The 144179-nt window shown below is 41.6% G+C and overlaps 1 protein-coding gene across 1 annotated transcript; it reads left to right on the top strand.

The window, feature by feature from the left end:
* Nucleotides 1-26242: 26242 nt before the first annotated feature.
* ADARB2 (adenosine deaminase RNA specific B2 (inactive)) lies at nt 26243-131811 on the top strand. The gene is made up of 10 exons (XM_066332756.1): nt 26243-26387; nt 26589-26675; nt 34538-35442; nt 75138-75252; nt 90877-91045; nt 97769-97920; nt 113621-113789; nt 124201-124382; nt 129886-130064; nt 131635-131811. The coding sequence occupies exons 1-10, from the start codon at nt 26243-26245 to the stop codon at nt 131809-131811; spliced, it is 2280 nt and encodes a 759-aa protein (XP_066188853.1).
* The last annotated feature ends 12368 nt before the right edge of the window (nt 131812-144179 follow it).

Raw genomic sequence — 144179 nt, 5'->3', positions numbered from 1 at the left:
GTAATTACCTTATTTTCCATGTTTTTCTCAAATTTCATGGATGCAGATATGGTGAGATTAATATAAAATGTTATGTAACGAGAAATATGGAGCTGGAATGTGGAATGTCTTCTTAAAGAATCTTCTCCTTGAAGGAGTATATAGTCAGTAATAAATCAACATGCTGCAGGGCTACTTCAAGCAGCTGCATTTCCATCCCAGAATATAGAACCTTTTTATTTAAATGAAATAGCTGATTTAAAGGAAGAATATAAAACTTGAAATGACAGTTAAGTCATCCCATCCCCAGGGGAAATTCAGATTTACCTGAATGCATTAAGAGTTCCAGCACTGATGTTTTACCCCCTCAAAGCCATTGCAATTTAAGATATACAGTCTTGGAAGCTGCAAATGAAGTGTTACTTCCCACCAGCATACCTGTCTTGACAGATGGCAAAAGCCTGTCCACACTGTTATCACTAACAAATTTCATGTCAGGTCTGATATGGACAATGTTCCCTTGTGGCTGCTGTCATAAGAACCTTAAACCTTTACAATTTAACCACTTCCATAAGGACCATAGCAAAATTGCCCAGGCATGGATGTGGCAGTCCCAAAGCACATGGAAGTAATAGGAGCAGAATAAGTTTAAGTGCCTGTGTGTTACATTCCATATAAGAAATCACAGGATCAGCCTCCAGGTTCAGAGATTCAGCTTAGGAAATGTGGTATCAACACGTACCTTCCTCTAAAGACTGTCATCCATGTTGCACACATTAATAGAAGAGGCCAAGTGTTACCTGCTGTGGCTTATTTGTCACCTGCCTTTATCAAATGGTAAATGGGATTGCAAATACCAGCCCTAAGAAGCTTGCAGGTGGCCTCTGAAGCAGGAAGAAAAATCTTAAACTATAGGAACATGTAAAGCTTCTTCCAAAATAGTCTCATGCTTGTCTCAAAAATAGAGATCATTATTATGAAAGTTGCTGGTGGCTTGTTGTTGTGTCCTGGTGCTGCCAACCTTCAGGAAATTTATAGGTGTTTCATAAAGGAAAGTGACTTCAGCAGAACAGCTCATATTTGCCTAAAAGTATTCAATCCACTCATAAAAGATGCTGAGAGTTTTTCAGGATTTATATCTGCCATAAACTGATGTTAGGCCAAAAGAGATTCTGAATGGTGCAGTGAACTTAGCATTTCTCCCTGGCCTTCCATGGTTAATAAATCACTGCAGCCAGTTCAGCTGGCATTGATTTGGTCAATAGAACACATGCACCCAGTCAAGAAAGGAGACCAAATGAGCAGAGGGAAAACCCACCAGCCACTGCCTAGAGCCTTTCTGGATGGCCATGCCTGTAGAGGCAAGCAGAGCCAGCCTCTGCATCCCTTCTGGCTGATATGTACAGCTGCCTCTTGCAACATGCACTCAAACACTGCTTCAGGGTAAAGCTGGGAGTGGCATTCAGGATGTCACCCCTTCAGAGGTCAGGCTCAAGAGTTCTGGATCGATTCTTGTTGTCGTACACTCCACACTCGTCTCCCAGGTCTCCCATCTTATGCTTGGCCTAAAAGAATGAAGGTGGCAGTGAAGTAGGAAACTGCAGAAATGTGGCAGTTTTGAAAAGAAAATAAAAATCTGACATTGAGTTCTCCCATCATGCATCTGTTTCAGTCTGTGGTACTTTTGACTTTCTATATTGACTGAAAACTGACAGAAGCAAAGGGCATGGTCATTTCCATAGGTGTTATAGCCCTTTTTCACAGCCAGCAGAGATTATAAAGAAAACTCACACACTCACAGTACCACCAGAATTAATCCCTGCAGGAAGAAAGGGTTTTCAGAAATCTCTGTCACATCAATTTTACACTAAGGCAAACAGAAGCAGACAAGTAAGGAATTTTCAAATAAAGTTTTATTTGTTTGACCCTGATGGAGTCAGTGTATGACACAAGGGAAAAAAAATCTGCCCAGACTTGCAATGTCCTATGAAGTTTAAATCAAATGATTCTAAAATTGGGTTGCCTTTCAGGTACCTGGCTTATGCTGTCTAGGTTTGGCTTTGACTGTAAGCAAAATCAGTCAAATTCTCTCTAAATTGACTCTGATTTTCTGTTTCACTGAATATAAAACATACAGAAAGTCTTCTGGTAAAAGCTCTTCTCATTGGATTTCCTCCAAATCTTTGCAGTTCTACAGAAATGGGATTTGTATTAGAAAGACCTTCAGAGTAAAGAGTGAAGGAGAAAAGCAAAGTTTTTGAGTTCCTGGGGTTCCAGCTGCTCCACTGGGGTTCTCAGATGAGATAAGAATTTATTTCTGGCATATGTTTCTGCTAAAAACTTGGGGAAATATAATCTTCCTATACAGTGAAGATCTCTCTTAAATTAGTGGATAGAAATCAGAGAGCCAAGGCGAAATATTCTGTCCAATTTACAGCCTTGTGCAGCTCTTCTCTATTAGCTGTGTGCTAAAACCTCTGACTCAGACCCACGATGCTTTTTCTGGGTACCTGCTGCTGCTGCTTGAACCAGCCTTAGTTTTGGAGCCTCTCCCCATGGATGTACCCAAAACCCAACTGGTTGTGGTCCTGGGCAGCCTACTGTGCCTGCCCCTGCTTGAGCAGGGGAGCTGGACTAGACAGTCACCAGAGATCCATATCAACCTCATCCAGGCTGAATCCTGCAGCTACAAAGCTGATTTTCAAGCCAAGACCAAAAAGCAAGACACTCAGTTTTTATGTCAGGGTGGAAGAGGAAATAGTCAAAGCAATTGGTTTGTTTTGAGTGTTACAATAAATTAATTTTTATATGAATGCAAGGTGCATCACCATACTGCTGCTCTCCACAGCAGCTACATGTTCATTGCAACCATTTTTTAGAACATAATCTCATTTAGTGCACGCCACACCTCTGTGTTTAAGCAGCCATCTGAAAAGCCTAAATTGTGTGAGAACACTTCATTATCAAATTATACTTTATGTGAAACCAGCTACATTATGGGCTGTTTAGTCCTCAAATTATTCAGCTCAAAATGTGCTTTGCAGTCATGAAAGGCTGTCTTAATTTTTAAGGATTCCCTCAGCATATCTATTCTGGTTTACAAACCTGCTTGATTTATGGGTTTTTTTCCGTAGCAAGCTAAATGTCTGGCATACCCTGGAGACATGAAATGGATTTAAGAACACAAGACACACTGGCAGTATTCTCATATGCTGTAATCTAGGTGTTGGCAGGAGTGAGGAAGATCCTCTTCCATCACATCCAAATGCCAGTTCTGGGCCCAATATGTTCAGTGTCCAGCCACAGTGTGGGAACCTTCTTGCAAATAGGCACAGTCAGGACCATGATGCATCTTTAGTTTTGGTAGCTGTCACTCAATACCCTCCTGATTTTGGTTTAAATCTTTCATATGTAATTCAGTAATTAGCAGAGAGAAGGAATAAGGACAATTACAGAGTACTCTGGATCACAACACAGTATTAATTTTAGGCAGAGCTCATGTGGGGCTTGTGTTCAAAGCTTAGGAGCTCAACTTAGGCACTCAGAGTATTGTGAAGAGCTGGGAAACACACATGATGTTTTTATTGTTCCCGTACAGATAAAGTTGTTCCTTTAATAGTGCTGGAGAAACAAGATATGGCTTGTTACTCAGATCAGCAGTTTCAAAGGGTTATATGTCATTAAGTAGAAAAATATTTTCATTATTGTGAAATGGCTGGCATTAAGGGAAAGTTATGCTGCTATATTGCAGATCATTCAGATTAATTATAAGAGTGCATGAATACTCAATTAACTACAGCAATTCAATCCAGTATTTCTGGAAGTTATATGCCCATTGCATGGTCATAGGAATCTTTCTATTGTGTTTCATAGGCTTTCTTATATTTCTGAAAGTTCTTGATATATATCACTCAACCATTAATAGAATCTGAAATTCACACCTTCAATCAGATCTGCACTCTCTTGCCAGAAGAGCTCTTGACTGATGAAAAATGGTTTAAATTAGCCACACCATCAGAATTTAACGCAATAAAGCATTTACAATAAGAAAGTACAACAATAAGACTGGAAAAGAAATGACATCCAACATTTTGATTCATTGGCGAGGAGATGAGGTAAAATAAACATAACAAACCATAAATCACAAGGCTGTCTTTCAAGAAGATGATCAGCATGAAGAACTATGGGAAAAAACATTCTCAACCTTTATTGATTAACCCATATAAACACCAAGGTTCCTTTAGGAACTTTACTTTTCCCTGACAAGGCAATGTATTTATGGCCCAGTTCCTGACATAAAAGATGTAGCATCCGGAGGCGATTGTTAAGATCACCCCATGTACACCAGCAGCATGAGCGTTTTCTGCCCCCTGCATCACTCCTGTCCAGTCAAAGAAAACTCAGCCAGCTGCAGAAACAGATTGGAAATGTGCACATGGGCAGAGAGGACAAACAAACTGTCGGTTGAAGTGATTTGGTTTCTTCTTGCGAGCACAAAATGTCTGAGGAGAGATTGCACTGAAATTTCCCCTTACAAAATGCAAAAAAAAAAAATTAAAAAAAAAAAAAGAAAGAAAAAAGAAACCACCGCTGATGATCCTTGGAACAGCTGGTGGTTTCTACCAGTTATTCCCCAGTGGCCAGCAGTCGCAATTTGTGACTAGTCTTGTCTTCAGCCATCTCAGGGCAACCAAAATATGACAGGATGACAGATAGTCCTTTCAATAGATACTGACAAACAAATTAGTGCAAAGATGCTTTTCATAGCATACCAGATGTGTTGAGTTCTATCATATGGAACAAGGAATGAAAAACTGTCTACATCCCATCTGTGCTTTTTCAGTAATCAGTGATGCACTTGTTGTGGAGTATAAGGTACAGTAAACATTTGGACGGGGTTTTACGTGTGAAATAAACAGAAAACGCCAGGTCTTGGTCTCATCGCCGTTGTCTAAAGCTTTTATATTAGCAAGAATACCTTAAATGCCTGGGAGAGGGATGTTCAGGAGTTAGAGTATTGTCCTGGTGATTAATTGAAAAATTATGCAAATTCCAAGAGAAAGGTTTATGCAAATGAGAATAGACTGCAAAAATGCACTTTGCTTCCAATCACACACAGGGCTTCCAGCCTGTCATAATAAGCAATAGGTTAAAGAATTGCCATTTGGATTTACATCATTTCCTCTCTTGGGGCTTATCTGTCCTCAGACTGTTAACCCAGATTTAATTCAAAGTGGCTGCAATTGCAGCTGCAAGAGCAGCGTTAAAATGGAAACAATGAAAAGTGAGTGCTCTTGGCGGGTGATTGAAAGGCCCAGGGCATGGCAGCACATGCATTTCTAGCTCACTGTAAATGAAACCAATATCTCTCAGGAAAAAGGCCCTTTGTGAGGGTTGTCCCTCCATTCAGAACAAAAAGCCTCTGGCCCGGAGTAGGAGCAGGGCGGCAGGGGAAGAAGTGCAATAGCATGTGCCAAATATCTATAATGAGAGAACATAAATAAAAGGAGCAGGAGGTCTGGTCCAGATCCTCAGTGTAGGGCTGAGCTTTACCAGCTTTTAGCTCCTTTACTTTAGATTGAAAGGCTGTGTGTTTTCCCTACAGCTTCCTAGCAGAAAATAATTTCCCAATAGCTTACTGCTCAGGGACCCACTTTTGACTCCCAGTGTCATCATCCTGTGTCCTGACCAGCCCTGGTCCCCGGGGCTCACATGGAGATGTGAGAGAATGCAGCCTGCCTGGCCCACAGCCCATTCCTGATGAGGGCCTGGCTTTAGGATCCCCTCTCTGATCAGCACTGAGGGTTGCACTGCAGCAACCCCTTGTCGTCCCTGTCCTCTGCCCATGCCCAGGCACCGCAGGAGGCAGCAGTGCTTAGGGGACATGGCAGTCAAGTTGTGTGGCTCTTTGTCATCCTCTTTGCAGAAGTCCAGGACACCAGAGGACCTCTTCTGTCTCTGGTTATGTTGCCTGTGGCTGCTGATGCATCCTCACCCGTCTCTCTGCAGCCATGCTCAGCTCTGCAGACACCCCCAAATCTCCCCTCTCTCCTACCATGAGGCTCAGTCTCTCTTTCTTGTCACTGCCCTCCCTTTTTCCTTCTGCTCTGTTGCACAAGCCCCTTATTATTGCATGAGAAATATTCTCTGAAAAATCCATTTTGCTTTCTCCTTCCTTTTTGGTTGGTTAGACAATTATTAATCCACCTCCTTTTCATAAAATAGCCACAGCCATAATAATAAAGTCAAAATATGATTTCCCCATAATATAGTATAATCTCTCCCTTTTCTTTATTCCTTGCAGATGGCACACCTCTTAGCATAAACAGCATGTTAGCATACTGATTCCAGATGCATAAAATATGTACAAATCTTCACATTTTCTCTCTCCCCCGAATGAGTATGTGTAGATATATTATCCTTGCCATTTAATTTTCCCAGCTTTTCATTTTGATTTCTCTTTTAGGACAACACAGACTTGTCATAATCCATCTGGGATTTTATTCTTCATCATACAAAAATGTTGCTTGAAGGCCAGTTTTTACTTGGCATTAAGAGACTGAAGATCAGCCTAAATCAGGGTATTATAAACCTCTTATAGCAAAATCCCTTCAGTTGTAAATGTGTTGTCTCAATAATTAGATAAATATACCAGACCACTTGTTACCAGACCAGCACAGGAACTAATTACATTATTTCCTGTAACTGCATTTGATGCACCAATTCACCAGCAAAGAAGAGGCTCCAGAATCTATCTTCTTCTGAGGTTATTGTAAATAACTCCAGTTCTAAAAAGGGGTTATAATAAAAGCTCTCTTAGAATTAAAAGGCATTTAAACAAAGGAATCTAGGAGTGTGCTGTGAGGACTAAAGGATAAACTGGATGTCTTTTGCATTGGTAGGTGAGGGGGTATAAAATTCTTATTTGATCATTTACAAAAAGCTTCTGACTTGATTGCAAAATGTTTTCTCTTGTGCTTAAATTTCATGCCACAGATTATTAAAAATTGACTTTCCGGTATTTATTTTACTTATCTGTCCCAGCCAGGCTGTGCTTAACCATAAATTCTGTGAATTATTAAATTTTAAAAGCAGTTTGTGTTGGATTTTACACTCCAGTTCTGTCTGGAGGGATGTACACCTCCAGTCCTATCCCTGAAGTGCTTTGATTCATCTTTAATCTGAACGGTCTTAAAAGTGCATGTTCCAAGTTGTAAGACATGATGATAGTCTCCAGTGTAATGCTTAACTAACTGCTTGTTAGTTTTAACATTTAACATACCATGAAAAATAACTAGTTTCCATAGGTTATCTGAGTCATAACAATGCTCAGCATAATTCATTCAGTCAGATAACAAGAACTATTTTCAAACATAATGAGGAGCTAATAAAGGTCACTGTGCCCACAAACACAGATATATCACCACTAAATTAGCAGTACCAATGCTGAACGGATGCATTTCAAGTACAGATCTCTTCAGCTGAAACTGCTTGATGCCAGAAGAAGGAAGGCAACTGAATAAATCTTCAGTATTTAAATTAAAGCTAGGCCCAAGTGGCAAGAATTAAATTTAAGTAAAGAACCAGACTGGTACTAGAACCAGACTAGATTTTGACTAAGAAGCCTGAATTATGCAGATGTAAAGTCTAAAGTTTAAAATAAGGTCTGGACTTTCCTAAAGTTTGAAGCTGAGATCCTTTTGTCATGGTGAAGTTAAGGGCAAAGATGAGGGGTTTGCGTGTAAGTTTTGGTGCTTCCTTTTTAGTTTATATAAAAAAATTGTACTTGAAATATCAACAAATTTTCAGCATATTGTCAGACACCTCCTGTAAACTGAGCCCCTGTATGAAGGAGAGAAATCTGAAATGCTAGTGTTTAGATTGAGAACTGTTTTAAAAATTTTGTTCTAACACTGCCTAGAGGACAACAGCAGCAAATCTCTTCAGTGCTGTGTTCATGGAATGCAAACACAAATTTGGGATTTACTTGAGTGTTGTCAGTATGCTGATATCAGTGACTTTGTGATGAATTTTGCTGCCAAGTGAGATGCACTGAGGTGTTTCCTGAGTCATACAGGTGCAGCAACAGAAACAGGAGACACCTTATATGTAACAAATTGCTAAATTGCTAAATGGATCAGAAGCAAAAGGACTGTACATGTACATGTACATATTTAATGTACAAACCTCTGTTCTAGCTAGGTCCATAAAAACAAACTAAAATGCTAAAGCCTGGAGGTGCTCCATATTATAATGAATGCCAGATTTCAAGGTGAAATTGTTTTAATTATACAGAGCATTGGCAAGATTAGTACATTCAGTGTTGGCCTCACCGGATTTTGTTTGTTTGTTTTCTGGTTGATTGCAAAATTGATGCAATTATTTACATGAGGATTTTTTATTTTAATGCTCTTTTGTGTGCCACAGAGCAAACAGTAAATCCCCATCGTCCTCCTGAGCAACCTGTCAGAACAGGGCAGCAGTAAGAAATAGGGAAGAATGGAAGGAAGCCTTCCTTTTCCTCCTCTAAATTGTTTTGGGAGAAGGTATGATATTTTTTTGCTCTTTCAATAATAGTGTAGAGCAGACCTGCAAAAAGAAAATCATCCTTGTGAGCCAGTAAATCCTATTCTTTAGATGGGCTTATAGGCAATATCTGGGGTAGCTGTGCATCTTAAATCATAATGGGATTTCTTTCTAAACATATATTCTGTGCTTACTTCTTATAAAGCCACTATTCATCTAGATATACCTCCCTCCAGATCTCTGTCCTTGATTTATTTTCTACAAGCCTCACCATAATGGTTTTAAAAACCTGTGAGTCTTTTAAGCCTTATATGAAGATTTTTCTCTTGGACATAGGGAACCCTGTTTCATGAGTGTCTTAACTGGATGCCAAGAACTCTGAGGTGTAGGTGGCTCCTGTGTGTGTTTAAGTGCTTGGAGGCTCTGACTGACAAATTTGGTGCCTGTGTTTGGAAAATCACAAAGGTTCCTGTAAATGTATGTCTGTATGTATGCAAACATACATACCTACATTGATGTATATGCACATTCTCTCAGACAGCAGCCATAACAGAGATGCAAGGGTGTCCTCGAGAGTTGGGAATCATTGTTGTCATGTGCTAAAACCTTTTTGGATGACATTGACTCTGTTTTGAAGGTGGGAGGCAGTTTATGGATGAGATATGCCAAACTAGAGGATTGCATGCATATCCATTCAAACTGAAGATGTGCACAACACGGCTTTGAAAATTTCAGAGTGTCTTTTTGCCAGCTTTTTCTGAGTCACACCTTGAAAACCGGTTTACAGTATCTTTCTATTGACAACAGTGCACATTGAAAGGACAAATCTACACAAAGAGCTATAGATAGAAGCATTGAAATTAGAATGATACAGAAAAGCCTCTGTCAGCAGAGTACTCAAAATAACAGCAACGAATTACCTTCCTCTACAGAAATACATGCTACCTATTTTAGGTCAGATATCTTTATTTTAGTTTTGTTTTGCCACATGCAATGGTGTTCCCACAAGGAGTCATGACAAGGTGTTTTGGGTTATGTCCAGACTGAGTCAGATTTTGACATTGGCAAGAGGATGGAAGCCTTTGCGTGTGACCCCAGCCTGGCCATTAAAAATGCTAAATATTCTGATCCATAACATATGTTTCTAACCAGGTTGTCACAGATAAACATGGCCCCAGTAGGTGCCTGGGACTCCACTGAACTGTTGAGGCTGTCACAAGTGACACATGGTTGGGAACTCTGTTTAGTTGCCCTCTGAAGGCTGTGGCACCTTTGCCCACAGATGTGTCTTTAGCAGTCAAATTTCCTCTGCAGTTCACTCCTTAAATCCATGCTAACTGCCCATAAAAACAACACGCTTGTTCCATGGGGGTGTCTGCAAATAAACGCAGGGCCACCTCTGTAGTAACCCATGAGGCTTTTATCAGCCTGGCACTGGGAGTTGTTACAAGTCAAAGCAGTCAGAGTGGGGCTCCTCTCATCTAACCTCAGCCATTACTGTGCTGAGCATCAAGCTGACCAGATGAAAGGCTCAGGGACAGTCAAGAGATTGTGATTTAGTCTTGTGAGACTCTATGGTTTTATTCTCTAGGAAAGTATGTCCACTGCTGTTCATCAGGAACAACAATCACATCTCATTTTACAGGGTGAAAAACTGGGATATTGCTGTAACTTACCCAATGGATTCAAACTGTGGGTGTAGTTGTGCAGTCCAGACATCCAGGTCTCTTCAACAGCAGCCTGATAAGTGATATGGTAAGCAAAGGTGCAGCCATGTTAGAAGTTTTATTGTGCTTATTTTCAATGAAGAATTCTGCAAGCAAGCATTTGCATTTTTTATTAGTTTATGAAGAGATTTGGAAGTAAGTTTTATATTTTAAATATGACTGGGTTTAAAAGAATCATGAAAATGTTCCTTTTCCAACTCATTTTGCGTTTGCAAATCACTTCCATCACTGTTTTAATTTCTGTCAGGACACTAAGCATATCTGTTAAGAGACAAGAGATCGTGGCACTTGTTATGTGACTGAAAAATAGCTTTTGGTAGCCTTATTGAGTGACTGGAGACAGATTACAGCAGAGATTTGCAGAAGGAGTTCAGGGCACTTCAGGGATCAGTCATCTGCAAAACCAGTGGAAAACTGCAGTTTGCCTTAGGTGGCTGGTTACACAGCACGAGTAGTGAGCAGTCAAAACAAATAGTTTGCATAGGCTAAAATATGTTTGCAAAGTGCATTTGAGCAAATTCTACTGACAAGTGTATTTGGAAAAATCAAAATCTGATACAAGCAGAAAAACTACTGAACAAATTAGATACAAATTGCTCTCTCAGCAATAGACATGAGCTAGACAGGTCTTGAGATCTACACATATCAATGACACTCAGTCTACTGCCTATACCACCTGATGGTGTCAGAGCCATATGGAGCATGACTTTATGATCTTCTTGTCCCTTGGGGGAGGGAAGATATGGATTTGTTTTTCTCCATTTCTTGTTGAATTGAAGAACTTCATTTCTTGTGAGTAAGTCATTTGTGGAAGTGGCAGAGGTCACATTGCACTCTGAAGTTTTGTCACTCAAGGCCAAGAAAATGAATGATTGTGTTGTTTGTATTTAAATCACCAGCGTTAGATAATTACCTTTGTCCTGATAACCATCTGTAAGGTCTGGAAGCAGAAGAGCAGAAATCGACCTTTTCCCATAAAACTCTTCACTGGAGATTTACTGTGTGGCTACTTCTGGAGACAAACTGTGACCTTTTTTCCTCCCTCTCTCTATCGTGGTCACTTATGTTAACAAATATGAAGCAAATCTATCTGTTGAAGCTCAGCCAAGGCCAAAGTGCTTCAATTTTCTTAGCTCAAATGCTCCTGGACATTCTGAATAGTCTTGGACAGTCAAATGCCTTGGAAAGGTTAATATACGTGGTTGCAATGTCTTGGTCTTTAGCCATGGCACTACAGGTGTGATCCCCCAGATATATCCCCTGTTCTAGATTCCACATTTGAACAATACCACGAAACTGAACAAATCAGAGCACAGCTCTGATTTACTCTAATAGTGAAGCCTGAGGTTAGAAGTATTGTTTTGCTACACTGGCCTAGCTTTTATAAGTAGCACTACAACAAGGAACCATCCTCCTGCAGGACATGAGGCTGCAGACTGGCCCATCGGGGCTTCTCAGATGAGCCCCATGGCAGCCTGAGCCCTTCCCTGTTCTTGCTGCCAGCAGGAATGAGCCAGCTCCTTGGGAGCCATTCACTGCCTCCCACCAGCCAAGGGCTGTGCTCAGGACAGTGATCCAGTGACAGATGGGTGGCTGTGTTCCTCTGCCCCTGGCTCTGCTGCAGGGTGGTCACAGGGAAGCCACGTGGTGACAGTTCAGAGTCTCTGCTGTGGATCAGAACCCAGCATATTTTAATCAAAAGGCTTGGAAGCCAAGCAAGGCCTCGTTGAGCATGGTCCTTAAGTGTGTGTATGATGCAAGGGCTGGTATTTTGGGTGGATTAGTGCCTTCCAGTGGCTGTGGGGAAGAGCAGGATTACTAGTAAATATCTGAGTGGGTTTTTTTCCTATCCTGAAAACCAGCTAGTCAAATTTAAAAGTTTAAATGTGTGTAGAATAGCATCAAATTATATAAAAAATGGAACTGAATGTGCAGGTAGCCAGACTGTGCTAACAGTGTGCTGACTGTGTGGTCCCTGAGGGCACTGATGGGCTCTCCCACCCTGCCCACAGCCTTTCCTGGCCTATTAGTCCAGACAAAGTCCTGCTCTGGATAAATGCAGTGACTGTGTCACCTGGGTACCAGGGTCTACCCTCACTGTCACCCACAGTTACTCCATTTTAAAAGACTGGGATTCTTGCTCCCATTTCCCACCAATTTGAAAGACAGGGCTTGGACATCAGTGCTCAGGAAAAATTCCCAGAATGAAGGGGTCCCTCCCAGTAAGCACAAGCAAGTTCCCTAATCCCTGAAGGGGGATAGATTTTGGATACACTCTAATCTTTAGTGTTTATTATTGAATACGCTCATGAAAACCACGGTAAGAAGTCTGTCACCTGTGTGTCCCTTTTTGAGGCATCTGATGAGAGATGCTCTCCAAACCTAATTCTTTTAGGTTCTGATACAGCATTACAGGATCCACTTTGAAGGTCACAAATGTGTGCCTCTGTCTATATTTCTATTCCATCCAGCTGTAGGTTTGACCCTCAGCAACTTTCCAACACCATGTTTTGTCTACACTTTGGTGCCATTCTTCTCCCTCCTTCTATCACCTTGTGTCTGAGTTTTCACCCAGGAAGAAAACCCAGAATACAGGCAAGGAGGACATTTCCCAGATGTAAGTGTGAGAGAGCTGCAGATGACCTTGGCATGACATTGGTTTTACCTGACTGAATGTTTACTTCTATATCTGAGCCAGGCACACATCCTTTTGCAATCAATGGAGTTTAAGGCATGAGTCATTTTATCCTAAAATTCAACTCATGATTATTAAAGTTTGCCACTAGTGGCAAAACAAATGGTATGCGGCACCAAGAGAATAAGTTTTTGCTGACAGTGAGTACTTTTAAGTCCTGCAAAGAGGTACCTTTTACTTTCTGGTGGTTTAGGAGAGGACTGTAGTCATGTTGCCCTATCAGCGCACCCCTGGTTTGCCAGGAGTTCATTAGCTATGGCAGATACTGCAGTCTTTTGAATCAGTGAAGTTCAAATAACTCCTGCTTTACCAGAAAAGAGGATTTTCTTTGTTGTTGTGGAAGGAGGAAAGATGGTTCATACGAGGGAATAAAAGAGACTGAATTCACATGACTAATGGAGTTAGATACATTTGAAAAGTATGAGCTATACATTTGCTAGCGAAGGGCCCCTCTCCTCACCAGGATTTCCTGTGCCAGAGGGAAGAAAGTTACAGATTGCTTTGCATTTTCAAATGAAAGAACAGAATATGGGAGCTGTTTTATAATCTCTTGCTGAGATCAAAGAAGAAGGGAGGTAAATGCGTATGTACTTCTTTCTCTGGTGCTGCACCAGCTATTTAGTAGAACTAATGGAGCCTCCAGTGTAGAAGAGACAGAGATTAGCCTCTTCATCTCTACTAACTGTAAGGAGTCCAAACGGATTAATATTATAGAGTGAATTTCAGCTAGAAAATAGGAAGGAGATTCTCCCTCCCCTCTTCATCTTTTAATCTTTGTTTCCAGAAATAACTCTGAACCCGGTTTTCAGCCTCCCACCCTTTCCTTTTGGGGTTTTTCTTATTATTTCTTAGTAGAAACAGACTTGGAAATATCTAACACCCCTAAGAAGATTTGGCATAGTTGAATTTTTGACAAGTTTTAGCAAGAACTGTAAAGGACTAATGAGACTGAATAGTCATGACAAGTTTATGGGATCAGAACCTTAACTGGTTTGAAACAGTGTTATTCCACTGACCTCAGCTGGTATGACTCCATCTATGTTCATGGAGCTCAATAAAGCCACAGATACTCACTCCAGCTGAGGATCTGACCCCTGAAATGATGGAGTCTTAGCCAAAGCAAACTGAACTTTTGTCATGAATTGGTCTTCAAGGGAAAATAATTGCTAATTCAATGACCCCCACTGTTTTATTTCAGCTGCTGGTCATTCTACACTGCAGAAAATCTTTACTTTTAACTGGGGAATCAAGAGTTTCCCCAGCAGCTTCAATATATGGAAGATCAGAGGTGCAGAAGGGTGTACACAGTCTTTCAAATGTTATGTATTAGAGGACAAGCCCTATAGTCAGTTTATGAAGCAAAGGTGAGATACTCAAGAGAAGCTTTCCCAGCTAGACACTTTGCCTTGCTGTCCTATTAGCAGTAAATGGTGGAAAAACCATCTAAAATCGTGGCTTAGATGGCACTTTTGGACACATAGGGGATTCTCATAGTCAGGGTTAATTTTGTGTAGAAAGAGCCTGAAAGACCTCAGTGGGACCTGTTTTCAGTACACCAAAGCAGTAACCCTGGCATCTGTATTGATGCTACAGCACTGTCCAGACAAATTAGTCCTCAGAATTGCAGAATTTGGAGCTGAAGAAAGTAAGCAACCTGCTCAGGAGGTTACAGTTCTTCTGTTCCTCTTGGCAGCCACTGAAGGGAGATGAGAGGGAAAGAAACACAATAAAAAGTAAATGGCACTTTCCTGCTAAGCTAATCAGTTCTGTTTGAGAACAGAGGGCTGTGCCAACTGCAAATCAATGCACTAAATCACTTTCATTCTTGTGTGAGTCCTGGTGCCATGGCAGCTGCTAACAAGGGAATAAAGAAAACTGTTACTGGATATTTAGTAGACTTTTTAAGTGCTTGTGTAAAATAACATATTTAATTTAATGCAAAGTTATAAATGTAATTGGATTTTATAGACATTATAACAGGGAAGAGAAGAAACAGATTCCTCTTCTTTCTGCACAAAGAGCTGGTTTATGTTCCTAGACTATCCTTAGCAAACTCTGTCTGTTAAAGAGCAGCCTTCCTCTTGGGTTTTAACACTTCATCATTTTGTTAAAGGGTAAACACTGAGATAATAATATGTCTGATATTTCATGTGGGTTTTAATATGTTCAAGTTACAGAGCAGAACTAACACATACTTACCTTAGGAGGAAATTAATGCTTTTTAATGCCATAGGCTATGTTGACTATATCTTCACTGACTACTAAAGAAAGCCTACAGTGCCTGCTCCAGATGCTGATATGCACAGAAGCCTGTGTAGATTTGATGAGATCCCACTTAAGGCAACAACAACCGTACCAGGGGATTTATTTAATGATGTAATATTATATTTTCTTTTTCCTTTCTTTTCCAGATTATTCCCAAATAATTACTTGTCCCTAGATATGACTGGGACTATCTCTTCCTGTGTCAAGTTTCTGCAAGTTTTCAATGGTGTTATTCATATAATGGCTTTAGTTGAGAAGAGACTTTAAAGGTCACCTTGTTCCAAACTCCCTGCCATGGGCAAGAGCAGCTTCCTTTGCTAAATGGCTCTTGAGGAGGTTGCAGTTTTCCTAGAAAGCTCTGTTTCCTCAGCACTCTTAGAATTTTGACCATAAAATATAGAGGATGCACATCCCTGAATTCATGGTTTGAATCACTGTTGCCCATACAGAGCAGCCCAACTTTGTCATCATTTAAATCATCAATCGTAGCTGTGCAGTGAAATGCTTAATATAAAATACCCACGGGCATGCAGTAGACTGCCTTCTCTTTAATTACATCAATCCTCAATCACCCCAAAGCAATGCCATCCTTGGAAGTACTAACTCTGACAGGTAGTACTTCTGGGAATGCCATAAAAATGCCAGCAAAGCAGCAATGGCAGAGAAAATAAGCTGCCTCATCTTTGGAGAATTATTGAACTGTACTAACATTCAAGGGTACAATGTCAGCACAATGCAGAAAGAGTTAGATGCACAACTCCCATTATTATTGTTGATGGGAGTCAGGTGTCAAGTTCCCTTTGCATCACTCTGAAAACCTGGCCCTCTTTGTAAAGCCTTAGCAAACTTTTCCTTTGTCACTGCTTTTAATTGAGGAAAAGATTTGAAGCCATTTGTCCTAGGATTGAATAAAGACTGAAAATGTAAAAAGAAAATACTAGGTAGCGGTGATGAACATGAGGCTTTAAGACTCTGTACAAGCTGTGATGGAAAGTTTAATAAATATTGAAGGCTCATGCCTTAACCAGGTGAAACTGGAGGAGTTGCTCTTTAGTCAAAGGCACTGTAATACCAGCAACACCCAGGACAGACAAGGACCCTAACTCCTTTTAGCTGTCTCAGTTCCTAAGGGGTCAAATGAGAATTTAAATACCTAAATACTTAAATAACTGTCTCAGTTAGCAGACCTGACTTCTCTTGTTAGCATATTAAACACATAATCACAGAATGATTATATGTGGTGCTTTATTGAGGAGCTCTGGGAGTCGGGGTACAGACCCAAATCCAACTCCAACGAGGGCTCAGAAGGTGTACAGTATTATACCCTTCCGTTATACAACTCTAGGTTAATCATTAAGCTCCCCATTGTTTTATTGTATACACCTAAGCATGAATTTTGGTAAATATCTTCCCTTATGATTCTCACGATTCTGGTTTAAGGTAACAATCACGTTCAGCTACCAACAATCGTTACAATTATATCACCTATCAGATGATGATTAGGTACAGTTTTACCCAACCTAGTAGAGAATAGCTTTATTTCTAAGATACATAGGCCTAAGTACAAATTGTCCTAATCCTCCCTCCTCCCTGATTACCCAGGCAAAGTTATACTTGATTTGGTTAAAACAATAGCATGAAAGCAACATCCTGGTTGCAGTGAAGCTGAGGTTCTATTCCCCAGCTTTGCAGCTGCAGAAATCATTTTAATTTTAACCCTATATATACTATCATTCTCAGTAGCCTGAGAAAGCCCTGCAAGTCTCAGCCCTCCTATATCACCCTACGTTGTAACAGTAATGCCTTTAACTTTCTGTCCACAGACAGATTAACACAAGACTGCCTCATGCTACCAAGGATAAATCAGGGCAGGAATCAGGTTAAATATGCATTGTTATTATAGAAGTACAAGAGAGAGAGGTCACACTTGGCTGCTTGCAGCAGATAAACAGAGAATAGATTTTAAAAAGCCTTTCACCACTAATTGCCAGCTGGACCTTTCTGATGCAGGCCATTCACTTCCTAATGTTTTAGCAGGTACTGTTTGAGAGGGAGGGGAGAGGAGAGCTGACAGGCAGTGTCTGCACTCAGCTGGGGCTGTTCCACATCAGTCCCATAGTCAGTTTTGGAAAGGAGATGGACAGCTTTATCTGCATCTGCATTTGTGGGCTTAACTGCAAATTAGCAAGTGAAACCTTAAAAAAACTGAAAAAGCTGTTTGCATTTAGGTGAAGCGCATTGCTATGCCCATGTTGGTGACCCGCTTTATAGTGAAACTACCATTTTCCAGAGTATAAATAAATACTTAGTTGTTCATCTGTATTGCATCTACACAAATACCTTTACAGTTTCTCCATGTAGTAACTCGTGGTGTTTGCAGTTCTTTGGGTGCCTTAAGTGGGAACTCTGTGAGCATGAAGGAGTTTTGATCCTCCTTTTGTAATATACCATTCAGTGCATTACCCAAACCTATGGTAGATTAAGGACTAAAAATATCAAGAAAACATGTCAATAGAAAATCCTTGCAGGGGCTGCATTGCTCAGGGAAGCATGGGCATGCCCCTCTGCACCTTGTAATCCAGCCACAGGCAGTGAGAACAGGTCAGGATTGCCCAGAAAAGTAGAACAGAAATCATGTCTCCTAACTTTGGACATCTACAAGTTAGTCCTTTAGACTATATCAATAGTGCAGGTCCCAGGTAAAATCAATAGGCACATGCTGGGAGGACTTTGTTGCATTTATCTCATTGGCATTGTTTTGTAAGTGTCCATGCCAATGCGATCAGTCCTTCCTAGGGTTTTTCAGCTTTTTTACAGCAGATACTGGCTGAATTTGGAGATAGAGTTTGGAAAACTGAAATTTGGTGTTAACAGCTCAGCCCCACCTTAGAATTTATCTACCTGAGTGGACTGCTGGTTTCAGAAGGTGGCAAAACCCTTCAAAATCAGGTAGTGCAGCTTTGAATCCTCCCTGTCCTTCTGCATGCACAATGCTGAGCCTTAGTCTGCCCTACTGCCTGCAAAGGCAGCTGCTTTGCTCCCCAGCTCCATTGGCTCCAGGCATCCTTTTAAATACCTTTACTTACTGTGGTACTCTTACTTTGGGTTAGACCACTCGTGTTTCTTCATTTAGTTGACAGGTTTGAATGAGTGATGTTAGTGATAGTGATCTCTTAACCAAAATCAAAAATTTTCATAGAGTTTTCCATTCCAGCTTAGCAAAGTCTCCTTAAGTGGTGCAGATTTGTTTGCAGACACAGGCTGGTAAGAAACTAACCCATTCACTCTAGTACTGGCCAAACCAGTTGTCCCTATGACTGAAGGCTTTTCTCTTTGATAATACTGTTTGATAATACTATTTGGCACACAAGCAAGTAGTAATCAGTTAATCACACTGATTTATTGTATGCTTAATAAATCCACTGGCTATTTTTGTGGCCTTTGTATCTCTATTCAGCACACATTGGGAATTGGTGGGTTTCATGCTATTATTTTCTCTGTGCTTCTCCTGTTTTCTAAAGTGATGACATCCCAAAAAATAGGGATTAAAAAAAAAGGGAAATAAAAACCTGTCACAGTTTATAGAGTTCAAAATAAAAATATTTCCAAAATGAATGTTCAAATAGCATAAGAAGCTTGCTAAGATGTGGGTTTTAAACTGCCATCTCCAAGCCACAGCCAGATCACTTAGAAATACATAATATAGTACACTCTACAGGCAGACAGATACACATAAACTGATAATAACTCAAGAGTTTTTATCTCTATGTGTCCCCAAGCAAGGCATCAGGAGAGAGAAACACTCTTGCAACAAAACTAAATAGTTTTAGATCTAATTTTACTAGGCTGAACTAGATTTCAAATTGATTTCCAAGAAATCTAACACAGAAAAAAACATAGACACATTGTCTTTGTCATAAAAAATCCATCAGCCACCTTGTGTTTTTTACTTACTTTACTCTTTACTGGAAGTAATAAGAAACTAATATTTCACAACACAACATGTTTTATTCCATAGAGGTCTTTCATGGTGAAGAAGTGGAGTAGTACAGAACACCAAAATACAGCCCCTGAGATTTGTCTGTGCAAATGCAATTTGAATTCATGTGATAAATCTGCAGCTAAACCCCACTATGTTCATTCCAGAGATGCAGGAGAGCTGCAGAACATGCCGCTGTAGAAAGAAATTATGTCCTAAAGCATGATGTGACCAATTAACCATATCCCCGTGTACCTCAGACCGTATTGAATGAATCCATACAAATCACATGCACGAGAGGTTTGCTGGTCCTTTCTGCTCCCTGAGTGATAAGCCAGAAGTTACTTTGGCCTCAGAGTATATGAGTGCAGCCGTGTGTGGAGGCACTGGTGGGATGCAGGGCTGCAGAGGGGACAGAGCACAGGGCATGGACCTGCCACACTGCTGTTAGGTGTTGGATTGGCCCTGGTAAAACATTTCACACAGCTTCCCCAAAAGCTGTCCAAGGGTAGCAGTTCTGGGTCAGCAGACAGCTGGGACAGGATGCACAGAGGATTGGTCTAGCTGCCAGGCCCCTGAGCTAACCAATGTTTCACATTCAATGTTCTCTGCATTATCGTAACACCATAAACTGTTATTGCTACTTAATTGTGTTTCAGAGCTCTCATCTTGGACACAGATCCAATTTTGCTAAGCACTGAACAAGAATTGAGCAAAAAAGATATTCTCTGCTCCAAGAACTACATAAAAAATTATACAGGCAGCAAGTAGATCTATTTACAGAAGACCTCTGCACTTGGCAGGCCATGTTCAACCTCCAGGCAAGGTACAGAAGCAGGTTCTGCACCTGGGTGCTGCATTGTACCGAACAGCTTGTTGCCCTGTTTCAGAGGAAGATTTCATGGCTCCAGTTCACACCTCTGACTTCTACCTCATGGCAAAACCTGCTTTGAGCAGCTAAAAACCCTTGCCTGAAATACTGACTACCAAAATGTTCCCTGGTCTTGTCTTCCCTTTAGTTATCAGACTAAAAACAATGTGCTCTAATATTTTACATCTTCGTTTCAGGTCCTTGCTGAAGCAGAGAACAAAAACAATAATGCTGAATACATTTTCTTTTCTTTAAAAAGCCTAAATTCTTTAGTCTGAATAGTCCCTTTTGTCTCTGTTTTTAAGAAAATTGTTCCAGTCAAAAATCATATTCAACCGGAAGGTTTTTCTCTGCATTGCTCTGCTATCTCCAAGGAAAGCTTTCCTTAACAGTTCCCACATGACCCACGGTGGGATATCACTGCAAATGCTCTGGATTGAAAACCAGTTAAAAAAAAAAAAAAAAAAAAAAAAGGAGACCTTTAGTAACTGTCCACCTCAAAGGCCATGCTCTCAGGGGTGTCAAGCATCACAGCTCCATACAGGAACAATCTCACGTATTTTAACCCTTTCATCTTGTCCAGTTCAAAGGCTCTTTTTTCCCCTTGGACTGCTCAGCCAGGAGTTCTGTTCAGTTGCATTGACTGATGGCTCTCAAGGGTCCATGATGTCAGCACAGCTCCAATTTAAGACCTCACAGTGTAGGACTGAGAGAAGAAAACACAAATCAAGCAGGAATGGGCATGTGCCAACAGCCCCTTGCAAATATATGCAGGCTTGAGCTTATCCCATGCAAGGCACCAAACTGAAGCTCCTGCAGCAGCCAAAGCTGCTGCTCTATCTACAGAAACATCAGCCCTCTGAAAGGGTTTAGGGCAGCCACACTTCCAACTTAAACATGGCTGGAGGGGATGGACAGAGACCCTTCCAGCCCCAGTGGAACTGTGGTGGTCATTCATAGGGACCCCAGCACAGCTTCATCAGCGTGGATATAAAAAATCAAGCAGAGCCTGCCTGCTTGCCTGTGAAGGAAAAAGCATTTGAGCAATTCTGCTATGCCCTGCACACTCAGAAACTTTTTATTCAACAGCTGGTTCTCAAACTCACCTGTAAGGGCTGATTCTGACATCATGCAAGCAAATCCCTATCTAGAAATTGGCTGCTTAAATTAAATAATGCAGCATTGTGGCCAATCAAGCCATAATATAGAAGGCTGTGAGCCTTTCCAGTAAGTGCTGTGGTTTAAAGACATTATTATTTTCCTCACAGATGTGCCATATTTTTCTTGTGCATTAAGAATCTCTTCACCCTGTCAGTCAGTGTCAGCCCAAGGCTGAGCTGACTTAAGATATGGGAAGAAGATAAAGAATCATCTCTTGATGTGCAGGCTCTCTTTTCCCTGTATCCTCCCCCTCCCTCTCAAAATAAATCAATGCTAAACACAACTGTAAAAATGTAACTATTCAAGTAGCTGCAAATACCACTTTAGAGAAATAAAAAATAAGGTTGTTTTCAAGAGATTTTGCAGCTGAGTTTACACTATTGCATCATAGTTGTCCCTTTCCTGAATAATTTCATCCTCCACACAAACCAAATGAATTACTTAGGACTGTTTTATAATGTCCACATTGTGTTTTTAAAAGAATGCTTTTGAAGAAACCTCTGAAAAGTAAAGTACCTTATGGTAATGAATTTGAATAGGAGAATGAAACTAATTCAGTAAAACATTGTTAACGCTGATCTGGCAAACCACTGGTATCCATCTGTCTAATCCTTCTTGTGTTTGAAAGCTGCATTTTTGAAAAACAATTATTAATAGCGCTCATTAGCTGCCAAGCAAAAGAGCATGCCACAAACTTCTGAGATAGCAAATACCAGCAAATACTACTCACTTTTCCAAGTTTGAGCTACAACCTGCTGCAGGATCCCATGGTCAGGGCAAGTTTTTCTGCTGGAGTCTGTAGAGATGGTAGAATATAAAGGATGGGCCCTTTCTATAAAGGAAGTGCAACCCCCTGCAGATTGCAAGTGTCTCCCTACAGCCCTTCAGCACCTTCCCACCAGACAAGCTATTCCAGTACTGCACTATCCCTGCTGTTAGGAAGGGGTTTTTAATGTCTAAAGTGAATTTTCCTTTGTGCAATTTAAGTCCATTACTTCTAGTTGTGTTAATGCACATGGAACACAGTTTGCTCCTTTCTTCCATGCAGCAGCTTTTTATGTGCTTGCAGGCTGCTGTTATGACCCCACTCAGTCTGCTCTTCTCAAAACTAAACAATTTGTCCAACATGTATAAGGGCTGATTTTTAAAAGTGTTGAGCTCCTGCTGTTGCCGTTGCTTTTATCCTGGTGATTGAGAGTGAAAGAACTTCCACAGAGTTGATGATCAAGCAGTATTGTCTGGTGCCCTTCAAATACAGATAGGTATGAAGGGCACAAATGTGTTTATAGCTGTATATGTGCATTCTTGTCTTCACAATAAAAGTGTATTTACAGGAACTCTGACCAGCCTTCTGACTGCATCCCCAGGGCAAGAGCAACTTCACAAAAAAAGCAGGTTTTAGTGGAAACTTGCCTGCCTTATGTGCCAGGCTTTGCTGCACCATTTATATTAAAGCATTTTCTGTGTTTCATGCAATACATACCTTGTTCCATGGGGTTTTTTATTTAAATTATTTTATGACTACTGTAAAAACACTGTTCATGATTCTATGTTAACTATCTGCTGGAAAATATATCCTTGGAAGGGTGAACTAAAATCCTTTTTTACCCCAAAACAGAAGAGTGAGGCTTCCTTCCTATAACAGGCTTCTCTTCAGAAGAAATGATGATTTTTGTGCTTAGAGTACTGGAGCAGATTTCCACTTGGAAGACTGTTTTTATAGTGAATGCACTACAAAATATGATGCTATCATCTTGTGATAGTGTTCCAGGGCAGCTAGAGATAAATTCCACTATACCTGCTCTTTGTCTCTCGATTTCCATTGTAAATAAAGCTTTCTTTGTGTCCATGTAGGCTCTTAGGAAATCTCTTCTTCATGGCATCAGAGGCTTTGGGTAAAACGGTAGTGCCAGCAATAATGCCTTTATGTATTTCTTCTCGTAAACATAGGGTTATATATTCTGCATTTCTGCAGAAAAGAGTTTTTGAAATGTCTTCTTTTTCCACTTAACTTCCTCAGATGAATACAGAGAATGCTTACTATTATAAAGTAAAAAGAAAAAAGGAAAAGCAAAGTCATGGAAGGAAAAAAGAGTGAGAGGAGGAGGCTTTAGTGGTATTTCTCTCCATGATTTTTTTCAAATCCAACCTTGTCCTTTATTCTCATTCATAAGATTTCATCCAGTTGCTGGAAACAAGGCTAGTTATGATGGGCATTAGCCTACACAGGGACAATAAAGCGTGAATACACAACTGTCCTAATCTTGACTATTAACACTGAATTTCACCATGGGTAATAAAGCTGAAGTGCCTCATGGTCTATACGGCAACAGGCCATAATATGCAAAAGATGGAAGTGCACAATAGTATCAATAATTTTAAACCTAGCCTATTTCCCTGTAAACACCTTCATTTAATTATTCTGTCATTTATCTTTTCCTCCTTCACTGGGTCAATAATTCATCTGTACAGTGTGTATACTACAGCTTTTCTCTTTTTACAGAGCTTACTCAAAACCCCGCCCTCCTCCTCCTCCCAGACAGCCACTAAATGTCCTCTTGCTTAGCCAATGGATTGGCATATTGAATTATAATTTTTATCACTGGTATTGATAGAAGTATATCCTGTTATTAGGATCTGCCTGTGTTTAGGTGACACAAACCCATCCTTTGCTGCTCTAAGCATGCAGAATATTTTACATCCTGGTTTTCTGCCAGACAAAGTGAAGACACCAGCAAGAGCTTTGGGGACAGGTAGAAAACAGGACCAACAAAAGCTTAGGATGGTTAACGGGTCCCTTAAGATAAAATACACATTAAATTGATGAATTTTAAGTCCACTTTGTAAATTTCACCTTCAATTACACAAAATAAAATCATAAAATATCCCTAATGGTATAGAATAAGACTAAATGGATTTGCATTTTGATTGGTGGTGGGAGTAAGCATTAGCCACTGCAGCAAGAAGGCACTTCCATGTTGCTTGGTTAATGGGTTACCTTTCTGTGAGAAGTGAGAATATTTTCTCAGCAAAGATTTAGGTTTGTGTGTGACATCAGTGTCTTGAGGGTTAATCCTGGAGGTCTGACAGATGTCAGCAGTCAGGCACAGGTGGAGTACACACACTTTAGGATCTCAGTACCCAGACACAACAGTCACTGCTGGTACTACAGCCAAGGGCTGCCCTGATCCTGTGTCTATCATCTGAAGCATTTCCCTCACCAAATGCAGCCTTTGGATTAGGTCCCAAAAGCCTACATTCTTTTCACTTCAATCAAAGAAACCAGCTGAGGAAGTCAGGAGTGAATACCAGCCTTTATCATGATCACAACCCAGCAGTCTCACACACAGTGAGATGTCGTACAGAGACACCACATTTCTCAGTGAGCAATGCCTTAGCAAAAAAGTGTCAAAGGATTCACTTAGGAGAATCTTCTGGCTATAGTGTTCATGGATAGCTTCATTCTTTTTGCTTCCTGACATCACTGCAATCCCATAATGAACCTGCAATTGAAGGAGGCTAATTTGTGCTCTAATTATATATTAGTCTGGGCTGAATGGTTCCTGGACATAAAAAGGTTTTCTTCAGGCAATCTTTTATTCTGCTTATTGTATTTACTTAACAAAGAGCAGTCACCTTTTACAGTGAATTCCTGTAATAGAATTGAGCTGTAATGTTACCCAGCCAAGGGCAAACGTATGGAGTCATTTTTGATGGGTTCTGATAACTGTCTTTAACAAGAGCAAGGATTGTTTGCAAATGTAGGAAGAACCAGGCCAAAAAGCTAACAGATGTGCTGCTGAAAAAGTGTAAGAGCTCTATAGCTGGAATACCTAAAGACCAGCATACTGTCTTTAGTATACTGGTCTTCAGAATACCTAAAGACCAGATATCTAAAGACCAGTATCTAGACCAGTGATACTTCAGCAGACAGGTAGTTTAAGGAAATTCAGATAAATATTTTCTCGATGATAAAGAAATTTCCCATGAAAATATTTTTTCTTGTTTCATTTCAAAGAATACATTCTTGGTCTGATTTTGACGCTTCTGCCACAGGCTGAGAGGCCAACATTGTTCACAGTGTGCAGGATGCAGAACATTTTCACTGAGGAAATATGTGACTGAGGCTCACCTATTTCCTCAGCCATAGCTGAGGCTTTCTAATCAGAGAAGTACTTTAGGAAAGCAGCAAAGTTCTTCAAAGCTGTGAATCACCTTTGTTAGGTGTGTTTCTATTTCTTCTGTCAAGTAGACACTCTACTGTTGTTGGTCCTCAGTAAAGTCCCCACAGTGTGTCAGAAGGAATCCAGCCTAAATAAAATAAATGTTCAGCTAAACAAACTAGTTATCAAAGGAAGTAAAAAACTTAAATACCTGTTTCTAGTGTTTGTGTTAACTTCAGATTTTTCCTATAGATAAATCCTGAGCCAAATATTGACCTAATATAAGTCAGTATCAGTTCTCTTTTTGATGAATCTGCCCTGGCCTCTAATGCAGAGTGTGATCATGGCACTGGAAGTAGATGTCTCTGCCATACACTGTCTGTAGGATAAACAGAAACCTCAGTCAAAAGCACTTAATATGAGCACACAAGAGGGATTTCAAATAATGTTCTTACTATGTGAACAATACCTTTCTGGGCCCACCATAAGGGTTTTCCAAAAATCATATCAAAACCTGGTAGAATTACAAGCCACATTAGTCTTTTGTGCCCTCCACATCTGAATTTTCTCTTAGGAACTCTGGTTCAGCCTCCATTAGGGAGAGGAAAAAAGTGAAGTAGATGGTCTCATCCATTAGAGCAGTGCTCAGGTCCCTTCCCAGGGATGACTGCCTACCCCATTCCCAGCTGGACCAGTTCTAGCATCCTCTACTCTGCATTGCTTGGGCATCATTTCTGGGAAGCACAGTCAAAAAACACTGCATGGAGGCAGAAACCAGGAGGAACGTGTATTTGGTGTTTGCATGTGCCAGCTGTAATAAATGCATCAAGGTTCAGTGAACTGTGGTGGTACTGTAGAGTCACAGAATCACAGAACATGATGAGCTGGAAGGCATCCGCAAGGATCATTGAGTCCAACTCCCAGCCCTGCTCAGCACCATCCCCAAGAGGAGAGAAGCCTGAGAGCATTGTCCAAACTCTTCTGGAACTCTGTCAGGCTGGTGCTGTGACTCCTGCCGTGGGTCAGTGCCCAAGCACACTCTGGGGGAAGAATCTAATATCCAACCTGAACCTTCACTGACACAACTTCAGGCCATTCCTTCAGGTCCTAAAACCAGACAGACTTACCAAGATGTTTTGATCTGAGAAGAAGTGTGAAGTAGATATGAATGCATTGACCGAGTACTGATTTTATATGTATCTTTTCTTCTGTTTTCTCCTAGAAAAACTAAGCATACTGTCAACCTTCATAGCACCCTTCAAGTACCTGAGTCCTGGCCCAACCACCATGGAGGATGAAGACAATTTAAGTAAGCAGTCTCTTTTCTCTATAGATGAAAATAAAGTTGAGAAATAAAATCTCAGCAGTGGAAGAGCAATTGTGGAAAGGAGGTGGTTTTTCAACTGTTGGCAAGTCCTCATGTGAAATCACAGAAGGGAGTTGGAAGGGACCCACACGGATCATCAAGTCCAGTTTGTGGCCCTGCAGAAAACCACCAAATTCAGAATTTATTAACCAGGCTTAAATAAACCAGTTATAACCTAAAAAATAACCACTCTTGGCAAATTAGTATTCTCTTGGGCCCTTACACCTCAACCATCTGAGCCTGTGACTGTAGAGCTGGAGGAAAGTCCTGCTGGATTTGAAGGAGTTGAAAAGTTTTCCAAAGACTAAGAAGTCTGAGAGTGGCAGTAAGCAATTAATAATCCTCAGTAAGCTCTTCCATTTGTTATCTAGAAACAATTATTGTGTTTTATCCTGCCTGCTTATTGTAACACAACTTGAATCTTAAAAAGAAAACAGAGGGAATCTTTCTCAACCAAATGAGCAATGTTTTAGTATCACCTACCAGATTGGTTTCTTTTCCAGCCAGACACATGCTGCCATGTTGCCCTACCAGAGCCACTTAGTGGGAGGAATTTGGTGTTTTTCCCTTGTTGTTGCTGATCTGCCATGGTTTGGTCATGGTGCATCACCAAGGGAAGAGCTGCTGGAGGAGTGAAGAAGCACAGCCTGCTATTTTCTGCTGCTGAGCATCACATGGACATCACACTATTCTGCTGCACAGCGAAGGCAGGCAATTACAGAAAAGGCAAAAAAAAAAATCCTGAAAATCCTTCAGAATTGCTCCCAGGAAGGCTGTATTTTCAGGAAGACATATGAGAAGTATACACACACACAGAGGAAACATATTATGCACACCATGAGCTTGTGCAGGCACCTCCTGCGTAATAGTTCCCAAATGTGCTACTTAGTTATTTTTAGGTAATGTAGGAAGTTTGTACAAGCCAAACACTGTAACACCATTTTCTTATTGCTACTGTAACACCATGACAGCTCTGTGTCTGCGTGGGCTGTAAAACAGCTCACATGGACAGGGTTAACCTATGTTTTCTGAAAGAGAAACAGCAAATGTCACTGTTTTCAGGGTCATTCCTACCCAGTCCTCCCTTTGGTCAAACATATGCTCCAGTGAAAAGGCAGCTATTTATTTCTTGAAAAACAGAAAACATTTTAGGTGTTACTATTAGAATCTTTAATTTTTTTAAAAATATGAAGTAATTTAAAATCATCCATATTTCTGTGTTCACTTGCAGTATAGCAGCCTAAATCCTACTAAAGCCTATAGCACACATGTACCTCTGCAGTAATTCCACTTTTAAAGAGCTTCAGAGATTTGCTCTGAACAAGTGGAAAAATCTTCTCCTGTGTTAACAATTTACCAGGAGCCCAGGAGAATGCTGGCAAGGTAGAGAATGAGGTTGCTTATCCCTGTAGTTTTCTGCTCACTGAGCATCCTGTGAGAGCACTGCTTCCCTGACTGTGCTGTATCAATGGGCAGAGTTCCACCAGCTGAAATGGATACAAATCCTGTTTCACATTCCCTTAGGCCTTCTTTACAAAGGGAGCCATGCAGTTTAACTGTACCTGCATTTTCAACAGGTGATTATTAGCATACAGACATGATTTTTGTGGTTTATGATCAATGAACTAATACTAGAAAAACCTATCAAAGGCACTATGCGTCTTTGGAATGGGATTGTGGGCAAGGTAATCATCTGTCCCTGATGAGGGTCTAATCTTGAATATGCAAGGAAAGGACCACCCTATTCATCCCTAGAAGGCAGTTGTAGCTAAGAATGTAAGAAATGTCACAGAGGATTAGAAGTAGGAAGCTTAGCTCTGTACTTGGTCTTCAGCATTTGTTAGTGATGCTTTGAGAAAAAGGACATTTAAATGGAGATCCTCCCCTTGGTACATCCTTCTAGCACCTATCAAAAATTAACTCTGCTAGAGGTTGCACCTCAATCTCCATATTTCTTAGCCATCAACAGACCTGTCTAGTCCTTTCCAGAGCCCACTGATACTTCTGATCTCAACAACAGGCAGGAACAAGGAGTGATTTAGAGCGTTGTCAAAAAGTGCACCCTTTTATTTCTCCAAGCCTGCAGTCTCTAGTGCTGGGGTTACATGAAACAGTGAATAATCATTCCCTGTTCACTGCTTAAACCTGTCTGCCTTTCATGACGTTAAAAGCCTGTGCTTGTCCCTGATCTTTAATCTTGCCATCCCCACTTTGCCATGGGATCAGGGCAGATTATCACCAGCCACAGATATTCTGCACCCAGGTTGTACCTCTAGCAGGGGCACGATTCCTGGGGATCTCATTCTGGAGTGCTGCCACAGGCACAGGCTCAGGGCAGCACACACCTCTCCAGTGCCTGCAGAGGGAGCCGATGGTCCCCAGTACGCTGGTTCCAACCACTGCAGCAGTCTTGAAGGACACATTCCAGACTCAGATTCAATGTACTGAAGCATGTTCAGTTATGAGCATGTTGGTCAAATTCCTCTTCAGACAGCATGAGGCCCCAGAGCATTTGTTTCCACAGTGTGAGATACAACCTCACACTGTGAGACAGACAACCCTGTCTCTAAGAAAAAAGTGAACATCCCATTTCAGGAGGCAGAGCTCCAAGCAATCCCTCACCAAAGCTACTCCTTCATTAACAACAACAACAACAAACCACACACACACTCACACACACACAAAAAAAAAAAAAAAAAAAAAAAAAAAAAAAAAAAAAAAAAAAAAAAAAAAAACCCACACCTGTGTCTATTACTGTAATTTGGATTTCTCCAGGGCCTAAAATATTCTGGCCCTGATTCAGGAGTTCATGTTGTCCTTAGGTCTGTCTCTGCCATGGGCTGCCCACATTTTTTGCTGCATGCAGTTCTTTGCCAGTTTGAGCAGAGACCATTGGAATTTAAGTATCAATCTAAGTCAGGTCGTTAGATCATTTGAATAATTTCCCTCATTGGTAAGATCTGTACTAGACATGGATTTCACAGTTACTTCAGATAGTTAAGTGGGCAAAGTAGAGCATGTTCATCTGAAACAGCTCAAGACAATGGCAGTCACCTTTCACAAGCTTTTCATCTTCACTTTAAGCAAAGCCCTGTACTTTTTTCACTGTTAATACTTTTCTCTCCAGTGTGTTGTTACACACCAACAAAATGTGATGACACTGGTTTTGACCACCTGAACCCTGTGAGCCACCAGGGAGTGTTCAACAACCACAGAGAAATCATGGCTTACCTGGACTTTTTACATGAAGATTTAAAAATACCTACGTGTGTTTTCATGTAAGAGAGAAAAGAGTTATATCCATTGTTAGCTGCAAGTTTATCATTCCAAAGCCAAGAATATCAACCTAGAAATCGCAGCAGAAGCATTCCCAGTTCTTGGTTGTGGAATCAGTAAGTGTATGAAAATGCCATCTTGCTTGCAAGAGGAGACTGCCCTACATTGCATTTGATGTCAGAGCTGGCCTTGGACAAAGGCACCACAGCTCTGGCTCCTGAGTTCATATTGCTCTTTATTCAAGATTTTTCACTTTCAAGAATTCCAGGAATTATGAAAGTCAATCCTCCTAACATCTGCAATGTCATACAGATGAACAGCAAAAATGTACTCCAGATAAGCAATCCAGTGTTTACTGAACATTTCAAAAGACAGTAACTGCCTGTATCAGAGCTATCAGTTGAATCAGGAGTTTGCTATAATACAGATCTTGCAAATTCTTTCTTGTAATATCACAGCTCTTCAATAATGGAGTGTCCATTGTAATTCAATAGTAAAGATGCCAGCAAAAATGCAGATGCCACCTACCACCTCTCCTTTCCTATCCTCCCTAGAAGTTGGCTTGGCAGCAGAATAACCTTCAACAGGAACAATATTATCTCTTCAAATGTAGCGTGGAGTACTGGATGGTTAGTTCTGCAGAGCCCTTAAGACCCAGAGACATAGTCAGTGTCATTATTAGTGATGCATTATAGTTCTGAAATGCTCTTGATGATGCAAACTCTCTAGGTTAACTCTACTGTGCATAATCACCAAAAGGAGAAAAACATGAAAGAGCAGTCAGAATAATGAGGAATAGTGCATAAATAAATATATTTCACTGCTTTCCTTTCTCCCATTCAATTACTGAAGCAAATACAAGATCACGATGTCTCCTGTTGCCTGTGAAACTGCAAAAAATCAATTAATCAAGTTACCTGAGGAGATATTACAGTGCAAAGCTGTGGGACTTTTTTAGAAGTCTTACACAATAAATTAGAAACTATTGCCAGAAAACTATTTTTTTTCTTCCTTTTTTTTTTTTTTTTTTTTTTTTTTTTTTTTTTTTTTTTTAACTCTGTCCTCTTTCAGTGTTATTCTCTAGCCTTTCATCATGGGGGAACCATAATTTATTACTTTTTTTCCCCAAATGTAAAGAATATATTTGGGAAAGTCAAGAACAAAGACATTATGAGAAATAACAAGACAAAATGATCCAGAGTTTTGCATTTTCCCTGTGTGTATCCTCTGACTTACCCCTTTCCTTTTAGCGCTCTTCATTTCTAAAATTGCTTGTGATTGTTCTATTACAGCTGCTTACAGTATTTATCTTGTGTAGTTTGGTGTCATTTGCCTGCTTTGTCTGATTTTCACAATAGAAGTTCATGTGCCACCATTAGAGAGGTAATCTTATGTCTGCTACTCAGAGGTCTCATAAAAGACACATTTCAAAGACTTCTTATTTCAAAGATACCTGAAAGTATAAAGTAATTTCACATTTCCTGGCAGCTGCCAGGGATCACACAAATCCATCAGGCTCACAGACTTTTTGAGGCACTCACTGAGTTTAGGCTGCCTCTGGTTTAGAGCCCATGATGACTTTTGGCTGCTGCAGCTCCTGCTGAGATCTGGGCAGAACTGAGCTGTTTCTTGGTGTTTCAGGACCAGGTGCTCTAAAATCTGGTTGGCTGTAAGGATACTTGCACAGATTCTCTTCACTGTGACAAGTGAAAACACGCCATAAATACAGGCACGTCATCACCATGCATGCCCAACTTTGTCCATTTATCCTTTGTGCTTGATCTCTGGAAGTTTTTTGCCTGAATCTGCATTTTTTTCACTTCATCAAGGCAAACTCTCTGTTGGCAAAAATATGGGCTAGACAATTTTATAAACACAACTTAAGACAAATAAGTAATGTTTATTTTATGATTTTAGATAACTGTTGTTTTATTGAGGGTGGTTAAGGCAAGATGTTAAGGTCACATGTCCATGTTCACAAATCCTCAGTTCTCTGACCATGAAAGAAAAACCAGATGGAATAAGACAATATGAAATATAAACACAAATAACCTCTTGAGTTTTCCTATTCAGTGGTGCGTAATCAATACAAATTCTTTTCAAAGCTGAATATTGTGTGAAGCAGGAGCTATCTTTCTTTTCATGCTTCTTGACTGCAGTATCAATATGTACCATAATTGGCTCTGTAAAAACCTATTAGGTTAAGATGAGAGAGGAGGTGTGAAATAAAGAACCAAACCTGTTTCATGCTAAAAAAATATGTCTGCGTCAAAATAGTTTGCCTTTACATGAAAAAAATGCCTATAACTAAAGATATATCTTCTGAGTGGGATGAAAACATGAGAAAAGGTCATGACAGAAAAAGGCCAGACAATGCCAAGCTGGATAGAGGAAGTTAAAGCTGATATTCCCTTTCCCTTCAGAGAAGAAGTTCTATAAATTGATTTGTGAACTCAATGAGAAAACAGCACATAATACTTGTGCCTTAGTTTTAAATGTCTTATTTCCAGAGAGGTTGGTTTAAAGATGTCATATTTTATACAGCTGAATACCATATGATGAAACTTTTCTTTTTCTATTGTATGTCTTTTGCATTTCTTTCCTTCCTCACCTGTCTTCATTCTGTCCCCTTGGCTTCAGAAAGTAAAAATTAACTAGTCACTAAAACCTTAATTTGTCAGTTCATGTTCTGCCTCAGCAAAGCACTGCAGAAGAGAGCTCTTTGGTGATAACTTTGGTGAGACATAGACCCAGGCTGGAAGCTCAGTGTGTGCTGCAGGGTTTTCAGGAGAGGAGGCCTAAAGACTCAGTTCTGCCAATGAGCCCCCCTTTTTGGCATAATGATTACTCCTGTCTAAGCAGTGACCCTCTTCCTGTGGAACAGTTTGCATGAGTGCTCACTGCTCTGATGGGAAAAAGTCTTTTGATATTAAATACAAGTGTAACATTTCAGGATATAAAGCAAGTTTTTAATCATGACAGTTGGTTCCACATAATCTCCACAGGCTCCTGTGCATCTGTTGGCTCAGCCTAGCACTGGGGTGCAGCACAGACACAGAGCTCCAGCAGAAGTTTCTCAAAACTTAGCCAGCAGTTCACTCCTTACATCCTTGCAGCTAACTTACATTATCAAAGTAGAGAGAAAACCAAACATGGCTGTGGTCCCACATAAAGTGGGAGGACCATTCTCTGTCCCTTAAAGACCACAGAAACCTTCTCTGTGCATGGGAGTTACACAGCCTGTCTGGGTGGCATGACCACATCTGACAATAACAAACCAAAACCTGGGAAAGGCTCCATGCCTTTCCCAGGTTTGGAGTAAAGCAGGCTGCTACATAGTGCTCTGCTTGGAATTGGATCAGCTACATCACTCCTGGGATGGGTTGCCTTGTAGCTGGGTTACGCCTATATTTACTTCCTCCGTTACTCTCTGTCACAGGGAATGCACAGGAGGACTGGAGGATGTGTCAGAGATACAAGACATTTTAAAAAAATTCATCAGAAATTACAGAAATTTTATAGGGTGATTATTTAGCCAGCAGCACATCTTGTGTCTCATTCAGGACATCAGTGAGATGACTCTCCATTCTCAGCCATGCCTCTGCTGTGGCACAGAGCACTGCCTGGCAGCACATTGCACAAGCGTGGTCCAGAGCAGTGGGGGATTCATCGGTTCAACAACAGAGTGCTCCCTCCATAGCTCCCCACTGTCATTTCATCCCCTTCCTGGCACTCCTGGCAGTCACTCTCTCCTGTTGCTTTTCTTTGACATGGATCATCCTTTACGTCAGTAATTGCTCCCATCATGATGTTCTGGCTTCCCCTGGTCTCATTTGGATTTATCTACAACTTTTGCAATATTAGTTGTTGCTGATGCAGAAACTAGGAGCATTTGCAATTGAATTTGACAGAAAAGCACTCACTTGTTAAACTGGGATCTGAGTCCAGACCAAATTATTATTTCAAATGCTGTGAAGGTCTGTCAGATCATTTCCTAGTCTGGATTCGTGGTGCTCACAACACAAGAGGCTGTGGTGTGGGCAGAGATGGTCAATGTATTCATTGCAAATAGATTATTCAATACATTGCCCATTTTTCTGTTTGTGAGTCATTTCTGATTTCTACTAATGTGTTCATAAGCATTCACCCACATGGATTATAGAACAATCGTCATCCTTAGGGAATTTTGCAAACTATTTACATTTTACTTATAATTATCAAGCAGTTCATTTAAGTCACATGGCATCCATTATGCTTCATCTTTGAATGATGTAATCGTTTCTTAAAACAGAAGGCTAATGACTAATAGAAGCAGACCTTTAGGGACAAGCAAATATTCAGAACATGCAAAAAAACTTGTGCTAGAAATAATAAACCAACCATAATACAGATATTTAAGGAAAACTCCTAAAAAGGGCTTAGCAATGATTTCTTTTTTTTTCTTTTTTGGCTATTCTGACAGCCCTAGGCATAATGTCAGCTGCGATGATGACAACTGTAATGCGAGTTGTTTCTTTCTTTGCTGACAGGTACCAGCAGTGCAGAAGTAAAGGAAAATCGAAACATTGGCAACCTGGAGGATCATCCAATAGCATCTACTGATAGGGCGAGAGGGGGAACAACTAGCAGTAAGAGGAAAAGACCTTTAGAGGAAGGCAATAATGGCCATTTCTGCAAACTTCAGCTTATCTGGAAGAAAGTTTCATGGTCAGTGACGCCAAAGAACGCTCTGGTTCAGCTACACGAACTCAAACCAGGATTACAATATAAAATGGTTTCCCAGACAGGTCCAGTGCACGCTCCAGTCTTTGCCGTTGCGGTGGAAGTAAATGGACTCACATTTGAAGGCACGGGCCCCACAAAAAAGAAAGCCAAAATGCGCGCCGCAGAGCTAGCCCTGAAGTCATTCGTCCAGTTCCCCAACGCCTGCCAAGCCCACTTCGCCATGGGGAACTGCGTCAGCCCCTCCACGGACTTCACTTCCGACCAGGCAGACTTCCCGGACACTCTGTTCAAGGAGTTCGAGCCCTCCACGCACAGCGAGGACTTCCCCGTCTACAGCCCCGTCAACAACGAGCTGCTCTCCACGGCGTACCGGCGCGGGCGCCTGCTGTGCCACACGCTGGACCTGGTGGGCACGGCCAAGCCGGGCCGGCACCGCGCCGCCAAGGCCGAGAGCGAGAAGAACCCGGTGGTGCTGCTCAACGAGCTGCGCTCCGGCCTGCGCTACGTCTGCCTCTCCGAGACCGTGGAGAAGCAGCACATCAAGAGCTTCGTGATGGCCGTGAGGGTGGACGGGAGAACGTTCGAAGGCTCGGGGCGTAGCAAGAAGCTGGCCAAGGGTCAAGCGGCGCAGGCGGCGCTGCAGGCCCTCTTTAACATCCGTCTGCCCAGCCACATTCCCAGCAGGAGTAAATGTCACCATCTGCCGCAGGTGAGAGCTCCTGGGTAGCTGCCACCACCTTGGAGGAACTCCTTCAATGAGTGGGATCGGTGTTGCTGTAGATGTTGTTGGTCTACCCAACGGCTCCTCTGATGGTGCAGCAAGTGCCATGCCACAGAAAACATATTTTCCCATAGAAAGAGCCACTGGCAAAAGCTTGGAAATAGCATCCTGAAATCACTGGGTGCAGTTTGAAGTTCATTCCAAGGGAGGCATAGAGGAGAGGGCAAAATATAAGGGGAAATACCAACACTTCAGTTTGCTAGAGACAATGATAATATTGACACGGGCAGAAAACTCAGGTAATTCTGTGGTACTGCATCTTTCTTAAGAGAGAAGAGCCCATATATAAAGGGATGCTCCATCTCCTCCTTTTAGAGTTAATTTTTTATGAGGACCATGCTATTCAGAGGATACATCAGTAATAAGGAATGCTCCTGTGACAGAGCAATTCTGCCACTGGAGAAGTTAATAGTTTTATTATAGTCTTACTGTTGGAGTTTATTTCTTTGTTTAGTTGGTTTGATTTCAGGGCTTGGGTGTTTTTCTTTTTTTTTTTTTTTGTATTCACATGTGCCTCCAACAGCACAAGATATACAGAAAGCTTTGAAGCTTTCCTGGAACAAATGTAGAGATCACTTCTGTATACACACAGAAAATATAGATCTAAAGTGCTACCACATGAAAATTTCGTGGCTGATCATAGGACAAAGGCTGTCTAAGCATTATTCAGGCTTGTGTCAATTTTCTCAATTTTCAAAAAACTCACAAGTCAGGATTTGCAGATGGTGGGAAGCATTGCATGGGTTCAAGTAATTTATTGATTTGTTTGCACTATCAGAAAAGGTTTGATTTATCAGCACCAGGAGGTGATCTGCAGCTACAAAGCTCCCTTTATGAAGGGAGTTGTTAATGTCCAGGATTTAATGCAAAGCACTAGGAGCCCTAGGAGTCATTCTGCTGTTGGCTTGCTGTGAGACCCTAGGCAAGTCATTTAAATTCAATATGCCTGTTATAAAAATGAGCATATTATATGAAAGAACACTTCAAGATCCTTAAGTAGTGTGTAAATGCAAATTATGAGTAGCAGTTCTCATTAACATTAGTAAAGACAGTCATTATATGTTCAAGGAGTTTGATAGGAGATTAATCCTCTAGGTAACATGACTGCCTGCAGGACCCAGGAATTATATTTGGTGACCCAGAAGTTTCCTTTCTATGTTTCCAAAAAGAAAACATGACAAATGAGAAATTCTAAAATACACCATAATCTTCCACTTTTCTTTTAATTCCAGGTTGCAAACTCCATGAACCAGTGGGGTAATAACATAGTTCAATAATAACAGTGATCTTCATAGAGTGCTTTGCAGGCATTTTCAAAACCTTAGCCAACATGGCAGTTTCACCTTTCTAGTGCTCCTTCAAAGTACACACAGTTTTAAATTAAACACCTCTAGTGTTTCCTACCCAAATGAATTTTGGTTATAAGTAATCCGATTCTGGTGGTTGCTTTGCTGCCCCTAGTGAACTTTGTTGGGTATGTCAGCAGGTAAATACCATGTATTTGTTGACCTCTGGCTTGTCATATTCTAAAACTGCACCACAAGGATCATTGCCTCAGTCCCCGAGCTCTCTGAAATATTCCCTGGTTTCTTGGCTTCACGCTCACCTTCTGCCTGAATATCACATTTTACTTCGGTCTCCAACTGTTCATTAAGTGACATATTCTCCAGTGTGTGTTTCCTCTTTTATGGCCTTTTCTCCTTTCTGTAGACTGCTGCCCTCCTTATCTTCTTCTCTTCGCTGTTCTGGAAGTATAAATGTCAGTGAAAAGGTGTCACTGAACTTTCTCCGTCAGTATTTCTTGAGTGGTTATGTATTGTCCAACTAAAAGATTACTTTTAATGCCAGCATTCAGCACATTAATTGAGAGATAAGCCTTAACACTGATTTCTGCTGACCTCCTTAAAAGCTGCTCTCATCAACAGATATAGCAGCTGTGACACAAAACCTGAGTTTGTGTTACTCACTAAATGATAATTCAAATTTTACAGAAACCAACAGATGTATTTCCACTGACTTCAGCTTAAGCATTAAATCCAGAAGCATCTTTTCTTGTTCTCACTGTGTTATGCCGTACCTCATCAAGTGACTGCCTTTGCTCACTGCCTCAGTCAGCCCCTCTGGTGTTTGGTCAGTGTAACCTTACTGGGGAGAGTGCAGCTCTCAGTAGCTGTGGTCAGAGCCAGCTGCTCCAAGCATTGATTCAGCTCCTTCTTGTCCCCCTAATCTTGTGGGAACCACATTTTCAAAGACATCCTTCGAGTTGTCAAAATTATTCCTGTTTAGTAGGTTTATGTACATAGGTGCTTAAAAGCAGGAAAGCACTCTGAAACCCAAATAGGTTAGGACTAGAATTTGAGATATTAGGAGGGATTGATTTCATCACAGAATATGGAGCAACTACTGTCCTATGCAGCTATTCACTCTTTTCATGTGTTTCGTTGTATTTGTTAGAGTACCAAACAGCTAAGTCATTGGTAGTGGGGACAGACAAACAAGATGTAAGAGCTGTAAGAGTTTCAGCCGTATTTCGAGTATTTTGTACAATCCAGGAGTGTGTTTATCTATGTGTTTGTCCTTTAAAAAGAGTATTCCAATTGTGCATGTCTCTGCTCCTGTTTGCTGTTGTTATCAGTGGCGTTAGGAGGCCACAGTCTTTCATGGTTACAGCCTAACTGGAAAGAGGAAATAGCCAAAAGTCATATAACACCTACAGTCCAGTTGTCCTGAAATTTTTGATTTCGTAACATCCTAGAAAGTTTCAAAAAAAAAAGGTCAGATGTCCTTACAAGCTGAGCCTCCAAGCCTTGCTCATCAGGGCTCCCAGGGGACCTGGTGTCCCTCAGCATGGGTCTCAGGTGTGCCCTGAGACTGACAGACACTTCTCTGCTGACTAAGGGAGATTCAAAGTAAAATGGCAAAAGAGGCATAATAAGAGGAACTACCTAAAGGAGGGTGTAGCCAGGTGAGGGGTTGGCCTCTTCTTCCAAGCAGCCAGCAACAGGACAAGAGGACATAGTCTCAAGCTGTGCCAAGATGGTTTCAGTTGGACATCAAGAATAATTTCTTCCCCACCAGGGTGGTTAAACATTGAAATAGACTGCTGAGGTGGTGGAGTCACCAACCCTGGAAGGGTTCAAGAAATGATTGGATGTGGCACTTAGTAATGTGTTTAGTTGGCACAGTGAAGTTCTGTTAAAGGTTGGACTTGATGATCTTGGAAGTCTCTAAAAACCTTAATGATTCTGTGACTCTGTGATTCTGTATCATCCAGTTTGTCCTGAGTGGTGCTGTCTACACAGGAGGCTTTCTGAACCATCAGGAAATACATAGCATGAATGTAAAACCCTGTCACCTTGATCTCTTCTGCTTCAGGTGAAACAAAGTTCTGCAAGAATAGCAAAGCCCAGAAGTAGATAAATTCCCTGGTTCATCTGCAATCCAATATGCTTCTTTGGCTGCGTCTCACCATGAAAACACTGTAAACACACCATGAAATTCTGAGCATTTTACAGTACCAATGTTTTCTTAAAAGAACATTGCTGTGTCTCTGGCTTTCTTTCTTGTGATTGCTGAACAATGTGTTTGGGCTAACTGCAAAATTATACAAAAACAGTAAAAATAAATATTAGAATTTACACCAGAAAAAAATAATCTTATAATTTAAAACAGAGATAATTAAGATCATGCCTTCTCCACTGCTATCAGCAGTGCATCAATCCACTTCTCTGAGTCCCATACAGGTTCAATAGCGACTGGGAGACATCTGCACTTACCCATGTATAGGATGAAGAGAGGGTAGCTGAGATAATCCAAGAACCACCTAAAATAGTCACAAGATTTGCCGATCAATCTGCCAGTTCCTCCTCAACCAGATGTTTGATCTGTGCTAGGCACCACTGAAGTGCAAGATAAATATTATTGATGGTTAGAGACTGGGCACACAATATTGATCGAAGTAGCTAAGATAGGAGCCTGGAGATCTGCTAAACTCATGGCAGAGATAAAGTGAATCAGGAGAAGGGAAATTACAACTCTTCACTGTACCTTGTATAAGCCACTAAATACTACTCCTTGTTTCTTGGCATACTTGGTCTGAAACTCATATTCTCCGTCAAATAAAATGCAATTTCTTCAATTATCAGCTTTCATGGAAGTCTGACAATTATTTCTTCCCAGTTTGGAAGCTCATGTTCTTACCTTCCAATACAAAAGGCAACATCGGAGGGTGCTGACCTTACCAGTCCTAATTCAGGAGATCAAGGTGGCCCCCAGCTGCATCTGACCAACTTGCAATTCTTTTTCTAATCTTGTAGTCCTTCTAAAGGTCTGTCTTAGTCTAAATGGCATTTTTACTGCTGTAGAGGAATACCATTAATTAATACTGCCATAACAAATTAGCAAAAGAGGGGTGCCTGGATTTCAAATGAACCTAAATTAGAAAAGAATAGGTGTGAAAATCGCATTCACTCTGCTTTGAAACAGCTTAAAGCTGCTGTTGCTTGTTCACACCCAGTGCCTCCAGAGCAGTGGTTTCTATTTATTTTAACAAAACCTCACTGTGTTTTGTGTGTATATCGTCCAAAAGGAGCAGGGTTTCTCTCTTTGGCAAATACAGCTAACCTTTTGGATCCAGTTAAATCCCCTATTTGCCAAACGCTTCATCTGCAGGCTAAAGCAACCTCAATCCCACATTGCAGTGAATCTTTACTTTGAGAAAGGACTTCTGCCAGTTAACTTCAGTGTCACCTTGGTGGGAAGGCAGTATCATCATTGGAACAACCACCATGTCAGGGAAAGCCACATACCCCGTACTTCTCACCCATTCCCCTCCAGAAACTTGTTTTCCAGTGTTGCAAAGCTGGTTCATTTTCATGCAGTGTCAGTTGTTTCTGCTTCCTTAACTTTATTTTTCTCTCTCTATCCTGGTTTGCCAACTTCTGGCAACTGTGGCCTCTTGCCCTGTCAGAGTTAAGCCAGGGCTGAGGTTGGCAGTGATATATTTGACTCCAGTGTGAAGAGCAGCAGCACAGAGAGCAGGCACTGAGCTTTGAGAAGCTATTCCAACAGGTTTCTGTGAAGAGCTTTGTCTGGTCAACTGGGCAGGTATATAGTTTTATAAACTTCTCTGTTTTCTCCTGCACACAGAGAAACAGCTGATAGGTGTGTGTGTAGCTCCTGACAGGAGAATGCTAGAAAGAGAAATGGTGGGGACCAGAGAGATGCCTCTGCAATGCAAATAACATTTGATTTTCAGCCATCTATTTCTTACTCTGTAGGTGGGGAAAGTGGCTTTTATAATCAGAGCTACAGGCAATCAAGAAATTTATAGGATTACAGTTTCTTAAGCAAAACAATGGCAAAAGAACCAATTTAGGCACAGCATTAGTTTACTGGATACTGTTATTAATACCTTGGCTTCTAATTGGATTGTAGTCACTTCTAGGCACTCAGTTGAGGAACCAGGGCCACCTCCTCACTCTTTATACAAGTGCAATATAAAAGATAGTTATTGCCCCAGAGAGATTACAGCTTGAGTCTCAGATGAAGAAATTACTTTGGTTTAATGTATATAATCCATGCAAGATCAAACAGAGAAGCAGAATGGCCACCTACATGGAATTACAGGAAATAAATTACCAGGGTAGAAAGGACTCTGGTTGCTTGCCCTCACAGCATCAGCACATATATGTAGACACATTAAGAGGTTTGCACACGAAAACCAGTCATCGCTGCAAAACAACACATAACTTAGCATCAGCTGGGCTCCAATAATCTTGCAGTTCTCTGCTGTAGAAAGAAGTTAGTGTATCCATCTCCACACTCCCTGCCTCTCTCTTTTGCTCCTCAGTTGCTGTACTGTGTAACTCCCAGCCACAGATAGCTCCAATTCCCAAAAGATTCCCCTGCTCTCATCTTTAAGTCCTGTGTGATATAGAGCATGGGCTTCCAGAGCATTAGGTATGCTAACATCTCCTAACTGAGATGTTAAATTCTAAATGTACCACTCACCTAATTAATAATACTTAGAAGAACTGCAATAATCATGGTAATTAGTTAATGAATCGCCAACCTTAATTTACAGAACTGAAAAAATAATTGTAATACCTTCAAGGAAAAAATCTATAAGGCTGAAAGATATTTTTTCTGTGTAATTTAAGTTTATAAGCAATCCAAACCTCTTCTTCCTCTAAAAATAAAGGAAAATCAAAAGTATCTAATTTTCCTTTATAATGACTGTAAGGGGTCCATGGTGATTACAGTGCATTCAGAGTAAGGTAAATCGGATTTAGCCACCTAACTTGGCTGCTGGGTGCTCCTTTAGCTCTTCAGTCGTTGAAAATAGTTAATACCATCCCTGCATCCCCAGAAACAGCATTTGATTTCTTCCCTCCAGATTCTAGATTGCATATTAAACATGGCTAGTGAGACATAGCGTGGGTTCTGCTGACTTGTGGTATTTACCTCAATAAACCAGCTTTGTCTATCCATGAAGCTGATGGTGTGGATCTGATTTGTGAAGAATTATTATTTGTGCAACTCATTAGGGTGAGACAGTTTGTGGAGAATGATTAGGGCTCTAGCAACCAGCAGACCTAGCTAGTACATGAAAGCTGAATCCCAGTCTGGTGTCATTCAGACATAAAACCTTCTTCTAAACCAGACACTCTCACAGCTGTCGGAGTTGCTTCTGTTGTTTTCTGGCTTTGTAAGTGAGCTAGGGACACTTCAAAAAGCTCCCAGCAAGCTGGACCTCGTTAAAGCTGCCACTTAATCTTGGACTTGCATCCTGACTTTGTTTATGATGCTTCATTATTACCTACTAAATATGAGCCATGATCATTCTGCTCCACTAAATGGAGCTGTAATACAAGCGCCCGGAGTGAATTTTTCTTTGGTTGACTTCCATGCAGAGCCTTTTCTGTTTGAGCTGGAGTGTTAAAGTCATGCCAAAACCACGTTCTTTATCTATTTTTATCTGTATTCACATCTAGGAAGCCTTAATTATTTAAGCAGATTTTTCCTTCTGTGTAGAGTAACAGAAGCAAGCTCCTAGCATTTATTTTACGATGACTACCTCCCTCTTGTGGTTCCTGTGCCAACCCTCTGCCAGCAGGCAGATCCATCGTCATGTGAGGGGAAAACTAACAACACAAAATGCCTATGCATCGTGGCAGGACAGTAGCCCAGAGCCTCCCAGTGATGCTGCTGAGAATCCCAGTGCCACCCGTGGCAGAGGGACCACTCCCTCCCCCTAAAAAGGGAACATCTCTGTCCATTTTACTCTTCTTGCAAGTGTTAGCCTTTGAATAGTGAATTTGTGCAGTAGTCATGGAGAAAACCAACATTTCTCCTGCCCCTTTATCCTAAATGTCCACACATAGTGCAATGTGAAAGGGCTATGCACAAACACACAAAGTAGCATGCAGGTCATAAAATTCAGTAGGGGGAAAGTATTTGGGGCTTAATCTAAGGACTGCTGAGAAGTAATGGACAGACCAGACTTTGGACTTGTTATATTAGATGTAAAATGTGATTCATGTGCTTCGACATTTATACAACCAGAGAGAAGTGGCTGAGGATCTTTGAGATAGTAAAATCCTTTGTTGTTCACCCAGTGCTCTCTTAATATGAACATCTTACAAGTGAGTTTAAATTTTTAATGCGAGCAAAAATGGGAGCAAAATTTTGGGGCAAGGGTGTTGATTTTTTCTCTTCGCACATACATGATGCATGATGTGAACTTTTGTAAAGATTACATATTTTTAAATTTCTGAGAACTAGAGAGGGGAGATAAATCCATGTAATCACTGGGAAAGTGGGTAAATTATTCATCTTTCTTCATCACATTTTATTCAGTGAAAGCAATCAACATTATCTATGTCTCATGATATCTGTCAACTTCTTAGACTGTATTCTAAGACACATAAAATATTAATGTATCCATTAAACTTTTCTCCTCTACCTTTAATACTGCAATATTACTGTGTTTAGACAAATTCGTGATCCTTTTTCATCTTTTTTAGTTTTCTAATTGACAAGTCAGAGTCTATTCCAAGGGAGCTGTTATTTCCTATTTGTCTTCTAAACCGGGGCAGACATTTGAGATGAAAATACCTAAGCATGATTGCTCTTAACCTGCTTGTCATCACATCTGCTGCAGACACCAGCCCCATAATCAGACCTGAATTCACACAATGGTACCTTAAAATCAGTGCCACAATGAGATGCCATCCAAATGAGCCCATGCTACTGAAGCCCATGCTAATTTGCAATTCCTTTTGTGCTGTATCTTCTTGCTCTCTTTATCCAGTTCATCTTTAAAAACTAAAGGTGGAAAGAGTACATTCTCTGAGCAAACATAGTCAATTAAAAAAATGAATGTCGTTTGGTTTGTTCAGAAGAATAATCTAAGTGTCCCATGATTTCCAAGTTTTCTGTTCTTATTGAGTTCTCTTCTTACTGAGTTCCTATTTTTAGGCCATCTTCTATGAACTGGGTACTAACGCTCACAGAAATAATTATAATCAACTCCTTTGCCTCTTATGTGGGTCATTGCTTTAATAGGTTAAACACAAGGAATAATGTGTGTCCCCAAGGTCTGGTGGGGAGGGTGGAGACAGCTACACTGCCTTCATTTCTAGTTTGATAATTAGTTATTTAGTTATAGATAATTATCCAAATCAACTTTGCCCTGTACTTTTAAGGAATAATCCTCACAGGGATATTGGAAAACAAACTCATTACTCCTGAATGAGACCCCTCTTTTCTTCTACTCTCCTTGAAATACACACAAGTCATTCTAACCCCCAGTGCCTAATGACTCTTGTACACCCATCCTGTGGAGAACAGCTCAGAACAACACCACAAAGATATTGCCAGGCCTTGGTTGTCCTGGTCTTTGCAGAGGAACAGTGTCCAAGAGAGGAGTACAAATGCTTGTTTAATCCTGACCCAGCTACACAGAAACCCTCTGAAAACCAAGCCAGTGGCCATCAACATGGAGCAGACAAAAAAAAAAAAAAAAAACAAGCAAGAAAAAAGCAGGGAGCAGTGGTTGGTAAGATAGTAGTCAAGTTTCTTGAAGGCTCATGGTTATGGCAGCAATGAGGGGCAGATGTGCTGATTGAGGGCACAAATCAGAGACACACTGAAGTTTTTGTGCCTGAGTATCAGCAATTTGCACAAAAGAAGCATGCCACATAGCTGTTAAAACTGTTGTCTGAGCCAAAAGTTAGCAGGCACCACTTGGAAAGCAGCATGAAAATAGTGTCCTATAGTAATGTTTATAGCAGCTCATAACACAATCACATGGAGAGAAGAGGAATTGCCCATGAGGATCACCAGCCTGGAAAACACCTTCAGAGATGCTAAAGGCAGTTATCAGCTCTTACCAAAGGAAACCAAAAAAGTCATGGCACATTGATACCTATGGATCCCATGAATTACTGAGCTTGCAACTCAGCCCAAGGGTTTTGCTGTTCCCTGCAAGGACTGACAACACATTAAAACAATGTCATATTTCGCTGCCTTTTGTGGCATTGCATGTTCTCCCTTCAGTGCTCAATTAAATCCAATTAGGACTTGATTTCCTTTATGGATTTACATGGACATTACCAGAACAGGGGGCATGAGTTGTTGACATAAAGATATCTCCATCCATTCTGTGCCTGACTTTAAAAATGCACCTTCAGTGCTGCAGCAAATTCCTGCTGATCATAATTCATGGCTCTCTGATGGTTTGGGCATAGCCTAAACTATCAACATTTACTCTGGCAACTATTTACTCAGCGTGTCTGGAGAAGCCTGTGGACTGTATTTCCCTTCCACCTGGTGCTGTGGTGCTGGCTATTAATTAGAGAAAGCAAGACATCTTAATTTATTTTTTTTCTAAATAAGCTATTTTACTCAAATTCACATTAAAAAAGTCTGAAAAACAAGGCCACTTGTTTTGTGGAGTACTGCCATATGAACTGTCAAGTAGAAATTATTTCTCCCTTCCTTTTTTATTTAAATGCATTATATTTTTGGTCACAATCATAATACTAGTGATAGGAGATGCTCTCTGCTTTTGCAGGGCAAAGACCTTCAGCTGCATATTTTATATTTTGACTTTGAGAGAGATCAAAGATCAAGAGGGATAGGCTACTGCTGTCATCATGCCCTGGAGAACATTGATGGAAAGAAATTAACAGCATTCCCCAAAACACTGACAAGCTACCATGCATAGATTTTCCTTTTAAATCCTAGATTCATGGGAAAAAAAAAAAAAAAAAGTAACATAAGTTTCAAATTTACTTGTCTTTGATAAAGATATTTTGAAATTTTTCCCCTCACTAATACGCAGGAGCCTAAATTTATATCTTTGCCTGCATCTCTTCTTGGACATTTGTAAACTTAGAGAGATCTTAAACCCTTCTCTCTCCAAAAGGAAAAAAGTTTAAAAAATAGCATTCTCCTTTATGTAACAAAAATCAATCAAGCAAGCCAAATTAGATAGTCCTTACAGGCAGATTAACGTCCTTGCCATGTAACAGAGCTAAAATCTGACAGATACCTGAGCAAAGCTTCCTCATTGCAGACCAGGAGCAACTTGTGCAAATCCAAGGGATCTGTTGGGGAGCCCTTGATAATAACAGGTCACCAGATAAATGCCAACGAGGCTGAACTGAGCAGGGGGAAAGAAAGAAACTTTGCAAAGACAAGCTGAAGGAAGGAAAAAAAATAAAGAAAAAGCTTCCAGGCTGCCTTTGACAGAAGTTGGTCCAAACAAACTAAATGCTCCTACTTGCCTCTCCTAGGCTGTGGTGTCTGCTGTGCAGGAGCAGGGCTGCTCCCAGCTGCAGATATGAGGGCACTTGCTGGAGTCAGCAATAGGAGCTTATAATACAGAAATTACTCCCTTGAGGACCTGGGAACAGTTTCCATGGAGTGAGGGGTGGAATTGACCCCCTTGGTGAAAATCAGGCAAAAACCACAAGTGTGGGAAGGAAAATGTTGGAGTTACAGCACAGTCTTGAAGTGAAATCCTTGCAAAGGCATGCATAGAAATTCTTTGACATTAATATGAGCTGTGTTTTGGTACCTATGCCATGTACTGTGTTCTGGGAGCTTATTTTTTGCATATATACCTGCTACTGTTACAAATATTAAAGGTCCTTCTTGTGGTTGGGAGATTATGGTGAATAACTGAACCAACATAAACTGAATTTTCACTGATATACATAGGCATGAAGACACAAAACAATGTGGGCAGATAATACCTTTATTCCATATTCCCACAGGCATAAACCAGAGCAGAATTTAAACCTGTGGATTTATAGCAAATAAAATTTACACTGAAATATGTTGCAGCTGTTTCTCATTCCATCAGGCAGCTGATAAATAGCTAATCTCCAGTTCAAGCCTCTTTATTTAAATAAGCACACTAAAAAGTTTAGCTATCTCTGACTGAACTACTTCAACTGAATATCCTTAGTTCACTGCTTCTGGCCTCTATTAAATGCAATTCAGATAAATTCTGTTTTCTACTAGTATTTGTTTCTCTCTTGACACAGTTGGCATCAGGTCCTGCTTAAAGCTTTCAGACTGGAAGAAAAACCTAAAAACCACATTATTTAGTAAGCATAACTGAGCATCACTAGTATTAGAAGGACAAAGGGTTTCTTCTGTATTACCTGTGAACAAACACATTCCTCTCCACGGGCAGCCGCACCCCTGCCATTAACCCTGGTGATTTTGCAGAGCTGTGACCAAAGAGGAACTACATCTTTCCCTGAAGCACAGCTGACAAACACGAGCTGTGAGACACCCTCGACCTGCTGCACATTCTGCTTACCTGCTCCTCTGCCTTAGAGCTGCCTCTTTCCCTGCTGGTGCCAGGCAGCAATCTGGCTGCAGGCAGGGAGTGGGAGCTCTGTCCCTGCCAGGGCACAGGCTCACAGCCATCTCCCCAAGTCCTTTTAGCCTTATTTCCCTTCCTAGCTCTGACTGTCCCCTTGTTGGTTTCCATTTTCTGACACTTCCTTTATCAGGAGCGATCTCCTCTCTCCCAGCACAGCCCATCCAGGCAGCAGCAGGCTGGAGCTGAAGGAGGCAGCTGTGAGAACAATTCAGTGTGGTTTTAGGTTAAATGTTAGGTGCCCTGTCCTTGTGATAATAGCTGGCATTAGAGCACATTAACACAATTGCACTTGCTGCAAATTAACAGCGATCGGTGCAGAGGCACAATATCAAGTGCAATAATAATACACATGTATGGAAAGCAACATGATCACTACCTAATTAATTAATAACCGGTTACTGATTAAAAGGGGAGCATTTGGAGCTAAATGTGTCCTTGACAACACTAACAGGATTGGTTTAGCACTGATTGTATTTTCCAATAAGACACATAAGTGCAAATAATTGCTTCCACTTTATCATGGAATTAGTTCCATGACAGTTCAGCTGATTACTTCAAGGTTTTATCTGTGTTTTGTAGCTGCAAGATCAGCTACCATTTTGCACCTTACCAGCTGGTAGTGAAACACTTCTGTTTACATGTATTGCATGTAATGTAGCAGGAGAGGCAGAATCAATACTGTAGATATATACAGTACCTGCATCACAAAGGTTACCACGCTCGGAAAATAGCTGATGAAAACTTGAGGTAATGAGCTGAAACATCCTGCAAGTAATTCCTAGCAGCACTAAAAAACAATAATATAACTTTGCCTGACATGGGTAATCCTCCGCAGACTGAGGGAAGCATAATTTTTTTCCGGAAGGGAGTTTTTGTGGTCCACTGGGGGTTTGAGTGAGATATGGGATATACCTTATAAGTGAACAGTGGCTCATAACTCAGGAGAGGTGGAACCTAAATGAAGTCACAGAGGTCATTCTTATTTTATCACTGGGGAAAATGTGCCCTGTATATCACGGCTTTTTCATACATTTAGTTAGTGGGATAATCCTAGATACAACAAAATGTTCAATATTTTTCCATCCTGTATTTCATGAACAGAAAGCTTTTAAAACAACTAAAAATAGTTGCAGAGGGACAATTTGCTATGCAAGTCCAAAGTTAGGCCTCTTTATGTGAGTTTAATGAAATATATGAAACTCTGTGGTTTGTTTAGGGTATGAACTATCAGCTAAATATTTTTGCACATTTTTGCATACAGTTTTTCAACGGCTGCAGTGCAGAATCTAGAAGGGACAATGAAGCAGTCCGAGAAGTTTGCCCATCCTTTTATCTCCCTTCATGAGAGCAGCCATTCTTGTGATGTGAATATTCTACAGAAGAGGTTTCTGTACATGTTTTCAGGCTGCTTTCCAAATTAGCTTTGTGTAATCAGCTTTCTGCTGCTCTTAGCAATCCTTGAGACTATTTAACTATATTTAATAGCATAAGATATCTCAAGGCATTCATTCATCTTTAGTTTAAAAATAAGGACTTCAAAGGAGCAAGAGCAGCTCAAACTAGTCCTGCACAAGAGCAGTGCAGTCACCCCCAAGGCAGCAGCAAGCAAGCCAGGGAGCATGTTTGCAAGACATACCAAGACATTATGGTGTCTCCATTCATCTTGTTTCTTCTCTTCTTAGTGCAGGGCGCCTGTGCACTCTCTTTTCCAGAGGCAGGAGTCAATTTGAGCCTGAAGAATCTCAGAGGATAATGGGTTCTTGCTGGATGGAGAGGCTGAGCCCATGTGTTGTTCTGGGACAAAACATGAAAGTGCAAATATGAGGGCATTCATCTCAATGTTTGCCTGGTGGGGCCAAGGGAGCAGGCAAAAAAACAAACAGTGCTTCTTTTATTTGTGCCTGTATAGGTAACCCAAAAGTGATCATCAGAGCTTAAATGTATTGTAGTAACAGCTGTGAACAATTTCACTGTTTCTCAGTGCAGTGTGTTGCCAGGTCAAAAGACTGACAGTAATTCTAACAAAGCTATTTCTCCTTTTCTCAGACAGTGATAAACTCAGACATAGAATGGTTACATTATCCTTTTTTTCTAACATACCTAATTCTGATTGCTGACAGGCTTCATTAGCAAGAAGCAAAAAGGTTGAGAAATGGTTAATTAGAGGTTCAGCTGTAAACTGGAAATATCCTTAGTCAGATGTCCATTGATCAATCTGCTGTGGTACATTTGTTATAGGGTAGATGGGGCAGGTGTTAAAATCCTTATTTAGCAAAATTGAAGCCAATCAATGTTGACACTGGATTAAACAGGAGTATTTGTTGCATTTGGCAGCTGTGAAGGAGGTTGCAGTTTGTTAGAGAAGGGGAGCAGTCCACTATGCATCTGTGGGTCTGTGAGCCATGGATCATGAGATGAATGAGCCAGTGTTAGGAGGAAACTAAGTGCATGCCTGCTTTTGGCTGGGATAAACTTAATTTTCTTCATAGCAGCTTGTATGGTGCTATGTTTTGAATTTGTGAACAAAACAGTGTTGATAAAACACCAGTGTCTTACCTGTGGCTGGGCAGGATTTAGCATCAAGGCTGCTCTGCTTCTCACCCCACCCCACCAGCAAAAATGCTCATGGTGCACAAGAAATTGGAAGGGGACATAGCCAGGACAGCTGATCCCAACTGGCCAAAGGGGTATCCCACACTGTGTAGCATCATACTCAGCAATAACAGCCTGGGGAAGAAGAAGGAAGGGGGAACACTCAAGAGTTAAGGCATTAATATTAGACCCAATAAAGTTTCTTTAACTCAAGCCATGAATTTTCTCACTTTTACCCTTCTTATTCTCTTCCACTGGGAGGGGGAGAGGAAGGGAGCAGCTGTGTGGGACTGAGCTGCCTACCAGGGGAAAACCATAACAGTACACAGGGACACAACTCTGGGAGGTATATAAAGTCACCATTTATAAATCTACATTGATATGCTGGCTTTCACTGAAGCCAGGGGAAAACTTTTGCTTGGTACAAGTTCCATGTTAAAAAACTACACTTAGGGAATGTTTGTGCAAGAAAATGCTGAGATAATGCAACTTAAACCCACATTGATGGCTGTCCTCAGAAAGCTGCCTGGTTTCCATTCATACCTTGAGGGGCTAATCAATAAAGCATAATTATCTCCTCTGTTTATAGGGTGATGTTTGTTCTCAGTTTGAATTGAGAACTATTGGAAGGACATATGAGGAAGACCTGAATGTATGTGTCAGGATCAATTCAGAGTTTAAATTGCTTATAATGGCTTTTTAATGTCAATGCAGATATCTCTGAGTGGCCTAAAGAGAGGGTGACAGAATAGTAACTGGCTCTGTCACCAGCTAGTTTTGCTTTTTTTTATTTAAAGGGATACTGTCAACAGGAAACCTGGGCACAGAGCTTAGTGTAGCTCTAAATATAGCAGTTTGCATCTTGGTGATGCAGCCTGTGATTGTTTTATTTATTTTAGCTTTCTTTTCTCCTTAACTGCTATTGTAAGATACAAATTCAAAAAAAAAAAAAAAAAAAAAAAAAAAAAAAAAAAAAAAAAAAAAAAAAGATCACTAATTACACTAATTATGGAGTTGTTAAAAGTATGTAAAAGTATCTAAAAGTATGAAGTTGGTTGGTGAAGGTTTTGATAAATGGGATCACAGAAGAGCTGAGGTTGGAAGAATTCTCTGGAGATCATCTAGTCCAGTCGCTGCTCAAGCAGGACAAACTACAGCTGTTTGTCCAGGCTCATATCCACTTGTGGTTTTAAGTATGACAACAGATGGAGACTCCACAACTTCTCTATGCAGCCTTCTTGCATTCATATTCAATTTAAGGTTTTAATTTGTGCCCGTTGACTCTTGATCTCTCACTAGGCATTATCAAGAAGAGTCTGGCCCTTCATTCCCTCCCATCAGGTATTTCTATACATTAATGATATCCCACTGAGCCTTCTCCAGGCTGGACAATCCATCTCTTGCAGCTTCTCCTCCTATGAGAGATGCTCCAGTCTCTCGATCATGGCCCTTTGTCAGACTCAGTCCAGTAAATCTATCTCTCTCTTTTACTGGAAGACCCAGCACTGGCCCCAGCATTCCCAGTGTGCCTCACCAATGCTGAGGAGAGGGAAAGGATCATCTCCCTGACCTGCTGGCAGCAGTATTTTTAATGCAGCTCAGGAGGCTGTTTGCCTTCCTTGTCATGAAGTCACACTGCTGGCTCACGGTCAGCGTGTTATCCAGCAGGACCTCAAGGTCCTTCTCAGCAAATCTGCTCTTCATCTGGCCAGTCCCCGTCTGTCTGGGTACCTGGGGCTGTTGTTCTGCACGTGCAAGACTTATCTCCTTGAGGAATTCATTAGGTCCTTGTCAGCCCATATCTCCAGCCTGTTGGGCCTCCATCACTCTGGATGGCAGCATGACCCTCTGATGTCCCAGCCACTCCTCCCAATGTTGCATCACCAGCAGACTTGCTGAGGGTACACTGCCCCATCATCCGGATGATTTACGAAGAGATTAATAGCATTGGACCTAGTGTTGACCCTTAGGTACACCATTAGTGACATGCCTAAAAGTGGACTTTGTGACACTGTTCCTACCCCTCTGGTCCCAGTCTTTCAGCCAATTTTCAATCCAATTCACTGCCCACTAACCATCTAACCTACACATTGTCAGCTTGTGCATTATGGTGCTGTGGGAGGTAGTGTCAAAGGCTTTAATAAAGCCAAGGCAAGCAACATCCACATCCATTCTCCCTCATCCACCAAGCCAGTCACTTACAGAAGGCTACCATTGTCTCTCAAGCACAATTTCCCCTTCACAAATCAATGTATGTTGTTCCTCAGTCTCCTTCTTGTCCTTCATGTTTGGAGAAACTTTGGAGGAGGATTTTGTCTACCACCTTATTGAGGGTGGAGGTGAGACTGCAAGGCTTGCAGTTCCCAGGTTCTTCCTTCTTGTCCTTGAAGACAGGAGTGACATTTGCTCTTCTCCAGTCTTCAGGAAGCTGTATTGGTTGCCATGAGCAGGGGCAGTATAGAGCAGGGAATTTTTGATCTGGTTTTCCTCTGAGCAGCAAGTTACTGAGCCACTTTCAACATGACAACATTTCCATGGTCAGTGCTGTGCTGGAAGCTGGATCCATACAGCCCTCCCTGACTTTAAAATCTTTGGGTTTGGAATTACTCATAATACTGTCAAGTCAAATACAACTGATAAAAATAAAGCACCTTTTTTGTAAGTTGATCATGTCCCTTTAGCATGGCTATTCAGTAGTCCTAAACACTCTTGTTAATAATGTGTGACAGGCAACTGTGATGGGAATGCTTCATGATTGCTCCTTATGCAGTATCATGCTGGGATTGCAGACCCATGCTCTGCTGTTTTGTTATCTGTACTTCACTTCAGACATGTTTTATTATAGTACTTTAAAAGGAAGAATGGAACATTTTATATTTTCCTGCCAAATCCTTTCTGTCTTTTTTTTTTTTTTTTCTTAAAGAATTGTTTTTATCATCTATCTTTTACTGTGTATCATATCATTATCTTCACCTGTTAGGAGGAAAAATGAATGGACTTACAGTGTACAACAGACTGACAGCAAATCATAGCATGGATGTTCCCTTCAGAATGACAGTTATACCCTAGATGGCACAGTGACTAAATAACTCATTGTGAGAAACTCCCTCTCACAGACAGTTGTTAAATTGAAGGTATTACCAAAACAGAATGCAAGAATTATTGCTTGTTCTATGGTCATTTTTCTTTAGGTAAGGATATAAGCTTTTTTCCCCCTTCTATTAGAAACAAACTGAAAGAACCAATCCAGCCTTCAGCATCATTACAGCACCATTATGGTTTATGCTGACCTAGTATTTTCACTATAAATCCTGTTTTCCACGTGAGTCTTGAGACCAGGGTTCATTTGCAATCCATACTTGTTTGAGGGATTTTTTTTTTTTAATGCACTTATAGGCTGAGCCTGGACATTTCAAAATTTTCAAGTGACATAAAATTAAAATTAATTATTTCAGATGCTTTCTAGTATTGCTCTTTCATTCCTGTAGCAAAGAACCTAGATCTCAGTGTGAAGATGAGATTTTGCTAAAATTTACTGGGAAATTACTATAGGTCTAAATGATCACAATCAACCCATTAAGATAAAAATCCTAATTTATTTAGCAAATGGCCTATTTTTTGATAAAGCATGAATATTCAGAAACTTTATAAATACCATACAAAGACTCAGGTTCTCCTGGTACACCACAGACTCACTGCAAGGTGTTGTGTTTCATTAGGAGATCAGCAGCAGACTTGTAATGCAGAAGAGCAGATCTACCTACTTTAATCCCAGTACAGACACAATAGATTAAAACAAAGAGGAGAGAAGGAAACACATCTTGTTCCTGCTGAGACACACAGCAGGAGTGCACTAAGTGCCCACAGTGGAGGTGACTGAAGCCTGTGCTTTGGGACAAGGATGGGTCCTGCTGCCAGCAGAGCTGGCACTGCTGAGGAGCTGCTGGGGACATCTCCAGCCAAGCATAGCTGGCTCTGGTAGAGGAGGCCTGACCATCACTCCAGCTCATGTGATGGCCCACATCATGTAGCTCCAGGGAGGAAAAATGTTCTTTTAAGCCTTTTTCCAGCAGAGTCCAGCATTTTCCCAGCAGCTCTATGGCAACTGAGAGGGGCTGCGGTCCCTTCTGTGTCCCTGTGCAGGTCCTGGCTGAGAGCCACCGTGGAACTGACTGTGTGTGAGGGCCACAGCAGCAGACAGGAGCAGGCTTCTTCCACAAACACCAGCCCAACCCACTCCCTTCAGGACAGGGACAGCCTGTTCCATGTTGGACAGGCTCTGCCAGGGCCGTGGCTTAGTGTGTCCCTCTGTCCATTACCAAGCAGTACGCCCCAGCTAAGGCTGTGCTGGATGGTGTAAGCCATCTGGATTTAGTCTAGCTTGTTCAATGGTGTGCTGGATCAGCAGTCTGTATGCGGGGACAGGGATGGGACAGGAAGCAGTTTTGCCCAGTGCCTGTGCACTGGGAGAGCTCCCACTGGGCAGCAGGCTCTGCTTCACCTCTCACACAGTGCTCAAACACACAGAAACCTGCCCAGCAGCATAATCGGAGTCATCCTCTAGAATAACTGAGCTTTGCCAGCCCAATTCCTGCTTTCCAGAGCCTGAAGGTGAAATTATGATTGACACTTGCTTAAAATTGAGACAGGGAGGGGAGAACAGAGCTCCTATTCCTGTCTCCCCCCTGGTTTGTAGGTACATGACAATAACACAGCCGCACATGGGTTTACACTGGTTTAGCTTCATACAGAGATTAACAACTGATTTAAATTCAGCAGGTGCAAGTTTTCTGTGTGGACAAGACTCAAGTTGATAGAAAATCAATGGGTTTAGACATTTCTGAATTCTTCCCTGGCGCCGGGCAGTATGAAATTCTGTAGCCCTGGGGTAAATGACTATACAATGTGCAGGTCAACACGGAGTCAGGACAGCTGGATGATTCTGATAAAATCTGTTTTCTGCCTCCCATTTTACACCTCCTTTCTTTTTATTTTATTTTCAGATACCAGCATTAAAATTACTTCAGGATCCTAGTTTTATCTGGCAAAGATTAGGGACAGAGAGAGAGATTGAGAGGGCTGTTTGCAAAACTGTCAAGAGCATGGAACTGTCCAAGTGTAAAAGCTATTCACCTTCACTTTACACCGTTGATGGGTATAATAAAATATTTTTCATTCATCCATCAGAAAAGTTAGAGCTATTTACACATATATATGCAGAATGCCCAAGGTGATTTGGCACAAATGCTTTAATCACATGCATTTCAGATGTAACCTACTTGTAGCTGCACAACTGAGAGTGTGAGACATCTGTCTTAAGTGCCGGCTGATAATAAGCATCATGAATCTTCCCTCCAGATCCTGCAGCACTTCCCAGACGACTGGTTTGATTTGGCCTGGGCTTTCATGCAAAGCTTTCACTGAAGGCAAAAGCAATTCCATGTGCAGAAGAGCCCACTGCACTACACAAAGACAGCAACTTCTGGGGGGTGAAGCACTGCAGCTTGAGCCAGAGCTTTGTTCTGGTGAGAATAGTCTTTTCTCCCCTGGAACACTTGAGTCAGGAATGCTAAAGAGTCATGATATCCTTAATGTCCAAACAAAGACAGAGGACATGTTCTGTGCGACTCTGTAAAATTTGTATATGCTTTTAAAGGAAAGAAAAAAGGCATCTTCTGCTCCAGCACACTGCAAAACAAAATGTGGAGGGTGATATAAAAGCACAGAATAGTCTTTTGTGACATGAAGAATGGGCAAAATGTCAGTAAAGGAAGAAACAGTGCCCATTTGTAAATGGAGGATCATTTTATTTCCATGTATTGATATCCATAAAATACTTTATTTTCTGTTTTGACACTGAAGGGGAGAATTATGAGCTTAATTCTGATATCATGGTGTTAACCATATAAAAAGCAGCTTTGTTGTAATTGATTTTGCTCAATTTCACATGTACACCCACACCCATACATATGCTTTCAAATGCAGAGGAATACAACAGGCAAATTTCTGAGGTAAAATCACTTTCTAAAATAAATCTTTTAAAACAAGTTTGTTTAAGAAAATCTCAAATAGGAAAAAATAGATGTTAGAGCTGTCTGGAAATAAAATTTTGAATTTTAAATACCTTCCAGAAGTATTTGTAAAATTATCAGAAATACTCCTTGAGTCAGAGGGTGATTGGAGGGAATTTTTTCATTGCTGCCCCTTGAATTTCATCTGGCCATATTTACATGAATGGATCACATTTAAAGAGGGAAACACACATTTGGTTTTCAAGATTGTCGAGTTTTGATTTTTTAGTCTTAGCTTTACAGATACTTATCTAGAAATATTTTTGCTTGAAAATCATGAATATAAAATTCAGTATATTTACACAGTCTGAATGAAGTCCAGTTGAAGTAAGTGCTACAGAGTAAAGTTCATGTACAGTGAAAATCTCTAGCATTAATTGCTCCTGAATGTTTGTGAGTACCCAAAATCCTGACATAAAAGCTGTAATTTCTATGCAAAGTAGATAGGATGATTGAGTTATAATTAAAATGGTAATTATACCCTTAATGCTCTGTATTTGACTTTTCAAAAAAAAATGTTATGCTCCAAGAAAAGCTATTTAAAGATCAGAGAAAAATGTTTGAAAAATGAATGTATTCAAGACATTCTAGATCTTTTAAAATCCAGTTACTGATTTTTACATGCTTTCATGTATACTCTGAAACATTTTCTTCATTTATTTTGGTCAATGGAAATAATAAAAAATCATTGGAACGTGAAAAGTTTAAATGAACGCAATATTCTCCAAGTTGATATTTAACATGATAAATATTTGAAATGTTAGAGGGCAGGCAGCAGTATTCACTTGCTGACTAAAATCCTGGCCTTAATGTTCTAAATTGGGCAACGCCAAGGAAAGGGCTGGTGGGAATTTGGCTGCTCTGTAGTTCCCTCCTGGCCAGTTTGAGGCGTTTCACACTGCACATTGACAGGACAAATGCATTTCCTTCGATCCCTCATTGACTCTCCAGAATTAAAGCAAGAGCACCTAAAGCTATACACTGAATGTCAGCAGTGGCAGTCTGGTGGAACCATGTCAATATTTGACAATGTTTGGCTTGCTGGGAGGCGTTGGAAGCTCTGGCCCTGGCGGAGGTGACACCCGGCTGCTCACCCAGCCACAGTGTGCCCAGATGTGTAGGGAGGGGAAGGAGAGCAGTGCCCACGGGGTGGGATGTGCCTACAGATCCAAGAGGATCCATGGAGCAGAGCAGGGCTGTTTCCCAGCCACTGCCAAACTCATGTTATTTGCACATGTGCACCCATCTGCCTGTGCAATTGGTATGTCCATACTGGGACTCTGAGCATCTTGATTCACTCTGGAGTTGGTACAGCAGCCCCTTCTGCTCCTTAACTAAGCACTCTTCAGGGTAAAGTAAAAGGAGGGTCTTAGGAAGCTAAAAACAAAGTAAAATTGGTAAAGTTGTGCAGTCTTAGATACCTAAGTTTTTTGCAGCTCATCTCAGCAAAAAAGACTCCATCCATCTATGTAACCCACACCATTTATCTTGGACGTCAGGGCCTTTCGTTTGTAATAATTTTCAAATATGATTCAAAGTTTTTCCTGGTATCCCACAAAAAGCACTATAGGGAGGATTTAGGACAGAATTTTCCAATTTTTGTAAACTTCAGAGCAATGACTTTCCTGCTCTGGAAAGTCATTTTTCTGCTCACCAATGGGTGGTTGTGAGGAGCTGTGAGCAGGCTCTGAAACTGGGGTAAAGCTGAAAAGTCACTGAAGGAAATAAGCTTAATTCCTGTCACATGCTGTCCCTCCTCATCCAGTACCTGATCCAAAGCCAGGGCTTGCTAACAGGTAGACCTCCTCTGAGGACCAACAATATCCATGATATTAAGCTGTTTGGAAATGTCTCGTGACTGATAACAGGGATGATCACATTCTGCAGTGTGTGCTCTGAGTATCATCCTTGGCTGTGTTCTGTGGCAGGTTCTGTTTCTGTCCAACACCAGGTTGTACCACCCAGAACCAGCACCATAGCTCTCATTCCCTTACGCCATGTACCTGTAATGCTCAAGAGCCTCCTCTACTCCAAGTAGACTAGAAGTGGTAGCAGGAGAAAAAACAAATGAAAAAACTCATCTAGAGGGTAACAGGGGAAGGAGCTTGTGTGTGATAACAAGATAAACATTTGTAAAGAGCATCAGTGTTATTCAGAAGAAGCAGTAAATCTGTAGAGGAAAAAGAATGATAAGCAAGCAAGTAGTGCATGAGGAAGAAGGAAAAATTCTGTGAGGAAAGGTAGGTGACAAGAAATATTGGCTGTCATCTCCTCCTGCTTTTTTCAAGAGACATTTGTGAAGTCTTTTCTTCTTGAGTGAGTCTGTTTCAATACCCCACTCCTTGTTGGTGGTTTATAGTCTCTCTGCAATCCGTATTTGGGAGCTGCTATTTGCCATCCCCTGCAGTAAGTTCTGAGTCACTGATTTTTAGAAATAGTATTAGTTAGCAAAAGACATGCTACAGGTATTTATCAATGCTAGTTGGTCTGAAAAAAAATATATTGGTAGGCATCACTGATAGCCATTAGCTATTCCAAATTTCTACAGCTGTAAAATGAAATTAAATGCACAAGAAAAAAATTAAAAAGCTTTGCATAAAAATCTGAACTCATAAAATAGCAGAAGTGTTCCACTTTTAAGGATGCAGGAAGTCTAAAGCAAAGTCTGCTTAAGCAAAGGTAAAAAGTCTCAATGGATTTCTCCAAAGTGTGGCTCTGATTCTGAATTCTTCCCTTAGTAAAATGACTGCACTCTAGCAGAAAGGCTTTGAGGGAGGGGGAAAGAAAAAAACTTTCTGAAATTATCAGTGATGGTGGATTTAGAAGCTGGTTTTAAAAGTGCTTTCTCCACTAAAATTAAAACATGTTGGACAGCAGTCTCAGCCACATACAACTGGGCTCCCACATGAAAATGAATGTGGCTCACCCTGTTCTTACTAATTGAGGACGTCAGCAGCCAAGTGTGGCACAAACATGTGTTAGTCCTTAATAAGTGTCTATTTCTTCTTCATGTAATGCTAGCCCATGCCTTTTCAGCTGGGTTTTACATTTGAGGCTTTTAAACTAAAATTCTCAGCGTAGGTTGCGCAGTGTTTCTTGGCTTTAGTAATCTCTTAAGAGATTGTTATAGATGTTTGTGCTGTGAATGTTCCTGAATCCTCCGACTTCCAGGGAAAAAAAACAAGATCAGCAGCTAAGAGGGCTCCTCCTGTATTCTGCATTATGTAGAATCATAGAAACAAAGAATGGTTTGGGTTGGAAGAGACCTTTATCCAGTTCCAACCCCCTTGACATAAGCAGGGATGCCACCCACAAACCAGGCCCCATCCAACCTGGCCTTGAACACTTTCATGTATGCCTGTGAAGCTGCTGCAAGCTGCAAAAATGCTCTTGCCAGGCACTAAACCAGAACAAGATTCAGCCCACAGTCTCCATAAGACCAAGAAAGTAATTTTTTCCTTGAAACAAGTAGTCCTTAATGGCACTGGTGTTGCTGGCTGTGATGGAGCCCCGTGCCCAAATACTGTTGTCTCTGACCAGTGATGTCTGGACAAAGTCTGCTGTATTTCTGGTAGGACAAGTGTGCAATTCCCTGGAGAGCTCATGGATAATGATTTTTTATCAGTCAGTACACAAAGCCAGTGGCTGCTGCTGGAACTACATAGTGAAAAGTAGTTGTCCCCTCTCCTGTAAGGTGTGGCAGCTCATGCAGTCCTCTGCCTTCCTTGTAGGCCAACCAAGAAGGCAAAATCAGCACCATAGCCCATTTATTTTAAACCCAGAGTGACAAAGATAAAAGGGTATGTTTGGGGTCATCTCAAAGGGGTCATCTCCCCTTGGTGTTGAATGTCCTGTATTATTTGCTTTATAGCTGAATTTCACCTGTAGAGGAAATAAATGTTGATTTTGTCTCTTTGATGACCTGTCCCATGTTGCTGACATGCCAATGCCGTAATTGCAATGCTTTGCTTTTCCCCAGAGACTTACTTACTGAGGTCACAAGAGAGGTGATCCTTGGGGAACTGCAGGCAGATAAATGCAGGTAGAGAAGCTGAGGCATGGGAATTCCATAGCTGCTACAACAAAATGACTGCAGCTTCTGTCCAGGTCTGTCGTGCCTATACCAAAGATGTTAAACATCTCATAAAAGGACAACCTTACATCTCATTTGTGCCTGCAGTGAGAATGAGTTCTGCAAAGACTTCCAACCATCTCCCTCTGTAAGTCTGATACTTAAAAAACACAAGAGAAGCTCATGACTTTTCGTTTTCTGTGGTATGGCCATATATTTTGCAATGACAATAATTTCCTTCAAGTCTCCCAGTTGTCCCATGAGATATTTACCATCATCCTTGCCTTGAAAAACAACTCTGTACCTCTTCGATGAGCATTTGTTTTGTAGGTTTTTTCAGTTCTAGCTAGACAAAAAATATTAAGGACAAAGAACAAATAGTGAAGTCTGAGATGTGAAAGTTTGGTTAGAGAAAAATGGTAACACTGCTACATCTCTGTTAGAAGCTGGTGTTACTCTGCCAGGAGTTAAACCCTAAGTGCTAAAGAAACCATAAAATACATGATACATAGCATAGATTTTAGCAAAACATTTGCTGAGATGTGATGGAAATGTCATCTATAAAAAGCTTCCTTAGCCACCTTAATATATATAAAATGGCAATCTACAATTTGGCATGACATATGCAGATATATATATATATACACACACATATATATATGCTCATATATATAAAGTACATGACAAAATACAGCTGCACCACATCATTTTAGCCAGCAAGGGTAAGCCTTTCTTATTCTGTTTGTTTTTCAGGTCAAAGGGTCTGTGATAATTTTATTAGCTGCTGAAACATATTTTTACTGTGTTCCAAGGACAGTGTTAAGTGCACAGGACTCCTGTTACTGGCAATGAAAATTAATATCTAGGACATTGCAATAGCATCTGAACATTTCACTGCAATGTGATGAACGTAGAGCTAAATGCTCTGTAGGTGAGGGGATTTTATTCCATTTCCAGGTGTAAGGAAATCACTTTATTCTAATCTCTTCCTACTGGTACCTATTCAGTATTACTGCAGCACCCAAACTGAAGGGGTAGACAGCCAATTTAATCTGCTGCTGAGCCAGTAGATCAAGGCTTTTCCTACAGTCAGTGGGAGAAATAATCTTGTATGGGAAGAGATGACCAAAATACGGCCTTCACTCAGGGGTCTTGCATGACTGTGGACTGACCACTGGAAATGAGGGTAGCTCATGAGTGTACAGCCACGAATAACAACCCCAAACATTCAAGAACAGGTGAAGGATGCTCAGTTTTCTAAATCCACCTCTCCTAACAAGCTCATCCCAGTATAGCCTTCTCCCTAGGGATCATTGCACTGCTTTTCCATCAGGGGCACTCTGCCCCTCTGGAATTAAGCTTGTTGTCCTTGACAGAGACATGTTACAGTTCACCACGCTGTTTGGATTACTAAACAAGGAGACAAACATTTGTGACATAAATTGCATCCTTTCACAGCACAATCTGAACTGAACCATCTCTTGATTGCCCATGGCAGCAGAGGGGTGTGGTACCCTAGGACACAGCTGAAACAGACTAATATGCAGGTTAGGTTTTAAGAACATGCTGGATTGTAAGAACAAGGAGGAAGAAATCTAAGTGAGAAGGAATGTAAGAAAGAAGACGTAAAGAAGCCTGTGTTGGCCATGGGGGACAGGGAGACTGAGATACAATTGTGTTGCCCAGCCATGTATTACCCAACCATTTATCAAGATAGATAGATATCTTGGGGCACAATGTGGGAGTGGTGAGAAACCATCAAACAGAAGAAAGTGTCTCTGTGAAGCTCAGGAATGGCTTGAAGGCGTGTGTTTTTGGTGAAAAAGTATTTTTGTACTGACACTAGACCCATAGAACCACGTTTCCCAGATCAGTGACCTTGCAGTGCACTGTCTGTATTGCATAAAAGAAAATGTGCTTACATATTATTGTAGCTGCATTACTTCCCAACTAACCAAATATTAAAATGCAGTAGATCACCCACCATTTCCCTGCCAAGAGATATGGCTTTTCTCTCTGTCTCTCACGGTCTCTTTTTCTTATTTTTAATCATTTTCATTTCTAAGCTTACACAGAGGTTGTTGTGTGAATCAAACCAGCTGTGCTCAAGCTTGCAAAGAAACCTGGGGGTTTTTGATGTTTTGTCAGTTGTAATCAATGAGAGCAAGTCTGATGCTTTTAAATTCCTGTCTGAGGTTTCCTTCCATTCACCTTGCAAAGCACAGAAGTTAAACCTGCAGCATATAACTCTGCAGTGAGAAAGGAGGAAATGACTGGCCAGGTCAGTGTGTTGTGTGCCATATTCATACACACATACCTGCACTTTCATACCCACACTGTTCTGAAAAAAAGAAAAAAAAAACAAACCCACAAACCATTGCTAGAGGAGACTGTGCCAACCTGCTACTCACCTGTGGAAATGAACTACCCAGATTAATTACCTGACAAAGGCTGGACTGCAGCTGTCAGCTCAGAACAAGAATAGTGTGTCAACGAGAAACAAAACTGGAGACATGCTAGAAGGGCTTTTTGTACGCCAGGTTTTTTTCTTTTTCTTTCTTTTTTTTCTTTTTTTTTTTCTTTTTTTTTTTCTTTTTTATTTTTCTTTTCTTTTTACTTCTGGGAATTTTCCCATTATTGCTACCACTTATTATTTGCCTTGCAGCCATACCAAGGTGCTCTGGAATATGCCTGCATTGGGATAAACTCTACACAGACATGGAGCAAGATTGCTGCCAATGACAAAGCCACACAATTCTGACAGAATCAGGAATAACAGTGGAGTGGCTGCAGTGTTAAACAAATCACACAGGTGGTGGATAAAATGGCAGTAGCTGCATGAGCTAGCACTTGGAGCTTTTTTATTCTTTTTATTAGATTCCCTGGTAGGACTCGGAAGTGGTTCCAAGAACAGGCAGTTTTTCTCCTGGCATGGACACATTCCATGCTCATGGTGCTGAGTGCGGGATCCAGCTGCTCTCAGGGCTCAGTGGCCTCACGGCCAGGGCTCCTGGGGCTTTCCTGCTGGTTCTCCTGCTCTGCCTACAGCTAAGGCTAGGTGCTGTCTAAAGCTAGAGTGGAGGGTGGGCAGGACACAGCTGGACCATGAACTGAAGTAAATCAGTACTCTGACCATCCCCTAATCAAAGAGGTCAGAGGCGTGACTTCTGTGTTGCCGTTTCACAGGCTGGAAATGGAGGCAGGGCTGATGGTGTGTCTGGCATCATCGGGCTGCAGGGGCAGGAACTGCCCCACATCCCCTGAGCCTTACCACCCCCTTCCCTGCCTGATTCACACATCAGCTTCTTTGTGCTGATTCGACCACGGCAAAAACAGCATGGTGAGGTGCTGCAGTGTGAAGGCTGTATTCAGACTCAGGAAGGGTCCTGATCCTGCAGATGAAATACTTGCAGTGCAGACCAGGGTGACCAGGCCACAGTGAGAGTGTAAATCACTGCTCACCCCGGAGCCGCAGGAGCCACCGCCTCATTCCTGACACCTCCAGTTGTTTGCAAAGCCTTTCTCCACCCAGAGGGAACTTTCAGTCAGATGTGTGCAGAAATTCTCAGATTAATTTGATTTTTGGGGAGGAAGCAGGGGGATTTAAGTGAGAGGGGTTTTTTGTTTGTGTTTATTTCTTCCCTCAGAGCTGCCTTTCATTGCACATTTACTAGTTCTGGAAGACAACACCCTGCTGACACTTAGAGAAGCATCAGTGAATAAAGTCTGTTGTACAGGCTGCAAAGCCATCTGGACTTTCTGCTGAAAAGGTTGGACATGGTTTTAGGCAAGATTTTATCACATCTGAAAAAAACCCCTTCTGTACTCAGTACCTCTTCCAAGGTTGATGTCAGGGTGTTGTTTTTTTTTTTCTTTTGTCAGTTGCAAAGCAAAAAGAAATGACAAACAGTTGGAAGGCAGTAAGGATGGAGATATAAATCTCTAGAGGAAGCTTTGTCAAAGGTAGTGGAGTATAAACAAAAAATAAATTAGTTTTGGTGTTATCAGAAACTGGACAGCCTTCGATTTGTATAATATTTTGTCTGGGTTTCCAGACCACCTATGCAATGCCTCTGTGAGGCAAAGAACAGTTTCACTTGACAGAAGAAGTGAAGAAAATGGTGTAACAACGATCAGAGGAGAAGAAAGGAAGGAAAAGGACAGGAATACAAAGGTTCAGTGGCAGACAGCCTTGAAATTCTTCACGTTTTTGTTTGCATTATATTCAGAAATTCCAAGCAGAATGTTTTACCTTGCTGTCCATATTCATCAGTTCTCGAGTCCAAGAATTTTGTGTATCCCTTGTGTTCTACACCCCCCTTGCTCAGGTTTTGGCAGGACAGTTTCATAGACTGAAAAGGTAGCACAAGGCTTGTGTGCCAGCTCCTCCTGGCTGAGGATCCCTGTGAGCAGAGCAGGAGGGAGAAACATGCTGAAAGTAATTTATTGAAGTGCCCTTTAGGTTATGTGCAGCTTAAGAAGTGAGCTAACAACCAGTGATTACCTTAGAAACACAGATTGGTGAGACAGTTTTATATATTCTGAGAGCTGGGTGTGAAGCTAGGTGTTCCTCTTTTCTCTCTGAAATTGCTGTCTGTATTTCAGGAGATTTTTTTCCTTACCCCACAGCTGCAAAAAGGAGCCCAGATATGTAATGCCAGACCTCATAGAGATTCTTTGAGGTATCATTCCTCAAATACAGTGTGCTGGCAAAAGAAATGGGTTCATATTTGTATTAGCCTTTTTCTTTCTTTCTGTTGAGGAAGAATTGTACATTTCTTGACTTCGACACTGACTTACCTGAGCAAAATATTGGAGCAGATTGTCTCTCAATTTAATGATCAATTTATGGGAAAAAATATATTTAAATATTTTAGATAAATTTTAAAGGGTTTGGTCAATTTGTAGGTAAATTGCTTTGATATTTTTCTGTAAGTACATAAATAAATAGAAATAATAATTTTCAATTTAATTACTGGGTTTATCCATTTATTCCTTTTCTCCTTCACAAAAAGCTCTTATTTTACTACCCGCTGAGAATAAATCACTTAAACAACTTTCCCATGATGATAAATTTTTCTAAAATATTTATTTGCTGTAAAAAAAACCAAGCTCTAACTGAAAACTGAAACATTTCACTTAACTGCAGGCAGATATTTTGCACCTCTCTCCCAGGAATGGTCACAAGGGAAGGTCACCCTGTGGAGCACAGCCCACACTGTGCCTCATGGCCTCATGCTCCTGCTAAAGGCAAGTCTGCTGAGGCAACAGGTTTTGCCTAAGAGTATTGTCACAAGGTTTAAAAACTACATTCTCAGGTTTTAGGTGTGAACACTTGGTTAAGGGTTTCTTGAGTGGAGCTGGAGGGGAAGGTGATGGGACAGCAAATGTTTGGGATTTAACATGGGCTAAAAGACTGATTTTTTAGCTTCACATGCATGTTCTTGGCAGGTATTAAAAGAAAAAACAAGCCTCTTTCTTTCAGCAGTGTTGTGCTAATTACTTGTATTTATCCAGTAGGGGACAGCAAATCAGGGAAAGGCTGTTTTAATTCTGGCACCGGGAGCACACCAGTCCCAAATGGCTCTGAGGGTGCCTGAGTGGCAATTGGGATTCAGGTTAAATCATGGTTCTGCCTCTCCTAGCACAAAGCCACCGTGGATGATGAGAACTATCCCTGCTAATTACACATTTGAGAAGAAGCCCAGAGAAGGATGAGGTAACATGAAATGTAGTTTCCCTTACCACCCCTCTCAGCCAAGAGAAAGTTTATTAGCAAGGTTACAGCCAAATTTCAAGAATCATTAGAGCAAATGACAGCAAGATCTTTAACAACGAGAAGGGAAAAAACCCAATGTCTGTATAGTAATTGCCACACAAAGTATCATATGCCTTGCTCTGCAGTGATTCAGAAAGTTGAGTTGTGTCGTGCCTTGCTGGGATCAGCAGTTCAGAATAGATTAAATTTGTTTTGGACACTGGCTGCTCCCTGCTTTATCTAAGAAAGCCCATGTGTGACAGGAAAGATGCTTAATAGTGCACACCATTAATGAGAACCATAAACACACAGGCGCTGATTTTCAAAATCATACTCCAGGGGTTTGAGCAAGCACTGTTCTCTCCCTGCTTTGAGCATTTACCCAAGAGCTGCTAACTGGTTAGGCTTTGGGAAGAGAGTCGACCTAAACAGCCAAGAGATTTGTATGTGACAAGGGCTTTGCCACCATCAGTTTCAAAGGATATTCATTTTAATGCACCTAAGCAAGATAAAGCAAGAAAACTGAAAACTGAAAAATATATTTCTCAGATAAAGGATTGATTTTATTAAAGAGAAGCAACTCATAATATAAATCTAAAATCTAGGGTTTTTTAATAGAGTCCATAAAAGCATTTTTACAGAGTTAGCCATACCTAGACACTGGTGGCTTTATAGAGCTTTTATCACGTTAAAGAAAACCCATTGGTGCTAATTTAATATCTGTAGTGTACAACAGCTTGTCACCTGAGGCTTGTCCTAGAGCAGGCACAAGGCTGCAAAGCAAACCCTACTTCATTTTTTGAATTATTCAGCACTTGCAGCCAACCTTATGCGTCCCTCTCTAGGAAGAAGGCTTTTGGATTAATGATCAGTAAAAGAAAAGAAAAAAGGCAAACAAACAACCATTCCTTTCTGGTGTTTGTTAGCAGGTGCAGTATTGACTTAATTGGTGTGGACATTCTTCATTACCAGAGCTGTATGCAGAAGGAGCAAAGCTGGCAACCTAGCACGGCCTCCTTTAGGGAACAACTGTTCTTGTCAGGGGAAAAGCTTGTTTCCTCTAAATTCATTGAAATGCTACCTATTGGAAGCATCTGTTTAGAGCAAGATGAATGCAAACAGCAATGAATCAACCTCAAGTAGAGGGGCCCATACATTAGCATCCTAACATTAGCACACTAATGTAAATTTAAAGATTCTAATTAAACCTATATGCAAAATGATTTTCTGCTAAATAGAAAACCTCACTTTTTAGAGGAGCTGAGGCATTTGGATCTGACAGCATTTCCTTTTTCAATAATATGCTTATTTTATGTGTTCTATTTTCTTTCAGTCACTCCAGGGGTTTCTGAAACAAGTAAAAAGATACATTATATTATTTGATTTATTCCCTGTAGTCAAGGGATATATTGAGAAAACAGACCAAATTTTTTCACTGAGCTTGTAGAGTAAATTTCACTTTGATCTTTATACTTCCTACTGTGGCTGCGCATTTCTTTTGAGATATTTAACACTGATTAATCTCATTTAAAGGACCCCATAGTGGTACTCAGGTACAAATTCAGAAACTTTTTCATTATGGAAGAACTTGCGTCATAGCTTTTGGTTTCTAAATTTGTCCTTTCCCATCATCCCCAAGTGCAATAAATCTTGGGGTGTGTTTCCCACATTTCAAACTTCATATTTGTGTATAAAAATTCAATATTTTAAGGAAATTTCTGTGAACTTTCAAACAGTACCTCTTTGCCAGTTATGACTAAAAATTTCACTGAAAATATTTAAAACAAATTTTATCAGGTGACTTTTTTGGTCCCTAGTAAGAGAGTTTCAGATGTAGTGGAGGTCATTCAGCAGGCATTTAGCCACTCAAGAAACAGAATAAGTGAAAAACCTACCACAGCCTTTTAAGCATTGCTGGAGCATATGCTGGGTGTATGAACAATTCATCAAAATCTGATTATTTGTTTTTTAGCAGACTTCCTATTCATTAAGATAGAGTTGAATCTAAAATTTAAAGAGGTTGTTGGGAAACCTAATGCCAAGTTTTACCAATGATGGACCAGTCCTCCCATTCACATCTTAATTTTTCCATGCATGCTCCACCCTCCCAACTCCAGCACAGGCAGTGCCATCATTTTCATAGAGCCCTAATTTACTGTGAGGCACAAAAGAGAAAGGGGTGAGAGAAGGAATTCTCTTTTTTTTAATCCCACTCTTGAATCTTTTGGGGCGTTTCATCATTCTTTTGTCTGTCACACAGGGACTGTGTTCAAAGTCTGCTTCACACAGCAGCCAGCACAGTGCTGATATTTAGTAAATGATCACTAATGACAGAAGCAACAGCGTGGAGGCAAATATGTTTTGTGGGGCCTGGGAAATTAGCAGAGCAATCAGCCTCCAGCCAGGGTGAGGGAGGAGAGGGAAGTAGACAGCAAATAATCACTCTGAGCCCAGGAGCCAATTGCACAGTCTGGACAAGCTGGCCAAGTCAGCCCAGGTCAGCTAAGCCACTAAGGAGCCTTCATAAATGCAGAGCAAATTGGGGGCATTTGATGATCACAGAAATAAGAAATTCATTGAGGTAGCTCAGCATCATATGTAGCTAAAACATTTGTAATAGGACTATGAACAGATGGGAGAGGGTGGTGAAAGTGATTCTTTTGACTGAATCAATAGGACCAGTTGATCTTCCTCATCAATCTTGATAAGAAAACTGTGAGGATACTTAGTGTCAGAAGTGCTTTATTGTAGTTTTCATTAAAAGCTCCATGTGGAAATGTGTACCAGCTGCTGCCACATGCAGCCCATGCAGCACATGCCCCATCCCCCTCTGAGAAACACGACTGAGAAGATCTCTCTGAATCAGGATGTACACAGGATATATCAGCGAGTTCAGCTAAAATGAAACATAACAGCCAGACAAAATAAAACCACGGCCATCTAAGATAAAACAAAGCCCATGTACGCTGACCCTGAGGGGTAAGCCAGAACTAGACATAATGATCAATACTGTAGGAGTTATGATCAGAGAGAAATAATTACTGCACATCTCAAGGAAAGAACCATGATGAAATCCCTGGCAGAGCCTTATTCTTTGAGTAATAATCTGCAAATGCCTGCACATGCTGAAGGAAGGCTGAGTTATGATAGGCTGTGGACTGCAGCCTCCAGTCTGGCTGCAGAAGTCCTTATCTGACTCTGCTTGGAGAGTCTTATCATTGACAGTCCCATTTGGCTCACAGTTTCCCTGAAAGGTGGGTAAAAATTGTCCCCTTTTACCTCTGGAATAAGAGGGCTCATGGCAAAGCGAGTGGTTTGCACCAAGACCACCAGGAAGGAGGGCAGGGAATGAGCCCAGCCTCTAGCCCCCTGCCTGTGATCAGATGCCTGCTTTCCTTCCATCCATCCATCCTTCCTTCCTTCCTTCCTTCCTTCCTTCCTTCCTTCCTTCCTTCCTTCCTTCCTTCCTTCCTTTGGTCCACAGGTCATCCTGCCCCTCCATTCCTCTGGGTCCTTGTTCAGTGCTCCTCCCTGTGCTGGGGGAGCCCCTGGCACTAAATTGATTTCAGAAGACTGATGATGGAGGACAATTCACGACCCTCAGCTATTTCTCTGCTCAAGGCTGCATCTTGAAGATGATGTAGTACGCGGGAAGAGCCTGACTAATTCATTGACTTGAGGGTACAATCACTTTTCAATGAATCTCCAACTAACTACAGCAAACTTATTTACAAGCCTGGGAAAAAAAAAATGTGTTGTGTAGCAATTTGCTATACACCCTGACCAGGAGCAGCTCTTCAGGATTGATCTCTGTGCTGTGTTTTCCTCCCCTCCCATTTAGGCAGTGAGAGTTCTCTGCAGGAAAAGCATACAAACTCCCACTGTCAATGAGTGTGTGTTTCCCTCTCAGACAGTGAAAAGAACTAGGTGTGCAACTCCTTTTATCTGTGAAGAGAGTTGTGAACTTAATTCAGCCTGATCCCCATTCATCGTGTTCAACATTCAGCCCCCAAATGTCAGTGAGTTTCTGGAAATAAAGTACTTGGGAGACCACAAAAACAGAGCCCTTAGTGATATCTGTATAGTAGAATATTTCTTCCCATCCATATGCAAATCTAACCTTTTTGATATTTCAACCCTATAAACCCTAAGACAGGATTTCAATAGAAAATGTTTACTAAAGGCTTTCTGCTTTATAATCTATTGATTTTAATATCCTTACTATTCCTGTTGAATGTCAGTTTTACCCTGAAGACTCCCATTGCAAACTTGAACACATTTAATTATTTATACCATTTGAAATATTAGTGCTGAGAAATCCCTAAAAGTTTATGGTTCTGTAATGTTGTGATCTAAAGTTTGATTTTCCTTTGTGAATAACACAAGTAATTTGATATAGTAATCAAGGACAGATGAATACTTCAGACAACACAGTGCAGTTTTAATAGTAATGACATCTATTTTTCATCTTTCCTGACTCCTTGTATAAGTAAAAATACAGCTCATTAAGTCCTGTAGGATCTCTCAGTGAACAATTCAGCATTATGTTTTCTTCTGCCAGCTGCCTGAGCAAGAAACTTGTTTCCATCAGAGGCAGAGGGCATTTAGGCAATGTTCAAGGTTTGAGTGCAACCTAGGGCACATTTGCCCCTGGATGAGGGTCAAGCAGTCTTTTCTTTGCCTTACTTGTATCACTCACTGTATTCACAAGGCTGACATTTGTCTCTGAGACAATTATATTTTTTTTGTACAGAAGAATATATGTGAGTAATTATAAAAAGATTTTGATAGCAGGCAAATCAAAGCAGGGGAGTTTAAAAAGACTCAGCACCCTGAAGGTCAGTTCTTCCCCTGAGTCATGCTTTTCACTCCCAACATCCACCCAAAGCCAGAGTGATGGAGCTCACCCTGCCTGGCCAGGGTATGGGCACACTTGAGTTCCTATCCTTGCCACTTGAGCCTTGTCTGGAGCATCTAAGACTCAGGAATACTTCCACTGGCTTCAGTGGTGGTTTGTACCCCAGTGTTCCAAGGGGATTAAACCCCTAGGTTCAGCGAGAAGCATTTGAGCATTTATTCTCCCATGTATACTGGAAAAAAATTCCAAGTTTCTGACTATCCACATCTTTCTAGTTTCTTTACCCCTGTCCCCCTGCCCCATGCTGTAATTTTTCTGCTCTTACATGATCAGAGCAACTGCATGCACCTCTATTAATTGCACTGAATTTCTCTTTAACAAGGTAAGTTTCTGCTCATATTTTTCCCTCATCTTTGGAAATTTTTCTTTTTTCTTCTACCAACGTGATGGCTGTTCAGAAGATGCCAAGATGTATTTGGGTCTCGTATTTACTCCAGATGGAGACTCTTATTTTCACTCATATCTGGCAGTAAGACCTGTGGTATCACCAAACACAAGTTTTCTTTGAGATTGTTTTGATAGAAGAACCGTTACTTTTGCATATGGTTTATAAGTTACTTCTGATGGCAGATAATATAGCCTAGCCTGGATCCTAAAAGTTCAACAAGACTCACAATGGCCATAAGTAGCTGGATTTTTACTGGTTTATATCCCCTCAGGAATAACCATCTGGATATGTATCTTTTAGTAGTCTTGTATTATTGTTTAAAAGTAAAGCTGGAGGATATCTGGAATGAAATCTGTGGTTCTAAACTGAGCAGAGGTAAATGGAGCCACTCTTATCTCCATCATATCTGTCCTGTGTGCATTAGATATATCTGTAACCAGTTAAGGTTTCCTAAGCAGCATTGAGAACCAGTCTAAAGGCTCTAAATAGGCAGAAATGCTGTCACTGATTTAATTTCAAAGAACTAGGTCAAACCAAATAGCTCTGGTGTGTGCTAGAGGGAAGGCAGGGTGCTGCATGGATGGTTGTAGGTGAGGAGCCTAATGCCACACCCAGCTCTGCCACTGGGCCAACTCACAGGGCCAGAATATTTAAAGCTCTAAAATTAATGCTGCACTACAAGGAGCAATCTCCAGGGTATCAAATTTCTTACAGGGCTGAGCCATGCACCCCTTCCTTATTTTTCTCCATCTGAAAAAATAAACTGCTCCTTTTCCTCCTTTCCATTTTATTTTGGAATATCCATTTGGAAATGTAGGGCAATATGATATCCTGGAAATGACCTCTCAGATTAGAGACTCTTCTTGGTTGTTTTTCCAGCATCCTACATGTATTCATCTTTGTTCCTCCTTTGCTTCCATTAGTTTCACTGACAACCTTTTAGGCAATGGAATCCAGACAAAAAAATGTTCGCCTGACTTATTTTAGCTAAGAGGCTTCATATTTAATGGATTTGCTGTTCTTTAATGTCCCAGGTCACTCCTTGAGATCAGCAAATGCTGAATTTCTTATCGCCCTTAAATGTTATCTGAAGTCATGTCGTTATTTCGCCTTTAGTGAGTCTCTTTGCTCTCTGGCTTTGGTACCTACTGCCAAATGAAGTAAAGAAAGCTCTGGCTATAGGGAATTTCTAAATCCAAAGTTAAAAGTTATTTGTTCTGTTTAGCATTTTTAAAATTATTGTTTTAGGAATTGTATGTGCCTCTGAGCTAATTAACTCTTAATGAGCATAGAATGCCCTGGGATGCAGATTTGGAGGGTACACTAGAAATGCAGACATGGATTGGGCTGCAGTACTGCAGCAGAAGAAATTTATGAGTTGATTCTTTTTTTAAATGATGGTGCAGATATTTTTTATTGAGATACTCTTCCCCCCTCCGTCTTTCTAGTCTAAATAAAGCTGATCAGATTTTTCAGTCCACCATATGGGGCCCAGTTATATCAGTTCTGCAAATACACTTTGGTTTTCCGTTATGGATGAAGTCACTCTTCAGCAGGGAAAACAAGTTGAGAAACAAACTTTCATATTATGAAAGACAGGCAGTGTTCCAGCACTGAGCACTTAACCAGAGCATCAGGAAATCAGAACACCTGGCTGTGGCCAGCTCTGTGCTATTCCCCTGGACCAGTCCCTCACCCTTTTAGTGCCTTCACTCATTCATCTGTAAAGCGACTATAATTGCATTTATATCACAAGGGTGCCTTGATGCTTGACAAATGAGAATTGACCCAAAATTCATCCTTCAGAAGCACTGTATGAGCAGTACCTCACTCACATGGTGATTGTGGACAATTAGATTAGAAGAAGTATAAATGCAGTAAAAGTGAAATTCCATTTAGGAACTGTCAAACTGTTCTTGATAATTTTTCTTAGTTTTCATCTAATTCTACTGTGGAATTTTGCATGCATCTCCCTGAAAGGCTTTATATGCCTGTTTTCTTCTTCTGCAACAAGACAGCATATTTTATTCTGTGGTATATTAAACTGTATTTTGAGCAAATCATTTGTTCCCAGAACAGTACCTTGGAAAGCTAGGTTTAGAGAAACAAAGAAAAATTATTGTATCAAAGAAATCCTATCCTCTATGTATTTGAGCAAATTGCAATCACTTACAAGGATTGTACACAGAATAAATATTCCAGGTTTTATGAAAAGGGGTTTGCCTGAGTGTTGTTATATTTTATTTAATTAGATTTTTTATACTTGCCATAATAATGTTTTAAAATTAAGCTGAATTTCCACAACAAACTGTAGAAACATATGGTGTACAGCCTGCAGAGGCACTTAATGGCAGTAGCATTAGTGATATCTGTGAGTTAGAACCTGCTTTCCTCTGAAAAATAGCTCTGTGTTCTCCCAATTTAAAACACTGGCTTACACCAACCTTTTTTCATCACCATTAACAGAGGAAAGGAATGAATATGATCTTCTTAAATACATTTCCTTATTTCCACATGGCTGTGGATGTTTCAGGGTGAGGGAAGTTGTGTATCAGACTCAGGCTCTCCTCTGTGTGTGCCATGAACACACTTAATGAAACCAGGTGAATTAAAGGGGCCTGTTTTGCCAGGACCTCCCCAAGGTACCATATCCCAACACCAGAAAAAAAATGGAATTGTTGTTTGGTTGAGCCACTTTTCCCTACAAAGGCACAATGACTTGGGACTAGCCAGATTTCAGGATGCCAGGAGGTCTTTGTCAGCACCCCAGAGTTAAGCTCCAGCTCCCAGGAGCTGCTTCCAGAAGGATTTGTAGTTACAGCTTCGTTCTCTACAAGAAATCATATGTCTGAAAAAAAATCCTTTGGATGTTACTTTTTTATGTTCAGACTTGCAACGCCCTTTAAGAACAAGCCATGCTCACATGAAGTGTTCCACTGACTTATCTCTAATGTGTGCTTCAGGGGCTCAGTGCAAAACAAAGAGCAGAGATTAAGTAAATGAAAAGATACCAAACATTGCAGGGAATCATTCCAAGTCATGGTGTTCTCAGGAGCACCAGAGCTGGTTTAGGTTCATGCTCATTCATGCAGAGTCTACGGAATTCACTTTTTAGACCTTTTTAACCTGCTCTGTTTTAGTAACCAGCTGCCCAAGACTCTACCTGGGGGTTGGACTCATTCATACCCCAGGGTTCAGACCACACCTCTCCAGTGCCCAGTCCATGGGAAAATTTGACCTTTCAAAAAGATGCCATGCTCAGGAGGAGACATGGGTCTCGTGTGGGAGGAGTCCCTCCCAGACTACTGCACACACATGAACTGCAAGCAGCATCTTTGGTGGGATGTGCAAGCAAAAATCATCCCAGTGCCTGTCAAGGTAAAAGCAGGACAGATCATGGTGCTCCTCTGACAGATTGCTGAGGCAATTGCTTTGCCTTAGTAGCTGTGAGTCATTAAAAACTCACTTTGAATGCAGAAATAGGTGTGTTTTACTGATAAACCAGCCCTCAACTCACCTCTCAGTCTTCAATGGACTGATGGAAATTTTCAATGGGCTCACAGAAATAAATGGTTTTGTAGGACACCAGTCTGCCTCTTTAGCTTATTAAAGTGCTTTTAGTTCCTGTGAACTGGTGCTGGACCAATGTCTTAAGAGACTGGAAAAAGATTCAGCCTCAAAATCTTCTCTCTTTACCCCCAGTCCTAGTCAATATGGGTCTCAGCTTTTGTGCAGTTTATTTTGCCATTTCTGAGGATGATTTAGGAAGTTGAAGGAGGGATACTAGTTTTATCTTTGCTCAGATAGATGGAGTTTAAAGTGGACCTCTCAGCAACTGATATTAGGTGACTAATCTGCAGAAATGCCCAAGTTCCTCAATCAAAGGAGTGAAAAAAATGTTTCTGACTGTCTCTTTCAGGATTTTGCTGACTCCATATACCAAATGGTTGCACAGAAGTTCCAGGAACTGACAGACAATTTCACTTCCATGCATGCACGCCACAAAACTCTTGCAGGCATTGTGATGACCAAAGGTAAGATATCCTCTCATTTATTTTCCTCTGGCATTTTTCATGACTAAGTAATACATTATTTACCTGGTTCACAATACTGAAGGATGACTTTACTCCCACACAGAAAAATTAATAGTAATGCAGTGAAAAGAGGCATTAAATATTTACACCTCAAGTAAGTTCACACAAAAATATTGGCAACAGAGTTGAAGATTTATTCATAAATATGTTGCTATGTTTCTTTGTTTACAGGACAAAATGCAGCCTTTTCTGATTTTTCATTTCCTTACAGATGGGGCAGAGAGTTGGTTATCAGTAAAAGTAATATTATTTATTAATTACTTTCATAGGTCTGGAAACACCAAGTTCTTGTTGTACAAGGTGACCATAAATTTTTAGACTAGCAACAGAAACAAATGTGCTTTCCAGTCAAAAGAAACAAACCCAGAGTATGTGTAATTTTAATTCTGCTTTTCTCTAGCTGTGGGAAATATTACACTTACCAGCAGGGCCAAAATTTGGTATTCACTCCTGTTAGGACTTAACTGATTGACTTAACTGATACGTGGAAATCTTTAGTGCTTTGATGGAACAGTTGCATAGATGGTCTTTCTTTGCAAGCACCCCTCAGCTGGGGCACCTCAGTATTTATGAGGATGTCAGCAGTGGAGATGCTTCCATAAACTTCATTCTCACTGTGACACATGGAGCTGTGGGTCCAGTGCAGAAACAAGAGGATAAGCTCAGAGGGGAAGGGCATATGTAATTCATCCAGTCTTGCCTCACTCCTTCCTTTCAAAAATTACATTAGCCAGATTCAATAGGGACAGTTGTGAAAATTGCAAGACAGCAGAATGGAGACAGGATTTTCTGATGGATCTTTTCCAACCACAGAGCCTAAATGCAGATAAGATTTCTGTGTTGAGCATCTCCTTTCTGATGTGAAAAGAATAAGTAATCATATTTAGTATGAAGGGAAATAAAAAGGAAGTGTGATTGACTTTGGGAAGTGAAAGATGCACACTAGACCCAGCATAACAGCTGCCTTGTAATTGTCAGATTTCTGGACTGTGGATCTCATCAGATTTAAACAAAGTGCTATAGTTAATTTAGAGGAGCACTTTCCAAAAAGAAACACAAGGAAGAATGTTTAAATATACTTTTTGTAAGAAGCTAAGCTACAGGAGCCAAGAACTGTTGCTTTAACCACATTTAGAGGGAGAGCACAGGGGAGGTTACAGTTGCTCAGTGTAAGAATTGTAAGAAATATCTGTAGAAACATCATACTACTTTGCCAAGGAACTACTCCTACATTCTTTAGCCCAGGTCTAGACCAGCTTTATAAAGCATGATTGAGCCACTGCAGCCTTATTTCTACATGTCCAAAGAAGCAGATTAAAGACCCACAATATATGAGAAGAATGGCCACTGGAAGGAGTCATAATTCCCCAAGTCATGGCTGCTGAGAGCATGCAGTGCTAGAGGAAGAAAACAGCACTTCCAGAATTTCTTAGTCTTTCTGGGCAGTTGGGGCTGTCTATTTAGGGAAGGGCTAAAAGTGTCCTTATGCTGTTTGTTTCCTTTGGTGGGTCCCATGCCCTTAGTGAGATTTTACAAATTTGTGTTTCATATTTCATCTTAGTCAGCATTAGGACAAAGTATAATTTTACTTACATTCACAAACTATTTGCCTCAAGGCTTCTTTTTCAATCCTGAATTCCCTCTCGTGAATTTGTTCAATCTGTCAGCCATCCAATTTGTCAATATCTCACTGGTTTTGTGGAACCCAGAAAAGAAACTTGCAGATATAAGGTGATTCACAGAAGTTGCAAAGCCAGAAATAGCCTTATCTTAGTATGTTCTCCAGGATGATTTGAGTTCTTTCCAGCACATGAATCTCAGCCAACCAAGGCAAGATGAATCATCTACCATTTGTGTCATTATTTTCTGTACTAAAGTTGTAGATTTGTGGTCTCTTCTTCACCATCATTCCCAGAAGTAGCAAGGACCTCAACACACACTTTTCAAAGATGGCACAGGCAGGTTTTCCACATCAAGCACTCAAATGAGTACCAATTCCCTGTGTTTTTAACAAAAAAAATTGGCAGAAGCTGTCTTAGATCTCTGCAAACAATTTACTAATGGCATCAACAAAAACAAATCTGGAAATGTCTTGTTGCATTCAGCACCATAAGTGACAAAAACTGATTTGTTTTTACCTTCATTTCAATTTAATGTCATCCTGACTAGAAGCAGGTTTATCTGTGCTTGTACAGTTTTCAGTCAAAGCCAGTAAAAAGCACAATGGGACTCTGTGATAACTGCTGTTAAGATAATGCAAGATCTCTACAGACAAAATAGAAGTGTGCTAGATTGGTTTTCTTTTTCTGAACTTTGACATTTTTTCTGTCATTTCAATTTCCCAGGAAACCAAAGAGAGTTACATTTGGCCACTGTAATTGACTTATGCTGTAGCACCTGGGGCAAATTCCAATGTGTAAAAAAGAAAAAAAAATGTGGAAAATTATGTTATTGACAGACTGAGAATGTTCTGCAGTAATAAATTTCTAGTCAGTGAAACAGGCAGCCCAAAGCATTTAGAAATGCTTTGTCCTGAATTGTGATGTCAATTGAAATCTCCATGCTTTTTTGTGAAAGTTAGTTTTCAAAACATTTGATTAGCAGAGATCAAGACAATCTTGAAAATACTGGCTTAGGCAGGAGCAATTTACCACACTAGATACCAGCTGATGTGATCTTATCTGATGTAATACAATAATTGAATATAATAATAACTAAAAAAACTCACATAACTGATTTTGAACTAAATGTTTCAAAAGATAGAAGCATTTAAGTCAATTATTTAATAATTATAATGTGTAATGTTATAAAGTATTTGAAATCTGCCAGTCCTCTAACATATTCTAATTTTGTTGAAACACACTCAGAGAAGATTGTTCTATGAAAAATTGTTTGATCTATTGTAAGAAAAAATTTTTAACAAGTAAGCCATAACTAAGAGAAGTGCATTCAATTCTTCCACATACAGCAAGCTGTAATCCAGAGACTATCTTCAAGCAGAACAATCAGTATCCTTGGTATTATAGTGTAGTATTTATATGAGGGCCTATGCTTTACTGCACATTGACTCTCCACTGCTGATTTCTCTGGAGACACGACGAGTTCACACGTGGTAAATTAAGAACATCAGTTCACCTGTGAAAAGACATTCTGGATAACGCCATGTCAAACACAAGCCATCAGCTCAGAACTTGCATTATGTGGTGCAAGGAGTTAAATTCCCTCGTCATGTTTTGCATTAGTGGCTAAAGCACAGTTGATAACACCAACATTTTGGCTATTGCTGCACTGTGCTTGCAAAGTGTCACAACTTTCTCCTACCCCTGTGCCCAACAAATAAGCTGGAGGTGAGCAAGAGGCTGAGAGAGGACATAGCCAGGACAGGTGTCCTCAGCTGAATGGAAGGAGTATTTCTTGCCACAGGACACTGTGCTCAGCAGTAAAAACCTGAGGAGAGGGAAAGGGGGAGATAATTGGGTTTGTGGCATCTGTCTTGCCAAGCAACCATGAACTATCATTATATCAATCCATTAGTCTTGCTTTCCTTCTGTTTCTCCCCAGTTCCACAGGAGAGTGGAATGAGCAAGAGTCTGTGTGGGTGTTTGGCTCTTGGCCAGGATCAACCAATATTGCATTTCAACAGCAGCTGTTTCTTGATGTTTCTTGTTGTCAGGAAAGGATGACCCACCAGCTCCCCATCCTTCTGTCTCTCAGGTGCAATTTGGACGTCTTATTTTGACTCACTGGTCTGCTGTACCTTTCTATTGAAAAGTTTTCAGGGAGAAGTAGTTTTCAATACTGTTGTTATTATTATGTCAGTTGAAACATTTGAAAAAATGAAGGGCAAGCAAGCTACTATTTTCTAACACAATCAAAAAAGCACAACCAGAGCACTCTCACATCCCTCCGGGCCCAATGCCCAGAGTCACAGACTGTGGGGTGACAGGAGGAGCCCCTGTGGTCCCACCACGGGTCACCAGGCAGGGCGGCACCTTTACCAGCACACAGGTCACTGAGGGGGAAGTGTGGCACTGCTGCCTGTCCTCCAGGGCTGAGAGGAAGGTGGTCCCAGGGCAGGGCAGAGCAGGGTGGGAGGTGTGAGCCTGACAGTGAGTGCTGTGATCTAGAGGCTGGTGGCATTCACACTGTTTATTGGCACCACATTTGGCCTTTGCTCTACCTGAAATCACCAGGCACAGTGAAGAATTCCTGTCATTCAGTAAAGAGATGATCTATTATTGCTGAGGTCCTCTTTGCAAAAAAAAAAAAAAAAAAAAAAAAAAACCAACAATCTCCTATAATCATTAGGGACAAAATGAAACTGCTATTTAAACCCAGTTTTCCCATTTGTGTTTGACAAATCTTAGCAGTTTAAATACTGATAGGAACTTCTTGTCATGCTTTCTGTTAAAAATGAAGCATTAGGAAAGAACAGTCCATTTCACAGCAGTGTAACATTCATAGAAAAAGATTATGAGTTGATGTCTCGCTACAATTTTCTCTTTTTTTTTTTTTTTTTTGAAGGCTGACAATCATTTTGATGTTAAAAGCGAATTACGAGGTCTTCTCAGTTATCTTGTATGAAATAAAGATGAACTGGACAAAAGAGCCCTAAATAGAAATTTCATGCTGTGATAAAAGATGGGAAATTATCGTCTGTATCTCATGGAATGGATCTTAATTATTGCTAAGTGGAATAACAGAAAAAAGTAAAGTTGACAATATCTCTCCATGGATCTCTACAGTTACATTAAGATTCACAAAGCCTGACGTTTAAGCACAACCGGAAATACTGATGTCCAATTGACATCTAGTTCTTAGTATAAATAGGAAAGTTGCAAAGCAGTAGAATATAGTAGAACATTCAGGTCATAAGTAGAATATCAATCTCCTCTATCCCATGCTGAACTCAAGTAGCCAAACCAGTTAGAGAAAATGTGAATGATTTACAGATTAATGTCCAGAGCAGATTCTTTCAGGAAGAGAGGCACAGGAGAAATTGAGGCTCCCAGATCCCATTTGCATAGTTAGATGGATGCTAAAAGCTTGGTCCCAGAGAGATTCAATGAGAATAGAAACTTCTGAAATCAAAATTGAGTGCCCAAACTGCTGGCGTCCTTTTGAAGCTCTCAGAAGGTCTCTTCACCTACTGCTGCCTGATGCTTGTAGGGACATGGCACAAAGTCGTGTGACATTCCTGCAAACATTATTTATTTCTTACCTATGTCAGGGTTGACACTTCACCAGCAGATGACAATTTTTCTCAAAATACTTTAAACTAGGTAAATAGCTATGTAGTTAGGAACCATATAAGTCAATCATTCTCAGAAATCTATTTTTCTCTGCTTGTAAACCCTAAACCAATAATCTTCAGAGTCTCTCTAAATAGTTTTGAATTCCATAAGACTATCTTTTTTCCACAGCTGCAGCTCTATTCCTGGATTTTGTAATGTGCACCTATAATGGCATAATCTCATATTCCTCCAGCTCAAGACTTAGGTTTCCAAATTCCAGCTCAAAGGACATTTGAGGTTTTGCATTTAAAACTGGCCCCACCAGAGCCATCTCTTCCATTAAAATGTGTGTTTAGGCATTGTGAGTACTCCCCCTACAAGAGCAACTTTGAGTGTTTCTTCATCATTTCTGTTAAATAAAGGCTAAGGAACAGAAAGTAGTTGAAGACAGATTACTTAGAAACAAAAAATTTGAGATGGGACACAATCCTTCAGCCTTGCACAAAGTAAGAAAAAAACAGGTTCGGGGACAATTCTCCAGGCCAGGCTATATATTTTGCATAGAAAAAACAAGGAGAAATGCATGGACCCGCTGGAAGTGAGTACAGAACCAGAGCTTCACGTGTGGAGATGAGCACCCCAATCTGCCCACACAAAGCCTCTCATTGCTGAGACTGCCTAACCTCATTCCATCCTCTTAGCTGCTTGGTGGCACAGGTTCAGAAAGAAGAGGACAAAACACTCCTCTCATATCAGCAGTTTCAGGCACTTCCACAGGAAAGTGACCCAACTGGGAAGGGAATTGAGTCCCTCATTTTCCACCAGCTGGAGCAGCTGGAGGTGTCTCCAGCACATTGTACTGCTGGCTTCTGAGCAGCTTCAGCTCCCCACTGTGCCCACTGCTGTTCCCATCTCTTCTCAGACACTGAGCCTTTTTACCTCCCTGAACATTTACTGTCTCTGGATTTAGTTTCCCATTCCTGCTGCTCAAAGTATTTTTCTGGTTGAAACACCTCTCAAAGCCTGGATGCAGACAAGGCCCTGGCTCTGTGTCACATATAATTGCATTGGGTATAAGGATGGGTATAATAATTAGCATAAAGCATGGAAATTAAAAATAGGCACTTCTATTTCCTAAGTGTGTCAAGCTAAGAGTTGGCAAGGTCAGACTTTCATTCTGCTCTGTGATAAGGCAAACTGGAAGCTGTCCCAATGTCAATACCAAGAGTGCATCTCACCCTAAAAAAAGAAATTTCTTTGGTGAATAAAGGCTTGGCAACCATTGCTTTCACTTTACCCACCTAGTAAAACACATAGAAAGATCTTTTTAGATGCAAATGCACCAAAGAATTAAAAAAAAAAAAAATAAAAAAAAAATCCCACTTTAAATTAAGTTCCTCCTGCACTTAAGTGCCAAAATTCATGTTCAGGATTTCATTCTTTCTCACTGCAATTTAGAATCTTACTAGTGTCTGAAACTGTCGATTTACTTAACTCTCAGATAGCAGTGGCACAACACTTATTAGAGAAGCACAGATATCTGCAGTCAGGACATGGCAGGAAAGTGCAGTTCAGTTCTGCTTTAAAGTGAAGAATTATGTGCAAGTTCTATTCCTGAGGAGAAAAACAGTATTTAAATTCACATGAAAGGAAAAACCCTCAAATAACTTTGATTCTGCCACTATGAATTTAGATTTAAAAAAAAAAAAATCCTCAAGTTTGTGGTATGGGGGTGAAGCATGCAGAGGCCTGGGCTGTCTGACCTTCCTCCCTCTCTGCATTTCCAAAGCCCATGTTGAGGAAAGGAAGGGAAGGTAAAGGGCACTGGTGCTCACAAACACAGCACTAGCTCCTTCCACGCTCCTCAGAAGCAAAGCTGATGGGATTTCATCCTTTTGGTCCATTGAGGGGAGGGAAGAAATGGACCATAGAAATTAGAACTGGGAGAGACCACTAAGTTGTCCAGTACATTTCCCTGCAAGCATAAGATTGTTCCCAAGTGCTCTTTCCAGTCTAGTTTTAAATTAATCAATTAACAATGGGGCTTTCAACAGTACCTTGGGAGACCATTCTAGCCTAATGGATTTCATTGTTAATAATTTTCACCAGTTATTCAGCCTGACTTTTATTTTCTTTGAAGTCATCTCAGGACCTCAGTTCTGCTGCTCTAAATTCTCTCTCTCTCTGCCCCCTTCTCTCTTTGGGGGCTGTACCTTTCAAATACTCAGAAAAACACACACCATGTTCATAGTTTGCATATTCAATTTTTGTACTCTTTTGCTAAGTCACTCTTCTCTGCAGCCCCCAGCAGTCTGGTCTTTGTTGTTCGATTCCCATCCACTTGGACAACCCTCTCACCATTAATTTCCAGACTGGAAATCCACCTTTTGAGTGAGGTTTAATGGAAAGGCCTGCACAAAAATATCTTGCAAAATTGATTAGCACAAGAATCCTTTCTCGGGCATCCAATGACGTGATCAAACAGTACAAAATGGGCTTGTGTCAGAAAGGGATTTTTGTTTTGGAGGAACTGAATTTGGAACTTAGTTACAAGTGCCCTCTCCTACTCCTCACCACCCCCGTGGATTTGGGCAAACTTGACTGTGCCTGGCTGTGAAAGGAGAGCCACAGCCACTCTCAGACAATACCCTGGCTCTTGCTTCCAGCACAGCAGGGTCAGAGATCAGGGTAGAGAGGACTGTGACTCTGTCCTGCTCCTTCACTGATGAAGATGAAGAGCTCTGCAAAGAATTGCTTTCCCTAGGCAGCGCAGTCAGAGGGAGGATTACTCGACGCATTAATAAGGGAAGAAAATATGAGGCTCTCAGAGGCCCCCCTCTACACTCTCTCTTTCCACAGAAATACAATGTGTTCAGTTACACATAACCCTCTTTTTGATGTAAGGAAAGGAAATCCCTGTGCAACTCCAGTGTTTCAAAGACTGTTCCATTTATACCCCTAAACATCTGTAACCTCACTGCTAACCACTTCTTTGTTCCTATTATTTGCTAGCTCTGTGTCTGCCTTTTGTTCAGACTTTTGCTGTTCTGTTTCCTAAGCCCTCAACTTGCTTCTTTCTTCCCATATTTTAGTGCAGCTACTTCACATCAGCTGCTCCCAGCCACCTCAGGGGTGTTCTTTGGGACATCCATGTGAGCTAGGGGTTACAGCCAGGGTGCTCACTCAACTACCAGATTCCTGTTTGTCACTGAAATTACCACAATTGCTACTACAAGTACAATAGAAAATGGGGAGGAAAAAAAAGAGCTGCAGCAGTCTTTATGGCTGGCAGATAAATGCAGACTGTGAATTGATATATGCATACTATTAATCATTCCTGCTGTGCACAGTTCTTCTCTTGTGGCTACACATTTTTATTTATTTTTTTTAGTCATGAGCGTGGTTTTGTTCTCCATGCAGAGCTGGGGACAGTGGAGCTCCCTGTGTCAGGAGTGCATATCCTGCACCAAAACTGAAGGGCAGGGTACACCATGCCACACACCAGCCCCTCAATCCTCAGCTCCCTCCTTGCACTTGCATCTTGATTTCACTCCTCTTGAAGCCTCAGAATAGAGGGGCTTGTTGATGCATCACCAATTTGTGGGGGAAATGGACTGATGGACCTGGGTAAACACATCCCTCCCTTCTAACCACAGACCTACCCCTCATGTGAGCACTAATATTCATGGGCAATGGTTTCAATTTCCAGAGAAATGTATCCTTTTCCTGTTTTGTTCTTTTTTTGAGAGAGAGAGAAGATGGGGAGAAGAACTCTTTGCCTCTTTGGCAGTATTTTCTGTGGGACTTTGCCCACTCCTGGGGTGGCAGGCAGCAGCGCCCACAGGGCTTTGCACAGGTTCAAGGATCTGCCTTGGGACAGTGGGGTGCAGGACTGTGCCCACAGCACATCCCTGCAGGCAGCTTTTCCAGCATCACTGCCCTTTCATGTCTTGACTATCTCTTATTACAAAATTAAAGCCATTCTAAGAATGTGATAGGGCTGCCAGGGAAGAAGATAAGAGAAAATAATGCAGGACTTGTCAGTTCTGTGTAACATCAAGAAATTTGCCTTCCCTAAATAAACCTGAAATGGAAACCTGAACTTATTCAGCTGTGAGTAGTGTATTAAAAAAAAAAAAACAAAACCCAAAAACCAACCCTCCTCTGTGATCAGAGCTCAATTAAGCTGCCTTGAAAATTATTCCAAATACACTTTTTTCAGATAACAATAGACAATCCTTTTTGACTGATTTGTTAAAAAAGGTAAAGAAAGAGCATAAAATTATTGCTTATCAGAGAGACAAGCAGCACCATTTAAAATAACATGAAATTGTATCCCATGAATTATTCAGAAGGGCTGATGTTACACTATCATTATTTCTGGCTTTCCTTTTTACTGCAATGCATTTTGTGTAAGTTGTCTCCCACCCAATAAAAGAGGTGTGGGTTTTCTTAATTAATCAAACCTGATTTTTCTGATTATTTTTTTCTAATTTAAAATGAATATATATTTTGAGCAGTGAGCTGTCTTCACGGTGTCATGCTAAAAAAGAAGATAGATTTTACTACCACTAGCAGGATCTAAAACATGCAGTGCAATAGTCACTTGCATACTGACTGGTGCTTCTTTACATGTTGTGCCAGCTGCTGAGAAACCAAAGTGTGATTCCAGTTGCATTCTGGCATTAGTAGTTGTAAACTCCATCCTGTTCTGTGTGAATTAGGCTCACTGAATTTCACAGTTCTCTGATACACAGCCAGTGTGATTCAGTTTGCTGATTGAAGGTACCAGTCTACACCTTTTGCAATTACCTCATGATTTTGATTTTCCTTCTCCAACACAAAAACATGCAAGGCTACAAACTCATTCTTATGGAAGGTCCTAATGATCATAGCCCACTAGAAGAGTAACTTTTAAAATTAGTGGAAGCATTGACTAGACTAGCCAAAACTCACTTGTTTCATTGGTAGAGCTGTGTCACCAAGCAGATCGGTGTAGGTATTTTATGTTTATTGCTACAACTGACTTAAAAGCCAGCTCATAACCATAGTCCATAAGATGTCAGCCAGTTCTCCACATCCAGCTCATCTGCTGAGCAAACCTTCATATTTTTTGCTTGCTTACTCTCTCTTCCATCAACATCTTTCTGAATTGTTTCTGTTACAAGCTCTGTGGCTGCAGGCCTGGTGTTTTGGGAGGTCACATGGGGAAAATAGCCCTGTTTGCTTTCTGTGTGTAATAGTTCAGCTCAAGGCAAAATGACCATCCTTGAATATACTAACATTGACACAACTATCCTTATTTGTGGGGGGGGAAGCTGAAAATAGTTATCTGGAGAAGTTTAAACACAAGGGAAAAAATGTAAAGGCCCTAGATTTGTTCTGCTTGCTCTCTTATGATTTGGGGAATTCTGATCAGTATTTGCTGCTTAGAGGAGGAATCTTCTTAAGAGCATCTCTCCACAGTGTAGAAAGGTTTACTTCTTCTGGCTCTCTATAGGTCTTCAGAGTTCATGAAGAGAAGTTGGCAATACTGAGATGTAATGTAGACTATCAAAAAGCAAATATCTAAACTAGGCCAGATGAATCACCTCCTAGGAGAATTCCTCTCCTTTGACTATAAAGAGATTCTACAGCAATTAGCTCAGCTCTGGACATCTAAACTCTGGCTATCCAGAACATCTGAAATGAATCTCCCTACTGGTGTCAGCAAACTGAAAATGGCTTATAATAAACCCAGTTTCTTTTCAATAGCTCAGCTATGACATGAAAGTCTGCACCATCACTGACAGGCAAAAAATGAACACTGGGGATTCGAGGTTCCCCCTGCCTGGCTGTGAGAGGAGTTCCTGCCTCTAGACCCAGGATGGGCTCAGGCTTTCAGCAGGGCACCAGAAAGGATTGTTACCTCCCTGGATCAAAGGCAATGTCATTTATGTGTACTTTTTGGTTTTATAATGCAACTAATTGATTGACAGGATTTGTCATGACAAAATGTAGTGAATTCCCTCCCTGCTCTCTCAGCTGTCCTCAGCAACAGGATGTTAGCCAGCACCCAGCCACTATGCTGACACAGCTTCCCAATTTCCTTTCCCTTGCTCCATTTCCTTTTCAAATTGAAAACTATTAGAAGTCTTTAGTCAAATAATAGAAACTTAATGCAGGTGCCTGTTATAAATCGTTCGCTAGTAACTTTTAACCTAATGTCTCCTCAAACATTACTTTGCAGAAGGCAGCGAGGGTAGGAAATGCCTCATGAACTCTGATAATCAGTGGGGTCAGGAGTTAAGGTCACAATAATGTAGCCCATTTCTCCTTATTTGTCAAATAGCCTGGATGCAGTTACATCCCTGGATCTTTCACCTGAGATTGGCTCCCCTCAGTAAGAACATGAGTCTTGTGGGGAGCAATCTTTGTCCTGGGTCAAACCCTGCTGCATGACCCCAAGCAGGGCAGGTGCCACGAGGCTGGTGGTGCCACTTACTGTTCAGTTGGATTCTGCCACTCACAAAGCCATAGCTTTCCTAGGCATGGCTGGAGGATGTGCACAGTCTGCATCTGCTGCGTGTCTGAGGTTAAATTAATCAACGTTTATGAGGGAGGTCGACTTTCATTAATAGAAACGGCTTGAGAAATTTGAAGTATTCTGCAAGCAAAATAAAATTGGAAGTAAACATTAATAACAAGAGTTAGTAATTACTGGTTTTAATGCAAAATAGACAAATGTACAAAAGTGCCTATTAATTCTGAAGCACTGAAGCAAATATCTAGGCTGCAGAGCTGGAAATGCTGCCTAAAATGCCAGTGTGATTAGTCAATGCTAAAATCTGCCTTCATCAGCTAGGCATCATGTCTTGTTCTCAGAGTTGCCTCCCGTGTTCACTGGCAATAATATCAAACATTACACAGGGGATAAACCTCCAACTCTGTGTATGTACCAAACAAGGGATGCAAGAGGAAACCTGTTAGCATGTATGCTCCTGAACACAGCAGACAGCTCTCAGGTTGTTGGAAGTATTTCTCATCATGCTGGGTGCCCTCACAGGCAGCACTGAACAGGGCTACGTTGGTCACAGATCACTTTCTCCATTTGGCTCCCCAGTGAGGTGTAAATATTTCAGAGCTAATGCATAAGTCATGTACACCTGGGTTTCCAAGTGCCACAGCAGTGAGACATAACTCCTGGGTATTTCTGAGCATAGAGGAGCATGGATTATTTTCTGACACTGCAAATGGAAAATACATGGAGATCTTTAATGTTTAACACTCAGACTGGTTCTGCAAATCCTTGGAAGCCTTTGCCTCCCAGCCCTGGGCAATATCTAAGTGATGTTCTGCAAACACTGCACCTTGCCAGGACTGGCAAACACCCCAGGCTGTGCCCACCTGCTGGGGCTCCCTATCACTGAGAGCCAACATAGGGAGTTGATTCACCCCATGATGAACACCCCAAGCACACTGGCTATTGCTGTGCAGGTGGACGTTGTGATAGCAAACAACATCAGAGGGATTCATATTATTGCTGCATCTGAATGCAGGTGTTGGGTGCCTTTCTGTTTCATTTGTGAATAAATCCAGACCTTACAGAAAATCCTGAAAGCATTTATCAGTTTACCTTCATCTGAGAGGAGAAAAAGAGTTAAATTTATTTGTGGATAAAATGATTGAAAAAATAGAAGACATCACAATGTGTACTGGGATGACTGGGGGGGGTGTGAGGAAGGTGAAGTTCCCAGAGAGCAGGATGGCTTACCCAGGGGGTTGGCTCTGTATTTTCTGAGCCTGGTGCTTTGCCTATGGGGTGAAGGGGGAGAGGAGGAGGCACACCAGGGGCATGCTAATGTTAGGAGAAGGAGTATTGACAGAGGACCTCAGGGGCAGACAGAGAGGCTCATGGGTTTCTGTAGGAGGGAATTGCCTCTTGGTGTACTCCTGCTGTGCTGAGGTAAATAAGGCTCTATCTACAGTGGTAAATAAATAAAATAGAACAAAAAAAAATAGCTGATTCTTTCCATGGACCTTCTAACCAAGGAAAATATTACATACTGTTGAGGAAAATACACACTGCTTTTTGAGATGCTGAGTGGGACTCAGACATCTCAGTGGCAGGCAGTAGCCCATGAAAGGTTTGATGTTAGTCCATGTGAAAGACACTGTTAACTAGATGGACATGTCACTGTCTAAGATACCTATTATTTTTCTCATAAAAGCAGTGACCCTAAAGCAAAGCAATTTTAATGTACAGTCTATAAGCACTTTTCTTTGTAAGGAATGAGTAATTTTTCCACCTCAACTTTTTACCTAGTAATAAAACTGGAATAAACACAAAGGCTTTTTCTCCTCTCCATTTCTCCAGTGTGTTCCCATCTTCACTTCTTGGGTTTTCAAGATTTCCAGCTCATTTTTGTCTTCCCAGTAAATACTCCAAACCACTTTTTTAGCACTACATCTATAGTAACAAATAGAGATTAAACTCTCAGCACAGGCATACACTGACACGTGCTTTGTCACTAGTACTTTTAACAACTTCTGTATGAGACTCTCACAACCAGGGGCTCAGATGTGATTAAATGAATTTTTCACAATACTTACACCTCTCCTACAAATGCCAAAATGCTGCAATGCCACATTACTACTAAACCTTTTGGATGACTGATGTAGCTTTTGTATTGATATAGGCATGAAGGAATTTTGATATCATTTGCAATTATATTCATTAAGCATGGCAACAGTGCTACAGTATGTCATCCACTACTAGTCCTAGTGTTGTCTGGAGATTATGAAGGGCTGTTGATGGTATTTACTAACTGAGAAATCATTGGCAACACCAATCCTTTTCTTTTAAATGTTATTTCCTTCTCCATTCAGCTCTTTTGTCATTTAGCATCAATAGATTTTATAAGGGAACATGGCCCTAAACATGGCAAACCAAAAAAATCCCTGCAATTTTTCAGTTTTTCTGCTATTCAATAGACCTCATAAGAGGAAAAAAATTTTGCTGACTCTATTAAATTATTCCTAAAGCTTTTCTAAAGCTAAAGTAATACCATAGAAACAGCATCATCACAGCCCACAGGAAGACTCTTTCCATTCCTCCTGTGGGTATTTGCAGTCTCAGACCTGTCTTTATCACTGACTTGTCGCACTTTGAGGTCTTGATTCAGTTGCCTAAACATGGGCATGTGTTTTCACTGAGCCTCTTTATGGATTTCCATGTGAGAGGCATGGGGAGAACCTCCTGGACTTCCCAGACAGCAGGCAGACATTGGGCAGGGCATCAAAGGCATCTCAGGTGGCACCACCTGGGCACAGCCACAGCTACACCAACAGTCTGAGCCTCTGTGCTGTACTGTGCAGGTGTTTGCCTACACATAGCCATTGTGTCAAATGCAGCCTTACACTCAAAGGCTACTTTGACACTTCTAGAGGAAGCACCTATCAGGCAAAAAAAGTTCTTTTTACTAAGAGCTGCTCCCGTGTTCTTTGGTATTCAGAGAGATGAATCCTGAGATGTGCTTTTCAAAAGATAATTTCATTTTGGGTTCAGTTCATTCTAAATTCTACTTTGAAATTGTCCACAGGGCTGAATGAGCTATGTTTTAGAGTGAAACCCATGTCCTGTTGAAGTCTCTAAGCATTTTCAACTGATTCCAAATAAATTAGGATTGATTCCTAGAAAGTGTCTGTCTGGACCAAGTAGGGAACACCTTTCAATTGCCATCAGCATTTTGTGAAGAGGCAACAAAGGGGTCTCAGTGATAAATGCTCCACCCCTGAGACCACACTGAAAAGAGCACTGATGTAGCTGCTCTTGGAGAAGCTAAAAGGAAACTGGACTGAAAGTCAAATCTGTTGGGGTATTTTCTTCATGATTTTTAAAGAGCAGTCCCAGAAGCGTTACTTCTATTTTATTTAGTACTTAGAGTGCAACAGCAATGAAACCTAACATTACAGGGAGTATGTGTTCCCACCAGAAAATGTCTTCAACAGCTCATAAAAACCTGGCCATTTATCAGCACTGCAGGAGATCTTTATTATTTCCCTACAGCATATGCTCTGCTATGATGTAGTTATTGATTTAACAAGTAAACTTCATGGTAAGCTTTTATCTTGGAATTAGCAGCAAGACTGATATATAGACCTTATTATTCTAATAATACAGAGATGTGAGATTCCTGCATATTCCAAAGGCCATATCATCACCTTAACAAGCATCCCATCAGAGCTGTCTGGCTGCCACATCAAAGCATGTGCTGTGAGGACTTTTAAGAATCATCATACCATACTCACCCCCAGCAATTTCACAGCACTTTTGTTTTTCTTCCTACAGGTTTGGACATCAGGCAAGCTCAGGTTATTGTGCTGTCATCGGGTACCAAATGTATAAATGGGGAATACATAAATGACCAAGGGCTTGCAGTCAACGACTGCCATGCAGAAATTGTGGCAAGAAGGGCATTTGTTCACTTCCTCTACTCACAGCTGGAGCTACACTTAAGGTAACTGAATTTTGTTGATTTTGGGGAGCTGTTATATGGCCTTCAGTGGAATAGATCCATCCTCCAGATAACTAAACTATTTGTTTCTTTATGTCATTTTTTCTGAGCCTTTAGGTGATGAAGGAACAATACACTGCACAAAAAAAAAAAAAAAAATGAGAGATAGTCTGAAGGGTTTGGCCATGAGCTGCTTTACTTCAGCTGATTCCCTTTCAGGAGCGATTAGATATGACTCATAAAGCTGGGCTTTATGAAGCCTGATGATTTTGTACAAATCTTTACGTGCAGGCTTATTAGCATCATTCACTGACCAGAGACTTGAAGGGAGTCATTTTGCTTAATGCAGCCATTTTCCTTCTTGTTGCTGCTGAAAGATCTCAAATAAGTGATTTATTGATCATTAATATCTTCATTGACTCACTAGAGAACCAATGAGTGTTAACAACACAGTAAACTTCCTGCCAAAATATAAGATGCTATCACTCACTCCTTCTTTATGATGTTTTAAAATGTTATAGCATGTAGAATAATTACAGTGGAATTATTGTTCCTGTCTTGAGCCAAGTCCACCTTGTTACCTTTTAACTGGTTAATGGGACATACACTGCCTGGAACATGGTAATAAGTGGGGCACCTCAGAATGGTGTCTTGTCTCTGATCGTGTCTATCAGCAATCTGGAAGAGGTTACCTAGTACTTGGTTATAAGCTTTGCAAAAGACACTAAAATGTGGGAAGGACCAGTCGCTATGTTTGAGGGCTGGTCTGTCATCCCAGCAGGAACTTTGACAGAAAATTTAGCAAGGACAAATGCAAAGTCCCACACCAAGGAGGAAAGAATGACCTTCCTCCTTTCCACCAAGAAGGAAAGAAATACAGGCTGGGGAGCAGCTCTGCTGAAAAGGGATGGGGTTTGTAGGCAGACAGGACACAGGACCTTAGCTAGTGGCATGCCTAACAGCAGAGAAGGTCAGCAGGATCCTGGGAAGTACGAGGAGTCTGTCAAGGGACGTGTGCATCCACCACTAATCAGCGCTCATTACATCACATTTACACGACTTTGTGCAGTTTTGGGTGCCCCAAAGGAAACACATCAACCATCTGACACAGGCTGAGCAGAGGCTACCCAGAGTCTCAGGGGCCAGAGCACTTGGGCTGTGTGGAAGTGCTGACAGACCTGGACCTGGTCAGGCTGCAGGTGGGATGGCAGAGCCAGCAAAAGAGCTGACATCTTTACCAAGGTGTGCAGTGGGAAGAGGCACACACTGAAACAAGAAGCTCAGTTTGAGTATGAGGACTAATTTTCCCCTGGGGATAGGCTAGCAGTGGGACAGGTCACTCAGGGTTGTGCTGTCTCCCTCCTGTCTTGAACATTTTCAAAATCTGAGTGCACAGAATCTTGAGCAATCTGTCAAACTAAGATCCTTACAGCCTGAATTATCCTATGATGTGAAAACTGAACAGAAGTGAAGCTGAGGTGGCATTTATTGTATAGAAGGAATCAAGAAATGAAGAAAAACAAACTCTTCCTCTATATGTCATTCTTCTGCCCTCCATTCTCAAGTGCATATTCATGTAACTTTTTCTGAAGGCCATTCAACTCAGTGCAAAAACTTCCTTTGACTTCAGGTTTTGCATCAGAACACAAGGGTTGATGCAAGCAGGATTGTGTGTTCTTGTAAGCACCTGTGATACTGTTGCACCTAAGCAATAAAAACAGGAATAATGGCTATTTTCACTTCAGGCTGGAGTATACAAGAGTATATTGAGTACATGGATTTGGCTAACAAAGGGGGACAAGAGTATTGAAGGGTTAATCAAAGGCAATATTCTCTCTATATCATTCTGAATCGCTTTCAAGTTTACATTAAATTATTATGTTTTCAGCAGTGTAGCAGTCCTGCATCATGCTATGGTCTCTTGGGAAACAAGTGCTAGCACTGTATCTTAAACTATTGTATTGATCCACCTTCCTAACATGTTCAGTCATATTATTATTTTATTTGGATCAATGTTAACAGCCTTTTGTTAAGCGAATCCTCAGTGCAGCATGAGCTCTGCTGACAATAACTTCAAATCAGTCTCTGTTCAGCCAAGAACAGGCACCACCACTTGCCTGACCAGCACACACCATAAAAATCTCAACCAAGATTGTCAAGGCTAAGCACCTTTGAATGACAGAGTTGGACTTATTGTCAAATCCAATTCTAGTTCTTTAAAGTCCATGGGGAAGCAAAACTGTGTGTTATGATATATTCTTCAATTTTAATTTACACAGTTTTCTGCCATCATTGAGAACTTTGTCATATGATGACAAAATGGGGGAGTTCAAAATGAAATAAAAAATGCATTTTCTGCACATTGAAATTATATTTACTCCTTTTTCTCTGGAAAAAGAGAGATGTTTCCTTTTCACAGAGAAAACACATGATGCTGCCACACGGCTATAAGGACAGAGTTTTTAGGAGAGATATGGTAAATCCGCTCCACTGGGATTACCTGTACACCATCTCCTCAGGCTTGGGAGAAACACAAAGCTATTGGAATGCATTTGCATTATCCTAGCCCAAATTAAACTCTTCTCCCAGGCAAGGAAACTGTTGTACAAAGTCACAGATGAACTGAAACCAAAAATGATGGTTTCCTTTTGAGAGCATCATTCTTGACTCAAAGAACTTGAGTTTTCCGTCCTTCGCTGTGGAACAGGCAAGTTTGTTCTGTGGAGAGTATTTCCTATTTTCCACATACCTTCCTCCCACCAAGCCACCTGCTGAGAGTGGTCTCTGCAGCTGGATTTCAAACTCCAGCAACTTCCAGTGCAAGAAATATTTTTCTTTGTGATGCTGTCTTTGAAAAGGAACCTCTTTTCCAGAATTTACAAATACTACCATTGATCTCAGTCAAAGCAAAGCACATACTTGGCTGAGTGTAGCATGAAGGCTTCTAAGAGCAAGGGCCAGGATATAAAACTAATGGCCAGGAGAGAGGGATTCACTGAAATGAATTTACTTCTTGACAGTTATGTGTAACCCATGTCCCCAAGGCTCCTTTGATCAGCAGTGGAGAGAAATGGGCATCTCTGAGGTGGAATTCAGCAGGTTCTATTCAGGTTTCTGTTGGGGGTGAGATGAACTGCCATGTACTGGGGAATTTTTTTTTTTCCATTTCTCTAAAGAGTGAATACAGCAACTTCTTCACATATTTAAGCTGCAGAACAATTCCATCCACAAGTCAATGCTGCAGCAATATGCAAATTACTTTTTTTCCCTTTCTCTTCTTATTGCTAAATGTTAGAGGTGTGACGTTCCTGACTTTTCTTGGAAAAGTGTTCCAGAATGGGAACTTTATCCTCTCTAAGAAGCAAGAGTGACAAATACTTCAAAAGGAAACTTTCTTTCAACAATTCATTGTCTAGAGCTTGAGTTAAATAAAAGCTAAAAGCACAACTAAAACCTGTCAGCTGCTAACCAGTCTGATTAAAACCCTTAGCCCTCCCAGATTTCATTTTTATGACAACCATAATCCTCCAGTTCTCCAGACTTTCACGAAAGAGATGAGAAGTAAGACATAAATTTTCTGATGTTCAAAAGAAGGACAAGAAAGACCTTTTGAGAAGCTTTTTCTAAGAATCCCCAGCAAAAAGCACACAAATATGACAGTCTGATTCTGTTGCAACGGTAGTAGGAAAATTGACATAATTTTCATTGGTATTATTTATACCAACTGGCCAATTGGGAAGAAAAGAAAATACAGCTCTTCTTTTTTAAAGAGAAATAAAGTTAATAGAGTATCCTTAAAATAAATCAGCACCGTAGTAGGCTTGCTGCTGTAGTGCACCCTTCAGGTGCCAGGGAGATGATTTTACCAGAAGGTAAGCTCTTTCAGCAAGTCAGATGCAAACCACTAATTATTTTACACATGAAAAGCAAGGGATAGTCTTAATCCAGTCCAGGTAAGTTATTTTTTCAGGAAAATCAGCTGCTTGTCACCCATCTACTAAGCCAACTGTTAGTTTCTCTAGGATGCTCTCTTATAGTATGTAGTACTAGAAACTACATACATTTACATACTAAAAACAACTCCTCTGCTTGTCAGACTTTGTTTCATCAAAATGCTTATTATATATTTAACTGTAGGCACGTGCTTAAGTATCTTCTTGAAGTCAGCTCAAAACATGGGCATGTGTTATACTGAATAATGAACTTAAGCAAAAGACTAGAATTTGGCACATTCTTAAATGTTCCTCTTAAATGTGTTTCAAATCCCAGCTCCCACAGAAATTCATAACAGGCAAAGGTTTAGGGATGAATTCTGCCCTTTTAGCCACTGCCAGCATACAGAAATGGCACTTTAATGACACCCCCTGAATGAATGGGATCTGTAGGCTCACTGTGGGCTCCTCTCTCCATTGCTTTGTGCACTGTATGTCTGTGCAAAGGACATTGTAAAGAAGAGCTACTGCAAAGTCATCTTCCCTCTCACAGTTCAAAACGCCTGTCCCAGAGGCAAGGCACAAAGGTACTGGTGCTAGAGTAGAGGTCACTTTGCAGAAGTGCATCTCATGCTTTACCTGGGCCATTTTTAAAAGATCTCTGGGTCTCCCTAGGTTTCATAAACACCAAACATCCCATGCACAAGAATTTATTAAGCCATGGCAGGTGGTGTTGCAACCCAAACTCTTCTCCAACAAAACTCACTGAGTTTTGTTATGAAGCCTTCAGCCGCAGTGCAAGAATGAACCTCAGTTCAGATGAGTTCAGATCCTAAAAAACCATCCCAAAGGCAGGTCAGGACCCTGTGTGATATGAAGAACCTCAGCCTACTGGAGGAGAGAGTCAAGCTGTCTTGCCCTCCAGCCCTGCCAGCTATTTTTAGGGTAGCTGTCTATCACCCAGACTGGCAGCCACACTGGCCACAGACCCTTGTTGGTGTTCATGAACAGGTAAGAGAGCAAGGTTAATCAGTGAAAAACAATGACCAGTGAAAACAACAGGATGGAAGCTGAACTCCTGAAATCCAGGCCAAAGCATGATTGTTCAAACCCGACATAGCAACTGTCTCCAAGTACTGTTAGCTACCCCCCCACACTCTGGTGTGATTTAATGTAATAAGAGCAGGCATTTGGACTGCACAGCTTTGTGTTCTCCCAGCTGATTTTGCAGTGAATTATTTAAAACTACCTGCAATTGCTCTAAAGTCCAAGCAGCAGGACTTACAGAGATTGTATTATTTCAGAGGCTTGTATCAGGGCGATAATATAATTAGTGCAGTTGGGAAATTCCACCACAGCCAGCAGAAAATGAAGGAGCTGCATGTGGCAGCCCCAGCTCGGCAGCCAGTGTGGCTCCCTGTCCCTGACAGGCGAGCTAATGTGCCTGTAAATTCCTCCTGACAGCAAACGCATCCTGGCATCAAAAAATGACAAAACACCCAAACCATGGAAGAGTGACAGCCAAACAGCTTCAATAGCACAGAGGCTGCACTGGGAGAAAACAGGCAGAGGCAGCTTGGATGAAAGCCAAGGACTCGCTCAAAGGCTGAGTAAAAAGCACCCCTGCTTGCACTATCAGGAGCCAGAAAGACAGGCAGAAATGGCCTTGGTTAATGGGCTGTCCTGTAGTGAATTAAACGGGTGGGATTCCACCTTATTAACAGCATCCCAGGAAAATCATTACCTGCAGGTGCTGTTCTGTTCAGAGATATTCCTCCAAAAAAGACTGTTGAGTTTTTGAGGGAAGGACCAGGCCATCAGAGGGAAAGGAGTCTCATCATAATTTCACCAATCACATTTTCACCTTCAAAATTCTAAGCGTGACCATCTCTCAAACACACATATTAGAGACAGCTGTCTGTCAGAGAAATCACCCATATCTTCCCAAATGGAACTCATTGGAGGAACTGCACAGCAGCAGAGCCTTAATGCTGTGCTGCTGCTGCAAACGGCAGCACTGGGAGGGTTTGGCCTCCCGGGCAGCTGTTGCTAATGGAATTTGTGCACTGCATCCCCATCTAGCTGCTGAACCACTGCAAAGATAAAAGCTTCACCTCAATAAGCATTTTTTTCAACTCAGCTGAGGAAAGCCCGCACAAGTTTTTGTCCACCCTTCTTAAGATGGCTTCTGATTTCCAAAAATGCCAAGTGACCAAGAGGACCCTGCCACCGCTTGTAGGTGGCTCTGGTTGAATGGGGGGAAAAAAGCGACACCTGGGGAGCAGGGAGAGCTGGCAGTGGTCATAAAATTTGGGTGCCTCGTTAGAGGTCCTTTTCAGTGGAGCTTATGAACACACATCTCAGCTGTGGTGATTGATGTTAATGGGATTCTAACACGTGCCTAGGCACTGTGATCAGCAGAGCTGATGTGTTCACATGAGAGCCTAAGAGAACTCATTTTTTCATGCACCAGAACCACTTTAAAATCAGTGGGTTTATGCATCCGTGCATGTGAGGAAGGAGAGTTATCCTTCAAAAATCCACATTTTATCATTAGAATATATCTTAGGTAAGCAAGCCAAAAGCCCTTTGGCAGCTTTGACCTCCTTCACACGCATTCTTCACCTGAAGAAGCTTATCGCTCTTCCCTTGTTGTCATTAGGCAAAACACACGATGCCGAGTGCTAATAAAAACAAACAAGCAGAGGGGGAAAAGGAGAGACAGAGAGAGAGCATAGAAATGTTTCTGATTTGGCATGTAACAAATGACCTGGAACCTCTTTTGTGATCATAGCAAACGGCGGGAAGACTGGGAGCGATCAATCTTCGTGCGGTTAAAAGAAGGAGGCTACAGGCTGCGGGAGAACGTCCTGTTCCACCTGTACGTGAGCACCTCTCCCTGCGGGGACGCGCGCCTCCACTCCCCCTACGAGATCACCACCGACTGTAAGGAAACGCCTGCCCGCTCCTTTCCCTGCTTTGTGTGCGCTTTGTCTCTTTCTGTTGCTTTGTTTAAGAGCCTTCTTGCTCTCTTTGCTGGCGGAAAGCCTTTATGCTCGAGAGCAAAAGCACGACAGGCTTTAGGGAGTGTGTGTCTGTGTGTGTAACTTGTGCTCTGTCCCGTGTGCTGGGGGAAGGTGTGCGGGGGAAATCAGAGCTGGCCAAGGCAGCTCCCCACGCCTGGGGTTCCGTGGCTCTGCTGGGGAATACATCCCTGCGTTTCCTGCTTGGTACATACAACCCTAAACGCAAATAAGTGTTTTGGAGAGCATCCCCATGATCAAAGAGATCCTTGAAGCCACAGCCAGAGGCTGGACCCGAGGATCAGTGCTCTAACTGGAGATGCATAGACTCTTCTCAGGGTTCACGGAGTACATATGGGTAGAAGGGCTGCATTTTAACTAAAATCTTCACTCCAGCCATAGCTGGAGTCTGAAGTAGAGCACTGATATGATATATGATACAGCACATTTGTAGTGTTGATTGTTCATCAGACTCTCTCCAAATATCTCCTGCACTTGCAGCAAATAATGGCAAGACCCTTATGGAAAGGGTCCTTCCAAAGCCATCCTGCCTATGTCACATATACTGCATGGTCACTGCAGGGCAGGTGGGTTTGTTGGAGTCACCCTTAGAGTCCCTGGAACCATACCAATGGTATGCAAGGAAACACATGACCTTCCAGGGATTTCTTCTCTAGAGCTGATCCTGCAAATGAGATAGATCAGGTCTTGAGCCAGTGTGTGCCACCAAGAGACCTGCAAAGCTGATTGTCCATGGTGACAAATCCCATCTCCACCACGACCCAGCACTGGCACCTCATCACTCCCCAAACATGCATGTCCCAGTCCTTACCCTGCCATGGCAGAGGCATGTCCTTGTTGCTTCCCCACTGCACCAGCTTTGTCCCTGCCTAGCCACATGGATGCCCCCAGCAAGGGGCAGGGGATCCAGAGATCTGTGGCTTGTTATCACATGCCTGTCACCCCATGATCCAATGTACAAGGCACAAAATACTCTCTTATCTCTGCCCCAGCTACTGCTCCTCATACATGTCTTTTACAGTGCTGCAAAGCCCGTAGTGCTGGCTGCCAAATGTACACATAATGAGAAATATTCCTTGCCCTGACTACCTTGTGAGGCAAGCAACACAAAAGAATGGATGGAGGAGGAAGCGTAGGCATGGGAATGTAAAATTAATCATCCAAGGTCACACAACGACCTCACTTCCTCACAGGCAAATCCATCAGATGGTAGTTTCACTCCTTTGTGCTTTCTTATTTGTATAAGTTATTTATTAATGATTAGGTATTATTCTGCCCAGACTAGATGGTTTTTTTTTCACATGTGAAACAGCAGCTTGCTGGGGCAAGAAAGCAGAATGCACCTATTCAGGAAGGAAATGTGGTCCTTGTCTGACATGATTTCTGCCTTGTGTCAGCATAGTTTATAAAACGAACAAAAGCAAGTAAATGCTTAAAACTCAAAATCAGATCAACAAACTCCTGACGTTAACAAAATGATAAGACATAGTATCATCTTAAATTAAAATTAAAAAAGGGAGTGCTTATGAATAAAGAAAAACAACAATGATCTTTGGCCTCCCACTGTATAGGTGTGTAAAGAGATATCTAAAAAGGCCTTATGTTTGGTTAAAGGCACTCATGTTTTCCAGAAAGCAGGTTTCCTGGGGCACTCCTTAGCTGACTTCACAATTGGAAGCACCAAAATCTGTAATTATTTTTAAAATGTAGTCCGTTCTTAAGAGCATCCAAAGGCTGTCCAGGCTGGATTCTGCTCTTCTTGGCATGAGGAAGTCAGTGCTTTGGGCAGCTGACAGCCCGTGCTGCCAGCTGAACCCAGCCCTGGAGGTGAACCCTGCCTGGTTCATGGATTTCTTCAAAGACCAGATAAATCTCCCAGCTAATGAGGGAATGCTTCTGTAGATAACAAGATATACAAGCAGCTGTGTTTAAAAATATATAGTCACACAGTACATGACACAGACAGTAAACTTGTAGATAATCATGAAAATAATTTTCCTGTTGGGTATTACACCAATTATTCTCCCAAGCAGAAGCTGAGGCAGAAAGGTCTGTGTGGTTTAGCCAAGGTTACACAGTGATTCAGTAACAGGACCTGAAGAGATGCTACACCTGGCTCATAATTCACTCTTTTAAACAGATCCCTCTACCTTTGTCCTGTGCTCTGAAAATAATTTAGCACTGTGTAGAAAGCCATGTTGCCAAAAGCTGTCCTTCAGTGAGATAAGCATTTCCTTTCAGCTCACGTTATCCCAGAGACATCTGGGAAGATAAGTATTTTATAATGTTTATCATTCAGATCTTCTCTTTCCTTTTTTTTTTTTTTTTCCTAAAGAAATAACCTTTCTTTCATCCAGTAATGACAAGAAACTCCAGATGAATGCTGTTTCATTTCTTAAACAACAAAGAAACCTCTCCTAGAGCTAGCACAAGCCATCAAACGTTACTGATTATTCTCCAAAGATGCATTAACATTTAAAAACGATGTCTCACCATGTGGTTCCTGGTTTTGAGAAGGAATATGATAAGCCTTTATCAATATAGGGAGTGAGTAAAATACACTTCTCAAATCTCCTTCCAAAAATTTCCTATTATCCACCGTGTCTTTCCAGCACCCTCAGGGAGGCCTCACATTTCCTTCTTATGAGCTTTGTTCTGCTAAGGGAGGATGTAAGCTGGCTTACTTCTTACTGGATAGAGCAGAGTACCAAGTTTGTGACAAGTGTGAAAATCTGACAGCTGCAATGCAGAGGAGAGGTCCAGGGAGCCCACACCCATGCCAGCTTCATGCAAGAAAGTAAGAGATTAGGGACAAAGAGATAAAATTGTACTTTAATTTGAAGAAATTACCTTCTTGAATCAGAGGTAAGCTGACTTGTTTGTCGATAACATCCTTAGGCAGGTCTAAAAGAGAGACAAAATCCAGTTGGACTCGGCTGCTTTGAGCTGGGGAGGGGTTTTCTAACTTTTTTTGTGCCTGTAGGTCACGAGGTTTACAGGGAGTGAAGTCAGAGCTTTGGAAGAAGGTAGAATCTGAGAGAGAAGGGGAAGAGGCAAGAGCAGCTGAGAGCAGGAGAGGAGACCAGCCAGGGTCAGTGGCGTTGCAGGAATATGAGACTGGGAAATGCCACAGGGGTTTCAGATGCTTTATATGGGTTTGTCCTGGCTCATTCTCTCCCAAGACCCTTTCCATCCTTTTTTCAAAGTCAGCCTCAAGGTTGTAGCACAGCTATTTGACAAAAAGGCAGCATGTTCCCAGTGTCCTCACAACTCTGCTCCTTCACAGATGCAGCTTCTTCCCCTCCTTCAGTTCAGTGCTGCAGGTCAGGGAGCCTGGGACATCTCCCTTTCTGGTGCCTTCTGCCTCCATGTGCACCTGAGTCAGGGATGCCTGGATTTCTGAGCTCTCCCAAGGGCAGTGTCACAGCATCAATTAACATGGGTTTCCTGCAGGGCCTAAGGGGGCTGCAGTTCCCCACTCTGGCACACACACTCTGGCTCCTGAGGTGGAGCCCTGGGGGCAGCTCACCCTCTAGTATCTGTTGCATATTTTGCACTTTCTCCTAAATCTAGGACAAACCACAGAACAATCAAGCCCTTGATTTGCTAGAGCACCATCCTAGCTAATTTAGTGCTTCTTGACTCTTTGTTTTTTTTTTTGTTTTTTTTTTTTTGTTTGTTTTTTTGTTTTTTTTTTTTTAAGTCTCTTGGAAAGCAAAATGAATTGCTAAAAAGTCCTCTACTTCCCCACTCCTCCTTCCCTGGCAGTACTTTACCTCATTGTCCATCTTTTTTCTAGGGATGTGCTCTCTCTTTTTCACTACATGGATCACCAAAGAGACAAACAGAATCTGCCCCAGGGCTTGTGTCAGTTCTTCTCCCCTGGGCTGCTTTTCTATCTCTCACTAACGTGCTGTATTGCCTTGTGCCATTGACTCCTTGATAGCCCAGCTCCTATTTTATCCCACACTTCCTTTAGGTCTGAAACACACCATTGCATCTGCTCCACATGGGGTTTTTCTCCTGCTTGTCTATTAACCTACAGCTGTGCTGAAGCTCTCATGCACACACATTTGACAGAACTCTCATCTAAGCAGGGCTCGCTTGCAACCACGTGAGCCAGATCATTGCCCTGGTAGGTGATGTGATGAGGAGAAGATGTGCACTGCAGTTTGCAGAGTTGGGGAACCGAAGAATAGCCAGGAAGAAACATTTGTGCTCTCGATTTCAAGTGTGCTTTCACTGGGCAGACCTGTGCTTTCCCTGCTCGTGATTCTGACTGCTGGATTTTACATTCCATTCTCAGAATAAAAAACACTCTGTTGACCCCCAAATCCAAGGCTGAAGAGGTGTCCTGCTCACACCAGTAACTCAGCCCTCTGTGTTCAGATGGGGCTGACCCAGGTTGCCTCATTCCCAAAGCAGATCCCTGAAAGTCATGTCCTGAGCAGACTGGCTGGAGAAGGCCAGATTCACACAGAGACACTCTAAGGAGTCTGATGAGCTCCTAAAACTTTTGTGAAAGTCTCAGCCCCAGAGCTCAGCATTCAGTGTCCTGCAGGGAGTTATCAGGATGGAAATACAATGAGGATGCTTATGGCAGTAACTGGGTTAGAATCATTGCCAAAATCATTGGGTTTGGTGAACATTTCTGGATGTGCAAGGGGAAGAAATCTCTGCCTTCCTTTTGCCAATCCCATGTTTGGTTAAATGGACAAATTTTATTCTTGTAAGTAGATGGTAAGAGTGCTTCAAGAAGAACCACCTAAGTAACTCAGTGATCTGGAAAAGAAATTAGCTATCTGGAACTAGAAGAAAATTCAGGTTCTAATAAAGTGATAGACTTCCCAGTACAAAAACTGAGGATAACCATGGGTCATCCCTTGGACTTGGACACTATTTTTCTGTTCCCATTGCACAAGTGTTCCCATGTATCGCATCCCTCTGTCACAGCTGCTGGCCTGATGCAGTTTGGGAAACCATCTTGGAGATTCGTAGCTATTTGGTGCATGGAGCAGCTTCCTCCTAGGCTATATAGTTGATTTTATGCTGATGAATGGCCCATCTGTGGAACTGGGATGAAGGTGCATTATTTTCCTATTTTTCGTGTGACTGAGCAGAACAATACCTTGGGGGATCTCAGAACAAAATTATCGTAGAGAACCATGCCCAGAAGTAACAGGAAAGTAAAAAAATGCATACACCACTGTAGGCTGTAGTGCTGAATACTGCCTCAGGAGAAATAATCCTAGAACTGGATGAATTATTGTGGTCAGCCCAGATTGCTTTGTCATATAAAGGATGCTGCAGAAATTGCAGATACAGCAAGAGGCTCTTGCATTACTTCACAGGCTAGGGAATTAGTATTAAAGAAGGTGGAAGGAAATTGTCCTTTCACTTCATTAAGAGTGAACTGGGTTTATCCAAAATATTTGGGTTCAGGTACAAGCACAGCACCCTTTATCAGCCTCCTTTGAGGTCACATTCCATGGTAGCCATGGACCCTTCTGCTTGTGCCACTGACCCAGCCTCAATTTACCAAAGTCAACAAAGAGGAAATGCAGCAGCTTTCTACAGCTGACTGGGGTCTGGTCTGTCAGGGATCTTGTGTCCCTGCTCAGGCCTGTTAGCAGGCACTAGGTTTATATGTAATTGCCCTGTTTTCTATCTTGATCTTCTCAGGTTGCTGAAATGCTCTTTCAGTGTGACTGCTTTCACTCAAGTTAGCTTGGCAGGGAAAACATGGTCAGAGGACAGTTCCCTCTTAATTCTCTCCTTCACTTACACACTTCACCCATGGCTGGAGCAGAGGTGAAGTGTGCTCCTGGTCAGGATGGGCAAAGATGACAGCAGAGCCCAGCCCAGCTCTAGGGGTCCTCGGTACCACAAGCACTGCAGGTCTGAGCAGTGATCTGATTTAGCTCAGGGCTTTCCAAGTGTGGAAGTGGAGCTGCAGACAGTTCAAAGATTTCTTTCCAGCATCTAAAACAAATCCATGCTGGCACTGTGGGGGAGCATTCTTCTTCTGGGGAGGGTGGGCAAAGGGATTTCAGGAGAAGAAAGTGTGGCTGAGAGGAATCAGTGGGATCCTGGGACAGGAGAACCACAGTGAGGATGGGAAGGTTTGAGGGAGAGTGGGTCTGTGATGTTCAGCTGTGATGGGGAAGTGGGTGAGAGACAGCAACATAAAGCCTGTGAGGGGTGAGGAAACTCTCAGGATGAGTGAAGCCCCTCTGCTTCTTCCAATGCACAACACCCACACAGGACCTGCAGGCACAGGTTGGAGCCATCCCCAGTGCTGCAAGAAGCTTTTCCTCCCCCAGCCTCTCCTACTCACTCTCTGCTCATCCCAGGCTGCAGGGAAGGGAAAGAATGGAAAAGGGAGGAAAAACTCCTGTCAGAGGTACCAGCATGGAGACAGTGAGTGGCCCGAGCCCTTTGCTGTGAACCCTGAGCCCTTCTGAAGGCACCTGAGGGAAAAGCTGCAGCAGCAGCTGTTGCATCTTGATGCTCAGGTGGTCTCTCAGGCAGAGCAGCAGTGCCAGAGTCTGCAAATATATGGTGCACATGTCTGGAAATCCCATCACTTTTGGTAACCCAAAGGAGAGGTCTGATTCCTTACATGTCATGCTAAACCTTTTGCCAGTCCCAAAGGTCAGTTCTAGCCCCTAAACCTACCAGAGAAGCCTTCCATGCTTAGGAGAGCTGTGACAGAACTCACGGTTATACCGTTGGTATTATCAAAAGAGGCTCTCATTTCACTCCATTGGGGTCCTGAAGCTTTCACTACAATTAATCAAACTGTAAAAGTTTGCTGTTGTTTTATATTCCGTTATTAGTCACCACCAGCCTGGGTAGTTAGGTTCTTAGTGAAGTTTTGCTAAAACTGGCTGGTGAATAACGACTTCACTTCATAAACAGTTTTCAGGTCTCAAAGTAGTGACTGGCTGGAAAAAAAATCAAAACCTGTCAGGCAAAATTTAAAAGAAAATAATTGTGTGAAACTGGGATCACATCTTACATATCTCATATCTTCTGGTCATCAGTAACAAGGGGTAGAAAAACCCTGTTTCATTTCCTCCCATGCCAAGTTCAGGGTAAGCTTTTTCATTCAAGGCCATTTAGAATCAAATAAAAACTTGAATCTCTGTCTCCCAAGTCCTGGATCAGTGAATTCCCTCTCAGCTGAGCTAGACAGCTCTCTTTTTTAACTCTCCATTTTAAAACTTTGTCAGAACTGACACATCATGAGAAAACTCTTTGCCTTTGACAATGCATTAAAAAATGTCCCAATTCCTTCTCCTTCTGATATGCTTGGCTGCTTTTGCTCATTTGAGTTTTGTTGTTTCAGAGGGAGTTTAAAGTAGAAAATAAGATTTTTAGAAGTATATGTCAGTGCAGTGTGTGTCTATCCAGGAAAAGAGAAAGAATACGCTGAAAAACTGTGGATTGCTCAGAGCCAGCATTGGCCACAGCTTTGAAAAGCTTTCATGTAAAGCAAAATGTGTTTGTTAGGATTCAGGAAAACAGGTTTCCACAGCTATAATCAGATTCTAATTTTAACAGAATGCTTGAATCGCCAAAGGGCATTGCACTGTATTTATTGATTCTGCTTTGTTATGGGTTTTGCTGCTTTGTAAAACACTGCATTTGGATGCAATGTTCAGATGTGATAAAAAGGCTACATTAATCAGCAAAAGACCATGCCTGAGAAGTTTTCAGAATAGCAGTAGAAAATTTCACCAAGAAAAGCTCCTTGTCCCCAGATTAATCCAGCCCAAGGAATGGTGGTGTCTCCAAAGCCCTCTGCAGCAGGGAAAGGGAGACCACATGCTCCTGGACATTCCCCCATTCCACCCCAACAGCCCATAACCTACTATAGATTTGCACCTAAAGAAGGCACAGACTTTTTGAGTGGAAAATATCAAACCATCATTGGGAAAAATCTCTGTAGGTGAAAACTACACCCACTCAGATTTAATTTAGTCTAATTTCCCACTGAGTGGGAATTACAGGTAAAACTTATAAGCTGAGTTTTAGAAAACTTATCAGGCAGCTCCAGGTCCAGTTAAGATCTTCATGGGACTTCTGGAAGTCTTTAGACTTCTGGGGAGTTTCTTAGAGTCTAAGGAGAGAAATCTGAAGGCATCTGTATAAGTAGCAAACAGTTTAATTCTTACCATGATCCCGCAAGCTGCCTTCTCTAACCAATCTGGGGCAACTCACATCACTCTGGTAACTTCTATTTCTATATCTATAAGATAGGAATAAAAGGGATCCAGCAATCACAACTCTGAGAAAGCGTAGTTCATGCTGAGAGTAGAATACTACAATGGAGAACATTGTATATTCTATGCACTACCATAAAATTATTCAGAATAATTTCGTAACTTTAATCCCCAGATTTTTTAGGCCAACAGGAATCATTTTCTGGTGATCAAGATTTATTTTTTTCAGCCAAAGACCATAGGACTCCAGAGCTCCAGAAGCTGAATTAGAATATATCTGGTGATGCATCAGGAACCACAGCCTCTCTAGACAGACCAACCACAATGTGGCTGAAAATCTGTTGACATTATTGAAATTGTTTCTCTCTCATGGGGTTCATTTTCTGTTTTCATATTTTGCTGACTTCTTCCACAACATTTTCCTTAAATCATCCTTGAAGGTTTCGATTTCCCAGTTGTAACAAAATCCAAAAGTCGCATGAATAACAGCATGTTTTATTAATAAAAGAAAGAGAGTTATGATGAATAGCACATTCTCTTTATATTTGTATAAACTTCTTGATTAAAACATGGCAGGAGAGAGAATTTTCACCAAATAGGCAGTTCCCGTGATGTTGATGTATTTTTCACACAAAGTCTATTTAAAAGATAAAAGCCTAGCTTTAAGAGAAAACATTTCTCATTAACAAAATAATAAAAGATACAATGATGCACACCTTAGGATATGGGTGAACAGCTGGTTCCCCCTGGTTTCTGATGGATGCAGCATCTCACTCTCCACGTGCAGCCTCCAGCCACTGCCTTTGATCAGCTGCTGACCTGGGAACAAGCAGCACTTTGCACACTGTCAAAGATGAGCTGTCATTGCTGGAGCCCAGCTAGTGGCCCTCTCTGCCTGGTGACAAGCTTGATGGAGGCTTCAGAGGCAGAAGTCTTCTTCTCAGAAAGTTCCCAGCCCCGCCACAGCCCTTTGCCAGATCTCTAAACTTTGCTCTGTGGGAGCAGCTGCACTTTCAAAGCCTCAGCGGGGCATGTCTGATTTTTAGACAAGAGGAGCAATTAGTAATTAAAAATAATAATCTTGAAGTGTTTGCGTTGTACTTTCCTTGATTGCCACATGCACAGAATCTTAATCCCACTGATAAATCTTGTACTTTTGGCTTCAACATATTAATGTTTTGCTACTCCAGAGCAGGCTGGAGTCCGCAGCCTGGGTTTGTAGGTGGCACAAAGAATTTCCCTGACATCTGACCCAGTCCTGCTCATTCCTCCTTGCCTGGAACAGTAATTTATAACTCTCAGAGGAAGCTGTGTATGACTTTGCTGCCAGCAAATTGTTTTGAAGTGAATTTTAACTAGTTACTCACATTTTGATCCCAGGCGTTCCTCAAAGACAGACATTAGAGAAAACCTGTTTGTAGGCTTTGAGCTATTTCTCTCAGACTTTTTTTGCTCTCAGGGTATTAAAGCCTGCTGAGAGTCCAGGGTTACTTAGAAGTTAGTCTGATGGCAAAATGGATTACACGTGTTGGAGTGTCATTCTCTGCTCTAGCATAGGTTCAATGAAAGTATTTTGGCACCTCTCCCCAGGATGAGCTTTCAATACATTTCATATTAACCTACAAAAATAATAAAAACTCACTGCAAAAGTGCTATGTTATCTGAACAGATGAAATTTTTCTCCTCAGTAATCATATATGGAGGGAGGCATTTTGATGGACCAAAATGAAGTTTTCATTAAAACACTCACTGATAAACCTTAAAATACCATTCTTATACTCTTCCTACAATTACTGGCTCTAACACCACAATTCAATAAAAAAAAAAATTTAATTTTTAGGTACTTAAAGCAGATAAGAAAAAATAATGCGTTCCTTTCTTTTCTGTTCTTGTGGATTCAAAGTGCAAGTTTTCTCTTCACTGCTTCTTCTGGATTAAATGTCACATATTGATAATCTATGGATGGGAAAACTGACTTTGCTACGACACCTTGTCAGTACATCACTAGAAACTATTGGCAGATGAAAAATTATGGAAGAAGTAGAAAGAATGATCTTTTTTTTCTTTTTTTTCTTTTTTTTTCTTTTTCTTTTTTTTTTTTTTAAGGTTAGTGAAAAGAAGAATAATATGCTAAAGGGAACATCATTTATCAGGTCATGGATTCTGTCAGGTTAGGGAATACTGTCCAAAGACAGTATTTCAGCCAAGAAAGAGGCAGGGAGAAGGGAGAAAAGGTAAAGAAGTTCAATATCCAATGTTAATTTCAGTTCCAAAATCTACAGGTGTCCCAGGTTTGTAACGTTTTCATATAAAGTACATATTCAGCATTTTTATTTGTATAAAGGACTTAACAATACTGTTCAAACCATGGATCTGAAATGAAATCTGCTACAGTGTGGTGGGTGCCACATAGCTCTGGGGGCAAGCAAATCTCTCCTTGGGCTGCCTTCAGATTCAATATCCCTCACAGTCTATATTTAAAAGTCATATTTTGACTCTTCAGCATTCATCCCGACATGCTTTTATCCTGTTTAACCTGTACAAGACAGGGTCTTGTGTTCCCTTCTGGGAGGGACACATCCCTGAAGTCACTGTAGGGGCAAATCTGTCGACCCTTCTTTCCACAAATTCAGACTTATTTCAGAATACTCCTAAAGTTTCTTGTTTTCCAAAGCTGGCCCATGGCATTTCAGCCTGGCTCTGTGCTGGTCACCAAAGCACAGTGCAGCAGGGATTTATCTGACCAGCCACCCTGCCCAGCAGAGCAGACACATCCAAAGTGTTCACTGTGCTGTGAGTCTCACTTCAAGACCTCCAGAAATAGTAATGCTGAACATTTAGTCAGCATCTGGTTGAGGAAAGTGCATCTCTAATAACCATCAAAATACAAAGGCAGTCAAAAGTTAACACTCTTCTTTCCACCCCTTTGTCTCACACTACTCTAAGGGAGCTTTATAAACCATGCTGAGGAGGGGAGGATCCAGCACTGAAAAAAATGCAAGATAGGCTGTTTTATTTCTTCTTTCTTGACGGGAGAACAGCCACCACTGAAGCAGGGAAACAGAAAATGAACCTCTGAGGCAGTCATGCAAAATTTCAGACAGAGCCTTATTCATGTGATTCTGTTTAATCACCGTCCATTTCCTCTTCACTCTTTAACTAAATAATAAATATGGAGTGGTTTTTTTCATTACCATATGAGCTAGAACTGGTCCTGGAGCAAATACGAAAATAGTGGGTGAGGCTTGAAATCAGAGGGTTTCACTGATTTTAAATACAAGGCACCTGTCTGTGTACATTTCTAATCCAGTAATTAATCCAGCACCTTTTAATCTTAGGAACTCTCAGGAGTAATTTCCACATCTGAGTGTAGCACACATCATAAATCCACTCCAAATGATTTTTAAATTTGTCTTTTCCAATTCCGATTTGAATTGACATTTTGTTCTGGTTGAAGTGGCAGCCACAGACGCCTTCTCCCCTGCAATTAGCTGAGATTAAGCAGTTGGAGAACCAGCACAGCGAAGATCAGAAATGCTTATACTCACTGATGTTTTGATCATACTGAACAGCAGAACAGCAGTAGGCTGTAGTTTGTGACTTTAAGATGCATAAATAAATATATTTCTGAGACTGCATTAAAATGATCTGTAGCAGGCTGTGCCAGCAAGTGGACCACGTTTTTTTACTGCTGACAAGCAGCTTATATGCTGGAGTCTGTCTGCAGCTTCAGTTAAAAACTCTCAGAGCCTCATCTTTTCCTTTGGTTATATTCTCCTGTGCCACTTACTGACATGCTGAAAAAAACCTCAGTGTGTTCCAGTTGCAGATTTGGATTTATTTAATCATTGGCAATCTGAAAGTATTCAGAGCATTGGGTTATTAGTAATTTATAGAAATTCCAGAGATGATCTTTTGGAGCATGTGTCCCAACTACCCCAGCAATGTGAGCAGCCTGAGACAGGCAGCACGGCATGAGGTTTGAGTCACACTCTATTCATTGAATTTAATAGCAGTTGAACAGCTAAAACCCTTTATCAGAGCTGTGGGAGTGTGTCCTGGGGTGAGTGTGCACTGGCCACAAATGCCTGAACGCTATCGGCCAGCGCCAGCTGCTCGGCTGCACCCGGGCAGGGCACAGGGACAGGGAGCAAAGCTGGACACATGGCTGAGTCACTATGACCATTCAGACACTATCAGTGCACTTGCACACTTCAAGTACTTTTTAGAAACTTTATTGTTCAAGTTCTGGCACTTGCAGTCCGGGGTTGAGATGCTGTGAGAACAACCAGATGAAGAGTGCTTTGGCCTTTGTACTTCCTTTGGTACTGAGATCAGATAGACAAATGACAAATTAAATTAACAGACCCCCAAACACACAGAAGTCTTTCATATCCCTCTCCCCAAAAACGTTTGGCTCTAAATTCCCCAGCTGCTCAACAGCTGTTTGCAATCCTGCTGCTGTTTTTTTCCCCTGAACTCGGTCCTTATCTCTGTCAGTGTATTGTGGAATTCTTTGCCCTCCACTGAGGTAACATTTATCCAGTGAAACCAAAGCCACATAAATTATGGGCTGCTCATCTTATACTGTAGTCACTAAAATTCTCTTAGCAGTTACAGGTGTCTTTGTATGTATGGGAAATGTGGGTGTGTCAACACGCTGAATAACTTGAATAAGAGAATAATCTAGGAGAACAAGACACCTACAGGGGAGGCTCAGACCAGGAGCTGAGAAAGAGAGGAGAACCTAAAGAGACGGGAAATGGGAAAAGTGTAACAAAAGAAAATATTTTTCTTAAAAGTTGGAGAAGGAAACAGTAAAAAATAATTTTATCCTGAGGGATTTCCAGCAGGTAGATTCCTGTGGTAGATCTTTCCTGGAAGGATAACGTCTGTTTTTCATAAATAGTTGTTGAGCAGTACCTTTAAATGAATTTGCATAAGAAGGAAGCATCATTATCTTCATTATACCTGTGGGAAAGCTTAGGAAAAGAGAACTGGTTTGCCTAAAGTTACACTTTCCACCAGGCGAAGCAGCAATAGCTTCTTGAGTCACTCTTCACTGCTTCCTTGGCAGAGATCTTGCTCTGCTGTGCCATCAGTTCTCAGTGTGTGCAGACAAAGGCAAAATGGGTTTGGTAGACGTTTTTCACTGTTGTTCAGCTGGATGTTCGCTAAGCAGAAGTGATCACTTTCTACTTTTGTTGTCCAAATTTCATGGTACCTTTCCCACGACTCTGTGGTTTAATAATTAAAAATGCTGCTCACCACTGTTTCATGTTTTTTAAAAATGTGTCCTGACAGAGTCCCAGGAAAAATATGGACCCGTTCCCAGATAGTTAATGCAGTCCAAAGAGTATCCTCTGAATGATACTGCACTTAGCATCCCAGACAAGATGGATATGCAAAGCATCAGCACATGTGGTCATGGAAATGGTTTCCTGATAGTGTTGGCACAACCAGAAAACTTGAGAACAGAGGGATCTGAGACATTTCTGAGACTTTGGCATTTTTGCTTATTAATTTTTTTTCTATCTCCATTGGCTATTCCCAGTTTCTCCCACAACCAAGTCTGAAAAGCCACAATACTCCAAGTCAGGTGATGACTGCACTGTCTCCATTTGTGCTGACAACTGGGCACAAGGACCCTCCACATTCCCTGCTGCTGAGATGACATGGGGTGGTGGCTGCTGATGGGGGTGGCAGTGCAACAGCCACTCTTCCCCAAACTCAGATACTGCTGCAGCAGCAGCATTACTGTAACAGTATTGCCAAACAATATTTTGTATATGATGGAGATGGAGTTTGGGTGGAAACTGGTTTTGGCCCTGGCCAAGCAATCAGTTTGATTCCTGTCCCAGCCCGCTGCTGACACACACACACCCATCTTAAATTCCTAAAAAGCAGGAATGGAGAGAAAGAGGCAAGGATTGCTGGGGTCCCAGCCACCCATGTGCTGGCAGGTCACAGCTGACTTTGCTGCTTTGCAAGTGTTTGTTACCTCTGCTAATCCCAGTAGGCTGAAGCAATTCATTATTCCTCTCCCTTTTTGCAAGCCACCCACTGGCAGCAGCCAGTCAATCCATTGCTTCCACCAGCACTGGAGAGGGTGCACAGAGCCAGCTGCTCACAGCCAGAGGTGCCACCAGCCCCACAGCCTCTGACACACAGTGGCAGAAGCACTCAGCCCACTGAGGACTGAGGAGCATCACCCTCACAAGTAGAAGCCTTCTGGTCCAGATGAGGAGCTGGCATGGAAAAATATACAGGACAGCTGGCAATATGGGCAAGAGCTTCATGTCTGTAAATGCAGTGCTCCTTTTCCTTCGATGCAGATGCCATCATGTACTGTTTTTGTTGTTTTCCTTTGGGCTAGAGGGAAAACGTGGAAGATCTGCTTCAGGGAGAAGGTGACCCCCAGTGAAACTCTCTGAGCAGTGAGCAGACCTAGAAGATTTCCTTGCTGCTCCTTCCTGTTCTTTTACAGCCCAAATACCCAGGGGTAAAGTAGCAGTGTAAAGAGTGTAAGGGTGATTTTGATAATGAACTTCAGTTTTTCTCTTTTCATAATAATGAAGGTGAAGTGCTTTTGAAATGTCATTATCTTCTGTATTTACTGCATGTCTGCAGGACTCAGTTCATCATGGCACAGGGCGAGTGTTTTCGCTGCTTGCTCTGTGCCACTCCAGGGGCCACTGCCTTGCACTCAAATATATAATATCACAGAAGTGATAAAAGACCTTGGTACGACACAAGGCAGGGAAGTACCTCACTTCAGGGAGACTGTAGAAGGAATTTCAGCCAGCAATGAAAAACTAGCAAGTTTTGATTTGCCTTTAATCCAGAGTATAAACCTTTAGCTTTTCAGAATATTTCAGTGAAATTTTATGGTAACAAATCAAAACTTCACTTCTGAAATTATTTGGGAAGTGTCACTGAATATCACAGTAAAATATTAGACTGGTCTGCATCATGCAGCTGACTCTTTGATGACACTCATTGAACCAAGCTTTTTCAAATATTCATCCATCACAACTCAGTCCTGAAACGAGAAATTGTACTGGTTCTTGAAAAGACAGAGCACTTCTCTTCTTTTTAAATATATAAGGGAAATAGAAGGGGAACATGAGCTCAGTGTGCGCTTTGTGTAAGCTTTGATTGATGTGAAAAGAAAATCATGCTAGGAGCATCTTCTTTTCTGCACTGCACTGCTTTCTTTGGCTGTTATCTCATCTAATTTTGCATCCAATTTAAAGGACCTTCACAGGTGGTTCTGCAAAATGCAAGCTGTGGCATCAACACAGCCTCTCAGGTCCTTTCAAAAAAAAAAAAAAAACACTCAGTTATTGTCATTGTGGTGTTTATTTTTCCCAGTGAACAGCAGCAAGCACATAGTGAGGAAATACCGCGGGCACCTGCGGACAAAGATCGAGTCTGGAGAAGGGACCATCCCTGTGCGGTGTCACAACGCGGCGCAGACGTGGGACGGCGTCCTGCTGGGGGAGCAGCTCATCACCATGTCCTGCACTGACAAAATCGCCAGGTATGTGATGGGTACACGTGGCAGAAGCCTTTGCATGAGGAAGCTCAGTGCCACGGAGGATTATGGAGACCAGTGGGAAGCAGCCAGCAGGTGCTGACAGGCCCTGCAGAAACAAAGAGCTCCTTTGTATGCAAAAGCAGAGCCTGTAAATAGGAGAGAATGTAAATAGGACATTTTCCCAAATTCTCTGTGGGTCGTTGGTTGCTTATTACAGTGTGACAAAAATATAAACTCTCTTTGCAGCTTTTTTTGCCAATAGAATTTCACTGTGCAAATAAAATACATCCACTTTGCTGTTCTTGGATCATTTACCCCAAAACTTGTAAACCAACTATCATACAGATAAACTTAGCTCATCTGCACCCAGTTGAATAAAGTGCCCTAAAAGCCACCAGGAATGTTTCTACTATTTTGGATGTCATTGAAGAGCTGTCACATCACAGCCTCCTCTGTGGGCTTCTGCTCTGTCCTGTAAATACAACATATATTTATGTAGGATAATTTTCATGTAGTAAATATTTCATCATTATTCCCTGGTGATAAATAAAATATAAACATATTCACCGTTCTCAGTTTAGGGTGTTAACTAACAGCAAGTGATGGCTAACACAAACCAAAATCAAAATGAGTGTGCTTGGTTGCACAGTTATTGCATTATTAGTATGTATCTATACATGTATGTATATTTATCTTCATAATTTATATATATATATATATGTGTGTGTGCATTATCTATAGATGCAGTTCTACATATAAATCACATTTTAGCTATAAAAATATAAATTCTATGATCAAATGAATATCGTATCTGAGAACACAGTTAAATTACATCAGTCAAAAATTTGACCCAATTATTAAAGGTCAACATAGACATAATCTTTCTTAAAAAAAATCACAGAAATTTTGTTTAATCCTAATGCATAAATTCTACTCTTAGCTTTAACTGGATGACCTACCAAAGCTAAATTAGTCTATCAGCTTAGCAAAGCATGCCATTTTGTCACAAAAATGCAGAAGTGAACCAGGAAATGGAAATACTGCCAGAATCAGAAAATCCACCCTCTGCTAAGTGTAATCATCACAACTGTTGTACTTGCAGGAAGGATAAAGAGCAACTTCTGCTGTAGTGTTTTCATTTATTCATAAGGAGATAACAGAAAACTCAAACTCCTCCACTGCATGTAGATGCTGTTGGGTTTTCCCAATTCAGACTCATATGGACTCAAAAAACTAAACAATTTTAAGTTCAAGAATAGAAAGACTGCATTCTCTGTGGTTTTGAATGTCATTAGCCAGTGAATTAAACATCAGCTTTGCAAACACCATTACATTTCCTACTGATGGGGATGTTGACAGTAATGCACAGTCTCGGGAGTTGGGTTTTCTCCAAGCACATCTGCTAAGCACTTCGAGTGAATCCTTTCATTGTTGACACACAGCGTTGAACAGCATTGAAGTCTGTGAAGAAAATAAAAAAAGAATCTACCACAAAGTTTTTCCAAGATAAAAAAATTTTGCAGCTCTCATCATTGACACTATTATTTCAATATTGTAAGAAAAACTGCAATTTTTATTATTTATTTTCAATGTAATTCAGATCAGCTTGGGATTTTATAGATTAACCAAAAAAATCAAACAAACAAAAATCATTATTCCCTGCTTTCAACAGCATATGTTTACTCTCACCAGTAGGGTGCAGTTAAAAAAGAGGCTGAGAAAATTTGCATTATACTTTCTCCCAAATTTCAGTTCACTGCATTAAATACCATCTATGATAATTTTTTATCATTATTATCCTCATGTGTAAGGGGGAGAAATCAAAGGTTTCTTTACCTGTCCTTTGTTTCAGCACATGTAGGACTGTTTTCTGCCCTCTTCCACTCTGGTCATGGAGAGAAGAGGCAGGAGGAGAGTTCTGTGGAAAATGAGATTTCTCTATGAGGGCTCTTTCCCACTCCTGCCCCACTGGAGAGATCAGTGCATGGTGTCTGTGCCTCCTTCCAGACTGCAAATATTTGTCCTACCACATAGGTAGCTGACTCTTTAAATGTCTGCAGGATGCAGGAATCTGGTTGCACATTATCTGGGCTTGTCATGCAGTGAGAAGAAAAGAGATCTCTGAAGCTGAAATTCATGTTTGTATAAGCAAGATTTGACAAAAAAAAATCTTGCTTGTATGCTTTGGATTTTATTGCTTGTAAAAGTCCCTAAGGAGCACTGTGCTATTAGAGAATGTTTCCTCTTGAGAATCTAGCCAGTAGCTGCTAAAATATACATCATTTTGCATTATTTGCAAAGGACATTGCTATCAGAATATCAAAGACCCAAGAATGCACAGACTTACTGGGAAAAACGAATAATACTCTATAAATCATGTATCTAACGATTTATGTTCTTTCTTGCTCACAGGAAAGCTGTAAGCAGAGAGTGGTTTAATCAGATTTATTTGTTATTCAAAGACATTTAGCCATTTTTATTACTATCACCACAAGTTTGAGAGAATTTGATGCTTGGTATGCATTATCTGGGCTCTGTGGCTTTGTTGAGATCTCAGGATAAACACCCTGGCATCATACCTGTTCCCTCACTGAATTAAAGCACAAGCTCTTCTGTGTGCATAGTCATTTTATTTGGCTCAGGCAGGGAATTACGAGGTGGAATTCTGCAGCTTCGTTATAAAGAAGGTTACACTAGATCTTGGTTGTTCCTTCTGGCTTTAAAACCTATGCATTTATATGTGTAAATTTAAAGTTCAGAGTCTGTGAATCCCCAAATAAACCACCCTATGAGTGTGTCAGTTTTTACACACATGATTCCTGTGAGCCTCACAGTGCAGCTGGAGTGACTTCAGGCTCTCAGTGCCAAAGGATTCAGGATTAAATTACATTTTTTAGCCCAAACTTCATGAATTACTCTAACACCTTTTGACCTTCATTCTCGTCTGTAACATACATGGTATACAGTCACAAAAAAGCAGCAATAACATGAGAAAAATAGTTTTGAAAATAATCATCTGTTTGGAGAAAAATTTATGTCATTTAATGTTTTCTTGATGCTAATCATAACCTATATTAAAACCTTTATGTCAACAGAGACATTACAGCCCCAAGAGAATTTCAGCTTTTTGTGACAGCAAAATTCATACAATGGGCCAAATTAAACCTCTTTTCATCTCCCTGTCTCACTCTAAGGCTGGACACAGAACTAGCTCATACCTTGCTTATTACAAGGTCAATGCAAGGTTAATGCTGCTGCTAATAGAAGTCTCTGCAGACTCTGGGAGCAGACAAATGTTTGAAAGAAAATTGTCATATGCACACAGAGGCATGCACACACCCCCACAAACACACAGAGTTAGGGGGAAAGGAAACAAGGATGTCTCTAGAGCTCAGCTCTTCTTTGAGGATCTAAACACAGTAACCAAACATTAGGGAGGCTCAGCACTACATTCTGTCTCTGACCCTCAGAAATGTTCAGGACTGATACATGTTCAGCTGATATGTGCCAGCTGCAGGGGTGGGATTTGCAGCATCCCCTTGGTGCCCTGTGGCCTCAGGGACACTGGCTCTCAGTGTCCCTTTTGGTGACATGGTCTCCAGGTGCACAAAGCCAGCCCAGCACTGAGCAACTCCTCCCTGCTGGCTTTCCACAGCACCCAGTGTGTACGTGTGATTTTGGTAACAGATTTGCAGGTATCAGTTCACATGGTTGCATATATAAAATCAGAATTTCCAAATGTCTCTACTTACTCCTACCACAGAAGAAATATGAAAGCCTGGGCAAAATACCAAAGATCTATGCACTTCTCTTAAGTCCATCACCCCTCTGGACAGACTTAAAAGGGAAATTCAGAGTCTGTCACAGAGGAAAGAAACCACCTTGCCTTTGACACACTTTGTCTTCTGATTCGTGGAAATACTGTCTGAGCTTCAGGCCAGTCTCTTTCCTTCCTGGCTCATCCTCTAGGCCAACCATAACTCACATTTAGCAGCAGACACACCTCCCTTCTGATTAAAGTTTCCTGTTCCATGCTCTGAGCTCATCAAGTTTATTTATGTCGTCACCAGCACCTGGGTTCCTTCTTCTTCCATGCAGAAAACCAGAGAAATTATTTCTCCCAGTGTCAACCCTTCTGAAATAGCAGGGTGTTTCTGCCCTGTGCAGCTGCACAGAGAGGTTTGGTGCCTGCCACTGCCAGTGGTTTGGCAGAGAGTGGCTCCAGTGGTGCTGGGAGCAGAGGGAGGAGGCCACCACAGCTCCCCAAAGCACAGCAGACCCATGGCACGACCAGGTGTTCCCAGGCCCCCTGTCACCACCTCACCTTGATTTGTGCAAGATGTTTTGAGGATCTTGGTGCAAGCATTCAACAGTAGGCTTTACTCCAAAATTAGTTGTTATCTGGGTGCCCCAGGAGAGAGTTCTGCATTACACTGCTCTTCCCCAAACCTTCTTCCTTGATAGACCTTGGCCAGGGGACTGGACACCTCACACCCTGCCCAGGGCTGAGCAGGTTGTGGCTCGCTAGATATCGACCTCATGTAGTTACTTTGGAGAGAGGCCAGCCTTTTGTGCAGCCAATTTGCCTCTACACACACAAAGATTGTATAAACTTATTCATAAATGGATGAGCAGAGGCACTTGTCCTCTTTCAGAGTCCCCTTGCAGGATGCAGGCTGAGGAATGTACTTTGCATTGTGCAGCATTTGCAGGGAGCAATCCTCATAAACGCTGTCTTTAAACAGCACATAAAAGCCAGAATTCAGTGTTTGTTTTATAAGCTCTGGCCTTAAAATTGTTTTCTTACTACCACTTCTCAAAAGGTCACCTTTAAAAGACTGTGTATTTTCTTGCCACCGGGTTGATGGTCCTCAAACTCTACTTCCTCAAACTTCACCAAAAAAATTATATTCAGCCCAGAAGTAAAAAAATACCTTGAATATCTAAATTACCTCGCCTACAAAACAACATAAATGGTAACAAAGGGTCTCCAAACTTTGCATTACATCATGAGCAGTCCACCCATGTCCTGTGGACAAGGTTTGGGGATTATTTGGGACCACAAGCTAGAGAATAGGAAGGAATCTTTATTGAGAATATCTTCAGAGTATTACTAGGTAGTGTAGCCTTAAGGCACTTCTTCAGGATTTAGCAGTGGGAGTCTGAAGTAGCATTTTATAAGATGAGTTGAGCACATTAAGCTGTATTTAAATGTAGCATATAAAAATGCAAGACTAAAAGTCAGTGTTAGAAATTGGCATTCTTAGATCTATTTTAGTGTTAGCCTGTCGACCAGAGCCATTGTTAACAGAAGGCTGAGCCTGACAAGGTAACTCTTAAGAAAAGCTACTTCAAAGGCTACATATTAATGCAAATGAAAATCAATTAACACAGCTAGATGTTCAATTAGAGATGATTTGTGCACACGGTTTGTAATTCTCTCTCTTAACCCCTTTCTGTGTGACTGAGAGTTCAATTTCAATCTTTCACCACAAGGTATGTTCCAGAAAACATATATAAACCACCCACTGTTACAATACAGATCAAAAACTAATGCACTAGTTCCAGTTTCCAAACCAATAATAGCTAAATGGTCATATAAATAGGAACACTGCAGGTGTCCTGCTGAGCACATGCCACCCTGAATAACAATTTATGTTGTGTGAAGCATAGCTGGAAATATTGGTAATAGAAACCGTGATACAGGAGGTTAACAACACACCAAGTGGATAAGACTTAATGCTCTTAATTTTAAAAAAAAATCTTTTACAAAAAGCCTTATCAAAATAAGATTTGAAATCCATCAGCAATGCTTTTTAATGAGCAAGGTTTCCAAAGGTCCCAAGGAGACACTTCAGTCTCTGAGCATCCATGGCAGTTGGACACAATTCCCTGAGATGTTTTGAAGCATGAGGCAAATTTCTCCTCATCTCAGTTATAAAGGGGTTCAAATGTTGGCCTTCAGGTGTAACCATGTCCAAATCAATGCTGGAAACGCCAGCAAAGGGGGTTCAGCTGTCGCATCATGTCTCAGCAATGGGCAGGAGCTGAGCTGCAGCCCTCTACATCCCCGTGGATTTGCCTCCAAACCCCTTCCTCAGTATTCTCATCATCCCTTTTTCTGTTGGTCCAAGGGGGTTCACAGACAACTCGTGTGGTGAGGTGATGCTCCAGGATGTGGAGGCTGTGGTGTGGTTATGACGTGGGGACACATTTCCCTGCACACCTCGCTGTGGTCCTGAGCTGTCAGGATTTGGGAACTGGGGGTGCTCTGCAGGGAGGCCATGCCCTGCCTGCTACTTGTCCAGGGCTGGGGGAGCATGGCATTTAATTAAAGAAAGGCTGCCTGCTCTGGGATGCCTCCCAGCTCGTCACTGGCAGCTCTGTGATTGACAAACAGACAAAAATATATTTGTTTAAGGATTATCTATATTGAAAACTGGACGCAGGATTTTGTCTTTGTAAACAGTGCAGTAATATCTGCTGTTTGAACAAAAGGAAGGGTATACTTTCCTTCCATTTAAAGCTCCAAAAGCTCTCATATTTGAGTGAAAAGGGGAGACATTCTGTTTTATTTATCCTGCCTGCTGAAGATTTGGGGATTTTTAAATAAGATCTGTGACTAAGGGAGCAGTGGGTTGATTTTCACTTTATTGGAAGGGTTATTACAGAGCCCATAGCATATGGGTTATTAGAGAGATGCGTGTCCTTGAAAACAGCCCTTAAAATCTTGCACAATTAGGAAAATTCAGAATGATCCAGTGTATTTCCTCATAGCGAGAAAAGTCACTTTGATATATTGAGAAGCCGAAATGTAACACTGCATTGCTTTGAATAATAATTTTATTTTGAAAAGCCGCATTTGAAGAGAGCTCTTTGTTACAGATGGGAACACAGCTACTTTCATGGACCTAAATTAGGCTACAGAGAAATAGCTTCTTCAGAATTAACACCCTTATTGATAGCTTCAGTGTTGCTCAAATGGATCTTTCCCTACCATCTACCTACAAATAATTCCATAGATGTTCATGTATCAAAGGACCAAGTCAGTACATTAGCCATGTGTGTTGGTCAAGGGATGAACAATACACAGGATTAAAAAAGGCCTTCCCCCAAATATTTGTTTGTAAAATCAATTGTTTCCACACAATACTGAACTGGCTGCCCTCCAAGATAGGCCTTTTCCTCCACAGAGCAGCAGCAGAATGAGAAACTGAAAATTTTCCCCAGCATTAATGTGCTTTTCCTGTGCTCTGAAGGACAACAGCAGCAGTGCAAGGGTCTGGTTTTGGCCAGCCCAGTACTGGAGCCCTCCTTTCCTAGAGAGAAACAATTGTCTAAACACTCTGGCAAACCTGGGCTAGATTTGAAAGCAAAGCTCCTTCTTTGCTTCTTCATCCTATTTCTCTGACTGGATGCTGCTAAACCAGTGCTGAGCCACGAAGAAGCCACTGTACAGGTGGCAGTGCCATCACCCTCGTCCCTTTTCACTCCACATGGGGGACCAACATGTGGTCCCCACCAAATACTGCCTTCTTAGTGTCAGCGCCTCTCCTGATTTCTCAGTCCTTGCTGCCTTAGGATGCTGTCTGGTTCCGGGACAGTCTCTTTTGGCACCACATTCTACACATCAGGCAGGACTTGCTCTTGTGCCCATATTCTTCGATAGGTTTCTTCTCCCTTGTTTTTTTTTTCAGTCTGGTTGCTCTGTCCAATTTGTCTTGGAGTCAAACTTACACCCTGGGGTCAAAACCCACCATGGCTGATACAGAAGCTTCATCATCCCTACACCTTCCTGTGCCTTCTTTTGGAATGGGAAAAGAGGGTTCTCTCAAGGGACAACTATTGCATTCAGAAGCCAAAAATTCTTAGACTTCAACAGATCTTACTCCCTTTTCTGCCCTGATTCCCTAGGGTGCAAAAATGGGACTTTACCTTACCAGAGCACTGCAAGGATTAGTTCACATTTATAGAATGCTTTCAATATATAGGGGATGAGTTGATCATGCTTATATTGTGATTTCCAATAGCATCATTCCATTGACATTTGAATCCCTTTTCACACTAGGATGAATATGTCCAGAATTAGGTAGAGAAATACCTCTAAAGAAAAGGCAGGTCCCTTGTAATGAATTTAAATTAAACAAGCATTATTACCTTGTAATTTATGACAAGGTATACACACAATCCCTTATTTTGGTAAATAAAACTCAGATGATGTCTTGTGATGTGCATATTGCTGAAATCCCAATATTGTTGAACATATGTTGTTTTCTGTTTAGCTGCTTTTCTTCTCTCCTTCAATCAAATATGTAAGGCTTTTTTAAGGAAATTTTAAATGCTGAAAACAGCACTGATATCTTACAAGTTTCCATCTGCACAAAGATATCTGTGTAATTTTGTTGCTTACCTTAGATGCTGGTTGAAGGCATAGGACTGTTAGCTGAATTCAGCTCTGTGTTCTTAAGCTTGCATTATTAATTTTGCATCATGATAAGTTATTTACTCAAAGAGGCAGCTAGTTCTTTCCTTTAAAAGTGATGTTATTTGCAGAAATGACCACACTTTTTTTTCCCCAAATGAAGTTATGCAAATCTGATCGACTAAAGTAAATGTTTCATAAAACCAATGACTGTTTAAATTGTGGGACTAAATTGTTTGTATATAAATATTACCTTTTATATTTCATTTGAGTTTTATGTAGATGAACACATTACTTTAATGGCCTGCATTTACAGAGGGAGACAGGGAGAGTCTGACTGAAATCCTCAGCAGCCAGATGGCTGCCTTTTCTTGCATGAGATTAAAAGATGTTTCTCATTCACAGCCCTGCTTCGGAGGCAAATTAATACAGCCAGCTAAATTGCTTGTGTTTTTGGAATAAAATTTAAAGAGAACTTTTAAAAGCAATTGGTGTCACAGGTTCCTAGAGCAGATTGCTCTCCAGGTACAGCATGCTGGTTTTAAACATTCAGTAATTAATGGAAAGTATTCCGTGTTAATTGACTGCTTCAGGAAAGGGAAATATAATGACTCCTTATTAATCATGAAAAGAGACATACAGTACGGAGGCACTGCAATAATTGCACTAACGGTTGAGAAATGTTAATTAATGAAAAGAACAATGATGTAAGAAATTAGCACCATAATGCTTGCTGCTGATGGAAATTCTGCTTTAAACACATTATTTAGCATGGCAGCCACTGGATGATGCGTTAGATAGCAGACACCTCATACACTTTCCTTCAGTCAGCTACCGAGTTCCAAATGTTGCCGGTGTTTTGGGTTTTAATGAGCTAAAATATGCTCTCCAAACTACATTTTCTGAAGCAATTTCAGTTTGAACTCCTGAACTCAAAACTATTCAGACAGATTGACAGTGTTCAACTTATGTAAAAATGTTATCCAAGTGTAAGAGAGCCTGTTAGCATTTGTGTGGTGGGAAACAACTTCTTGGATGAGCTGAGCTAAATAGGTTTGCCAAGAAGATATCTGCATCATGACTTCTTTCCCCTTTTTAATTTTTCCACTCATTAACCAATTAGCTGTCCCCTGAAGAATGTAGAGGCAAGCATGCTGTCATATTTGTGCCTAGCTTGATGTAAAAATTCATAGGCCATTGATATGCAGAACTGTTCTGGCAGCTCCACCACCAGTTGCACGGAGGTCTCAGTCATTACCAGCTGGAAGGTCCCAAGGTTTCCACTATCACTCTACTGCACCTTTAAGGCAGCAACAGGGTGAGATGTATCCATCACTCCAAACACTTTAGAGAAGGTCAAGCTATCAATTACAAATAAATTTCCTGAAGGCCCAAGTCTTCTCTTCTTTTTCCTATTCTGGACCAGGATTTAATTCTCATGGATGTCTTCATATCTTCATGGTCATTTGTGCAAAGAAATGTCAGCCTGTGAGACATTCAAAGATTTGGGAGGAATTTTGGCCACCTAAGTCATGTGTTAGCTCAGGTGTATGACATGGGGATGGTACTTATGTATGACAAGCAGCAAATACATGTAGAATAACAAAATCTGTCATTCTAGCTCTACCATTGCAAGTGAAACACTATAGATGGAGGAAAAAAAATCTGCTAGAGACATGCTAAATGAACAACTGTGTAACACAAAATGCTTTTAGAAAGAACGTGTCTTGATAAGAAGCCTCTGTTTGCATCAATACAAGATGGAAAATACATCCCTTAAGTGAATAGCACCGCAGTAATCTCAAATCCTCCTGGCCATGATCAGCCCATGGCTGTATAAGGGCCCAACAGTGTTTTCTGTATCACAGGACAGAGACAGGAATAGTTTCACCCCTCATCCCACTAACACATGTGTTGGCATTTCGCTGATTTTCCAAGGCTAGCTCCACTATGGCCATTCCTCCACCCATGCTCCCGAATTTTTTTTTTCAGGTGGAACATCCTTGGGCTCCAAGGTGCTCTCCTCAGCTCCTTCATCGAACCCATGTACTTGCACAGCATCATTGTGGGAAGCCTCTACCACACTGGCCACCTGTCCCGGGTGATGAGCCACAGGATAGAAGACGTTGGCCAGCTGCCAGCCTCCTACCGGCGCAATCAGCTGCTTCTCAGTGGTAAGCAAACACCTGCCTGCAAGACAAAGAGTCCCCTCCTCTCACTTCTAGTCATGCTGCTTGCACACAGGAATGCTTTTTGTTCATAAGTAGACCATTAACTCACACCTTTTTTTTTTTTTCCCTGAAGAATGTGGATTTGTAGAATGAAGAAGCCAATGTATTTAAATACAGTTTCTCTTTCGTTAGCAACAGCCACGAAAAAGGATCATTAGTGGATATAAGCTGACTAGGAAAAAAACCACTGTACACTGAACACTGAGAGTGGAAAAAAACAAGAACTACGACTAAGTAAAACGTTTCTAAAAACCAGAAGGAAGCTTTCAGAAAATTTTAGGTTTAACTGTATTCAAGTCCTCATGCAGCATGTGAATGCTAAGGGACAACAGTTCTGCACTGGCTTAGATCCCTATTTTAATCTTTAATAATTGTTCTTTGGGATGATTCCCTGAGACTTCAATATGATGTCAGTGTCACACAGCTGGGAGGTCAGAACACTTTAGTGAAGTAGCCCATTGCCTTTCAAAGTCCTCTGAGTTCTTCAGTCAGAAGAGTGCTGGTTTATACCGTATCTGTTTCATGGACTTTTTTTTTTTTTTTTTTTTTTTTTTTTTAGTATGTACTTGTGACAAAATTTGTTTGGCTGAGGCAGAAGTGATAGTTTAGCCACTGGGGAAATTCTCAGGTTCTCTGTGGTTTAGTACATCTGGCAAGTGTAATGTGCATGTATGTGTTGTAAGGTGAACAGGTCAAAAGGCTTATTCTTTTCTGATCAGCTTATCTCCATTTTTTAACTCCTCAGTGTGGCTCAACAAAGACTGCAATGCAAGTGAGCAGGAAGCTGTGATCCACACTCTCCCTCCAGTTTATGTCCCTCCTGCCTGGTCCAGCATGGGCAGGGCTCAAGCCCCCTCTTCCTTCCCATTGCCATTGTGGTAGGGAAGAAAGCATTCACAGTAGGTCAGGAACTACCTCCCCTTTCCCAGATCTGGCTGTTATTTTGACAACACAGCCCTGGCTGCCAAGGCCACTGCATCTCCCACTGGCAAAGCAGATCCCACCCTATGCCAGCCCTAGCACACTGTGAGTGCACCCATACATTAAGATCAAAGGCCCACACAATTTCCCTGTGTGTGCAGGATGTATAGGGAAAGCCACTTCAACTGTTGAAGGATTGAAAAGACAAAAAGGGATTTTATAGGAGTTGTCACTACAGAACAGCTATTGCTTTGCTTTGCTGGGTTGGCCTTGCAGAGTAAAAGCAATGGGTCGTACTTGGCCAGAGTGTGCCTGTATGAATGTCCAAGAGCTGTTGCCAGAGATTTCAAGGGATTAAGAAATGCATCACAGGGGGCCTTGTGTCACTTTAAATATCTGCATGTTTCACTGCTGTCTTCCTCCTTCCCAGAGGTTTCTGTTTGGAAAAGCATTTGCTTCAGTTTTGGGTTGTGTCTGTGGGTTTTCCTCAGCCCAAGAGAAGCAGTGGGAGGAATCTCTCTTTCTCCCTTTGCATTGTTTTTGTCTCTAATGCCATTATTTGTAATCTTCCCTTCCCCCCCACAAATCCCAGGGAGGCAATGCTGATTAAAACTCACATTGCTGAGGCTTATGCTGCAATTCCTTTTCCTGGGAAAACCTGCCAGCAGCATATCCAGCGGGTAAGGAGATGGGCACCTAGAAAAAGCCTCTCCAAGTGCATTAGAGACCAGACCTACACAATCTCAGCCAGGCAACTCCACCTCCTACACTTGTCTTGGACATCAGACCAGCCCAGGACTGCAGAAGTCCTTAAATTACAAGGCTGTCAATAATTTTGCCACTTGATCACAGCAGTACAAACATTCCAACAGAGAGGAGAGTCATGGTGTGTGATGAGGTATACTGAGATTAACTCCTTGGCTCCACTGAAAAATAATCAGTGAGGTTTTTTACTCAGTTTTCTACCAGTCCCAGATGGAACTCCACTCTTCCACTAGGATTACTCTTGGGCGTAATTTTTAGAAGAAATGCCTTTTTTATATCCTGTTCTCTTAAAATTGAGGCTGTTTTAAAGGATATCCTGATGGATTATGAGGTTTTGCTGGGACAGAGAGGAGAGAGAGGATAGATTTCAGTTCACATCCCACAGTACTCAAATTCACATTATCTGTGCAAAGACTTTTCTTTTTCTTTCAAATCTTACTATCTTCTTTTGTCCTCTTTGTTGTGTGGGTTTTAAGAAGGATGTTTTACATAAAGGAGAGAAAGTAACCTAGATTATTTGAGTGTTACTTCCTAAATAAATCAAAACAACTAATTGTCAAAAGAAAAACATGGAAGAAATTTTTTAAATAATAAAAATACCAACAATCAGAGAATATATCCATGCTCTATGTTTGTCTGTTATGACTCACATTTTTGCCTTTAAAACCTCTTCTTTTGCATTCAGAAAATGATGTGAAAATATCTTCTATTTACCTAAATACATGTACATATATGTGGTAGCTGGGAAGAGAAAGCATGAAATCCAAAGGAGCCCAGAGGGGTTTCTAGGCACTGGGACCAGCCTGGGCTACTCTCACAGCCTCCACCTGATGGGCACTCACAACCTGCTCTCCCCTCTGTGCAGCCTTTCCTTCTCTTCCTCTAGTCAGGGATTTTACAACATTTTCATTTATTTAGTGTCCTGTGGCAACTTTGCATGGCAGGGTGTTTGCTATCATGCTTTTTGGCACTCAAATCCTCTAAGCTTTTGGGTGCTATCTTGACAGAGAGTGGTGCATAATGTCAAACAGCTGATTTTGATCTGTTTGCATCTTGTTCTGTGTAGAAATGCTCAAGCAGCACTGCAGAGCTATCTGATTTTCAAGCTCTCAGTTTAAATCCTGTTGCCTAGGAGAACTGGAATTTTAGATGCAGACTGATCTGTTATCTCTGGGGGGGGGGGAATTGAAAGAGGTGTTAATACGACATGAATGTGTTTACAAATCCTGGGTGAGGTTATGACTTAGCTGTAATTCTCTTCTACACATGGTAGCGAGTTCAGTCCCAGTGACTGAGATGATTTCTGCAGTTCCAGCTTTGTCACCAATACAAAGTGAGTTTGCTGTATAATTTTTTCCCTTCAATGGCCACCTTTCTCTCCCTGTGCATGCTAAGTTCCATTTGGCTCTAGCAGCTTCCTCGCAGGGCAGAGGGGACAGGGGAGAGAGGGGACATGTCCCTCAGTGGCATTGCTTACCATGACGCTGAGAGGCTCCAGGCAGGATGCAGCAGCCGCCTGCAGAGGCAGCATCCTGGCCAGACAGGCCCTGCACAGCCCTCCACTTCTCCCGAGGTGTCTCTCAGAAGCTTTCCAAGCTCAGCATATTCAATGATGGGTGCAGCATTCCCACCAGCTCCCATCTCCTCCCATTCTGCCTCAGACCAGCAGATGCTCATGGTGTGCATCTGTTTTGAAAATGAGATGCTGGGCAAGAAGGGCACTTTGGAAAGGAGGGGCTTTGATCTCATTTTTTTAATCTCCTTCTCTCTGAACAGCCCATATCAGTACTTCTCGCTCTCTGCAAAAGTTCTTTAAAACTCTCTCAGCAGAAAATGCAAAGGACCTTTCTCTGCTGCCCTCCACCCAGCAGCAATGAAAGCAGTGCACAGAGCTGTCACTGGAGCTGCTGCAGGCAGGAGCTGCCATTTGGAAGCACAGACCAGTCCTGGCACTGGCCTGTGCTGGGGTGGCTGTGCCAGGCAGCTCCTGCCCACCAGCACAGTCCCCTCCTGCTGCTCACCACACTGGCTTCTGCTGTCCAGGTCTGCAGGCTAGTGACCCACGCAGCAAATTAGCAGAGAGGGACACAACAACTGGATCCAGACACGTTATCCAAAGTCCATGTTTTCAAAAATATTCAAACTGCTTCAGGTCACTCTGTGTTTTCCAACCTTGGAAGCTTCCAATGTTGATTCTTCGCTGCAAAAGCACTAATGAGCAGGGCAAGGCAGAGCTCACTTGTTTGCATTTGTACTCTGTTGAAAAATAAGCCAGCCACTTTCTTTATTCCTCCTATTTTCTTGCAAAGAATAATCCTTCCCCCATTTCAGGTACAAGAAATGAAAAAGCAACAGGAATCATGGAAAGGCTGAGCTACACTAAATAGTTAAAAAGAGACAGAAATTTACTTGATTAAAAATAACTCATGTACACACCCACACCCGACCTTGCAGCCCTGGTCTGCATTTAGAGCCAAGGAAGATCTCAGCTATCAAGGCATTGGCTCAGTATGTGGCTCAGATGTCCAGAACTGGCCATGTGAATGACACTAAGGTCATGCAGTCATTCCAGGTGACTGTAACCATTCTTATTGCAGCTGTATAAATTACAAATGATGCATTCCAGTCAAAGATGTCCCAAATATGTCAGTTAGGACACTAACTAGCTGTCGAAGAAATTGGTGCTCCAGTACAGGATTGGAATCTCCCAGGCAGACACAAGGTGGGGACCAAGAGTGTTCTGTGTAGGTCTGTGATGTCTACGAGGTCAATATTAACTTGGATTTAACAATCTCTCTGGGATGATGAAGTGTATTGTTTTGTATTTCCTTATCCCCTGGGTCTAGCCATCCCCTGACAGCAAAGGCCCCAGGAGTTAACAGCAGATAAGTACTCTGGACTGTGGGAAGCTCACCTGAAAGAACTCATGGCCAAAGCACTGTTCTGCTTAGCTCCTTTTAAAAACCTGTTATCCCATTAAAGCCTTTGTGAAAGATTTCACTAGCAACCATCACTCTGCCGTCAACAGCTCACACTCCAATCCGAAGGCTCTCCTTAGGCTAATGGAAGGTTGTTGGAATGCATTTCCCACACCGAGCAGGTGTTTCTGTATAAGGGAAAAAGTTTCAACTTACCTAATAGAACTAGAAAGTTCTATGCCTTTTTGATTTTTTTTTTTAATTGGCTCAGTGCCAACACAGGAGCACGGATTGGGTTTTAGAAATGTCCCTCAAACCGTGGTGCCGATTTCATTGGGCAGGATGCCAGGTGGCCCACCTAGACTAGTACTAAAGAAACGGCACAAAGGAACTCAAGGGCTTTTTAGGGTGTCTTAGCAAGCTGTCCGAAGCTTCTTGGACAGCTGAGCTTGGCTTTTTCTTCTGGTTCTGTAACGTTTCTTATTTTTCATTAATAAACCTTTTGCTTTTACAAAACCCACCTGAAGAGCAGTCTCGCTAATTTATTTAAGCCATTCTGAAAGCGCAAGACACCCTCAGACATCTGATACATTTACACGGGGCTCATAGCATTCTAGCCACGTGTTATATGTATCAGAAGGTTTCTTCCACTGCAAGGTGGAAAAAGTCTATAGGAATTGCTCAGTTGTGTCTCTCCGAGGTACTTGTCTGGTAAGGTTTAACCAGCGGTGACACCGTGCAGCGCACGATGCCAGCGGTTCTCTGCGGGTCTCTCCTGTGCCACAACAACAGGAGCAGCCTCCGAGTGAGCGCTGGAGCTTACTGCTGTCCCTCTCCTGCAGGGGTGAGCCAGGCCGGCGCTCGGCAGCCCGGGAAATCGCCCGGTTTCAGCGTGAACTGGGTGACGGGGAGCGCGGAGCTGGAGGTGCTCAACGCCAGCACGGGCAAACGCAGCTGCGGCGGCCCCTCGCGGCTCTGCAAGCGCGTCTTCTTCACCCGCTGGGCGCGGCTGCACGGAAAGGTACGGCCGGGCACCGGGTGCGCAAACCTGCTCGCCCTGCGGAGGCAGGGAAGGCGAAGACAAGAAAAAATTACTTTATTAAAAGCCCAGAACTCTTTCCTGTTGGGAAATGAGTGGAAACGAACAGGACAGAGGGATGATGGAGGGAAGTGTGAGGACAATTTCACCCACAAAGTCATTAGTGATGGCAAACCTGCAGCGTGGGCAGGTTTGAGCACAAGGGAAGGAGGCTGGTGGGACTCATCCCATTCCAGATATTGGCATGGTCTGTGCTGGCAGCAACCCTGAGCCTTGTGGGGAGCAGAAGAGACCAACTGGGCTGTTCCCCAGGATTGGTCAAAGTGTGTGACACAGGTCCCAGGATATTTCCTGCACAGAGAGGCAAGAAGCACTCCTGCCACCCCCAGAATGGAGAGGGCCTCACAGGAACAAAACTGGGGCCATGGCTGGAGCTATGGCTGGGAGAGCTGCAGGGCTTCTGGCTCACACCAGGGGTGAGGCTGCAGTGACAGGAGAGAGTAACTTGTGGCTGAACAGGGCACATTGCCCTTGACAAAACGAGAGATTTGATAATGTCATCACTCTCTACCTCTGGGGAACAAAGGGAACAGAAGCAGCCCAAGAGAAGCCCCTGCTGCCAGGCCAGCTTGTGGCCCACTGACACCCAGGCTGGCAATGTCACTCTCCCTTGCTGACTGGGCCAGTTCAGCTCCAGCCATGGAGTGCTGGCACACACAGACAGGAGCAGCTCATTGCATGTTCACTTTCTCCTTTAGTCTGCCTCTCAGCATCTCTCCTGTATAGAGACAAGGAAAAGAGCTGTGTGCTCATGTGGCTTGCCTTCAGGGTGCCTTTCCCTGCAGGTTTGGCATAGTAGAGACTTGGGCAGGTCAGAGGAGTTTGTTTAGTCCTTCTGCAGAGCAAAGGGTCCCCCCTCCTGCATGTCCTTCCAGGGACACTGGGCCTGTGACATGGCTTGAGGAGCTCCTCATGGGTGGCTTCAGTGTTCCAACAGAACACTCAGATTTCCCACACCAGCACAAACCCTGATGCCTGATTTCTGCTGTCCTGGACATGCTTCACAACGTTCCCAGCGATAACAGACTACAGAGGGGAAGTGGGAGAGGGTGGAAGGCAACATTTCTTCTGTGTCTGGGCATTCCTTGGAAGCACTGAGTTGTTGCACTTCCCAGGCTAAACTTTCTTTAAAGGAGCACAGGCTTTAAAGATCTTCAGAAAGGATTTTTGTTTTTTGGTTTTGTCCATAAAAATCATCTTAACTGAGAAGTAATGTTCTGTCTTTGTAGAACACACCAACACTTGTTAGTGCCAATGCCTACTCCAAGGCAGAGCTGTTCACCCCTTTCCTCCCCACAATGGCTCAAAACCTGCATTTATTGCTTCCCTGGTTTTCTGGTTGTTAAACCAAAAGCTAACACACAAAGCACAGTGATTGCTTATGAAATGTAGACGGGAAGATTATACGGCTACTGAAGCCTCCTGTTTCTTTTGGCTCATAGGTTGAGGTTTTTTAATATTTTTTTCCCCTTCCCTGATTTTTGTTCTGCAGCTGAGCACACGAGTACCAAGCCATGGAGAGATGCCATCAGTGTACAGCGAGGCAAAGCTGGTGGCTCAGACGTACCAGTCTGTTAAGCAGCAGCTGTTTAAAGCATTTCAGAAAGCTGGCCTGGGCACCTGGGTGAAGAAACCTCCAGAGCAAGATCAGTTCCTACTAACTGTGTGAATCACTCCACACCTTTTCTACACGACTGGATCACACCAACTGGAGAGAAGGCAAGGCAGGACATATGAGCAGAGAGAATTGAAGCAGTCTGAGATTTAGTAGCAACCTCCATGGAATATTTGCTTTTAATCCTATATTGGAAATACATTAGTAGAAATGTGTCTGATGCACTGAACTCAACTTTAGAAAACTGCTTTTTCATGATCCCTTCCCAAGAATGTACCTGTCCAAATTATAATGCCACTCCCACCAAGGTTCTGCTTTTTATTGTTTATTGCTGTTGGTTATTACTAATTTGAGGTGTTAGTGGGCCACCTGTCTGATCCAAAATAGACCTTTGTTTTCTCTCATACAATCAGTGCAAAATTCATCACCAAATAATGGAAAATAGTGAGCTGAAATGGAAGTACCCCAGGCACACAGCATGACAGCAGGTCCCAGAGAATCCATAATCATCCACCAAAAAAGGTTCCTAACCTCTATGCAAAAATCATCCTGTAAACTGTCTAAATCTTTGACAAAAAATTTGGATCTCAAAGAAATGCAGCATTTTTAAACCAGTTTTCCCACTGCTGGCTCTGAGCACAAAGCCAGGCATCAGGATGCACTTGATTTTTACACTTATTCCCTCTGAAACCTTGGACAAACCACTTCACAACAAATCCTCAACTCTAGTCACAATTTGAATGCTGCAAATTTTACTTGTCTGGGCCCAGTTCATCTCACATGCCTTTCAGACACCAGCCAGGATGCAGATCCTTGTCAAGGGGACAGTTCATCCCTGTGCTGCTGGTGGAGGTGCACAGCTCTGCAGGGGCTGCCAGTGAGGACCAGTGTGACAATGCTCCTGGCTCTGGACCTTCAGGAAGCTACCTAAAGTCAGGCAGACTGCAGCCAGAGCCTCAGATCTCCAATCTTCTGATGACCCACAGCTCTGAATTAAGTGTGGGTGAGCTCAGGATGCTCCATGCATCCAAACAATCACCGGGTTGGGTACCCACAAGTAAGACATCCCCAGACAAGAGAGCACATTTGATACTTGGCCCTTTCCTGCCTCAGTTTCTCCATCTGTCAAAAGGGGGATAATAATAAATGCTCCACATCTAAGGAACTTGTCAGGATCAAAATGCTCTGGTCATATGCTACCATGTAAAACAGATTTTGTCACTCTTACAGTGAGTTTAGCCTCTCCAACTGACATAAGCACAGCAGATGCAACCACAGGTTTGGGTCTTACTCAATGCATGAGCTTTCAGGTTCTAGCTCTGTGTAAATGCCAAGTATTATTATTCTTCATATTCATCTGCAGCCTGAAAAGCAGATGGGTTTTTTTCACTTAGGAGACAAGTATCACCCAACATTTAAATATTTTCTTCATAACTGAGCTGGGTCTGATACAATCTCATCTTTGAACCATCCCAAACTTCATCAGAATGCAGAAGATATAGTCATGGGAGAACTGAGCTTTGATAGTCCCACTGCAAAACCAACCTTCAAACACTTTGTACATTTCTCTAAGCTTCTGGGTTTTTAGATGACAGGATTTGCGGGTATATAACTACTGTTTTCTTTTTATTCCTGTGATTCTCTTTAAATCTGTATATAACATGCTGCTACTGATTTGTGATAATTGTCTTGGTATTTTCTCAGAACTGTCAAGCTGAGTTACTTTTCAAACAACACAAGGCTCATATTTTTCCATGTAATTTCCTTTACACGGGAAACTGTTCCTATCAATAAAGATAGATGCTCTTTGTATAGGGTTTATCATGTTTGGAGAGCCATATACAGTAAATACATTGTTTATTGATGCCCACAATAGAATAGCTACAGTATTTTGATGAGATTTTATTTTTAGATTATAAACTACAAGATGTATCTATAGTGTCTTGTATAAAAACAATTGTGATAAACTAGAATTTTTAAATTAGATAAAACAAAGCTCTCCCCTTCCAGAAACCTTTTCAACAAAATAATACATTCCATATTAACTACCAAAAATATTTTAAAAATTATCCTTAGAGTAGAAACAGCTTAAAAAAAAAAAAAAAAAAAAAAAAAGCCAACCAAAAACCTGAGACTTTTCAATAATGGAAACACTTTGTGGTAACCACTCTGTCAATACTTTGACAGCTCTTCTGATTAACGTTTGAATACTTTTGGCACCTTCTGGATTTTCCAGGTACCTGCACATGGTCTTGTCCTCTAACACAGCTGTCACTGCACACCTCCAGTGTGATTTGGCAGCAGATGTGCCCAAGGGGCAGGGCCAGCCCACGGCTGGAGGTGTGGGACAGGCTGCAGGGGACACTGGCAGTGGTGGCCACAGGGGCTCTGGTTGCTCCCACCAAGGGAGAGACACCACGGGGCAGCCAGAGAGGGAGACAAGGTTTCTCATGCAGAGATCCACAGGGCAGGGGAGAGCATGTCTTCTGTGTTTCCTCTCCCAGCTAATCCTTGTCTGGCACACAAGAGACCTCAATGGCTCCTCCTTACATCTCCCTGCCCTCACCCATCCTCCTCCAGCCATGGCATGATGTCAACCCAAATAATGCAGAATAGTTCCACCAGGCTGGTGTTGCAGCTCCTGTGACACCAAAGCATCACGCCTGGTTATTTTTAAGGACATAGAAAAAAGTGTGGCAGGACCGAGTGATCCTTTGTTGCAAGAAATACATAAATGCAACCCTGGATTGAGCTGCCAGGATGAGTTTAGTGCTGGGGACCAAACTGAGTCCCCACTGCAAGTAGGCATCAGCTGATCTCTCTATGGAGTTGCACCTGCTGGCACTAGGGTTGAATATGACCTTAAATATCTACTTCTTCTCATTATGTACAACAGTGTGATGGGACCCCATCCCAGAGGCACACATGACCTACACACAGCATTTCCTGAAGCAAAGGAAAAATTGCTCAGTAGTAATTCTTTAGTGAAGATTCTGTACATAACGTGCATGAGTGAATGGCAATACTGTACTAATGGATGTACATTTGTAATATTTGTAAAAAAGAAAAGAAACAAAAAAAGATGACAAAAGAAAATAAATCTGAATTTACATATGTGAATTTGCTGCTAAGTTCTGTAAATTGCACTTCAGTGATACCTGATAAGTGGATGTTTCTGTTAAGTGAATAAAATACCAAGTAAAATTGTTCTTTCACTGTTTATTGACCATTTTTCACTATGACTTAGCCATCAGCTGGAATGTGCTCCAGAATGCTAGCCTGTATTTTTACACACACCTACCATAGATCTACAGATATCTTCTTGTTCAGTTTGGATGTGATGCATTGTGGGAACCACACATTTGTATTGAGGGAGGAATGTGCCTGCTCATGCAGATGAAGACATAAAGAGACACAGTATTTTCCTGGAAGAAGAGTGAACTGGATACAACTCTAATTTGATCCTTCCAGGTTACTCTCGAAGATCTTTCTTAATAAAAATTAATATATTTTTTCAAACCTGCACTGCATGGGACTTGCTGCACAAAGCTGCTTGAGAAAACTGAAGTGATGAACAAAAGGTTAGAACATCTCTGCAAATTTCTGTTTCATTGATGGAGTGGCTTTGGATTGCTCTTGCTTTGAACAATCAGTATTCAGCCACAGCAGATTAAACTCACACTGAGCCCAAATAACACCATCCCCACAAATGTTTAACCTCGAGATGATTTCCCTTTGCCAGTCCTTTTAAAGGTCACTGGTGTTACCAAAACATCCAAAGCTTTTCAGCAGCCACTGTGAAAATAAGAACACACCAACAGCAAAAAGTTTTCAAGAAAGATATTTCCCTGTCCATCTCCCTGTGCAGATCTGGTTCCAAGATGAAATCGAGTCTGACAGCTCACAGGGAGCCCCATCAGCTCACTGTCTCCACAGGTCTTTGCTTGCTTATGTTGAAGAATTCTGTGCCAGACCCTCACAGACCCTCCCATGGGTTTCCTTCCCCAGCAGGGGCTGTGCATGGCTTTATTTTCAAGCTAAGACTTTGCTGCAGTTTCATTTCCTCAGCTTGGATCTATGTCACTAGGTATTGGGGCAGGATAAAGAGAAGCAGAGTGAAGAAAGCATTGGCAAGGTGAAGTTGCTTGTGTGGAAAATAAGTCACTGTGATCTGACCCAATTCCATCACAGCCACGGTGGACTTTTGCCTTGAGCAGTAGCTTTTGCTTGACCATGGCACACACCATGACACAAACTACAAATCAGTTGTAAGAGCAAACTGTAGGGATGGATTCCATGTTTAATCTCATTAAGTTTAAAGGGTAAATACCTGAACTTCCTTTAAAACTTTACAGTGTACGCCTCAGCATCACCAGGTACAGTTATTTATTTTTCAACTGTGTATTGGAAAAACAACAGATTAAAACATGAACAAGCTGATGTATTGACTAATAGAGGGCTTTACAGAAGTGCCTGTTTCTGAAATAAAATAAATAAGTCCTTCTGCTGCAGTTAGACCTTGATAGCCAGACTCGTGTGCTGAAGAATGAAACAGCTAAGAGCTTTTAAAGCTTTTTGATTCATTACCATTGTGCCTATTGCCCAGCCCTGAGACCTGATTAGTTTGGCTGTTTTCAGCTTGATCATGGGGATAGACCAGTTTAGCTGGAAATCTGAGTAAAGTCAGAGAAAATCAGAGATTTTTAAAGGACAGTGACAGTCTGCTTGGATGCAAACAAACAAATAAAAAATCAAATAACTCAAAGACATACAAGCAAATGCACACATATAGACACATAGCTTCTTACTACTCCAAGGCCTCCTGAATAAATGGCATGGCCTTGGAAAAGGAGGATTAATAATTATTCCCTTTTCAGCAATGAAGTAGTTCTGCTCAAATGCTTTATTCAACCTGGCTCTCCTGGTAATTAAATCCTCTATTAGAGAAGTTTATGTTCTATTTTATCAACTTCCTTTGCAATACAGAATTACTTCCACCAGACCATTAAAGCCTTGTTCTGCCACAGAAAGGAAAAGGTCTTGTTCATTCTCCTCCAGCCCTGAACAGATGCCTTTACAGCCTATAATGCCCTTAAATGATCCAAGCCAAGAGGAGACACCTCCTTCCTTTACACACAACGTTACAAAAAAATACCTCCCACAAAGAGAAATAAGGATGTGAAGAATGGCACACGCTGTCAGGTTTGCCCTGCTCTTCTGACAGACTAACTGGTGCCCTCCATCTCTTACAACCTCAAAGTCATGCTCAGGTGTTAGCACAGGCTGTGCTGGACACATCTGAAGGAAGTGCTGTGGGTGCAGTTCCCTTCCTTCCAGCATCACCAGCCCAACTGCACCCAGCCTTAGCTTCCATGGCACAATATAACCCATAATTTTTGGCATATCAGGAAAAAAAGACTTATTTGCTACTAATTGCTTTTATTTCTTTTTATTTTAACAAGTAAATTCAGAGGGTTTTACTCACTTAAGAGTGTTAACTCATAGATCTAAAAGACAACACATTTTTACTATGGGTTCTAAAGTGAATTGTTTTTTTCCTAAAGCAAATGGTTTGTTCATGTCCTGCTCACAGTGGTAAAGGGAAGGATTTTCAGAAATAGCAACAGCATCCCTTTGACACCACAGGCTCCTGAAATCCTGACCATGACATAGAACAGTGGGACTTGCTCCTAAATCTCATGTTTCTGTGGGAGATTATCAACTGATAAACCCCTCAGGCTGCTGGCAAAAGGGACAGGCAAGAATTGTAACCCCCAGAAATTTAGGCACTTGTGTGCAGAGGATGTGTCTCACGTTTATCTCATTTCACAATATACAGAAAAAGATCAATTATTTGTGATTATAATTTAATAACCTTTTGGCATGAGAGAGAACAAAACAGACTTGATAACATAGTTTATCAAGTTCGGGGACGCTCATCAGGGAACAGAGCAGACTTAGGTTCTTGTCTAGATTTTGCCCTCAAAAGTGAGGAAGAGCTGAACAAGTGAAGACCCCCAGAGGAGGGAGCACTTTCCCTCCAGGAAACAGTTCACAGCACAGGAAAAACTTCCTTTGTTCCAGGATCATTTTCACCTTAACCACTTCATCCACCTGGAGGATAGGTGCTTAGCTTGAATCCATTTCCTAAAATCCCTGCCATGAGAAAGGTGTCTCCATAAAATGACTTGTTCCACTTAAAACTATGTCAAGGAGAAGGAGAACTTTCCTTCTCAAGGATCTGGCCTCTCCCCTGTAGGAATGCACTCCCACACCGAGCAGGTGTTTCCATGTGAGGAAAGGTTCAAGACTCACCCTTTGCTGTTCTTTTCTGGGTAAAGGACCCAGAAACTTCAATGCTCTTTTCCCAGTAGTTGGCCAGGTGCCAAACAGAGATACTGGTGTGACACCTGGACCTATGCCCCAAAACCTGTTGCCAATTTTATTGGGCAAGGTGCCAAAAAGTCCACCTGGGCCATTCAGTACTTAAAAGACTGCACAGAACTGTTCAGGGCTTTTTTGGACTGCCTTAGCCAGTGTAAGAGTGTTCTCTACACTGTGTTCCACTGATCTTTCTTTTGTTTTGTTTTATACTCTTTTTTATTTTTGTCATTATTAAAACCTTTTCTTTTACAAAGCATGTCTAGAGAAGTGGTCTTGCTATTTTATTAAGCCACTCTGAGAAGTTGCAGGTCAACCCTCAGACTTGACACATCTTCATGAGGCTTATTACACTCTGGCCAGATGTAAGACTGTATCACTCCCCACGGATGGAAGGGGAATCCAGGCTCCTGCATTAAGAGGTCTGTGCATGGGCAGCTGACTCCAGTCAAAGTGTCTGCAAGCCACAGGATCTTCTCTTTCTCCATTATAAAAAACAGTGACTGCTCCTTGTCACAGAAAGATATCTTTTGAATATTGAATATTAATGCTATCAGGCTTTAAGAAAAGGATACAGTACATATATGTATACATGCATATATATATGTGTGTGTATGCATATGCAACAGACTGACCTGGTTTTAGCATTAATGTGAACATTTTCAAATTCTGGAAAAAAGCTGTTCCAGCCACACATTTTAGTGCCTGACTAAACGAACTTATATTGTACCTATTTAGAGGTTTGGTGAAGGAGTTTATTCTTAACATAACTTTGCCACCATTGAAAACATTGAAAGGGACAACTTACTGGCAACAAGAGGGAGGTAAATACCAAATTCATGTTTCAGCCTGAGAGCTAAGAGTATTAGGCCCATGTGAATCCTGGTTTTGTGCCAAATCTTCATTCCTAGCCCTGACACTGCTGTACACACTGGAAAACCAAAATCATACATTGCTGCCATCTGAGCCTTTGCATTAGTTTCCTTGAGGTGGCTCAGCATTTCCCAGATATATTTTTTTCTTCTGACCCAGTACCTCTTTGACCTTCTAACAAGAGAAAATACATTTGAAGAACCTTTCTCATTATTTAGAACATTTGCTGTACAAGTTCAGCTCTGTTTTCTGTGTGGAGCTTTCCTAAAGTATTCTTTTATCTTTTTTTGCAGTTACTTAAGAGGTGAAGCAGAGATCAGAGGTAGCTAAATTGTACATCTATTTGTCTCATCATCTGCTGGTCTTGAAGAACTGTGGCAAAAGTGAAGACTGAATCATTGCGAAAATAACTCCTTTTTCACTCAAGGAGGGATGTGGAGATAACTCTATCCCAAAAATGTCAGTGAAATGCAAAAAATGTATTTTGGCTCACTACACTGTGGGATTGTTCATCTGCCAGCTAAATGCAAAGGATTTCAAAGGACTTAGAGTAGTGCAACTGAGCAGTATTCAGTTTATGAAGGGAATTGGGGGTTAAGGTCACAGGGAAAAGGTACATGAAAATATTTCATCACTCCCTCTCCTTGTGCTTTCACAGAGCAACTCAATGATTTGCACCACTGGGCGCCGAATCAGCCTGCGAGTGCCTCCAGACAAGGCTGCCTGAAGATTACCCTGTGAAATGACATTAAACTGGTGAAGCATTTTAGTGGTTATGGGATTGGCCAGGGAGTGCCAGGCTTTAGTCCTGCTGCTAATTTCTCCCCTCCTTTGTCATTCATCCCACAGTTTTCATAGGAAAAAAAGCTCTATGCAGTCACTGCAGGTAAGATTTCGCAAACTTTCCCAGAAGACAGAAAGGAAAATTTAGAGTGGTTCCCCCTCCCATCAGAGCAGTGGAGCACCTCTGTCCCAGGATCAGGTCCATAAAATCAACTTAATTTTCTGTAAACACGCTCAGTTTTTGCTGCTGAGTCTTTCTCCTTGCCAAATCTCATTACAAATTTACCTGGCAGAAAGATGCACAATGATGTCTCAAATAACTGTTTTCAGAGCCGTGGTGCCACTGAGGTCAGGAGCTTTTGTGTTCCCCTGCTAGCACTGCCAAGTGCCTGCTGCTAATATAGATAAATGTACAACAACACATGGAGAAACAGTAAACCAAGCTAAAAATACACCTTAAACAGAGCAGTTCTCTGCATCTTTTACAGAGAGGTTTGCAATAGTTCAACTGCTACTCTTATTACTGGCTGCATAGTTTGACACTTTCTACCCCCTAACCTGACTTTTTTACTGCCAGAGGGGTCCTAAGGCACACAGGAACAGGTTGCTGCAGAGATGCTGGGTGTGGGAATTACTTGGGTTGCCACATGCCTGTCTCATGCCTGCAGCAGCTGTAGAACTGTGCAGGGTCCTTTGCCCTCCCCCAGTCCTGAGTGCCAGCTCCTCACCCTCCATCAGAGGTGATTAACATGTTATTGCCATCAGTGATAAGATAGATTGTGCTCGTGAGTCATAGTGGCCTTTAATATCTGCAAGCCAGAGAAAAGAAAACTGCATTAATTTATATTCATTAATATAAATTAACAGACTAGAGCCCTTCAGTGGCTCTCATCCTTCTCCCCAAGCGTTGGCAGCAGCAGCCTGCACCAGGGAAATGGCAGGAGCTGCCCAGGAAAGTGAGCAAACAAACCAGCTGCCTCCAGCTTGGCAGGGCTGCCCTTTGGTCTGCTTTCCAAAGGGAAAATCCCTCATTGTATCAAGGAGCTTCTGCTGCCCATGGCTGATAGCTTTGGCATGTATGTAGTTTATATGTGCATATAAACCTATATTTACATTCACATATACGTTTATATACTTAAATGCTTTTGCTTAAGTGCTCCATTCTATGTGCTGAATTAGGACATTGGTGCTCAGTGGCCCATCAGCTGGGCAGTGACTCCTGTCCCAGAAAAGGGGATACAAGACTCCAAGTCCTGATGTTTAAGCAGTAGTTCTACTTCCATTTAAGCCTGAACTGCCTCTGAAAAATGTATTTGCCCCAAATCCCTGACACTGAAGTCCAGGCAGGTGCCCAGTGATGCAGAGCAGGAAAGTTGATCCTGCTGAACACCTGGTACTCTTTGTTTCTCTTTTATCCTGGGATATGCTTTCAGAGTAGACAATATGGTGGAGGAGGCTAAAAGGAAGGCAGGTGAAGGGAGCACTCTGTGCAGTGACAGTCACACAAGGGAACACTGCAGGTCCCCTTGCCCCTGCTGTCTACTCTCAGACCACCCACCTGCACCTCCCTATGAACACACATAACTGAAAAGCACTTACAAATAACACTGGAATAACACACATGTCTATTGTTCCCAGCAAACCCATTTTAGCTGTAGTACATCCAATATATGCCCTGTCCTTACCAGAGCAGTGAGCAGTAGAGATGCTGGTCTCTTCCTGATGGGAAACTGAGGGACAGTGTGCCAAGGTGGCCACAGCAAAGTCCTGCAGGTGAGAAGTGCCTCTGACAGGCCATGCATCCTTTGGGCAAACACCTTCCTGCTCCATAAGCCTTCCTGAATTACCAGCGTGGAACCTGGTGAGGACAAAGCCTCTGCCCTGGTCAGCTACAGATGGTGTGCAATGCTCCTGATAGCTCAAGCACCATAATTTCTTTAATTGCCCTGAGGAATCAATTGCCTGGGAAGGCTGAGGAATCCTGGTTTTGCAGCACTTTCAGACAAAAAAACCTATGAGGATCACAATGTCTGACTCAGCCTGGTGGCAAGAGCACATTGGATAATTTAAACTGCTGGCCTCAGTTTCCTGAGCTAAAGCACTAAAGTACTTCCTTTCAATACAAATCGACCCGGGAAAGAAAAAAAAAATGGCAGCAAGCCAAAATGGGTTTAAGATAAGACATATTAAAATACATTGGGGAATATTTAACTGTAAGATCTACGAATTTGACATATTGTGTTTTGTTATGTGATAGCTGAGCACATTAGTAAGAACTATACTATCGACATGTATACATACACATCTCTTACAACAGGCACAAATATTAACATATCATTATATAACCTGTATTTTTTGGCATATCAGAAGGAAAAAAAAAAGACAAAAACCTCACAAAAATAAAATCCCACAGAGTTTCTTGGCACTGTGTAACTGTATATGTAGGTATATAAGGACAAAAGCTAAGAGACAGACACATTCCAGTTTCTGCCCAGTGGCAGTTCAGCACTTCAGTCCCATCACACAGCCAAGCCATGGGGAAGCATTCAAGGTGGTGGGAGCTGGACTTGACTCTCAATGGTTCCTGAACTCTTCCAGGCTCAGGACTGATCTGAAATAAAGCTTCTGGCTGTACTTTGTTCCTATATCTGCTAACAGCACCACTCTGGGCCTGAGGGGCTGAGACAGCTTTCTCTGATCTCACAGAGAGATCAACAGCCCTAGAGGGCAAGGATTTAGTCATGAGAAGAGATAAGTTACAGAAGCACCTGTGTAGTTTTTCATAAACAATTTGGATGATGCTCTTACTCATGTAAGTTTAGCTTTAGTTTTAGGGAGCTCTGCAAGTATCAGGGAGCTGGACTTCATGATCCTTATGGGACCATTCCAACTTGAGATCTTCTACAATTCTCTGTGCCTCCCTGCCTGCCAGTAGCTACCTGACATCTTCTGTGTTTCTGGTGTATTTAGTACAACATGTATTTTCTCAAAACTTTCTATCCATCATCCATAATGTATAGCTGAAGTGTTTGGCTTCAGTACATTTACATGGTAATCAAATCATTAGCCTGGGGGAGGCATAGCACATTAATGACTTTAGAAATGTTGGTTAAACTCCAGTCCTGATCAAAGAGACCAAAATTTATTGTCATTCCTCTAATAGCCATGTGGTAACCAAAATGAAATCAATTTGATGAAGATAATTAGGTTCCCATCTCCATCACTACACGCTTAGTACAATTAGATGGAATGAGCTTCCCCTCCCAGTAATATAATACTGTTAGCACAGACAAAAATACTCCAGCAGCACCAGCCAGGAAACACTTACTGAAACAAACATTTTTCAAATCAGAAACTGCTGGTTCATCAGAATCTGAATATTCGCAGAGTCTTCACACCACACACACGGGTCCAGGGCAGAGCTCACAGGCAGACACAAGCAGAGGTCTGGCCTAGAGCAGAGGGCATTACCTTAGGACCTTGCCTGGCTGTTGAACATGCACAGTTGGGTCCTGGTTTTCCCTTGGGAGCCTACTCCTATTCCTGTGGGGCTGAGGAGATGGTGCCCACTCCAGGGGCAGAGCTGTCCCTCCCTGCTGAGCCAAGAGCAGCCATCCCACTGAATGGGCTTGGTGGTGTTTTTGTGATTCTGCTCATGAGTCCAAGCCAGGTGCAGGAGAGTGGTGAAGCAAAGCTCTGCAGACAGAGTGGTGGCTGCTCTCAGCAGGGATAAGGCTGGAAGGCTGGATCCTCTCCAGGCATTAACATCTCCCACCAGCTGGGATGTTTGCACACTCTACACCCTGTGCCTCCTTATGCCAAGCCCTAAGCACAATTATTTTTCTCACTGAGAGGCCTTTGTGTCAGCTTGGTGCTGAGCAGGAAAAGGAAATTAAATCTTTGCTTGTTCCAGTGCTGAACTTACTGGGCTCAGCATTCCTCTTTGCATCAGCTTCATAGGCAGAATATATTAGTTCCCATGTTAATCAAATAATGGGAAACCTGGTTTGTTAACATACTCGTTAAAAAGTGGACAAAATGCATTTCCTATTTCCTAAAAAATAAAAGATTCTGTGTGTGAATATTCAGCAGTTGCTCATTTAATTTATTCTGAATGTTTGAAAACTTCAATAATTGCATGGATTTTAGTAGGAATGAGCCATATCTCTTCAGTGCAGACCTTCAGCTACAAAATAACTGCCCTCCATACTTTGAAATAGAGGTAAAGATTAAGTGACTTAGGAACCTAAGACTGATTTTTGGTCAAAGCTGTTGAAAACTGCTCTCAAAATTTCATTCCCCATATTTTAATGAACACAATATTTTGTCTCTGATATTATCCTGCCACTTGGAAATAAAAGTCATTGCATTTCCTCAGATATTAA

Source organism: Sylvia atricapilla, chromosome 1 (genome assembly GCF_009819655.1).
Source record: "Sylvia atricapilla isolate bSylAtr1 chromosome 1, bSylAtr1.pri, whole genome shotgun sequence".
Lineage (NCBI taxonomy): Eukaryota > Metazoa > Chordata > Aves > Passeriformes > Sylviidae > Sylvia > Sylvia atricapilla.
Note: the sequence above shows the minus strand (reverse complement) of the source record. Positions and strands in the feature narration are given on the sequence as shown.

Bases quoted from the DNA above. Each gene is read 5' to 3' on its own strand.
- ADARB2 (XM_066332756.1), top strand. From the start codon at position 26,243: ATGATGAGCTGGAAGGCATCCGCAAGGATCATTGAGTCCAACTCCCAG. The intron at 35,443-75,137 runs GTGAGAGCTCCT...TGTCTCTTTCAG, and splicing joins AATGTCACCATCTGCCGCAG to GATTTTGCTGACTCCATATA. The intron at 75,253-90,876 runs GTAAGATATCCT...TTCTTCCTACAG, and splicing joins AGGCATTGTGATGACCAAAG to GTTTGGACATCAGGCAAGCT.